This window comes from Cibotium barometz, chromosome 65, assembly GCF_041138505.1.
Source record: "Cibotium barometz isolate CiBa-2024 chromosome 65, ASM4113850v1, whole genome shotgun sequence".
NCBI lineage: Eukaryota > Viridiplantae > Streptophyta > Polypodiopsida > Cyatheales > Cibotiaceae > Cibotium > Cibotium barometz.
In genome coordinates this window covers 7,673,501-7,817,679 of record NC_141110.1, presented here as the reverse complement: position 1 = coordinate 7,817,679, position 144,179 = coordinate 7,673,501, and the positions used below count along the sequence as shown (strand labels likewise).

Sequence of the window (144,179 nt, the reverse complement as noted above, 5' to 3'; positions counted from 1 at the left end):
CTCAATGCAGGTTGAGCCCACGAGCAGTAACTTTAGTTTTCCAACCTTGGCTCAACTTTCCATTAGGGAATCCACAATGCCTACCCCAATGATGAGCATGACAAAAAGCGCACATGTTACCGCTGTAGTTAGTACGACACCGCTACCTAGTGGAACAGTACCTACAACAGTGCGTGCCAGTGCCTATCAACCATATGTACCTATCGCTACTCATGCTCATGTAGCTCCTACGCCTCTTAGTATGCCAATGGCGTATGCTCCACGACCACCTTATCATAACCATTATCCAAGGAGAGCTAGGCCTAGTCACATATCATATCCTACGTCGTTTGCCAACATACTTAGACCAACGCCAACTCCTATCAGCCAGGCTATCCCAGAAGTGCCTCCACCAGCTATGCCTGCTCACCTAGGTGATCTCGCAGCGTTTGCTCAGACGATCGGACGATCCATTGCGGAAAACATGTGGGGCATGCCTGCTGAGAGAGAACCTAGAAGCAAGGCAGTACAAGTGGCTAAGCTCACTCAAAACTTCAGTGGTAACGAGGATGTGAGGAAGCACATTGAAGTCTTTGAACACGTGTGTGATTCATTGGAAGAGCACAATGAGCTGCATAAGTGTAAAGCCTTAGGCTTAACCTTGAGTGGGAAGGCCGGAGATTGGTATCGAACCTTAAGGATTGAAGAGCGCACTCACTACCCCACTCTCAAGAGATTGTTCTTGAAAGAATACATACGTGAGGGTGTGCTTTGGGGAGTAGCATCTCAACTCCAAAAAGCTGAACGCGAGGAAGGGGAGTCAGTGAGAGACTTTATAAGTCGATTGAAGCATCTAAATTCTCGCTGCACTCCCGATGAGCGCTTCAATAATAACCAATTGCTCGATAGATTCATCCGAGGATTGCGCCACGAGGACATATACAATGGCCTAGTCATTAGAGGTCTTACAACGTGGGAAGCAGTCTCACTACCAATGCAATACAGTTAGAAGACAACTTAATGATTGCAGGTAAAAAGGTGTCTTCGGAGACAAAATCCGTTAGTTCGCAAGTATCTGGGCACGAGCCAATGACGATGAAACCTATTGCCAAGGAGCCCAAGATATCTAAAATGTCTGTGAGAACCGACCTTACTAAGGCTCTCCAAGAATACTTTAGGGGTAATCGAGCTCCTCAGAATAGCCATATGTACCCAAGGAGAGAGCAACAATGGTGTTCGGTTTGCTTAGGACCACATAGCACGAGTGAATGTCCCACATTCAGAGTCAAATTCAATGGGAATTGCAATGCATGTGGTAAGTATGGCCATCAATCTAAAGATTGCCTAGTACTTAAGCGAATGTTAGCAAATCAAGCACCACTAGCCTGGTCAAACACACCTCAAGTACCCGCGCTAATGCCTGCACAACCTGTCGAGCAACCGCAACACATAGTTCCAAGGAATCCGAATGTAGTCCAGTCTGTGCCGTTACCACCGCCAGTGCTAGGACCACAACCTCCACATCCAAGGATTACCCCAATAAACTAGATGGGTTGTGAGTCACATAGTGCGTGTGGGGATTATGAAGAGGAGATAGACCCCACTGCTCCATATGGGATTGATACGTTTGAAATGATTCCCCAGTACTACATGGAGGATCATTTTGGGCAAGTCAAGCCTGTATATCAAGCGGCTGCTCTCGCCACAAGAGGGCAAAGCCTTAATACCTTGGCGAGGAGACCATCTCTTCAATGCTATGAGTGTGGTGGACCGCATCGTGTAGCGGAGTGCCCTCATAGGCTACAGAAGATCGCTACTCAAATGCAACCAAATCAAGGGAGCACATCGGGAATGCCGGTACTTACATGTAATCGTTGTGGCATAGATCATTTGATCGCTCAATGTCCACATAATCCTAATGCACCCAAGATTACGCCATTGAATTTGGTTGAGGTCACCAACCAAGCACAAGGAACCACACCCGTTGTACCCGCGAATGTAGTTACACGGTCAATGCTTCAAAATCAAAACTACATTCTTGAAGAGAGGGAAACTGCATCAATCGCTCAGGCAAAGAAAAAGAAAACACGGCAGAAGAGATCGCTTAATGCCACAAGCTCCAAGCCTAGTTCAAAGACTAACATAGGGACAGGGAGACGACCACGTGTATATGAATGATCCTGAAGATGATTCTGATTCAATAGAAACCATGGGGACCAAAGCCACTACCTTAAGGGAGGAACCCACTCGGGAGCTCAATGAAGGAGAATCAAGCGAGTACATAAATAAGGGAAAACAGAAGGAAACTTCCTCGGCCCCACAACCAAGTCAGTTAATGCCCTCTCGACCACCCAAATTGAGTGAGACTCCCCAAGACAAGCCACGTGGGCCAAAAACCCTCAAGAAAAAGATTGGAACTTACCCAAACCCAGTTGAGGAGATTGAACAAGTGCAACACTTAAGAGGTTTGGTGGAAGAAACACAAAGAGAACTGGAGCCAAACCCGAGAAAAATCCAAATTCCAAACACAGTGTTTCCTACGCAAGTTCAGCCTCACCGGAACCATAAACCGTTAGCTATACCTAGTATCATTCGGGAAGAAAGTGAGGATAGGACATCCGGAAGTGGGCAAACACCCTTCTTGCTGGAAATAATGTTTAGTGAGGGAATGCCTGACCCCATTGAAGAGGAAGTGATTCCATCTTCACCAGTCCCTAGTCAAGGGGCGATGTCTCGAAAAGTACCGTTGAATGTGTCTAAGCTAATGGATTTCATGTCCTCGGAAATCAGAACCACGATCATATCCAAATTATACGGAGATCCTGAGCTATTCTTAGCTCTTCAGGCATTTCTCAATGGAGAACTAAAGGCGGGGCTACCACAATTTGCAAATATGGATAGAGCTGACACGCTTCAAGATGAGGAGGAACATTGGGATCTACAACCCAACCTAGATGAAGACTCAGTCGTGGAAATACCTGTTAACAAGTTGGGACAGTACTTTGAAGGGGACGAATCTAATGCAACCCTCCCCATTACTACCAAGGGGTTAACTCTAAAGAGAATCCTTGATGGTGGTGCTGGCATGAGCATTGTGACTAAAAACTGTTGGGAATCTATGGGAAGACCTCACCTCGAAGTCACAAACATAGTGGTTAAGATGGCAAACGGAACTATTGCTAAGCCTATTGGAATGTTAAGGGACCTTAAGATCAAGGTTCTGGGGTACAAGGTAAGACATACCTTCATTGTAATGGATTTCTCCAAGCATCCTATGTCATATCAAATGATCTTAGGACGTCCTTTCATGAAGGAAGCACAAATGGTGCATGACTGGTCAAAAAACCATGTCTACCTACAATTCCAGGACTCTGTCATTCGAGTTGATCTTGAGAATGGTCGTGCACATCCTTTAGAAAGCAAGGTTATCATTGATAATCGATCGAATACCACTATTCACTCCGCCCCATTAAGGTATTGCTATACATGCAAAAAAGAGACTGCTGATGGGAAAGATTCTCCTTATATGGATGTCCTACCGGGTATGACTGAGTCAGATAACGTGGATTGGGTACACCTAGCGGCAACCATAGACACATGGGGGAATAGAGGCACAAGCTGGGTAACACCTGCTGAGGGGCAAGATATGCCACCGTTAGTGCCAATAAACATGATAGGTGTTATGCACTTGACCCCTGATGGCAAGAAAGTGGCAAACTCCACTGACACTGAAAGTAGCGAAGACTCTGACCAATGCAACTCTGAGTATGAATCTCAAGAAGAAACCGACCCTGAGCCTGATGGGAAAAATGAATCAAATATTCACCCAAATGTGGAAGCAAGGTGCTCAAGGCCTAGGACAGTGACCTCCTGCAGTTCATCCGAAAGTGAGGGGGACACAAGTGAAGATCGACCAAGTGAGTCCGAATCTGATAGAAACAAAAATCAAAAACTTGGTAAGAAGAAAACGAGACATAAGCGCCAACGCTATCGAGCTAATGTACGCACTGCAATAAACAAGGAAAGCTGTTGCAAAATGGCTTAGTTATGTAGGAGCCATTGATGCTCATCGGAAGATAGCGGATAATTGGAGATAATACCTCCAAAGTGTCATGTGGTGTATTCCGCAACCTCATGACGTCGCCCAATTAGAAATCGAAGAGAAGCCGAAACTAAGTCGTACTGCAAGAAGGCGGCAAAACCAAGAGTTGGCTCAACAACAAAAGGAAGCGGAATTGAAAGAAAAAAGCCTGGCACAACAAGAACCAGTAGACTTACACCCCGCACCCGAGCATTTCAAATCATTCACCACAGGGGAACGTAAAGTAGTCTACACAAAAGCCCAACGAACGCCTACCAATGGGAGTAGCGGTGTCTACGATGGCCCTGCGGCGGTAGTTAAGGAGATAGACTTAGCAGATCCGGGTGAGGAGTCTAAACCAATTTTTATTACTCAAGACCTCACCAAGGCGGAAGAAGCTGCACTTACGAAGCTTCTTAAAGAATTCAAGGACATATTTTCTTGGACATATCATGATATGAAGGGTGTTCCACCCTCGATGGTGCAACACACGATTCCAATGATTAGCACTGCTAAACCAGTCCAGCAACGTCCCTACCCAATGAATCCTAAGTATGCAAAGATTGTACAAGAGGAAATTGAAAAGCTGGTAAAATGTGGATTCATATACCCTATTGAGCACTCAGAATGGGTTTCTCCGATAGTCATCGTACCAAAGAAGAATGGGAAACTCAGAGTGTGCGTTGATCTCAAAAAGGTTAATGCAGCCACCAGAAGGGATCATTACCCCTTGCCATATTCTGAACATGTGCTTGAAAGAGTGGTAGGCAAGGAGGCATATAGCTTTTTAGATGGGTACTCGGGTTACAATCAGATCATAATTGCAGTCGAGGACCAAGCTAAAACAGCATTTATCACGGACTTTGGAGTGTTTGCCTTTCGCGTCATGGCTTTTGGCTTGACCAATGCACCTGCAACATTCCAACGATTGATAAACACGGCCTTTAAGGAATATCTAAGGGACTTCTGTGAAGCTTTCTTAGATGATCTTTGTGTTCATTCCTCTTGGGACGAGCACTTGATGTGTTTACGAAAAATATTTGAAAGGTGTAGATTATATCGCATCTCCTTGAATCCTTTCAAATGCCAATTCTGGGTTAAACACGGAGTTATCTTAGGGCATATAGTATCCAAAAATGGGATTTCCACTGACGAGAGTAAAATCAAGGTCATTTTGGAATTGCCACCACCCCCACCAACTACAAGGGAGTCCAATGCTTTATGGGCCACGTTGGTTATTATCGAAGGTTTATTCTCTTCTTCGCCGAGATAGCTCGACCATTGTATAAACTTCTCATCGAGTTTATTTGGACCGAAGAATGTGACCGTGCCTATGAGCTATTAAAGAAGGCCTTGGCGAGTGCTCCAATCTTGAGAATGCCTAATTAGGATTTACTCTTCCATGTGCATATTGATGCATCAAACTTTGCTATTGGGTGTGTGTTATCTCAACCTGGAGAACACAAGCTAGACTACCCCATTAGCTTTGCCAGTCGCCAGTTGAACGATGCTGAGTTGAACTACACCACTACGGAGCGAGAAGGGTTGGCAATGATATATGCAGTAAGGAAATTTCATTATTACCTCCTTGCCACCAAGTTTGTTTTCTATGTGGATCATCAAGCATTGTTGTATCTGGTAAACAAACCATGCTCCACAGGAAGAATCACACGATGGCTATTGATTCTTCTTGAGTTTGATTTCACTGTTGTTGTGAGACCTGGCAAAAAACATGTTATGGCTGATCATTTGTCTCGCATACCTAATGGTGAGGCTCCTACGAGGGTTGATGATAACTTACTGGACACTTCCCTGTTCATGGTGGAGACAATGCCTGAATGGAGTGAGAAGATTGTTAACTTTTTGGTTAATGGCTTTCCACCCAAGGAGCTTCGTAAAGATCTAGCTCGAAAGCTAATCAAAGAATGCGAACCCTATTGCCTGATAGCAAGGACTCTTTATAAAAGAGGAAAGAATGACGTTCTTAGGCGTTGTGCCCGAGAGGATGAGTATCTATACATTTTGCAAGAGGCACATATGGGTGTAGCCGGTGGTCACTTCTCAGGAGACTTAACTACGCGAAAGATCTTACAATCAGGGTATTGGTGGCCCACTATGTTCCAAGATGCATCACTCTTTGTGAAGGGTTGCGATGAATGCCAACGATACAAGAAACCCCAGAGGAAAGATCAGATGCTCCTACATCCAATCAAAGTAAACCAACCATTTGAAAAGTGGGGTTTAGACTTTGTAGGTCCGATTAGCCCAGCGGCCCGAAACACACAATCTCGCTATATTATTGTGGCCACTGACTATATGACCAAATGGGCTGAAGCGAAAGCGACACGTAAGGCAGATGCAAGGACAACAGCCAAGTTCCTCTTTGAAAATATAATCACACGATTTGGTTGTCCTTTTGAACTTGTGAGCGACAATGGTATGCATTTTATAAATGAAGTGATTAAGGAGCTCACAACAAATTTCATGATATCCCATCATAAATCTACTCCTTATTATCCGCAAGCGAATGGCCAAGCCGAGAGTACAAACAAGACATTAATCTCTGTTTTGACAAAGACAGTTGAAGCTCATCACACGGATTGGGATCTAAAGCTTACGACAGCTTTATGGGCCTATCGTACTGCGTACAAAGTGGCTATTAATTGCACACCATTCAAAATGGTATATGGCCAAGAAGCAGTCATGCCGTGGGAATTTGTCATTCCTAGTCTTCGTGTTGCTACTCAAGAGGGTTGGGATGGTAATCCCTTAGTAGAGCGTCTATATATCCTTGAGCGGCTAAACGAAGAAAGACAATTGGCTGTATACAATGCCCTTGTGGAGAAGGATAGAAGGAAAAAATGGTTTGATCGCCATCTAAAGGACAAGGACATCAAGGTTGGGGATAAATTCCTGATGTATGGAGTGCGAAACGAAAAGAAGAAGCTCAAATATGCTGGTAAGGGACCATATAGAGTATGTGAAATTACCCCGCAAGGTACCATCAGAGTGGAGACTCTCCACGTGTTGAGATATCGAGCTCGTCTAGTGAGGCAGTGGCCACTGATGACCCGCCTGGGGGATAAGCCCCACACTTACACCACTGGCATGGTTGTTTGGTGAGATCATGGGAGATATGCGGCCAGTGGGATGACAGGCTGTGTGACAGCCATTCTAGAGACTGGCATAGTTATAGCGCCAGCTCATTTAGTCGGGTTCACATTATAGAGAACCCGTGTATGTATTTGGTTGAGTACCTTTCATATTGTGTGTACTCTTATTCTTGTATATGGTGTGTTGAGTGTTGAGTAGTGAGTGTTGAGTAGAGAAGAAGTAGATTTCAGCCTCTCACCTTGTGTGTTCTCTATTAGGGTTTTGTGAGTGTGTGTGTGTGCTTGCAAGAGCTCAAGCTCTCTTCCCCCCTGCATCTTTTCATGGTATAAGAGCCTGTTCATGCTAAGGGCTGAGCTGCAAGCAAGAGAACCACAGGAAGCGGTACGAGGGTAAGAGCTTCAACTATTCTTCCCTATTGTGTTGGTGACTACACCCTTGTCGGGAGCTCTACGGGAGGCACCGGCAAACGATCTCTGATTGAGGAGCTTTCTTCGTGGGAGTAAAGCTATAGGACAACTATATTGTCCTATCGGACCCCATTTTTTGGGGCGAAACCGCGTTTCGGGCGCGTCTGGACCTCCGTTTTTCAGAAAGCAGGCGATTTCAAGCACTGCGGGTAAGTCGTCGATTCTCTGCAGAACTCTGTTTTAAGTACTGCAGGAAGACAGATTGACTGTGCAGACACTGTGGGTGCTGCAAAGAGGTCTACAGTTGCCATTGGGTGTATGTATGCACATTGAGGTCACTGGTTGTGACATTTGAGTGGACTGCAGTACCGCTGTGCAGAAAATACAGCAGTTGTGCAGGAAAAACCAGAGTGCAGTTTCTGGTAAAATTGTGTGTTTGGCAAGATGTCTAATGATGGCATAACACCGATTGTGGCTGAGAAGCTGGATAAGAATAACTTCCATGCTTGGAGGTTCAGGTTGACGAATTTCCTGATGGGAAAAGGCTATTGGGACTACATAGAAGGTGAGCATGAAGAGGCACCGGAGATACCGGATATAAATCCGACTGCCTGCAGATGTGAAAGAGTTTAAAGACTGGAACCAAGGAGCCAGGAAAGTAATGTATTGGCTTTCCATTAGTATACAGGACACCATGATTGGGCACATTCAGGATGCCAAGTCCCCCAAGGAGGCGTGGGACACCTTGGTAAAGCTTTATGAAACAAATACCAAGGCACGTAAGATACAGTTGAAGAATGAACTTCATACTGTGGAGAAAAAGAGCATGTCTGTGAATGACTATGCGTTGAAGATAAAGGGTATTGTGGAATCCCTTGCATCTATTGGTGTGTCAGTAGATGATGATGACAAGGTGGAAGTCTGTCTACGTGGTCTCGGGCCACAATACAAGGCGTTTAAGACGTCTATTCAGACTCGGGAAAACATTCCCAACTTTACAGATTTGGTGTCTATGCTGATTATCAAAGAGAAGAACTTGGGTGAAGACCAACAGTCTTCACAAAGCAAAAACAGTTCAGAGCAACAGGCCTTCTACACGAGTTCAGAAAGAGGACGAGGTAGAGGAGGCCGTGGACGTGGTCAAGGAGGTGGCCGAACAAGTAATCAGAATTATGGCCAGCAGAGCAGCAGCAACAACAACAGTCCCAGAATCAACAACAACAACAACACGCAGGTGGAAGAGGCAAATTCAGAGGCAGGGGGAGTCAAAGAGGCCGTGGAAATTGGCAAAGGCAATATAATGATGCACGTGAATGCTATTATTGTGGTAAGCCTGGACATGTGCAGTCAGAATGTTATAAGAAGCAGGCTGACATGCAAAATGGGAAAGTGCAGCAAAACAACTATGCATCCTCAAGCAGAAATAATGAGGATAATGAAAGGTTGTTTGTTATGCAGCATGTTGTGAATGCCATGTCTGAAAATGTTGATGCAGCACAAAAAGATAATGTATGGTATGTGGATTCAGGCGCTTCGAACCACATGACGAGTCATGGGGAGTGGTTCAAGGAGATGAAAAACCCGGAAAGACCAGGTTTTGTGGAAACAGGGGATGACACTGCTCATCCAATTGCCCACATTGGAGATGTGCCATTGTCTATGCAGGATGGCAAAGTGAAGTACCTTGCAGATGTACTTCATGTACCGAACATAACAAAGAATCTGGTTTCAGTTGGCCAGATGATTGAGCAGGGTTTGCAGGTTCGGTTTAACCCTGATGGATGTTATGTTGAAGATTTTAAAGACAAGTGCAGGTTGGTTGCAAAAGGCAACAGAGTGGGCAGAATGTTTACGTTGGATGTAGACATGCCTGAGATGAGTGTTGCGATGTTTGCAAATGGTTCAGGAATTGTTGCAGACACAGACATATGGCATAAAAGAATTGGACATGTGAATGTGCAGAGATTGAAGTCTATGCAGACAAAAGGAATTGTGACAGGGCTGCCAAAATTTAAAGTGGAAGGTATGCATAAAATCTGTGAAGCATGCCAATTTGGGAAGCAAACAAAGCATGTGTTTCCACGTAACAGATATGTGAGCAGAAATGCACTAGATGTTGTGCATTCAGATGTATGGGGTCCTACGAAGACCATATCTATGGGAGGCTGCAGGTATTATGTGACTTTCATTGATGACCACACAAGGAAAGTGTGGGTATATTTCATGAAGGAGAAGAGTGAGGTGTTCACTCACTTTCAGAATTTCAGATTTTTGGTTGAAAAGCAAACAGGGAAATATGTAAAGTGCCTAAGGTCAGATGGAGGGGGAGAGTACTTCTCCAATGAGTTCTCTGAATATTTGAAGAAGAATGGTATTCGGAGACAGTATACATGCAGATACACTCCGCAGCAAAATGGAGTTGCTGAGCGGAAAAACAGGCACATTGTTGAGATTGCGCGAGCATTGATGGAAGAGAAGAATATGCCGCATTGCTATTGGGTTGAGGCTGTTTCTACAGCAGTATACATCATGAACAGGACTCCAACTTCTGCAGCCATACATGATGTAACTCCAGAGGAGAGGTTTACTGGCAGAAAACCAGATTTTTCTCATCTGAAAGTCTTTGGATGCATTGCATATGTGCATGTGCCAGATGAGCTGAGAACTAAGCTGGATCCGAAAGCTGAAAAATGTGTGTTTATTGGATACTCCCTTGAGCAAAAGGGATACGGGTGTTATAACCCTACTACACGTGAGTTGAGGGTAAGCAGGGATGTTGTCTTTGATGAGATGAGCAGCTGGTATGCTGCTGAAAAAGAAGCTGTTGGGGCTGATGTGAGTGGAAGTGTGGTTGCACAGAATGCAGGTCAGCAATCACAGACTTTGAGTGGACCAGGAGAGTCCTCATCTAGTGGGTCTATTGATAGACCATGGAGTGGCAGGCTGCGTCATAATACCAGCCCTGCAAATGTGATTAGTACATCACGTAAAGGAAAAGAGAAAGTGGTTGAGCCCCTTGGTATGCCTGACATTTCTGCAAGGCATTCTCATGTTGATGGAGAGTCTAGTGGCTCAGATATGAGCCTTGATGAGGAGCTTGGGATCCCAGCTATGAGAACACCTGGTGTAAAGAAGGCTATGGAAGCCATGAATGAAAAGCTACGAAGATCAGGGAGAGTGAAGAACCCTGTGCAGAGATTTACATATGATGGTTATGTGGCACATCACTATGCATATATGGCAAAGGTTGTGCAGGTTGTAGAGCCCACATGCATTGATGAGGCTGTTGGAAATGTGTGTTGGGAGAAAGCTATGGATGAGGAGATGGATGCACTATATGGAAATGAAACTTGGGACTTAGTGCAATTGCCTGAAGGCAAGAAAGCCATTGGATGCAAGTGGGTGTACAAAGTTAAACATAACAGTGATGGAAGCATAAACTGGTACAAGGCTAGATTGGTAGCCAAAGGATATGCGCAGACATATGGGATTGATTATGAGGAAACTTTCAGCCCAGTTGCCAAGATGGCAACGGTGAGAGTTGTGATAGCAGTGGCTGCGTCAAAGCAATGGTCTTTACATCAGATGGATGTAAAGAATGCATTCTTGCATGGGGATTTGCAAGAAGAGGTGTATATGTTGCAGCCACCTGGTTATGAGGATGTGGGTCACCCCGAGTATGTTTGCAGGTTGAAGAAAGCCTTGTATGGCTTAAAGCAAGCACCAAGAGCATGGTCTAACAAGATTTCTGAATATCTTGTCACTATTGGCTTTCATGTAGCCAATGCAGATTTCTCGCTGTATGTGAGACATGGTGATAGAGGAGTTGTGCTTGTTGTCATCTATGTAGATGACTTGATCATTACGGGGGACCATGATGCAGAGATCTTTGATGTAAAGATCCTGCTTAGATAGAAGTTCGAGATGAAGGATCTGGGGGAGCTCAGATATTTCTTGGGCATTGAGGTGATTAGGTCACCACATGGTATTGGATTACTGCAGAGACAGTATGGCTTGGACATGTTGTCCAAGTATGGTATGACAGGCTGTAAGTCTATTTCTGTGCCATTGGATCAGAATGGCAAGTTGAGTGCAGATTCAGGAGAGATCTTGGAGGATCCTACTATGTACAGACGCATAGTAGGAAGTTTGATCTACATGACGATCACCAGACCATATTTGAGCTATGCTGTTGGGTTGGTGAGTCAGTTTATGCAGGTCCCACGGAAACCGCATTTGGATGCAGTGAGACGCATACTGAGGTATGTGAAGTTTACTTTGCATTGTGGACTATTCTATGAGACTGGGACAGAGATATGTGTACATGGGTACACAGATGCTGATTGGGCTGGTAGTATCTCAGATAGAAGATCTACCATTGGATTCATGTTTTCTTTGGGGAGTGCTGCTGTGACTTGGAGCAGCAAGAAGCAGCCTACGGTTGCTCTATCGAGTACAGAGGCCGAGTACAGAGGAGCTGCTATGGCAGCATGTGAGGTAGCTTGGTTGAGAAAGCTACTTGCAGATTTGGATCTATCAGTGGATAAACAAGTTGTCATTTTCTGTGACAACATTAGCAATATACAGTTGGCCAGGAACCGAGTCTTTCATGTTCGTACGAAGCACATAGAGGTCCACTACCACTTCGTCAGAGAGAAGGTCTTGGTAGGAGACCTTGACCTTGTTTATGTCAGCACAGAGGATCAGGTAGCTGACATCTTCACCAAAGCATTGGGTACAGAGAAGCTCTGCAGATTCAGGGCTTCGCTTGGTGTACATGAGATGGAGTTGAGCTCGAGGGGGAGTGTTGAGATATCGAGCTCGTCTAGTGAGGCGGTGGCCACTGATGACCCGCCTGGGGGATAAGCCCCACACTTACACCACTGGCATGGTTGGTGAGATCATGGGAGATATGCGGCCAGTGGGATGATAGGCTGTGTGACAGCCATTCTAGAGACTGGCATAGTTATAGCGCCAGCTCATTTAGTCGGGTTCACATTATAGAGAACCCGTGTATGTATTTGGTTGAGTACCTTTCATATTGTGTGTACTCTTATTCTTGCATATGGTGTGTTGAGTGTTGAGTAGAGAAGAAGTAGATTTCAGCCTCTCACCTTGTGTGTTCTCTATTAGGGTTTTGTGAGTGTGTGTGTGTGCTTGCAAGAGCTCAAGCTCTCTTCCCCCCTGCATCTTTTCACGACGAAGTTGAAACCATTGGATTCCTTAATGGGAGTAAATTCAAAAGATACTATGACCCCCTGAGCCAGGAGGAGTTACATGCAATCCATCAAAAGAAGGCAGCTAAAGAACAAGCTGAGCTTAAAAAGATACAAGCGCGAGTCGAAGCCAAAGAACGTCAACAGCGTGCTAGGAGACAACGAGAAGCCAACTTGGGAATTACGCAAGTACTTTTCGAGGAAGCAGAGGAGGATGCACTGGAATCTGACCCACCTCTAAGATACCCAATTGAGTTACAGAGTCCTTACGGGGAGGTGCTGTATAATGCATTATTGGATACAGGAGCTCAACACAATTTGCTATCATATGGCGTGTGGTGTCAACTGGGAAAACCACCTTTATCCAAGAGTTCTATCCAAGTTCAAGGAATCAACAAGAAGAAAACCCCTGTCTCAGGAATTCTGCACACTTCGGTTGCTTATGACAAGGGAACCATAATTCAAAGCTTTTTGGTTATGCCTGCTGGTACAATGGAAGGGACTGTAAACTTAGGGCACAAATGGATGATGGCCACCAAATGCAATATCGATTGGGCAACCAGACAAGTCACAACGCAAGAACCAACACTAGGTCTGACCGCTCAAAATCCCGCACCTAAGTCATCCACTCAAATATTAGATAATGAAAAATCACAAAGTCCAGTGGCAAAACCATCTTCGATTGTTGGCCACCCCTCTAACGCTTCAACGCCAAGAGTGGAAACAAGCAAGGTGGTCCCTAAAGCTTCGCTTACTATGCCAAAGAGTACATACAAGTGGGTCCCCAAAGCTTCGTTAACAGCTACTTCCCCTGCTCAATCTCGTTCAGCCACCAAGAAGCCTCGTAAAAGGAAAGCAGCTACCCACCCGAGAAAGGGCAATGTAACATCGCGATGGATCCCTAAAAAATTATTAGTAGCCCAAGGGTACTACGAGGGGAATGACCAGATTTGGGTCCCTAAACATAAGTTGAATCCCTCTACATCACCTGTAAAACCTTGCAAACCAATTGTTGCCACCCCAATGACAATTCAAGACCGTGGTAAGGGAAAGATAATAGAGTGCTCCGCACCACTTCTTCCAGAGTTAGTTTGGATTCCCAAATGATATCGATCATTACCACCTAGCTCAGGAAGGGGGGAGCCACATGAAGCTTCTAGCTCCTCATGCCAGGCACACACTCATATAGAAGTTTCTACATGCTCTACACCTACTCTTGTCAACACCCAACAAAAAACCGATGAGTCTACGTCTCCCCTTGTAATAGTATCGTCGGAAACCATTTCCTCCATTCGTCAATGGGAGCGTACACTACCATCTCTGCAATTGGATGTGGCCACAAGGGTCATAAAAAGCTATCTGCCCACATCACAACCTATGACCCGCTGGACAAATTGGTTCCAAGAGGCTACAACATCATTGCAAATAATATGATCTACCCAAGGAAAGGGGGAGCATGTACTCACGCTCGACATTCTAATGCTTCTTCCTTAACCTTCTCCCCTGACCATGTAATTGCCAAATTCAAGGGGATGTATATATATAGCTTCATACATTTTAATTTTTTTTTAAAAAAGAAAAGAAAAATAAAAAATAGTAAAAAGAGCAAGAGCACAAAAACAAGAGAAATATCCGTATACAATCAAGAACTAGATTGACCTGTCTCATAAACCTACTGATGCTATATCTGTGTTTGCAGATATGGCAGATGCCCGATCATCATACACTTCATCCAAAACTACCTTTGGTGAGAGGTATCATCTGTACCTTTCTCAGATATTCCACATGTGCTATCCTGTAATTGAAACTGAATGGGATCATATAGATGTACTAGCCAGAGAGGAAAATGTTGAGGAATTAGAATGGCTAATTTGCCTATTGACCATGACTGACCCCTACTCCGTAGAGGACATATCCCCGATAGCCCAATGCTTTCCTTTTCCACAAGATGACTATCCTCGCATGGTTACATTTTTGATGAGTTTATGTGGATGGGAAAATGAAAAGGAAATATCTGACAATGATGAATGGACGGATGAAACTCATGGCACTACTGAGGTTGACTTTATTTGTTTGGATGATGCGGATAGAGGCTTAGCCTTAGGGCTAGAGCCAGGACTCTACAACATCCTCTTACCGTATCCTTAGTAGTAGTGTGGTGACTGGTAGGTAGGTTAGTGTTTTCTAGTTTTTTCTAGTTTAGATTCCTTAAACAAGTCTTGAAATTTTCATACTGATGTGCCTCTCGAGGTATAGTGCTTGTTAGTTGATTGTACAGGTTGAAAAGTTTGAGGTGGGTTCGCTTTCAAGTCCTGAGACTGCCGCAACGTTCATCAAAATATATCTACATCAAATTACAAGCTGTCTCGTCAAATCAAGGAGATCTCCAATTACAGGTGTAATTCTTCCATACCCACTCTCTTTCGTTTTTACTGTTCAATTAATTGCATAAACTATAATGCATGACCACATGGAAATTGTCAATGTACTACTTAGTTTTTGAAGTTGCTTGCATGCTAGTGTAAATCATTAATGAGCTTAACTTTATTGAAAATATTCCTAGGCAATATGACGTCTTTAGTTAACCTTGGAATACGATTGTCTTAGGTCTAGGGTCAAACCATCTTAATGTTTGACACCTAGCCATGTGTGTGTTGACCTCTAGGACATAGCTATTACCCCTTTGTCGAAAGGATGCAAGACAAATTATAGTTCAAGAGCGAAGATCAAAAGAAATAGATTTTTTAAAAAAAAGCCTATAATAAATGGCAATACAAGTCTATGATGTGCTTTAATGTTGGCCTATCGCCTTATTGATACTTGGTAGGCGAGGAGTATTCTACTCCAGACCGATGCCTTGGTTGGTAGGGGGTAGCCTTGCCTAAAGTGAGCTAATAGATTCCTGGATAATGCCTTGTGTTAAACATGGTACCAGGATCGATGTTAGTTTTGCCTTAGGAAGGTCGCCATTGTGTGTAAAAATTGTCACGTGCATTAAAAAAAATAAAGGCAAAAAACTCCTGTAACTCTGATGTTTCTTGTGTCCCTAGGCTTGTGGTATTAACTTGTTCTTAGAGTAGACACAGTGTGGTCATCTATTTATTTATTAAGCTTGGTTATTTTCCTTGACTTAGGCCAGTTATAAACCTTGATTAACCTTTGACACCTTGCTTACTCTTGATTTACTTTTAATAATTTTAAACTCCTGTTAATTTGCTACACTAGCTCATTCATGTGACCCTTAAACTAAGTTCTCATAACAACATCCATTGTGGTCTAACATGCTTGAATTTATACACTTTATATCTTTTGAATTCCAGCATACTTTCACTCTACTTCCCTGTTTTGCAGACGGTCAACAACAACCCTCTCGAGCTTACCATACCATAGCTTCCGAGGACGGAATCTACATCAGGAAGGGGGGCATGTTAACCTGACGGACATTGAGACATACTATGTTTTACGTCATTAATTTAAATATTCTGAGTCATGGGCCGGGCTTATAGACACCATATGTTAAGGATGAAGGGATTGGGTGATTGTCGATGAGAGGCACACCTTGAATATTAGTAGGATAAGGGTTAGGATCGGTCAGCCATATATGGGCGCCCAAGTGTGAACGGCCAAGTCACCTATAAGAGTCAAATGTAACCCTAAAATCTTCATTCTCATGTGTTGTGAATACAAGAGTGCTCTTGCCTTATCTCCTTGGTTTCCTTCTCCTGCGTGTGTGTGTGAGAGAGAGAGAGAGAGTGAGTGAGAGAGCGATCGAGCACTGTGTAGTGGCACGGCAGCGGAGAGGCGGTAGAGCGGCGATGGCGGCTCCTTCTTCACTGCTGCGATGCGGGAATCCTTCAAGGCGGCAGTTGAGCGGTGAGTGACACACCCTTTGCATTCTGTTTGAGCTTCCTTCCCTGGTTGTATGCTTGCAGCCATTCGTGGCTCGCATACGGTGTCCGTCCCCAGCTACGACCTGTGCGGCAAAAGCGCACAATTGGATGGAACGAAAACTACAGGCTTTCGTAAAGGAGAGAGATAACTCAGATTCCTCATATGAATTTGAGCCCCATCCGCATGAACCACTCAATGAGCCCACACCCCAAAGGCACACCAACAGTTGGAGTAAATGTGATGCACCAATACTTTGAAAGTGATGCCACTAATGCAACCCTGCTCTTTTCCTACGAGATGGGACATGAGGTCCCAGGCATCCTAGATGGATGTGCTGGCATCAACCTCATCACACAGAAGTACTGGGAAAACTCAAGACAACCACCCCTGACTCCCACCCACCAATTGACGATATGGATTGGGGATGGGACATACACAACACCCCTTTAGCCTATTGAAGTACCTCCCCATTAAAGTGTGTAACATGAACTTCAACCACACATTTGTCATCATGGACTTTTGTCACAGTGGCTATGAGAGCATCTTGGGAAGGCCCTTCATGAGACTAACACGACTAGTCCATGATTGGGACACAGATTATGTCTACATTTGAGAAAGGGATCCAACGCTCAAAATCAACTTAATTATTGTAAGATTCCTCCCCCACCCCCTTTTTGATGTCTAGTATCTTTCCCTGTAATCAATCCCTCTTCAGAAATATAAAGACCTTGTTTCTATCTGTTTTAGCCTAGAGAGAGAAAAATATTCTAGAGAGAGAATATTCAGATTTTGAATATTTTTGGATAGAAAAATATCTCTTCTAATTCAGATGAGTTCCCCTGAAACAGAAATTCAAAAAGAATTTTCAATGTGCAATTGGAATTAATTGAAAATAGCTATAAAGAACCTTAGCCTAAGGGTCTAGATTTTCAGAAATCTTTAGACTATGGTCCAATTAAGGTTCCTATGGACCAATAGCATCAATCCATGTGTAGGGAGGAGATAAATCCAACTTGTAAAAAGAAAATACCCAAAAATGAGTAAATGCTCACATGAGGTGAAGAGTTGAAAATGTACAAGGTTTATTAGTAAAAAAACTATGTGCAATATTAAAAATATGAGATATTTTGGGTATAATGATTTTATTATGACACATATGTAAGGAAGGGGAGTCCCTTAAATGCTCACATAAGATGAAGAGTTGAAAATGTACAAGGTTTATTAGTAAAAAACTATGAGCAATATTAAAAATATGACATATGTAAGGAAGGGGAATTCTTTAAAGGAGGTGCATATTTCACATAAGATGAAGAGTTGAAAATGTACAAGGATTATTAGTAAAAAACTATGAGCAATATTAAAAATATGACATATGTAAGGAAGGGGAATTCTTTAAAGGAGGTGCATATTTCACATAAGATGAAGAGTTGAAAATGTACAAGGTTTATTAGTAAAAAAAACTATGAGCAATATTAAAATGATTCCATTATGACACATATGTAAGGAAGGGGAGTTCTTTAAAGGAGGTGCATATTTCACATGCTTGAATGAGTTTTAAACTCATAAAAATTGAGATATTTCATCTCTCCTCTCTCCTCATTCAAGTCTAGTTCCAAAAAGTTAGCTTAACTGATCTAAAAATGGTCAAATATTGACCAAACTGATTTAGAAAATTCTAGAATCAGTTTGTTTGGTTAGGAGCTCAATTTTTCCTATAAATAGAAGCCTCCCCCTTGTTGAAAAATATATAGTGTTTATGCATCGTTACTCTACTCCACCTACGCCAGAAACTGTGAATTCATTTAATAATTCACTAGTTTTTGGAGCTTCCCTCTTTCTTCAATCCCCATTAGTGGCTCCATCAACATACTTAACCAATTGATTGGTTGGGGGCCTCTACCGTGAACAAAGAATCAAGCAATTTGTAAGGTAATTAGTGAATATTGATCTTTCTATAATTTCTCAATGTTTCTCTCTTCTCAACCCCTCTCAAGCTTGAGAAGCTTAATTGTTATGGTTTTTTTTTAATGCTATTGAAGTTTGAATAGTAGTGAAGAGTTACATAATGCTATTGAAGTTAATTTTCATTTATGTTTAAATTCTAATGATTTTTATGTAAATTCTCTCTCTCACTCAAGAAATGGTCATACTCATGACCCGTTCTCAATCCAAATCAAGCTTTTCATAAAGCTTTTCCTTAACCCAAGATTAAGCTATGCTTGAGGCCAAATTAATGGCTTTTTTCTATGCTTTTAGTTTATGTATATTAATGATTCAATCCATTATGGATTAATAATCCAATTAGAGATTATTTTAATTATTTTCTTAATGATAAGCATTATCCCTTAGAAAAATTGAGATTTATCAGTCATAGCAGCGGAGCTATGGCAAAATTTTTATAAAAATTATGCATAAACTAATCTCATTCAAAGCATAAAAAGAGGACTTCCTACCATATTCTAGGAATTATCATCCTAGATTAATTGAAAGAATTTCATTACAATCATGGAGAAATTGAATTTTAATATCATGCATAAAGGATAAGTTTTTATATCAAAAGTGTTATTTTTACCATTTTTATTTCATGCATAGAAGTATGCATAATGGATAAATTTTTATATCAAAAGTGTTATTTTTATCATTTTTAATTTTCATGCATAGAAGTATGCATAAAGGAAAATTTTTATATCAAAAGTGTTACTTTTATCATTTTTAATTTTCATGCATAGAAGTATGCATAAAGGAAAAATTTTCATATCAAAAGTGTTACTTTTATCATTTTTAATTTTCATGCATAGAAGTATGCATAAAAGATAATTTTTTATATTAAAAGTGTTACTTTTACCATTTTTAATTTTCATGCATAGAAGTATGCATAAAGGAAAATTTTTATATCAAAAGTGTTACTTTTATCATTTTTAATTTTCATGCATAGAAGTATGCATAAAGGATAATTTTTTTTAATATCAAAAGTGATACTTTTATCATATTGGATTTCATGTATAGAGGTATGGATAAAAGATGATTATTTTAATATAAAAAGTGTTACTTTTGTCACAATTGAATTTCATGCATAGAGGTATGCATAAAAGTTGATTATTTTATTATAAAAGTGTAACTTTTATCATAATTGGATTTCATGCATGGAGGTATGCATAAAAGATATTCTTTTTATACTAAAAGTGTGATTTTCATCATAAATGGATTTTATGCATAACTTAGATGCATAAGAGAAATTCTTTTATTCTAAAAGTGTAATTCCTACCAAATTGACTTTATGCATAAGAAGATGCATTTTAAAAAAAATGATTTTTAATTCAAAAGTGTCATTCTCATCTAAATTGAATTTATGCATAGGAAGATGCATAAAAGATTGAATTTTAATTCAAAAGTGTCATTTTCATTTAAAATGAATTTATGCATAGGAAGATGCATAAAAGATTGATTTTTCTTCGGAAGTATTAATCTCCTTAAATGGAATTTATGCATAAGTAAATGTGTAAAGAAATCTTATATCAAATATAAGAGTTCTCTTGTATTCTATAAATAGATATGAGATGTGATAGGATGTGATAAGAGGTGTATAAGAGATGATAAGAGGTGATAAGATGAATTAAGATGTGATAAGATGTGTATGGGATGAGGTAAGAAGTGTATGTGATAGGATAAGATGCATATGGGTTGTGATAGGACGAGAATGGATGTGATGTAAAAGATTAGATGTGAAGGCATATGGGGTTACATGAATGGGAATGTGGAAATGGATGTATGTATGTGGATGTGTGGATGTGGAGATGGGAGTATGGATGTATGAATGTGAAAATGGATATATGAACGTGGATGTGGATGGAAATGTGGATGTGGATGTATGTATGTATGTGGATGTAGATGTGGATGTATAGATGTGAATGAGAATGTGGATGTGGATGTATGTATGTATGTGGATGTGGATGTATGTATGTATGTGGATGTGGATGTATGAATGAGGACGTGATAATGGATGTATGCATGTAGATGTGGATATATGGATGTGAATATGAATGTGGATGTGGATGTGGATGTATGGATGTGGATATGGATGTGTATATATGAATGTAGATAAGGGATGTGGATGTATAAATGAGGATGTGAAAATGGAGGTATGCATGTAAATGTGGATGTATGGATGTGGATGTGGATGTATAAATGAGGATGTGAATGTGGATGTGAATGTGAATGTGGATGTGGATGTGGATGTTGGATGTGGATATGGATGTGTATGTATGAATGTGGATATGGGATGTGGATGTACAAATGAGGATGTGAAAATGGATGTATACATGTAAATGTGGATGTATGGATGTGAAGGTGAATGTGTATGTGAATTAATGTGTCGTCGATATGAGGAAATGGATGAGAATGAGTACACATTGAATGGAATGTGGAATAAGTAATGTGGACTAAGGAGGGATAATGTGGAAAGACGAGAGTTCGATTTAGAAACTGTATTTTGTGACTGTTTGTAAATGACTGTTTTATGTCAAGAATGCTGGGGAAGCATTTTGACCGTCTTATGGATTAAGGTCATGAAGACCTAACTGTTAAAGTTGCAACTGCTGGACGGAGAGTCAATGGAGGACGTCTCGCGTAGCAAGGTCGACCGAGGTCTTGACCAGCCTCGGTTCGATTTAAATGGTGAGCTTCCGGTACGGTGGATGAGGGACCAAGGAAGTGGCCTATGAGTGAAGCGCTAGGTCACCTGCGAAGGATCCTAGAGGGTGCTGACCATACGGTGCTCGGGCTCTGGGTCGCCGAAGATACCCACACGTGCGTCGTGGAAGATATTGGAACAAGGAGTAAGAGTTGTTTTGTGAAACCGGGCATGGATCTGGTTGATTGACCTTGCTGGTCTTCAATGGATGAGTCCGTGGCTCTTTATATGGATCTGTTGGTTGATCTTGCTGATCTTCAACGAGAGTCCATCTTGATTTTTATAAGTGATTATATTGCCAAGTATTATGGGCTAGGAACTATTGAAAAGGCCCCTGTGTGGACAGGTGGTGAGCGTTCTAGTTGCCAATGATGCCATAGATACTCTGATGAAGGAATGATGGGAAGTTATGAATCAACCAAATAAATTGGAAGATTGTGATCAGTGGTACTATGGTTTCATTAAAGGATTGTTTTAAAGTTAGCTGATGCTAAGAAAAAGGCAATTTTCATATTGGGTGTGTAAGTGGTGTGGCTAGTTTTATGTTTGCATGAAATTCCGGCTAGGGGGCCTTGGAACTCTTTTCCTTGGTACCCGGGACAAAACCTAACCAAATTCCAAATTAGATCCCATCACTACAGTGGTTGGGCGGTTGGCTAACCCATGGGATCGGATGGGGTTAGGCTGGACTGATGGATCCATAAATCGAGACTCAACTTTTGTTTTTACGATAGATAAAGTAAATCCCGGATAGAAATTGTTCTATGGATAGGAATCAACGGCTGTGCCTCTTGATGGGGAAAAAAGCGTTGATCCCAATGATCCAAGTGCAAGTTTCTTCCTTGATTTGACCAAGTACCGTTAAAGGTGCAGTCAGATCAGTTGATCCGTAATGATCTTGACTACGTTAGAGTAAAGAGTTATCCTGGTGGAATCGCCCATGCTTTCCGAGTAAAGGAAGTTTTTCCAGTTTCGGTTTTGGACAAACCGACGGATTAGTCTCTTGTCCGGATATCCGTGGGCGAGGCCCCGAGTGTGAGACCCCTACCCACGCATGATGTGCTACTTCCGCTGCTAGTACCCCGAATCCGTTGATCGGTGGGGAACAGGGATCTCACAGTTGGTATCAGAGCATTTGGTTAATAAAGATCAACTGAGAAACCAATTATGTCAAAAATTTATCAAGAAGCACAAAAAAGGTTGTAATTGTGTGATATAATTCATACAATTTGATATTCAAACTGAAATTCATAATTTGGTAATTGGGTCTTTAGATGGAAGTACCGCAATTATATAGAATCCTTGACTTGCTTGAGGCCTAGACATGATGGTATTTACCTTATAATTCCAAGGGCCATGACTATCCGTATATACCGAGAGTATAACTGTAGCTCTTTACTGACAGTATATACGAGTAAATCTAAGACTTGAAATTATAAGCGTTAATGCTATCCAGATGATGAATTCGAATGTGGTTGATATGATTTTTAATTCTGTTTGAGAATTGATGAATTGATTTGGATTCTGATTGAAAAATGATGATCCCTCAAAATTGGTTGAAGTGTAATAAGCTGAGCGAAACCTCAATGAGGATGAATGGGACGAGTCCCAGTGATGATATTCATAACTGGAATGATGATAATGATTTCAGCAAATCACTATGAGATTAGTGGATTGTGCTGTCAGATTGCTACTGTTAACACTTGAGACGGTAGATTACGTTAAGGGATGACAAATTGAGAACTTGCTTAACTAAAATTCCTGTGGAGGAATGTTCAGAAGGAAAATTTTCAGTCTAATGGACCATTATCGTGTTAAAGATATGAATGATATGATCTGAATGAATTGTTATTTAATGATGAGTTCTATATAAGGGATAATTATCCCCGTATTCTGTTGGGTTGACCAGAATATAAGGAACCCCAGAATAAATTGGATCTTAAGAAAAAGAGTTGTCCTCTACCTTGCGAGATGAGGACATCTCGCACTTTTCAAGTGGGGTAGAATGTAAGATTCTCCCCCAGCCTTAGAGGTATACAGGAGTAAGAATCTCCCTTTCTGATCTTATAATTATTCTCTCTCTAAAATAAAAGAAAGATTCTGTTTAAAAAAGGAAGAACCTTTTTCCTGAATACTTCTCAAGAGTCCCACCTGTTTTAAGATTCAGAAAAATGAGTTCAGAAGTGAGAATCGATGTTTTGGATATCAAGGTTTTGGTCTTCATTCGAGTACGGCCCAAAAGAAGTTCTTTATCTCTTGGGAAGAAGTTATCTCCCAGATATTGTGGACCAAAGAAAGTAGGTGATTTAGCTTACGAACTTCTTTTATCTCCTCATCTCAAAGTTTTGAATGCCTTCTATAGAAAAATGTGCCAAACCCAAATCATGGAAAGACGGTAAAACTTCAGTGGCAAGTTACCGTTGGCTTCTAAGTTACGCTAGCTCCTTCCTTTATATAAGTCGTAACTTTTACTTGTCGTTCACAGTAATCTTACTTCCATCGATCTCCCTTCTTTCTTAATCTCCTTCATGGCTTGGCAACAAGAATTAGTTTTATCCATGATGATTTCTCACCTTCAAGACGCAAGGGAGTCTGTGAAGAAAGATTTTATAGAGCAGTATGAGCGCTCACTTTTCCCTCACTTGGGAACTTCTGTAGCGCAGACAAAATGGCGGACCTATCAAGACATAACTAGGGTAACACCCTGGGGTCAGCAGCACTTTCGTAACAATGTCCGCTTGGCCATGGTTATTGAAGCTTTGGGTTTGGGTCCCCGATACTAATGCGTCATGAGATCAAGGCATCCTGGGTTTTCTGAGCGGGTCTTCTTACTGGCGTGTTTTCTTCCTCATGAGAAGATATGCCTTTACCCCGTTTTTGGCTTGCCTCTCAGAGGTCCTTTTCTTAGAACACCTCATACCACTGAGATAGGCGCAGCAATAACCCACAGAATCATTCCCATAGATGAGTTACCTTATACTTGTGCAGCTTGTGAGGACTGCTTTTGTGACCATATGATGGACGGACTTATGGAAGTGTAAAGAGTTCCTCTATCTTTACTGTATAAGTTCCGAGAATGAATAAAGTTTAAATCTTGTTCGTATTTTGAATCTTGCTCTCTTTAAGACTTATCTTGGTGGTTAATCTTGATTAAAATTTTTCTCTAAGTCTCATATTCGTGAATCTTGCGAAATTATCACAAGTTGCGAGATGAGGACATCTCGCGTTTTTTTAAGTGGGGTAGAATGTAAGATTCCTCCCCCACCCCCTTTTTGATGTCTAGTATCTTTCCCTGTAATCAATCCCTCTTCAGAAATATAAAGACCTTGTTTCTATCTGTTTTAGCCTAGAGAGAGAAAAATATTCTAGAGAGAGAATATTCAGATTTTGAATATTTTTGGATAGAAAAATATCTCTTCTAATTCAGATGAGTTCCCCTGAAACAGAAATTCAAAAAGAATTTTCAATGTGCAATTGGAATTAATTGAAAATAGCTATAAAGAACCTTAGCCTAAGGGTCTAGATTTTCAGAAATCTTTAGACTATGGTCCAATTAAGGTTCCTATGGACCAATAGCATCAATCCATGTGTAGGGAGGAGATAAATCCAACTTGTAAAAAGAAAATACCCAAAAATGAGTAAATGCTCACATGAGGTGAAGAGTTGAAAATGTACAAGGTTTATTAGTAAAAAAAACTATGTGCAATATTAAAAATATGAGATATTTTGGGTATAATGATTTTATTATGACACATATGTAAGAAAGGGGAGTCCCTTAAATGCTCACATAAGATGAAGAGTTGAAAATGTACAAGGTTTATTAGTAAAAAACTATGAGCAATATTAAAAATATGACATATGTAAGGAAGGGGAATTCTTTAAAGGAGGTGCATATTTCACATAAGATGAAGAGTTGAAAATGTACAAGGATTATTAGTAAAAAACTATGAGCAATATTAAAAATATGACATATGTAAGGAAGGGGAATTCTTTAAAGGAGGTGCATATTTCACATAAGATGAAGAGTTGAAAATGTACAAGGTTTATTAGTAAAAAAAACTATGAGCAATATTAAAATGATTCCATTATGACACATATGTAAGGAAGGGGAGTTCTTTAAAGGAGGTGCATATTTCACATGCTTGAATGAGTTTTAAACTCATAAAAATTGAGATATTTCATCTCTCCTCTCTCCTCATTCAAGTCTAGTTCCAAAAAGTTAGCTTAACTGATCTAAAAATGGTCAAATATTGACCAAACTGATTTAGAAAATTCTAGAATCAGTTTGTTTGGTTAGGAGCTCAATTTTTCCTATAAATAGAAGCCTCCCCCTTGTTGAAAAATATATAGTGTTTATGCATCGTTACTCTACTCCACCTAAGCCAGAAACTGTGAATTCATTTAATAATTCACTAGTTTTTGGAGCTTCCCTCTTTCTTCAATCCCCATTAGTGGCTCCATCAACATACTTAACCAATTGATTGGTTGGGGGCCTCTACCGTGAACAAAGAATCAAGCAATTTGTAAGGTAATTAGTGAATATTGATCTTTCTATAATTTCTCAATGTTTCTCTCTTCTCAACCCCTCTCAAGCTTGAGAAGCTTAATTGTTATGGTTTTTTTTTAATGCTATTGAAGTTTGAATAGTAGTGAAGAGTTACATAATGCTATTGAAGTTAATTTTCATTTATGTTTAAATTCTAATGATTTTTATATAAATTCTCTCTCTCACTCAAGAAATGGTCATACTCATGACCCGTTCTCAATCCAAATCAAGCTTTTCATAAAGCTTTTCCTTAACCCAAGATTAAGCTATGCTTGAGGCCAAATTAATGGCTTTTTTCTATGCTTTTAGTTTATGTATATTAATGATTCAATCCATTATGGATTAATAATCCAATTAGAGATTATTTTAATTATTTTCTTAATGATAAGCATTATCCCTTAGAAAAATTGAGATTTATCAGTCATAGCAGCGGAGCTATGGCAAAATTTTTATAAAAATTATGCATAAACTAATCTCATTCAAAGCATAAAAAGAGGACTTCCTACCATATTCTAGGAATTATCATCCTAGATTAATTGAAAGAATTTCATTACAATCATGGAGAAATTGAATTTTAATATCATGCATAAAGGATAAGTTTTTATATCAAAAGTGTTATTTTTACCATTTTTATTTCATGCATAGAAGTATGCATAATGGATAAATTTTTATATCAAAAGTGTTATTTTTATCATTTTTAATTTTCATGCATAGAAGTATGCATAAAGGAAAATTTTTATATCAAAAGTGTTACTTTTATCATTTTTAATTTTCATGCATAGAAGTATGCATAAAGGAAAAATTTTCATATCAAAAGTGTTACTTTTATCATTTTTAATTTTCATGCATAGAAGTATGCATAAAAGATAATTTTTTATATTAAAAGTGTTACTTTTACCATTTTTAATTTTCATGCATAGAAGTATGCATAAAGGAAAATTTTTATATCAAAAGTGTTACTTTTATCATTTTTAATTTTCATGCATAGAAGTATGCATAAAGGATAATTTTTTTTAATATCAAAAGTGATACTTTTATCATATTGGATTTCATGTATAGAGGTATGGATAAAAGATGATTATTTTAATGTAAAAAGTGTTACTTTTGTCACAATTGAATTTCATGCATAGAGGTATGCATAAAAGTTGATTATTTTATTATAAAAGTGTAACTTTTATCATAATTGGATTTCATGCATGGAGGTATGCATAAAAGATATTCTTTTTATACTAAAAGTGTGATTTTCATCATAAATGGATTTTATGCATAACTTAGATGCATAAGAGAAATTCTTTTATTCTAAAAGTGTAATTCCTACCAAATTGACTTTATGCATAAGAAGATGCATTTTAAAAAAAATGATTTTTAATTCAAAAGTGTCATTCTCATCTAAATTGAATTTATGCATAGGAAGATGCATAAAAGATTGAATTTTAATTCAAAAGTGTCATTTTCATTTAAAATGAATTTATGCATAGGAAGATGCATAAAAGATTGATTTTTCTTCGGAAGTATTAATCTCCTTAAATGGAATTTATGCATAAGTAAATGTGTAAAGAAATCTTATATCAAATATAAGAGTTCTCTTGTATTCTATAAATAGATATGAGATGTGATAGGATGTGATAAGAGGTGTATAAGAGATGATAAGAGGTGATAAGATGAATTAAGATGTGATAAGATGTGTATGGGATGAGGTAAGAAGTGTATGTGATAGGATAAGATGCATATGGGTTGTGATAGGACGAGAATGGATGTGATGTAAAAGATTAGATGTGAAGGCATATGGGGTTACATGAATGGGAATGTGGAAATGGATGTATGTATGTGGATGTGTGGATGTGGAGATGGGAGTATGGATGTATGAATGTGAAAATGGATATATGAACGTGAAAATGGATGTATGCATGAAGATGTATATGCATAGATGTGAATGTGGATATAGATGTAGATGTGGATGTATAGATGTGAATGGGAATGTGGATGTGAATGTGGATGTAGATGTGGATGTATAGATGTGAATGGGAATGTGGATATGGATGTATGTATGTATGTGGATGTAGATGTGGATGTATAGATGTGAATGGGAATGTGGATGTGGATGTATATGAATGTGGATGTATAGATGTGAATGGAAATGTGGATGTGGATGTATGTATGTATGTGGATGTAGATGTGGATGTATAGATGTGAATGAGAATGTGGATGTGGATGTATGTATGTATGTGGATGTGGATGTATGTATGTATGTGGATGTGGATGTATGAATGAGGACGTGATAATGGATGTATGCATGTAGATGTGGATATATGGATGTGAATATGAATGTGGATGTGGATGTGGATGTATGGATGTGGATATGGATGTGTATATATGAATGTAGATAAGGGATGTGGATGTATAAATGAGGATGTGAAAATGGAGGTATGCATGTAAATGTGGATGTATGGATGTGAATGTGGATGTGGATGTGGATGTATAAATGAGGATGTGAATGTGGATGTGAATGTGAATGTGGATGTGGATGTGGATGTTGGATGTGGATATGGATGTGTATGTATGAATGTGGATATGGGATGTGGATGTACAAATGAGGATGTGAAAATGGATGTATACATGTAAATGTGGATGTATGGATGTGAAGGTGAATGTGTATGTGAATTAATGTGTCGTCGATATGAGGAAATGGATGAGAATGAGTACACATTGAATGGAATGTGGAATAAGTAATGTGGACTAAGGAGGGATAATGTGGAAAGACGAGAGTTCGATTTAGAAACTGTATTTTGTGACTGTTTGTAAATGACTGTTTTATGTCAAGATGCTGGGGAAGCATTTTGACCGTCTTATGGATTAAGGTCATGAAGACCTAACTGTTAAAGTTGCAACTGCTGGACGGAGAGTCAATGGAGGACGTCTCGCGTAGCAAGGTCGACCGAGGTCTTGACCAGCCTCGGTTCGATTTAAATGGTGAGCTTCCGGTACGGTGGATGAGGGACCAAGGAAGCGGCCTATGAGTGAAGCGCTAGGTCACCTGCGAAGGATCCTAGAGGGTGCTGACCATACGGTGCTCGGGCTCTGGGTCGCCGAAGATACCCACACGTGCGTCGTGGAAGATATTGGAACAAGGAGTAAGAGTTGTTTTGTGAAACCGGGCATGGATCTGGTTGATTGACCTTGCTGGTCTTCAATGGATGAGTCCGTGGCTCTTTATATGGATCTGTTGGTTGATCTTGCTGATCTTCAACGAGAGTCCATCTTGATTTTTATAAGTGATTATATTGCCAAGTATTATGGGCTAGGAACTATTGAAAAGGCCCCTGTGTGGACAGGTGGTGAGCGTTCTAGTTGCCAATGATGCCATAGATACTCTGATGAAGGAATGATGGGAAGTTATGAATCAACCAAATAAATTGGAAGATTGTGATCAGTGGTACTATGGTTTCATTAAAGGATTGTTTTAAAGTTAGCTGATGCTAAGAAAAAGGCAATTTTCATATTGGGTGTGTAAGTGGTGTGGCTAGTTTTATGTTTGCATGAAATTCCGGCTAGGGGGCCTTGGAACTCTTTTCCTTGGTACCCGGGACAAAACCTAACCAAATTCCAAATTAGATCCCATCACTACAGTGGTTGGGCGGTTGGCTAACCCATGGGATCGGATGGGGTTAGGCTGGACTGATGGATCCATAAATCGAGACTCAACTTTTGTTTTTACGATAGATAAAGTAAATCCCGGATAGAAATTGTTCTATGGATAGGAATCAACGGCTGTGCCTCTTGATGGGGAAAAAAGCGTTGATCCCAATGATCCAAGTGCAAGTTTCTTCCTTGATTTGACCAAGTACCGTTAAAGGTGCAGTCAGATCAGTTGATCCGTAATGATCTTGACTACGTTAGAGTAAAGAGTTATCCTGGTGGAATCGCCCATGCTTTCCGAGTAAAGGAAGTTTTTCCAGTTTCGGTTTTGGACAAACCGACGGATTAGTCTCTTGTCCGGATATCCGTGGGCGAGGCCCCGAGTGTGAGACCCCTACCCACGCATGATGTGCTACTTCCGCTGCTAGTACCCCGAATCCGTTGATCGGTGGGGAACAGGGATCTCACAATTATAGGGAAGGCACATCCCATGATAAGAGGTCCCTTTGCGGAAGATTCTATGACCACAGACAGGACCGACGATCTCTTTGTTTGCAATGCTTGTCATCAAACCCTTAATGACACGCGGGAGCCATCCCCAATCGCTTCTATCAATGCTGATGAAGTCGACCATGAGTGGATGAACATCCTTTCTACAATTGATGCACTTCCCAATCGCACACTTGGAATGCAATTTGTGGTCCCCAACCGGCTAGTACCTTTATGAACCCTTTACGGCCTTTGCCTCACTTAACACCCTAAGTGTAAGCATAGCTCGCCAATACAGCACGCTAACCCTTTAGCTGTGGTCAACCGGCTAGTACCTTTATGAACCCTTTACGGCCTTTACCTCACTTAACACCCTAAGTGTAAGCATAGCTCGCCAATACAGCACGCTAACCCTTTAGCTATGGTTATATTTCCCCTTTGGTAGAAATATGTAAAGAAAACGTGCCTTGTCTCCCACAACTAACCACAATCTTTTGCAATGGGAAACATGGGTCTCCCTAGGCAAACCATCTCTTCACATTGCCCATGCCGAAATTCAACTTCCTATGGGACAACGTATACAAAGCCTTGGGTCTTTTACACAAGCTGTACATATTGTCTCTAACCCATTGGCTTGTAAGTTCTATGTGGTATACCCACAAGTGAGATTCAAGAAGCAGTCATCCTCCAACACAACTACCCACGCACTTCCTACGAGTAAGGTAATGTTGATTCTATTGGACGGGGACTGCATCGAATCCGATCCTCTTCCCACACCAACTGCTTCCACAAAGGGTACTCTCTCACCCCCAAACAATAACTGGTAAGTCTTCCACAAAGGGTACTCTCTCACCCCCAAACAATAACTCGTGAGTCTTCCACTGCTCTTGAACTTCCACCAGAACTAAACCCATGGCAAGCCCACATATACCCTATGGTCCACACCAATCTCATATTCTTGGAGGCATGGATAATTCTTCGAAAACCTACACTTACACAAGAAAACACTTACATTCAAATTTCACATGAAATGTGTCTAATGAGTGTTGGGTATTTTATTCCTAAAATTTCTATAAGAAATATCCAGTTGGAGTGTTGATTTCATGTCATAGATGCAAGAGCACTCCAAGGATGAATCCCCAAGAGAAAAAGAGTGGATTGATGCCACTCACTACCAAATCAATTAGTGCAAAGAAATAGCCACCATGGCAGATAACGGCGGCAAAGAGGCCACCATGACAATTAACGGTAAATAGGTCACCGTCCTCTTGTGTCCCCAAGAGGAAATCATCCACACACCCTCACCCCCGACTCCCTTCCCCCTCAAGTCCCATCCTCATTGCTATTGTGACGTGAAAAATTGATATCTTTCATTGTCAATTTTGTGCATATTTTGATGGTTTCGCAATGGTAATAAGGTGGAAGCTTGTCTAAGAAGATTGCGGCGCCCACAATGGAATAACGGCGTGGTGACGCGGCGGCTTGGCGGCTACCCCGATAACAGCATTCTATCTTCAAATATAATGGTTTTACTTGATTTAGGGTGCACACATTGTAAATGCCACAAGTATGCTTGATAAATACTTTGGTATAGTAGATAGGCTAGTGATGTGGAAAATAAAAGTGGGCCTTCATGCTCACATGGATTTTTATTGTATTATTAATATGGTATTCAGCATAAGGCAACAAGTTGGGGAGTGTGGAAGGCATGTGGAGGAGTGTGTGTAGGTGCATAATTGGGAAAGATTCTTCTAGAATGCCTACATGGAAGAGGAGAATTCCGCCATGTGTAAGTGGGATCTCCACCTACACGCCACTTAGGCTTGGCTATTATCTCATCACACTCTCAAAGTCAAAAAGTCTTCAATTTAATAATCAATAGAAGACTTAGCCTAAGAGGACAATTAATGGTGACATCTACCCTTATGTCACTGAAGGGTTGAAGTTTTTTATGTTGTAATTTGTAACAATGGAAGAGAGGGTGATTCTCCACCTATAAAAGGAGCCCTCCTCTCCCTTTCAAATAAAGGAATGAGCCTCCTCAATTGAGCATTTTGTGTCATTGCCATTCTCTTATCTTCAAACCCTTATTCCAACACTCTCTTTACATGTGAATGTCTCATTTAGCATTAGATCCTCATGCTTAACCTAATTTTGGACCTCTTTGATGATTCATGATAAGTGGGATAAGGAGTTATTATCTTGGTGGGCCTGTGACTTCTCAAGGTAGCCCTTGCCTTATTGCCGCCCTCCTTTGGAGGTACCAATGGTTTTAGCGGTAATGAGCATGTGGAAAGACTTTGGAGACCATAGGTAAATCTTTACGATTGTCCGCTGAGCAATGTTAACCCTTACCCTCTAGCTTGAATCATGAAGGAGATAAAAGGCAAGAGGCTATGTGAAAATTGAGGTTTCATGCAAAGAGAGAGAAGTGTAGTTTTTGTGATCCAATACCCAAATTTCAACCGGTAATTACTCATCACTCGGGTGTTGGTTTCTTAAATTGATCATATGGCTAGGAAGCTCTTTCTATGCTCTTTCCACTCATGTAACTAATTTCTTAATCCCTTACTTCATTGATGATCAGAATTTCTCCCAAAGTTGCTAATTTTTAGGCGAATTTGGCAAGTTTATAGTCTTGTAGTAAAATGCTCATAACTTTTCGCTCGGTTGTCCGTTTTTGAAAATTTTTATATAGACGCGAAGCTCTCATCAAGCTCTACGCATCTATATAATCCTCTCTTGCATAGCCTTTATAGATTTAAAATTGTAATTCTCTGTGTATCTCTATTTTTATAGCTTTTTGGCCATTCTTTCTTCTTGATCATGATTAATTCCTCCTAATCCCTTATCAAAAGGCAAACCCCATATGTCTTATCCTCTTGTAAGTGATTGCCATATTCATTTTCTTTAATATGTTCCGTCCAAATCGCCCAATTCGAACGGATGAACCTTACCAATATTCCCCATATGTTTCCGTTCACATAATCCTGAGTCGGAAGATTTTCTTCCAACAAAGAATCGCTCTTTTGTTTGGAGCTGCAAGACTGGTAGAAATTCTTGCTTCTCTGGAGCCTTTCATCTTTCCTTCCATGAATTATGATCTCACCTTTGATGTGTATATCTTTATCCTAATCTAGGGAGAGAAAGGGAGGTGAGGAGGCTGTGAGGTTTCATACAAGTGTGTTTTTGATTCTGAGAAGTGACCGAAGTCCTAACCCCAACTTCGTGTCACATCTTTTGGTAGAGACGGCGGGCAGGTTTTACTTAGAATTATTCTATTTTAACCTGAAGGTCCCGCATGATTAAAGGAAAGTGGTTTTGAAACAAGTAAATTTCCCTTGTCACTACTCATCTTTTGGTGCAAGATGTTCAACATTCCGGTGTTCCGTGGATCGGAAGGAGAAGACCCGGGGAGTTATCTCCGAGAGTTTAACCGAGCATGCCGCTTGACGGGTTGGTCTATGAAGGAGAGGGTAGAAATACTTCCAGATTTCTTGGAGGGTGTGGCCTTAACTTGGCATGAGGCTTTGCCAGAGGAGTCCAAGAATGATTGGGAAAGGTTGACCAAAGCAATGAAGGAGAGATTTGGGACAGTGGAGTCGCCAAATGCTTTACTATTGCAATTGGATTAAATTTTCCAAAAGGATGGAGAGTCAGTTTCTGCCTTTTTAGTGAGATATGAAGCCTTATTCATCAAATATCAACAAGCTGCTTTACATGTTGTTGCTTCTTCTTCTTCACCTTCTATGGAAGATTCAAAGAGTTCTTTAGCAATGGAGCACCTTAAGATGAGCAAGTTTATCAGGGCTTTAGATCCCCGCTTGCATGGAAAAGTTCTTAGCAAAGATCCCACTAGTTTTAAAGAGGCCCTTCGTATTGCTTTGAAGAAGGAGGCCACTCTTCATATTGAGTCCACATTCCAATCTTCTCCGAGTGTGCCAACCCCACCACGAGTAGAGATAGCCTCAACATCTCAGGTACAAGCTCCATCCTTGGATCATAACATTGCACAACTTATGGCAGAATTTGCTGATTTGAAGTTACACTTAGTCAATGCAAGGCCACCTAGGGTTCCACGAGCTGAGGATAAACCTAGGGATAGAAGTAGTGTTACATGCTATGAATGTCAAGAAAAGGGGCACTATCGTACTGAGTGTCCAAAGTTGAGAAAAAGTGAGGATAAAAGTTTAGCACTTTTAGAGGAAACATGCTCAGAAGAAGAAGAGGAAACATTGATGCCATTAATGGCAAAAAGGGGGTCGTAAAACTAGGAGTCAAGAAGAAGAACAAGAAGATAAATTTGAAGAAGAGGAGAAAAATAAGAAGAAGAAGAAGTCATCTAGGAGAAAAATTGGACAATCTGACTTTCCTCTTGGACAAGGATCTCTTAGTTATGACCTCTTAACAGATCTTAGGGAGAAAACAGCACAAATCACATTTGGGCAGCTTTTGGCACTCTCTCCCAAGCTCAGAAAGGAATGGGGTAAGCTGGCTAGCACAAGGGAATCTAGGAAAAAGAAGAAGAGGGATAATGGGACTCCTATGGTTCAAAAAGTGGATATTGATGTAGGAGATGATGTGCCTGTGATTGATGTCATCATTGAGGGACAGACAATTTCTAATGCATACATTGATGGAGGTGCGTCAATCAATGTCATGAGTGAAAAAACAATGAGATGCTGATTTAAAGTTGTCTTCTACTAACTCTCCCTATCGCATCAAACTTGCTGATAATACTAGGGTGAAAACCTTAGGAATTGTCAGGAATTTGGGAGTGGATGTATGTGGTATTTCTATGCCTATGACTTTTCAGGTCATTCCTACAAAGCCTGATGCTAGGGCTTATCCATTGATATTGGGAAGGCCATGGCTTCGCCAAGTGAAGGCAATTCAAAAGTGGGAGACAGGTGATCTTATTCTACAAGGTGAGAATAAGAAGGTCCACTACAACATCAAGAGTCGTCGCAAGCAAGTGGTAAGAGGTGAACCTTCAACTTCTGAAAGTTCAGAGTCAGAGTCATCCGATGAAGAAGAGACAAGTGGTAGCTCCGAGGATTCCATCTCAGAAGGAGAGGTGGAGGGAGTTGCATTTGGTCTTTCCCTGGGAAGGGATCGAGGGGATGCTGAAGACAATGGAGCCTTGGAAGGGGAAGCTTCTTCAACCATGTGCAAGAAAGGAGATGTGGACCTCACTAGTCTTCACCAACAGAATGAACTTCTTCTAGATGAGTCCATAGAGCAGGTACTGAAAGGGAGAATTACTTAAAAATGTTGGATGGCTTTCCTAACCTGTTTGTAAACAGCTACTCACAAGTACGCCAAGTTACCTTAGTAGAGCACAAGATTGATCTCAAGCCCCAAAGTAAGCCAGTGGTACAGCGGCTAAGGCGTTTGGGAGTAGTGCAAGCAGAGGTGCTTAAGAAGGAGGTAACTAATTTGCTTGAAGTTGGATTTATTTTTCCAGTAGAGAATTCATAGTGGATTTCCCCAGTTGTAGTCACTCCCAAAAAGGGTGGAAAATGGCGTGTGTGTGTGGACTTTCGCCCTTTGAATGCATGCACAAAGAGGGATTATTATCCTCTACCCTTTCAGGATGAGATTTTGGATCAAGTTACAGGTCATGAATTGTATTCAGTGTGTGATGGATACTCTGGATACTTTCAAATCCGGATTTGTGAAGAAGATCAAAGGAAAACCTCATTTATCACCCCTTGGGGAGTGTATGCCTATAGGGTGATGCCATTTGGCTTGACCAATGCACCAGAAACTTTTCAACGCTTCATGAGTCAAGTATTTGCACCTTACTTGGGGAAGTTTATAAGGGTCTTTCTGGATGATTTTTGCATTTATTCAAGCCACATGGATCACTTGGAAAAGTTGAGGTTGGCCTTGCAAAGTATTGATAATGCAAAAGGGTGTCTTAATCCTGGAAAATGCCGCTTGGCACGAAGGAAGGTGGTTCTCTTGGGACATGTTATCTCAGAAGAAGGCATAGAGATGGATCCTGAGAAGGTGCAGGCAATTGTGGCCCTCCCACCACCTACCAATGTAAGGGAGGTAAGGAGGATTTTGGGTAAAACAAAGTATTACCAACGCTTTGTTGACATGTTCTCTGAAAAGATGTATCCTATAAATCTGTTAACAAAGAAGAATGTTTCTTTCCAATGGGGGCCCGATCAAATTCAATCTTTTTGTTTGCTCAAGGAATGCATGAGTCAAAGTCCAATTGTGCAGCCTCCTAGGTGGGAGGAGGACTTCTATGTGAACCCAAGTGTCTCATCACATTCAATGGGTGCTATACTCTTGCAAAAGGGAGAACAAGGGCGTATGCAACCAGTGTATTATGCAAGCCGACAACTCGCTGATGCCGAGGAGAGGTATGGTGAAATGGAGAAAAGTGGTTTGTCTCTTGTTTTTGCAGTAAAGAAGTTCAGGTCATACTTGTTACCTCGCCCTTTTTTCTTCCTCACATCTCAACCTTCTTTACAATTCTTGGTCCGCAAGCCCAATCCTACAGGAGGGAAGTTTGCAAAGTGGATTTGTGAGCTTCAAGAATTCTCTTTCACTTTTATTACAGAAAACACCACTAGGGCCTCTCTTGCAGATTTGCTTACAAAAAGGAAGGAAGAGGAAGAAGGAACAAGAGCAAGGAAGAAGTATATGAAGATTTGGAGACACCATCAACTGCTTTCACTATGCATTTTGATGGAGCCTTTAGCCCTTCCAGGATGTGGGCTGGGGGGATAGTTTTATTTGATCCAGGAGAAAAAGAGGTATGATGGCCCTGTGGAGAAACGGCTGGATAAGAAGCTTCTTCGACGTTGGGAAGACCCTTCAAGATAAAGCAAAAGTTCAAAAATAACACATCTTCTAGACGATGCAAGTGGCCAGAAGGTTCCCGGATATGCCAATGAGTACCGGCGGCGGGGCTAAAGATATTTTACCCTCAAGCACCATGGCCAGCAGACCCCCAAGGCAAGCATGGAGGATCTGCTGGGGGGGGGAAAGATGTGACGTGAAAAATTGATATCTTTTATTGTCAATTTTGTGCATATTTTGATGGTTTCGCAATGGTAATAAGGTGGAAGCTTGTCTAAGAAGATTGTGACGCCCACAATGGAATAACGGCGTGGTGACGCGGCGGCTTGGCGGCTACCCCGATAACAGCATTCTATCTTCAAATATAATGGTTTTACTTGATTTAGGGTGCACACATTGTAAATGCCACAAGTATGCTTGATAAATACTTTGGTATAGTAGATAGGCTAGTGATGTGGAAAATAAAAGTGGGCCTTCATGCTCATATGGATTTTAATTGTATTATTAATATGGTATTCAGCATAAGGCAACAAGTTGGGGAGTGTGGAAGGCATGTGGAGGAGTGTGTGTAGGTGCATAATTGGGAAAGATTCTTCTAGAATGCCTACATGGAAGAGGAGAATTCCGCCATGTGTAAGTGGGATCTCCACCTACACGCCACTTAGGCTTGGCTATTATCTCATCACACTCTCAAAGTCAAAAAGTCTTCAATTTAATAATCAATAGAAGACTTAGCCTAAGAGGACAATTGATGGTGACATCTACCCTTATGTCACTGAAGGGTTGAAGATTTTTATGTTGTAATTTGTAACAATGGAAGAGAGGGTGATTCTCCACCTATAAAAGGAGCCCTCCTCTCCCTTTCAAATCAAGGAATGAGCCTCCTCAATTGAGCATTTTGTGTCATTGCCATTCTCTTATCTTCAAACCCTTATTCCAACACTCTTTACATGTGAATGTCTCATTTAGCATTAGCTCCTCATGCTTAACCCAATTTTGGACCTCTTTGATGATTCATGATAAGTGGGATAAGGAGTTATTATCTTGGCGGGCCTGTGACTTCTCAAGGTAGCCCTTGCCTTATTGCCGCCCTCCTTTGGAGGTACCAATGATTTTAGCGGTAATGAGCATGTGGAAAGACTTTGGGGACCATAGGTAAATCTTCACGATTGTCCGCTGAGCAATGTTAACCCTTACCCTCTAGCTTGAATCATGAAGGAGATGAAAGGCAAGAGGCTATGCGAAAATTGAGGTTTCATGCAAAGAGAGAGAAGTGCAGTTTTTGTGATCCAATACCCAAATTTCAACCGGTAATTACTCATCACTCGGGTGTTGGTTTCTTAAATTGATCATATGGCTAGGAATCTCTTTCTATGCTCTTTCCACTCATGTAACTAATTTCTTAATCCCTTACTTCATTGATGATCAGAATTTCTCCAAAGTTGCTAATTTTTAGGCGAATTTTGGCAAGTTTATAGTCTTGTAGTAAAATGCTCATAACTTTTCGCTCGGTTGTCCGTTTTTGAAAGTTTTTATATAGACGCGAAGCTCTCATCAAGCTCTACGCATCTATATAATCCTCTCTTGCATAGCCTTTATGGATTTAAAACTGCAATTCTCTGTGTATCTCTATTTTTATAGTTTTTTGGCCATTCTTTCTTCTTAATCATGATTAATTCCTCCTAATCCCTTATCAAAAGGCAAACCCCATGTGTCTTATCCTCTTGTAAGTGATTGCCATATTCATTTTCTTTAATATGTTCCGTCCAAATCGCCCAATTCGAACGGATAAACCTTACCAATATTCCCCGTATGTTTCCATTCACATAATCCTGAGTCGGAAGATTTTCTTCCAACAAAGAATCGCCCTTTTGTTTGGAGCTGCAAGACTGACAGAAATTCTTGCTTCTCTGCAGCCTTTCATCTTTCCTTCCATGAATTATGATCTCACCTTTGATGTGTATATCTTTATCCTAATCTAGGGAGAGAAAGGGAGGTGAGGAGGCTGTGAGGTTTCATACAAGTGTGTTTTTGATTCTGAGAAGTGACCAAAGTCCTAACCCCAACTTCATGTCACACTATCAAGGCATAGACCAAATGTTTTGTGATCTGTGTGAGCTCATGAACATCTCCGAGTGTGTCACATATTTTCTTGAACAATTAATGATAATCAATTCAATCATTGACTCCATCAAGTTTCTTTAATAATTTGGATATTTGAGTTGGTTTAATGGCGTCATCCTGTGGATCAAGTTTTGCAAAAAATAGTTCCATGGCCACTTTGCTTCTATATCTTCACCATCTTTTAACATATATGTTATATACTCTAGGGAGAAGGGTACATATGTCAGTGTAGAATAAGAATTTACAGTGAGAGATACATGGACATGTGCATGGACAAGATGTCTAGGTCTCTCAAGGACCATGTAAGGAGGGGCACAACATGCCAAGGGGACTTGGTTCTGTGTTTCCTCATCTTGTTCAGGTCTAAATGTTGAGGGGACAATCAATGCTTTTACCAATGGTTGCAGAAAGGACATGGATGGAGTCAAGGGGATGGTGTAGCCTACCTCTGGAGGTCACTCGCAGCTCAATCCAATTAGGCATGAAGTGTATAGGGGAAGGGACAACTGGGTTGTTCTTAGATCTGCGTATAGAGTGGCCAAGGTTCCGCTTGTTGAGCCATAGATTTCACAACTATTCCACCAATTTTGGAGGTTATTCATAACACTTGCAAAAGGTGGGAACACCACGGGACTGGAAGGGATAATTGTAACTATGGCACCACACACGCAAGAAAGTTGTTAGCATGGCCTAGCTTTGGGTGGAGCCTTGCACTTTTGAAATGTCCTTAAGATGCCTTGTTAAGGTCTTTTATTTAGGCACCTACCTTTTTTCTTAGTCCTTTAGTCTAGTTGCCCCGTGGTCTAGTTACCACAAATGACCTTCCAACTACCTCGAGGTGAGAGAGCTCAAACTTGAACTTGCCTTTAAGATTCATAAAAAACTCATTTGAAAGAAGTATTACAAAACTATAAAGCTCATCAAGCCAGCCAACTTACATTCTCTACATGGTTATTACAAGTGGACTTTTGGTGGGTGTAAAGCATGGCTTCTAGACGACTAAATGTATTCTTTAAAAGCCCCAAGTTTTTAAGTTAAGACCTTACCTTTGCCTTGTAAAAGCATGTGTCGTTGGCTCTTATCTTAGAGCCGCAAACTATTTGAGTATGCTAGTTCATTTTCACTCCGTTATCACATTGGAATGCTCCTTGCCCCGATAGGGTGAAGGTAGAGCTCTCTATGCCTAGATGGAGGAAAATAGAGATGGTTCTTCATGGTGGTTCTCCCTCACAAAAGACATGGGAAAGAAAAGGAACGTAATGCAAGAGGGAAACCTACAAACAATCCTATCTAGCATATATATTCATCAAGCAAGGAAGATTCAATAGTATATGTGTAAGCAAGAAGAGGGAAGAGGAGAGCTCACAAGTATACTATTATAAGAGAATGATTGTGTATTTCTTATTGTCAAAGATGACTTACATACAAGTATTGGGAAAAATCCGGACTCAAAAAGGGTCCTCTAAGAAGAGCCATGTCATTACCATGTCACAATCGTGAATCTAGCATATCAACACCAAATTTGTGCGAGGTGGTACATTTATAATCTACTTTGGATTTCCAACAATGTCACATGTGGGGGTTTTGTTGTACGATTATAAGGTTCACCATGGTCTCCTTTTTTCTATCAAAGTGATGACACGGCTCTTCTTAGAGGGCCCTTTTTGAGTCCAAATTTTGTATAATGTGACTAGTTTTCACCTACAAACAATCCATCAACCAAGCAAGATTCAATAGTATACATGCAAGTAAGATGTGTGAAGAGGAGAGCTCACAAGTATTCTATTACAAGACAATGATTGTGTATTGCTTATTGTAAAAAAATGACATGTATAAGTTAAGCAAATACTAGGTTGGCTAAACTAAAAAATGATCATTCATCTATTACTAGTGTTAAGCAAGTATGTACACAAAGTTCTTAGACTTTTTCTATTAGACATAAGGCCATTTTATATGTTCTAACGTCATCTTACAAAAGCTTAAGAAAGGTAAGTGCCCATTCGAGTGGGTAAGATGGCAAAGTGTCTTACAGTAGGCTAAGATGGCAATGTCATTTTACAAAAGATAAGTGCCCGTTTGAGTAGGTAAGATGGCAGGTTAGGTAGGCAAAGTGCCTTCTAGTAGGTTGGGCAGGTGGAATCATGTTAACCTACAAAGTTGTTAACATACCCCTCTTCCTAATGGTGTGACCACGTGATATCATCACCCAAATCGGTGGTGAAGATGTCGAGGTAGAAAGGCATGGATGGTTACGGATATGCCATGAAGCTGCAATACGAGGTTACCAGAGCAATCGGGATGATAGCATTTGTGTTTGTTTAGGAGTCCTCTTTTGTCCGCTCTGGAATCGGGTTGGCATGTTCAAGACCCTATTCTAAGGTAGTTCATCTCATGGATAGATGGTATCCCTTACTTGACTGGCCCTTGGCTTAGTTTCATGAAGTTGTTGGTACTCTTCGACTAAGGCCTTGGCATCTTCTAGCTTCCTTATTTCTTCGTCGGCATTGGGATATTCACCAACCCCCTTTGGAGTTGCTGGTTGTTCTCCTTGCTTTCCCAGGTCTAATCCTCCAAGACTGATACCTTGACCCCTTCTTCCTTTGATTGTGTGGATCCGGTATCAATTGTAAGTTCTTCGCATTTGTCTTGGATTATAACCCGTGTGTCTCCCTTTCCTAATTTCTTCACTCTTCTCCTGCGGCGGCTAGATGTGGAAATAGTCGCATCCGCTCGGTTCCTTCCATTGTCTCCTAATTGAGCTTGAGCTCGTGTTAGGACATTGAGCAGTGTGATCTTCCTAGATTAGCAAAGTAGAACCAAAACCACTTGCTCTAGGGACAATCTTTGATCAAATGATCAATTCCACATTTAGTGCAGGTGAGCACTGGCATGTCATTGGGCGTGGTCGCCAATTGTTGTGGTTGGTGTGTATGATTCATATTCTTGTTTGGGCACTCGGCTACTCGATTTGGCCCACCGTAGCCATAGCATTATTGTAAAGGTCCTCTTCTCATATTTGAGTTTATTTCCTTACCCTTCCACTGTACCGTGGTTTGAAACACAAGTACTCGCGTATTATTCTGTAGGAAATAGTATTCTGGCTACCCTCACCCATGTCCTCATAGTTTTCCCCACCACTAAGTTCTAATCCCCGCACCAGCTCAACATCTTCTAATGGCTCTTCAATCACTACTTGATTGATCTTAGCATGTGGTGGTTGTGGTGGTAGAACTGGTGGTGTGGCAAGGGCGAAGTGTATTATACCCGGAACATCCCCCTAGGCAAGTAGGCAGAGTTGGGTTGTCCAGCAGTAGCAGTGATCTGCATAGGTGGTGCTCGCAAAGCCAATGGGGCTCTATTTGCTGGTAGTTGTGCCACATTTTGAAACCTTGGAAATGTACACATTGAGTGTCATGATTTTTCAATTTTACACAGTGCACACAATAAAGTAATGATCTTGCCCTTAACTGTGGACATTCGGTGGCGGTGTGATTTAGTTTGCACATGGAGCACCACACCAATTCCCTACGGGGGTAAAGGTGACTATGCCCATGCCCCGATGTCTCTCTTCCTTCCTCCCTGACCTTTAATTTTCCTAATATGGCATTGCTAAGCTCATCCGCAGTCATATGTCCAACTTTATAACTTCGAGTTCCAATTTCTTGGTGACTCGAGACACACGAAATCGTGGTTGCTGCTGCAGATGTTTTAACATCTTCGGGTTGTGGCAATTCTAACATGTTATCTTCATATTCGATTGCCAATTTGCAACATGCATCGAGAGTAGCTGGTCGGGCTAGTACCAAGTAATCATGCTTTTTATGGTCTCTAACTCCTCTCATGAAACAAGGTAACAATTGATCATCTGTCAACCTTTCCCCCAAGTTTGCATCTTGAATTTAAGTGCTTCACGGCGAGAGACATAGTCCCTCATCGACTCATCTTCCTTTTGTTTGATGTTATGTAGTTGTGCCATAGGGCTCCATCTGTCACCACTACGTGCAAAGCTAGGCACAAAAACATTCTTTAATCTTGTAAAATTAACCTTGTCCTTAGGCTTAAGGATTCTTAACCACTGACGAGCTTTTCCTTCTAAGGTCAGCGGCAGCGAGAAGGCATGTATCATGGTCAGGTCACTTATCGGTCCGCAGGTTTCACATGTAGATTCAAAAATCTCTACATGTTGGATAGGATCCCCATCCCCAGAGAACTTTTGGAAAAGTTTTGAAATGATATGGGATTTCATCTGGGAAGGTCGGGGTTCTAGAGTAGAGCCTAGTTCCCTAACCATCTCCCTACCCATCTCTGCTGCCATATTTAACAAGTCTGCCCTTGTGGCCACATTAAGGTCCATGGCTAGATCGTTTCTAGATTTCTGGGGAATTTCTCCTCCCCTTCCTAGACCTCGTCCCCTACCTGTATTGGCTCTTCTAGGTATCTCGGGTTCATGGATTGATCCAGTTGTGGTACCCTCGTGGGAATCCCCAATAGTAGCCTCTGTGCATCTTTGTGTAATTAAGAGCTCCATGTCTTGTGAGAATGTAGGGTGATTGATCATTAACTCAATATCCTTCTTGGTATAGAGTCAGTCCTCTACTTCTACAGCCAAGTTAGCTATGTTACCCCTTTCTTCTCTGGTTGTAATCCCTTCCTCCATTCTGGATTCCTCGTTGATGCGTTCCAAGTTCAGAATTTCTCCATCACTTCTACTTGTGGCAATTTCCGGTTCTTTTCCTCGTTATTGGAGTGCTTTAACACTTCCCGTCTCCTTTCTCTCATCTCTTGCCCTACGAGTATCAAGCTCTTGTTTCCTTAAGCTCAATTCTCAGAGTTGTCGTTCTACCTCACTTCGTTGGAAGTCCAATTCCACCTCCTCGATGGTGGGGAAAGAATATTTGACCCGTCCTAGCTGCACTTTTCATATCTCATCTAATTCGAGGGGTGTCAGTATTTGACAGTCTAGAATTCAACGCTTGGAATGGCACTTCTTATCTTGGACCGAGTCCAGCGCTAGTTGATGGACCCATACCCGTAGATTACGCTTCTTCATCATGACTAGTTTGGAGACCGAAAAATGCTCGGGCAATATCAATGATCCCAATGGAGTTGGTTGGGGAGTGTGGTTTATCTTCTTCCCCAAACCTAGTGTATCTCAACCCTTCTTCCATGGATTCTTCAGTACTGGTTTCCGCGGTGGTCAGGTTTCTCAAAACACTCAAGTGTGCTTGCGGAATGTCTTGATCCCACACTTCTTTGGTAGGAAGTTCCTGGTGGGTGATTTGATGCACTATCCTCAAGCGTAAGATTGTCTCTGAAGAGTTTTCCAGATCTTAAGTGCATGTATATATGATTTGATAAGCTATTAATCAACCCAAATTGATTCAACTTCTGATTCTATCGCTCTATTTCAGGAGGCGTCTTGCATTAGCCTTTCTACCTCGACAGCTTCACCACCGATTTGGGTGATGATATCACGTGGTCACACCATTAGGAAGAGGGGTATGTTAACAACTTTGTAGGTTAACATGATTCCACCTGCCCAACCTACTAGAAGGCACTTTGCCTACCTAACCTGCCATCTTACCCACTCAAACGGGCACTTATCTTTTGTAAAATGACATTGCCATCTTAGCCTACTGTAAGACACTTTACCATCTTACCCACTCGAACGGGCACTTACCTTTCTTAAGCTTTTGTAAGATGACGTTAGAACATATAAAACGGCCTTATGTCTAATAGAAAAAGTCTAAGAACTTTGTGTACATACTTGCTTAACACTAGTAATAGATGAATGATCATTTTTTAGTTTAGCCAACCTAGTATTTGCTTAACTTATACATGTCATTTTTTTACAATAAGCAATTCACAATCATTCTTTTGTAATGGACTACTTGTGAGCTCTCCTCTTCACACATCTTACTTGCATGTATACTATTGAATCTTGCTTGGTTGATGGATTGTTTGTAGGTGAAAACTAGTCACATTATACAAAATTTGGACTCAAAAAGGGCACTCTAAGAAGAGCCGTGTCATCACTTTGATAGAAAAAAGGAGACCATGGTGAACCTTATAATCGTACAACAAAACCCCCACATGTGACATTGTTGGAAATCCAAAGTAGATTCTAAATGTACCACCTCGGACAAATTTGGTGTTGATATGCTAGATTCACGATTGTGACATGGTAATGACATGGCTCTTCTTAGAGGACCCTTTTTGAGTCTGGATTTTTCCCAATACTTGTATGTAAGTCATCTTTGACAATAAGAAATACACAATCATTCTCTTATAATAGTATACTTGTGAGCTCTCCTCTTTCCTCTTCTTGCTTACACGTATACTATTGAATCTTCCTTGCTTGATGAATATATATGCTAGATAGGATTGTTTGTAGGTTTCCCTCTTGCATTACGTTCCTTTTCTTTCCCCTGTCTTTTGTGAGGGAGAACCACCATGAAGAACAATCTCTATTTTCCTCCATCTAGGCATAGAGAGCTCTACCTTCACCCTATCGGCAAGGAGCATTCCAATGTGACAATGGAGTGAAAATGAGCTAGCATACTCAAATAGTTTGCGGCTCTAAGATAAGAGCCAACGACACATGCTTTTACAAGGCAAAGGTAAGGTCTTAACTTAAAAACTTGGGGCTTTTAAAGAATACATTTAGTCGTCTAGAAGCCATGCTTTACACCCACCAAAAGTCCACTTGTAACCATGTAGAGAATGTAAGTTGACTGGCTTGATGAGCTTTATAGTTTTGTAATACTTCTTTCAAATGAGTTTTTTATGAATCTTAAAGGCAAGTTCAAATTTGAGCTCTCTCACCTCGAGGTAGTTGGAAGGTCATTTGTGGTAAACTAGACCACGGGGCAACTAGACTAAAGGGCTAAGAAAAAAGGTAGGTGCCTAAATAAAAGACCTTAACAAGGCATCGTAAGGACATTTCAAAAGTGCAAGGCTCCACCCAAAGCTAGGCCATGCTAACAACTTTCTTGCGTGTGTGGTGCCATAGTTACAATTATCCCTTCCAGTCCCATGGTGTTCCCACCTTTTGCAAGTGTTATGAATAACCTCCAAAATTGGTGGAATAGTTGTGAAATCTATGGCTCAACAAGCGGAACCTTGGCCACTCTATACGCAGATCAAAGAACAACCCAAGAGTTGTCCCTGCCCCTATACACTTCATGCCTAATTGGATTGAGCTGCGAGTGACCTCCAGAGGTAGGCCACACCATCCCCTTCACTCCATCCATGTCCTTTCTGCAACGATTGGTAAAAGCATTGATCGTCCCCTCAACATTTAGACCTGAACAAGATGAGGAAACATAGAACCAAGTCCCCTTGGCAAGTTGTGCCCCTCCTTACATGGTCCTTAAGAGATCTAGACATCTTGTCCATGCACATGTCCATGTATCTCTCACTGTAAATTCTTATTCTACATATATGTTAAAAGATGGTGAAGATATAGAAGCGGAGCGGCCATGGAACTATTTTTTGCAAAACTTGATCCACACGACGACGCCATTAAACCAACTCAAATATCCAAATTATTAAAGAAACTTGATGGAGTCAATAATTGAATTGATTATCATTTAATTGTTTAAGAAAATATGTGACACACTCGGAGATGTTCATGAGCTCACACAGATCACAAAACATTTGGTCTATGCCTTGATAGCAATGCTAGCTAGTGGTTAAAGTTGTTAAAAACCAAAAGAAAAGGAACTTCAATTCTTCACTACTCACGGGCGGTCTGAGGATCACAATCATATAACAATTATATAAAATTGAGCAAGAACTTGAGGAAAACATTACAAGAGCATATTGCATGCATCAAGTACCTTCACTTTTGAAGCAAGGAGAGGGAAAATTTGAGTAATTTGAGTAAACATTGCAACATTATATTGCATGGATGCATCAAGCTCTTTCACTCGTGAAGTAAGGAGAGGGAAATTTGGAGTAACAATCAAATTTTCGATCGTTTCCTCCTAGGGTTACGAGTCATAAGCTACACGATTACTTATTCGTTAGAAGGGTGGAGGACTTGTTTGTGAGAACATATACTATTTTAGACGAGAGAGTGAAGAAGAAGAATTGAGAACATGCTATTGGAAGTACAAAGCTTGAGATAATGCTATTTTAGAGATGAGCATGAAGAAGAATAAATGGGCAACAGGTTCATTTAGTTGGACAAATTTCAAGAGGAGAGGCAAGCACCCATACAGAGGCTCAAGCCTCTTCATCCAAAGAGGGCTACATGGGTGGCAAATTGCAAGGAGGAGGAGAAAATCAAGGGTGATTTGGTATCGAGGTTTGATGTACTCGCTTTAAAAAAAGCTTGATGGCAAGGCAAGCAAGGTCCTTCCAAGGGTTAATGCTAGGATATGGAGGAATATTAGCTATGAAACAATGCTAATGAATACCTCGTCAAGAAGTTTCATCCTTGCTACGAGTCTAGTGCCCTTCCATGTTTGGCGGGGGGGAACATGTAAATTAAGAAATAGTAGCATAGTGTTGTATGTTAACGATGGCATCATCTATTTCTAGTTCAATGATGTGCCCTCCTACACTCCAATGAGCTGGTGGTGTGGACTACTCATCAATCAAATTTTGCATGGCACAAATAGGGTGGCTAGAAGTATAGCCTACAACCACCCTTAGGCATTAAGATCAAGTAGCATTGTTAATATTTATAAGGTGTGGACCCTTCTGAGTAAATTGGTGGTGCACAAGAGATAAGAGCAAGCATGTGAAAAGCAAGGGCCAAGAGCACATGCATAAATGTAGTCCAATTGTACGCACACGCACACGCACACGCACACGCACTAGATTAACTCTGCACCCTTAATGGTTCTAGAAGAGGCGACATCCGTACATGTACCCTTGCACATACATATAAAGAGATGCCAACTACTTGTAAAAAAGATGATGGAATTTTAATACTAGCGTTTGCTCTTTAAAGCTTTTTTAAATAGATTTAGCGTGTGACTTCGTATAGTACCTTGCAACTCTTCTTAGTTGTTTTATTTCTATTCTGGTTATCCACGTGTGTTCTTCTAGCTCTTTGTAACGTGTTTAAATAGTTTTAGCTGATTCGCGTTAGCTTGTTTTATGTGTGAGTCTTTTAACGAGTTTCCAATGCTCATGAGAAGAAAAGCTTCAGACCTTACAAACTCAAAATGCTACCCGTGCCCAAAAGCATGTGTGATAACAAAAGATGACAAATGTAAACTGATCCAAGAGCACAAGATTCACATAGCTCTATCGACACAGACCAGGAAACCTCAAGTTGATTTGCCAGCCCTCAAGGGCCCATGCCCGCATCATCGTTAGTTTTGATGCAGACCGTGCAAAGAGTGACTGAATGCTTCTTCTATATTATGTTTCAAAAGCTCGCATTTGAAGACCAAAATTGTAACAAAAATTAAAGCCTTTATTACTTACAATCTTCTTTAGACTAAATGCAGATCACATAGATCAATAGGAACAAGACATGTGACTTATGTCAAACCCACACATATACCTAAAACTTGTAGTTGCACCAAGATAAACTCATAATTACCAAACGGCTTAAAGCAGTGTAAAAGAAGGAAGAAGAGCCAGTGTCCCAGGAAGTAATTTATTGTATTGACAATGTAAGGAAGCCTCCCAGGGCCCCATCTGTCTTTCTTGTGAGGGTGAATATACTTCTTTTAGAAAGCTAGTGTTTCCTCTAGAGCCTGACTTTGAAGATAACTTCCTGTAATACAGATGAGCTGCCAGCCTCAGAAATTGCACCCTCGAATACGCAATGCAGCTGAGAAGTAAATGCTAAGGAACCCTCCAGAACAGTGAACTGTGAAAATCCAGTGTGAGATAAGGTGAATATTCACTGCTGCAAGCTACTGTAACTGTTCTGTCATCTATCAAACAATGACAGCATTGCTTGCATTTCAAGCCACTGCACGTCGGTCACGGTGTATCATAGTGCGCACACGTGGAAGCTTGGTGGCTATCGCACGCCATATATGATCAACAGCTCCATTTGCTTCTCCGTATTCAAAATATTTCCTCACCTACACAACACAAATAACAGTTCCCATTTCTGTGATGCTACCAGAGAACCATGATTATCAACCTAAATTACAACCTTTTGCTATCTCTAGCGAATTCTCAATCATTTGAAAATTAATTTTGAAAAAAAAAAAAAAAAAGAGAGATTGGTTCTATCAGCAAGTAAAAGCATGGCTCTCATTTTGTTAATCTCCTCTCCTTTTTTTGCTCTCTCCAGGCAAGAGATCAAACTGTCTTAACTGTCTCAACCTCATAGGGCTTCACATGAGCCGCACATAAATGTCCCCACACAAGCTCCATTCTACACACTACTTCCTGCGAATCTCCGAGGATGGATTCACTGTGAGCACTGTTCATGGGCACATATCATGCCGATCGCTGGCCAGTTGGAGTATCATCGTATAAGTCTCTTGTGTAGGAACAGGCTCTTTCAAGGTATATGTGGTGGCATCATATGTAGCATATGCGGTGCCATCATACTAAGCATATGTGGTGGAATCATATTTAGCATGTTGTGACATCACATCTAGCATATGCTTAGAATATGTAATTAGGTCTCTCCTATAAAAAGGACCTACTTCTATAATGAATTCATGCATTCCACTACATCTTGTACTCCCACAATTCCTTTTAATCTTGTGCTAATTCTCTTGCTGATTATCATCCCTCTCTTCTCCCCACTATTGTGTGGCTGCACTCTAGGCACTGACCAACATTTGGTATCAGAGCCAAATCCCACCGCCAATTCAGAGCCGCCCGCCGCTAGCCACTAGTTGCCGCCGCCCCAGAGCAGGTTGGCGCCGTCTCAAAGCCGCCCGCCACCGTTCAAACCCGTGCGCCATCAAAGCCCACCGCCGCCGGCCAACCAACAAGCGGTGCTAGTGCCCAACGCACCACCTCCGTCGGCCAGCTGGGCGGAGTGCCTCTGCGTTTGCCGCCTACGCCCAGTTCCACCATTGCATCTGCCGCATGCACCCAGTTCCACCGCCTCTGCCGCCTACGCCCGGTTCTGCCGACTGCGTGTGCTGCTCAGCCAGCTCTGGGACCTTCCGGCGCCCACTGGCCGAATCAACTGCCTTGCCTCCAGCTCTTCTCTTAGCTCCATCACAATCAAGCCTGCAAATGTAGATTGACCACACATGTTATTTCTCACCCTTCCGAACTAGCCCCCCTCACTCAAAACAGGGATAAACTGGATGATGGAGCCTTTTATAACACAAGGCAGGAAAAACACACAAGAGATCGAACATTTATTACAAATTATTTTTGGGGGACATCCTGGGCAAAAGACCCATGACCAAAAACACAAAAAACAAATTCTAGAGGAGATAAGAGTAAAATCGCCCCTCGGTGCCGGTGATGTCGCCTTTTCCGGCAAGGACAGAGAACCCAAGAGACGCTCAATGTGTCACTAAAGGCTTCAATTTCAATGCGATGAAGATAGCTCCGATTTTACCAATTTTGGCTCATTTAGGGAAAACCCTCAAATCAAAGGACACCAAGTTGGACGAGCAGAAGATGCACATCTTGGCCCTGGAGGAAAACGCCCGTATTGAAGTCCCTTTTTGTCCGTCTCCTCCTCTCTCTCTCTCTCTACTTCTCTTTCCCAAACCCCAATAGCAATTCCTCTGCTGGATAACCCTTCTAGAGCACACCGCAGTCGAGTTCAACACTCGAGTTGCAGATGCGAGCATTGGAGATTCGATTGATGAAGGACCGCGCGGCAACATTTCGTGTTGTCACACAGAAAGACGCCAGGCGACACGTGGAGCACGAAACATGAAACATGTCATGCCGATCGCTAGACAGTTGCGAGATCATCGTATAAGTCTCTTGTGTAGGAACAAGCTCTTAAAAGGCATATGTGGTGGCATCATATCTAGTAGCATATGTGGGGGCATCATACTAAGCATATGTGGTGGAATCATATCTAGCATGTTCTGCCATCACATCTAGCATATGCTTAGAATATATAATAAGGTCTCTCCTATAAAAAGGGACCTACTTCTATAATGAATTCATGCTTTCCACTACATCTTGTACTCCCACAATTCCTTTTAATCTTGTGCTAATTCTCTTGTTGATTATCATCTCTCTCTCCTCCCCACTATTGTGGGGCTGCACTCTAGGCACTGACCAGCATTTGGTATCAGAACCAGATCCCACTGCCAATTTACCGCCGCTAGCCACCAGTTGTCGCCGCCCCAAAGCAGGCTGGCGCCGTCTCAGAGCCGCCCGCCACCTTTCAAACCCGTGCGCTGTCACTCCAAAGCCCGCCGCCGCCGGCCAACCGAGCGGCGCTAGTGCAAACGCACCACCTCCGTCGGCCAGTTGCGCGGACTACCTCTACGTCTGCCCCCTGCACCCAGTTCCGCCACTGCATCTGCCACATGCACCCGGTTCCACCGCCTTTGCCGCCTGCGCCCGATTCTACCGACTTCGTGCGCTGCATAGCCAGCTTTGGGACCTTTCGGCCCAATGCCCAAAGCAATTGCCTCGCCTCCAGCTCTTCTCTTAGCTCCATCACAGTCAAGCCTGCAAATGGAGATTGACCACACATGTTATTTCTCACCCTTCCGAACTAGCCCCCCTCACTCAAAACAGGGATAAACTGGATGATGGAGCCTTTTATAACACAAGGCGGGAAAAACACACAAGAGATCAAACATTTATTACAAATTATTTTTGGGGGACATCCCGGGCAAAAGACCCATGACCAAACACAAAAAACAAATTCTAGACGAGATAAGGGTAAAATCGCCCCTCAATGCCGGTAATGTCGCCTTTTCCTGCGTCTACACCAAGCAATGGCTACTTGTCATGTCATTTTGGGCCCAAGGTCTAGAACAGAGAACCCAAGAGACTCTCAATGTGTCAATTTTGCCAATTTTGATTGATTTAGGGAAAACCTCCAAATCAAAGGACACCAAGCTGGACGAGCAGAAGACGCACATCTTGGCCCTCGAGGAGAAAACCTGTATTCAAATCCCTTTTTCTCCATCTCCTCTCTCTCTCCTTCTCTTTCCCAAAACTCGATAGCAATTCCTCTACTGGATAACCCTTCTAGAGGATTACCACCGCAGTCGAGTTCAACACTCAAGTTGTAGATGCGAGCATTGGAGATTCGATTGATGAAGGACCGCGCGGCAACATTTCGTGCTGTCACACAAGAAGACGCCATGCGAGACGCATGGAGCACGAAACATTTCTTGCGGCTTTTGACGCAAAAGCAACACCAGCTTCTTTCTCGAGTCCTCTCGAGAGAACGAACTTCAATTAAGTATAATGGTAAAATTGACCCCACGACCCTTTATTCCTAGTTGCATCAATTTGAAGCTTATTTTATTGCTATAAGAACTAATGATACTGACATAGTGATCTTGGCTAGTTGGTATATAGAAAGTGAGGCCATCCCATGGTGGATTCAGTTGGCACATGCCCACACCAGATTAGGTATGGCAACTTATGTCTAGGTTGAGTTCGTCTTAGATCTTAAGCGATAGTTTCTACCTTCCCATTACCTTGGGCTATAGCTATGCCATAACTCTAGTACTCCAGAGTGGTTCACACAACCTGTCATCCACTGGCGGGATATCAACCATTCTCACCAACCATGCCAGTGGCATACGTGCGGAAGCTATCACCCAGGCAAGTCATCAATGTCCACAGCACTTTTGCTCGATATCTTAATACTCTCCCTCGAGCTCAACACTATGCACCGCACTGCAAGAAAGCTCCTAAACATTGTTGGTCATGACCACTCCCGGCTAGTTCAGGTGTGAGCACAGCTTACTCACGAGCACTTTTTCCCTGTGACTGGACACAGGTTTTTTCCCCGTGTGAACACACTTATGTGTGTTGGGCACCTTGCCCTAGGCTACTTTATGTACTCACATTGTACTTTCATAATTATAGAGTACATCTTTTCCAGCACTCTCACATTTCTCTGTGCTTGAGGTTGTGTGCATGTGTATGTGTGTGCAAGCTAGCTTCCCTCCTACCCAACATTGGTATCAGAGCTTGGCTAGGGTTAGCGTTAGGGTTTGCCCCCTGCTGCCCGTCAGAGCTTGAGCCTATTGCACACATCTAGAATTAGGGTTTTGCTACATTAGGGTTAGGGTTAGGGTTTTGCCTTCAGCCACCCTATTGCCGCCCTCAGCCGCCTATGCACGCCGCCGTACTCTGTCCGTACACCGTACTGTACCGCTCTTCCGCCGCCCTTGTGTGCTGCCGCCACCGCCGCCCCTGTCCACCCCACATCTGCTCCGCGTCGCCTGCAACGCTCCAAATCTAGCGCTGCCCGTCCTCTACGCCACAGATCTCAGCGCCTTGCGCTAGCTGCGATAGTACCCGCTGCGCCCGTACCTGCCTCGACGCCATTGCCGCCCTCAGCTGCCTGTGCGCCGCCGCCAGCCCTGAGTGCCGCCGCCTGTGCTGTCGGCCACCGTCGTACAACCGTACTGATCTGCCGTACGACCGCACATGCGCCTGTACGGACAACTGTACCTGCAACTGTGCCTGCTCTGCACTGTCCAAAACAACAACAAATTCCAGATCTGCAAGGTTTGACCTAAAAGTGCACACATTGCCTGTTCAAATTTGGGGCTTTCAACAATTGCGCCTGCAATTGCAAAATTGGCACACATTGGCATTGATTTCAACAGATTTGGTGCATAATTGCACTAGAAATTTGGGGATTTTGCAAAAATTGGCACTATTTGCAGGCAATTTTCGGTATTGCAGGCACATTTGGTTGACATTAGAGCATTTCTCCCAAATTTTTTGGAAGTTACAGCATTATTGCAGCATTACTACTTGTTTGAACACACTTGTGACCACCATGTCTAGGAACACTGGTGATTTATTTGGTATGCTTTCCGTTGAGGATAAGTTGGATGGCACCAACTATCCTATGTGGGCATACATGATGAAACATGTACTTGTTGCAAAGAATTTGTGGGTTTATGTATCAGGGGCTGATTTGCAAGAGCAGCTCATCAATATTGATGAGGTCATTCCAAATTGTTCACTTGTATCTACAGTGCTTCAGGGTTTGCCAGAATCCTATCAACGTTTTGCTACTACTCTTCGTCTACTCATGAAGGGTAATCCAAACTTGTATACCTTTGATGAGTTGGTGACTCTCTTACTGCAGGAGGAGTAGTCTCGTTCTAATAGGACCACTATGCTTTCTGCTGATCAAGCATTTGGTGCCTTTGATCGAAACAAAGGTAAATCTAGGGCTTCATCTAGTTGTAAACCTAAGAGCAAACCACATGCCCATTCAGATTCTACCTCGTCTAAAGAGGGTGACAACAAGAAAAAGAAGAGATGCAACTATTGTAGAAAACCTGGCCATCTTATTGAGGAATGTAGGGAGCGCATTGAGAGTGAAAAGAAAAAGAAGCAGCAAGGTTTGGCTGCTACTGTGGACACTAAAGAAGAGGTAAACTTTGCTCATGAGGGATATGCATTAGTGGTTACATGCAATTTGCATGCTTCTTGTATGTCTATCTCAACTGGAGATTGGTACTTTGACAGTGGTCCTTCTAAGCACATCACTTCTTGCAGAGATCTCTTTGCCAATTTGTAGGATTCACCTCCAAGTGGCATAGTTATGTGTGCCAATGATGCCTCTTACTCCATTAAAGACATTGGCAATGTGGAGCTAACAGCATGTGATGGGGATAGCTTTACTCTTTGTGACACTTTATATGTACCAGGCATTAAAAAGAATCTCATTTCTGTTTCAGCCCTTGCATTATCTGGGTTTAAGGTTCAGTTTTCTGATCATTGTTGCTCAGTGTATGACAGCAGAGATTCAGCTTCTCTTATGCTTTCTGGGACATTATGCGGTGGCTTGTATAAGCTTGATATGTATGACAGGAGTACTTATTCTCTTGATGCTATGATTGCCTCCACATCCCGTGTGTTGAGTGACACTGAGTTATGGCATGCTCAGTTTGGTCACTTGAACTTCCCATCTCTTGTACGCTTGCAGAAGTAAGGTATGGTGCATGAGCTTCCTCCTATGCAAGTTCCCTTCAAGCATGTATGTGAGGGATGCATCCTTGGAAAGATGCACAGGAATTCCTTTCCTAAAGATGGGGCTATGAGGGCTGTCCGACCATTACAGCTTGTTCATAGTGATCTTTGTGGCCCCATGAGGGCTCCATCTTTTGGAGGACACTTGTACTTCATCACGTTCATTGATGACTACACTCGGTTTTGTTGGGTGAGTTAGACTCCATTGACAACAACGGTACTTGGGAGTTATGTGACTTGCCCCCGGGCAAGCGTGCTACTGGCACAAAATGGGTTTTCAAACTTAAGCGTAAGCCTGATGGTTCAGTTGATCGCCATAAGGCTCGCTTCGTCGCCAAAGGACATTGACTATGAGGAGACCTTTGCTCCCACTTCACGTATGACTACCATACGTACTGTTATTGCATTGGCTGCCCACAAGCAGTGGCATGTACATCAATTGGATGTTAAAACTGCTTTTTTGAATGGCGATTTGCAGGAGGAAGTTTGTGTCTCAGCCTCCTGGCTTTGTTCAAAAAGGTGCAGAAAATAAAGTATGTCATTTACATAAAGCACTGTATGGTCTTAAACAGGCCCCTCATGCTTGGTACCACAAAATTCAAACATACTTGACTGCCAAAGGGTTTCAGAATAGTTCAGCTGAGAGTACACTTTATGTACGCCACATTGGGAACAATGTTCTCATCCTTATTCTTTATGTGGATGACCTTCTCGTCACTGGCCCTAAAGAGGGTGATATTTCAGCTTTTAAAGCTGATTTGCAACATGCATTTGATGTCACAGACATGGGGCATTTACATTACTATTTGGGCATACAGTTTATACCTTTTGAGGGTGGTATCATGTTATCTTAGTGCAGATATGTTGAGCAGGTCCTTGAGCGTTTCCACATGATAGATTGTAAACCTGTTTCTACTCCTATGGAACCAGGTCTAAAACTGTCACTTGAGCATGCTGGTGAGCCTTTTGATGTTGCCACCTATCAGCAAGCTGTGGGATGCCTTATCTACTTATGCTCTACTCATGGAACCAGGTCTAAAACTGTCACTTGAGCATGCTAGTGAGCCTTTTGATGTTGCCACCTATCAGCAAGCTGTGGGATTGTAAACCTGTTTCTACTCCTATGGAACCAGGTCTAAAACTGTCACTTGAGCATGCTGGTGAGCCTTTTGATGTTGCCACCTATCAGCAAGCTGTGGGATGCCTTATCTACTTATGCTCTACTCATTTGGACATACAGTATGCTGTTTCCCAATTGAGCAGATTCATGCATTGTCCGAGCACTATGCATTGGCAAGCGTGTAAGGGTGTCTTTCGCTATCTCAAAGGCACTGCAAACTTTGCCTTGTTTTATGGCAGTTCTTCTACACTATGCTTGCTTGCATTTACAGACAGTGATTGGGCAAGTTGCTATGACACGCGAGTGTCAACCAGTGGTAACTGTTTTCCTCTTGGTGACTCATGCAGCTCATGGCTCAGTAAGAAGTTTTTCGTGCAACTGCCAAAGCACTCTGACTGTCAGTGTAAATGGTGGTAGGGGACTGCTGTCCAACACCAAGATCTGCTAGAAGGCGTCGTAGCCAATCACATTCCAGAGTAGTTGTAAAGGCTGCCCTGTATTCAGCTTCACAAATAGAATTGGCCACTGTAGGGTGCCCAATATTTCATGCCCGCACAACGCATATTGAGGTTCACTATCATGATGTTAGGGAAAGGCTCCATGCAAGAGAGATTAACTTGGCTTATAGGTCTACACATGCCAATATAGCAGATGGGTTTAAAAAGCCTCTTTCGAGGGAAAAGTTTGAAGCTTTCCGTGGAGAGATTGACTTGGCTTATGTGTCTACACATGCCAATATAGCAGATGGGTTTACAAAGCCTCTTTCGAGGGAAAAGTTTGAAGCTTTCCGCGAAGCTTTAAGCTTACAGCCTCTTCCAAGGTAGTCACCTACACCCTGTCCTCATTCACACCATTCACTTGAGGGGGGTTTGTTGGTCATGACCACTCCCGGCTAGTTCAGGTGTGAACACAGCTTACTCACGAGCACTTTTTCCCTATGACTCGACACAAGTTTTTTCCCCGTGTGAACACACTTATGTGTGTTGGGCACCTTGCCCTAGGCTACTTTATGTACTCACATTGTACTTTCATAATTATATAGAGTACAGCTTTTCCAGCACTCACGTTTCTCTGTGCTTGAGGTTGTGCGCATGTATATGTGTGTGCAAGCTAGCTTCCCTCCTACCCAACAAACATGTGGAGCTTCTGTGTGTCCAATGCCTTCGTGAAGATGTCAGCTACCCGATGCTCTGTATTGACATATACCACATCTACATCACGTGCTAGAACCTTCTCCCTCACAAAGTGATAATGCACCTCAATCTGCTTTGTTCTAGAATGGTATACTAGGTTCCTCGCCAACTATATGCTACTCATGCTCTCACAATTAATGACAAATGCCCTATCTACAGGCTCACCCATATCACCAAGTAGCTTCTGACACCAAGCTACCTCACAAGCTGCCATAGCAGCACCCCGGTACGCTGTCTCTGTACTCGGCAAAGCAACTGTTGGCTATTTCCTACTGCTCCAACTCACAATAACAATCCCAAACAAAAACATAAAGCCACTAGTAGACCTCCTGTCTACGACACTACGAGCCCAATCAGCATCTGTGTATCCATGCAGATGTATCTTTGTACCAGCCTCAATAGAAAAGTCCATAATCAACTGTGGACTTCATGTACCTGAGAATCCGTCTAGCCACATCCAAGTGTGGCTTCCTAGGAACTTGCATACACTGACTCACAAGTCCAGCAGCATAGCTCAAGTCTGGCCTGGTGATGGTCATGTAGATCAAGCTACCCACTATGCGCCTGTACGTAGTGGGATCCTCCAAAAGTTCACCTGTATCTGTGGAAAGCTGTGTGTTCTGTCCCAATGGCACTAAAATAGACTTACAGCCTATCATACCATACTTGGACAACATGTCCAAGCCATACTGCATTTGTAATAACAAAATGCCATGAGGTGATCCCACCACCTCTATTCCCCAGAAATACCGCAGCTCACCCAAATTCTTCATCTCTTCAAAAGTCTCCTGACATTATGTTTGTCAATATCACTATCACCAGTGATAATAAAGTCGTCCACATAAATGACTAGCAGCATGATCCCTTTGTCTGTCTTTTTCACATAAAGTAAAAAATCTGCATTGGATATCTGAAATCCAATGGTAAAAAGATACTCCCCGATCTTGTTTGACCATGCTCTAGATGCTTGCTTCAAGCCATACAGGGCTTTGCGTAACCTGCACAAAATATAGGTGTGTATCACTCTCATAACCTCGTGGTTGCATCATGTATTCTTCTTGCAAATCACCATGCAAGAAGACATTCTTTACATCCATATTATGTAAAGACTAACCCTTTGCTACAACCATAGCAATGACAGCTCTCACGATTGTCATTCTCGCAACCGGACTAAATGTCTCCTCATAGTCAATGCCATAGGTCTATGCATAGCCCTTGGCAACCAATCTCGCCTCATACATGCTCACTTAACCATATGACCTTACATTCAATTGCCTTCTTTTCCTTGCACAAAGACACTAACTTCCATGTTGCATTTGCATCCAATGCTGCCATCTCCTCATTCATGGCATCTTCCCATTTTTTATTTCCAAGTACCTGCTCAAAACAAGTGGGCTCCGACTCATGTATTGCTTTAACCATGTAAGCATAATGATGGGCTATATATCCATCATACCTCAACCTGTCAACAAGATACCTAAACTTTGCATGATACATGTGTACTTACATCTGTTCTCAATCCTATTCATAATGTACACAACAGTTGCTACTACTTCTACCCAAAAATAATGTGACGTATTCATGGTTGTTTCCGTACGGCGTACGACGGTTTATTGTACGGAATACCGTACGGTACGATATCGTACAGACTCATGTGGATTTTTCAAAAAAAAAATCTAAAAAATTTTTCCCAAAAAAATTTTTCTCAAAAATAATAATTTTTTGGGAGGTAATGGTCTTTTTTTTTTCTTCTTATCTATGGCTGTTTACGCTTCCTCTGTACTACGATGCGTCCCTCCTTTTTAAAATACTCCATATCTAGAATTGGAAATACCTAAGATTATAAGTATTTTTTTAAAACACCGTATTTTACCGTACGATAAGAAAATTATATCGTACCATATTTTTCTATACGGTATCGTACCTGACAACTATGGACGTATTCTTCTCAAACATATAGGTACGTGCCACTTTTGCAATGTGCTTGTTTTTTCTTTCTGCAACACCATTCTATTGCGAAGTGTAGCTGCATGTAAACTATCTCTTGATTCCTAGCTCTCTCAAGAAATCATTACTCTCATTGGAGAAATACTCTCCCCCACCATCTGATCTCACGCATTTTATTTGTATGCCTTTTTCCTTTTCGACCAAGACTTTAAGTCTCTGAAAGTGAGCAGACACCTCACTTTTCTCCTTTATGAAATAAACCCACACTTTCCTAGTGTGATCATCAATGCATGTGACATAACACCTGCAACCTGTAATTATTCCAATCTTGATCGGTCCCCATACATTTTAATGTATAATACCTAGATGAATCTAGGAACATGCCAAAATTCACCTTTTAGAAACGTGCATGTTAAGATCCAGGGTACCCTGAAGATAACGAAAAATGCGTTTGACTGCTTACCAATGCTTTGTGCCTAGGCTGTGCATGAACTTGCTCAACAAAGACACCCCAAAAGATATGTCTAGCCTCGTGTTACACAAGTAAATAAGGCATCCCACTGCCTGGCGATAAATGCTGGCCTCAAAAGGCTCTCCAATATCATGCATAGTAACCATACACCTAGTTCTACTGGAGTAGAAATGGGCTTACATTCATCCATGTGAAACCTTTATAGCAAACTTTTTATGTACTTAGTTTGCTGCATAATAATGTCGTCATTTGTATGCATAAACTGTATGCCGAGATAGTAGTGTAAAGGCCCCAAATCTGACATATCAAATTCAACTTTCAAATCTGAAATTTGTGCTTTGCTAGTCCTTGTAATGAGCATGTCATCTACATACAAGATGACTATGAGAATATCGGCACCGGTTTTCTTCACATACAATGAATGTGCTTTCAGCTGGACTATTCACATAACCTTGGCTGTTTAGATGAGCATGTATTTTATCATACCAAGCTCTTGGAGCTTGCTTTAACCCATACAATGCTTTGTGTAACCTGCATACTTCATGTTCCTCACCACAAACTACAAAACCAATGGGTTGATTTACATATACTTTATCTTGTAAATCCCCATTTAAGAATGCAGTTTTGATGTCCAATTGATGCACTTTCCATCCTTTATGTGCACCCAATGCAATCACTGATCTTATTGTAGTCATTCTGGAAGTAAGAGCAAAAGTCTCCTCATAATCTATTCCCTTTTTCTGAGAGTAACCTTTAGCCACAAGTCTTGCTTTGTACATGTCAATAGTACCATCAGACTTCCTTTTGACTTTGTACACCCACTTTGTTCCAATGACATGCTTGCCTTTCGGCAATTCCACCCAAGTATTGTTCTTCATGATAGAAGAGATTTCATCTTGCATAGCTTACACCCAGTGCTCATTCTCATGTGCTTCTTCATAAGAAGAAGGCTCTTCTGAATCAAAGAGACCACCTATGGCTAATGCAGACTCCCCAACCATGATGCATATTCAATGCATGGCTGGAACTAGCCCTTGTTCTACCTGTCAGTGGTGCTGCAAGTTTACTTTCTTGCAAAATTTTCAACAACCATCTTGGCACCGACTTAACTGTGTCTATGGCTGTTTGCTCTTCCCTCACAAGATCTTCCACTTCTTCCATAGATGGGGACTGAATGGTTGGCTGTTCCAAATGAGGATTTTCTTGTGCAAGGGCTGGCTGATCTGAATCCCCCCTAATTGCAATATAGTCCATCAAACATGTCTTGTATGCCTGTATCATTACTTTTATACAAGCTGTACATGGGTTGCACTGAATTTTCAGCAAATACCACATCTCTACTGACAAAAATCCTGCATGTTGTTGGATTATAAAGATGGTATCCTTTGCTCTGATTGCTGTAGCCCACAAAAATGCATTTCATTGCTTTATCATCTAGCTTTGTTCGGAGTTGTTCTGGCACATGTGCATATGCCAAACACCCAAATGTACGCATATAATCCACTTTTGGCTTTCGGCTATACCAAGCCTCAAACGGTGTTATGGTTTTCAAAGCTTTTGTTGGACACCTGTTCAACACGTGAGTGGCACACATTATATTCCATCCAAAAATTGTGAGGCAACTTTTGTGCTTTCACCATGCATCTTGCCATCTCCATGAGAGATCTATTTTTCCTCTCAACTACATCATTCTGCTGCGGTGTATAAGGCACAGTACATTGGTGTTTGATGCCCTTTTGAAGCATATAATCCTTGAACGCATTTAACATGTATTCTCCACCTCTATTTGAGCGGAGTGCTTGGACTTTACATCCACACATATTTTCAGCCATTGCTACAAAGTGTCGAAAGCATGTAAACACCTCTGCTTTCGCTTTCAAGGGGTACATCAATGAATGTGATGAAATAAAGATGCCCCCCTATGGATGGTGTCCGCATTGGACCACATACATCACTGTGCATGAGCTGTAATTTGCTTTCAGCTCTAACAGCTCTATCCTTGGGGAATGGTTTTCATTGCATCTTTCCCAAAATACACCCCTCACATACATGTCTTGTTGGAGACTCAAGAGGCGGCATATGATGCCTCTACAAAAGCATCAAACTCTGAAAATTTATATGCCCAAAACGTGCATGCCATAGCTCTGCATCATGCATAGCAGGAGTGTGGGCAGCCACTATATTTGCATCATAAGTACGCTTGTCATAGCTGTCCAGCTTATACAAGCCTTTGTATCGTGTTCCAGAAGTGACTATTTCATAACCCTTTGATGGGTCTTTTACCAAACACTTCCCATCTTTAAATTCAACCTTTAAACCTTGGTCGTTTATGATTGAGACAGAGAATAGATTTTTCTTTATCCCTGGAACATACAACACATTTTTCATACATATATTGGCACCATTGGCTGCAACAAGTATGACATCGCCAGTTTCGAACTGCTCGCTGAAGCCTTCAACCCTCACCCTGCTCGAGCTGCTGCGCCTGCTTGCACCCCCCTTCCCCGCCCTCATGACTTAGCCTCTCCCCGCCTGCTCGCACCCCCCCTCCGCGCCCCCTGTGTGTCTCGCGCCCTCCGCCCTCCCTTTTCCCTTTTCTCGCCCGTCGCCCCCAGCCCGCCTGCCCCAGTTTCATTCGCGCCCCCGCTCCCCCCCTTCTTCCGCGTCCCACCTCCCCTGCCTGTCCCCGCCCTCCCCCCCCTTGCGCGCTTTCTCCCCCCCCCCCCCCCCCCCCCCTTTCGTTCCCCACTGCCCCCCCTTCTCCGGTTTTGCTGGACACTGCATACTCGTGGTGACTTGTGACAGATTTGCTGTCCTATCATGGCCAACAGTAATAATGACCTCTTTGGAATGCTATCTCAAGAGGACAAGCTCAATGGGGACAACTACCCTATGTGGGCTTATATGATGCGTCATGTTTTGGTTGCTAAAAATGTATGGTTGTATGTGGATGGCACTGAGGAGCATCCTCTTGCACTTGCTCCACCGGAAGGTGAAGTGATTTCCGCTCATCCTCCTGCAGGTCCACCTCCTCGTCTTCCTCCTACTCAGGAGCAGTGTACTTGGGATGCTAGGGATGCTCAGGCCCATGCATTGATTGCTCTCTCGTGCCACAGGCATATCATTCCGCACATTCGATCTTGCACCACTGCAAAGGGTGCTTTGGATGCCTTGGCAGCATTGTATTCAGCTCCCAATGAAGCTCATGTAGCTTACCTTCGGGGCAAGCTTGAGACTAACCGCATGCTTGAAGGTGACTCTATCGATCAGTACCTTACGCATGTGAAGGACCTACGAGAGCAGCTCATTAACACTAATGAGGTTTTGACAGATAGCTATCTTGTTCAGACAGTTTTGCGCAACTTGCCTGACTCTTATCAGACATTTGGCACCACTTTGCGGTTGTTGGTTGGCAATGCACCTAATGCGGTCACTTTTGACAACCTTGTGACTCTCTTGCTCAGTGAGGAGCAATCTCGTTCCAACAGGAACAACATGAGTCAACAATGGCTGCTCCTTTTCGTGGGAATAGATCTGGGCCTAAACCTAGCCCATTGAATCCTCCCAAGACAGAGGACAAGCCTGAAAAGAAAAAGCGTTGTAACTATTGCATGAAAACAGGGCACACCATAGAGGAATGCAGGAAGCGTATTGAGAGTGAAAAAAAAAAGAAGAAGAAGCTAGCATCTTCTTCCACAGGTGCAAATCAGGCCAATCTGGCTACACATGTGTCAGCCTTGACACTTACATCTTCATTGCCTGCAGAGATGTCTTCTGATGCCATTGCTTTTGATGACTATGCTTTATAGTCTGTACTCCATGGTATGCATTGTCTGGCAGATGTATTTCAGGGGGGATTCTACTTGCCCACATGCAGTTGGTGATGCCTCATGGTCACTTATGCTTGTTGACCCTTATGCTGGTCTATGCTAGACGCTTTCTCTTATGTGATGTCTATTGGAGATGCCTTTTATGTTGTTTTCCCTTGCAGCAGGATTGTTTCTACAATGTTGGCATTGTCACTTTCTCACATGTGATGTTTACTGGGAGTGCCTTTTACTCACTTGGCCAGTGTTGGCTTGCTCTCATGGTTTTGACATATCACATGTATATTATTCATTGTGGGATTATGCATCTTTACATTTGCCATACATGCCACTGATCATGGCATCGCTGAGAGTTTACCTATCCTCTCATAGCATTGGCTGATGCCCGCCTCGAGCCCCCACTTTTTCTCCCCATTTTCAGCTTTTCCCATTGCTGATTTTCCCTCATCGGATCCTCCATTGATGAGTTTCACGTTTGCAGCTTACATTGCATGTCGCACAGGCATGACTTTAGGATCTTGTTGCCTTTATACATGACCTCTTCTTATGCTTATCACTGGTGCAGTTACAGAGCATTGATGTGGATTACATGCAGTTCAGCTTGGCATTTGGTACGCCTTCAGGGGGGTATTACGTGATGCCTCTTGATTTGATGCAGTTGATGTCCACATGATCTTTTCCATGCATTTCTGGTGATGCATTTATGTACTACTGTGCTCTAGCATTAGCACTATGACATTAGGGATTCTCCTTTTCCCCGTCATATAGTGCTTGCTTTTTCCATTGGCATTGCAGTTCACTCTTACTGTGGAGCATAGTGCAGGGCAGCATTCACAGCTTTATCACCCTGCTGCTACCCATTCACACCATTCACTCGAGGGGGGTTTGTTGGTCATGTCCACTCCCGGCTAGTTCAGGTGTGAACTCAGCTTACTCAAGGGCACTTTTTCCTTGTGACTGGACACAGGTTTTTCCCCCGTGTGAACACACTTATGTGTGTTGGGCACTTTGCCCTAGGCCTTTTAGTACTCACTTGTACTTTCATTTTATATCATTATTGAGTACATCTTTTACAGCACTCTCACGTTTCTCTGTGCTTGAGGTTGTGTGTGTGTGTGTGTGTGCGCGCGCGCGCGCGCGCGCGCACACGCTAGCTTCCCTCCTACCCAACAAGCGTGGCCGGAGCTGGACACAGGTGTGATCGTGGTCACCGCAGCACAGGCAGCTCAGTCGACGGGCGAGGCGGGATGGACCTCGCAGCACTAGCTCCGCCGGCAAGAGAGGCGGGGGCAAGTGAGGGCGGATTTGCACGCAGTAGCGCCGCCAATTCTGGGAGGCAGGAACAGGCAGAGGTGGCGCTCTCTCCAGTAAGAGCGTCGGCTGAGCGGGCGGAACGGATGGACTGGGCGGCAACGGCGACAGAACCTAGCCAGACGGAGCCTGCACTGCCGGAAGGACTGTTCTAGTCGACGGAAAAAGGACAGCTGCAGGGTTGGAATTCTTTTCGGCCAAGATTGAACTTCCAGTGGGAGCTCTGATACCAATTGCTGGTGTTGGACTCACACACTCAGAGAATCTTGCAAATTAGGGTTAGGTGCAGGAAGAAGAAGCTCACACAAAAATGAGAGAGAGAGAGAGAGAGACGGAGCCAAATGTGTGGTAGCCACAAAATGCAAGTCAACCCTTGCATGTGTGTCACATCCATATAATATAGAAGTGCAAAATACTATATGGATAGAGTGTCTTTTCACACTTGATATCCAAGGGAAAAAACCACATGGGAAAAAATGCCCTTGGTTAAGCGATGTTCACACATAGCACTACCATAAGTGGGCATATGCCTACAATATACGGGTGAAAGAGGTAAACAATGGAATCAACCCTCTTCATCCGATCGACCATCTTTTGGGGTTTTGCAAAATGCTTTTGCAATTTTGGGTGACTATATGGGTGATGTATGTGCAGCGTTGGTTGCTAATGAAAGGCAGGACAAGCCCCATCCTCGCTCTCATTGACTTTGTTTCTTGTCTTTATGAAGTTGGTTCATTGGAATGTGTGGGGGATTTCCTCCCATAAGAAGCAGTATGTCTTGTGGCAAACATTGTTGTCTAACCAATGGGATGTTCTTTGTGCGGTTGAGCACAAACAACATAGTCAAGCAGGAGGTGGCTTTATACATAGAGGTTTTCATGTTTTCTTTAATGGACACCCTTCCACCCACCTAGGGGTGATCATGATTGTCCATGATCGTTTTCAGCCTTCTATTGTACATCAAGATGTACATGGTGGATTTATGGTTGTGCAGATCACTTATGAAGAACAACTTCTTTGGTTGGTTGGTGTGTATGCTCCCCATAAAGTAGAGGCTCATCGTTCTCTTTGGCAGGATCTACAACGATGTTTGAGGTTAGGAAAACCGGGTTTTCTCATGGGGGATTTTAATATCTGCTCTTCTGTTGATCAAGCTAATTCGCCTCACTATATAATGGATAATCCGGAAAAGTGAGTTTGGGACTCTTTTATGTCTCTCGTCCTTAAAGAGGCCATTTAGTCCTAGTTGCATCCTTATGATTATGGCTTTACTTTGTACTCTCGCCAATATCCTGGTAGGTGGAGCAAGCTCGATAGAATGTATGTTATGCACGATGATTTATTTTTGCCTAAGATATTGAAAGTTGTTGTAGAGAGACAGCATGTTCTTTCGGATCATTTCCCATTGGTCTTCGACATAATTCAAGTGTCGTTGGGTCTTGCCTTCTAGCCACAAATCCTTACTCCGATGGCACACCGAAACGCTCCATTGGGTATGGGGATAAAGGAAGAACTCTCTTTGCCTAGATGGAGGCAAGAAGAGATTGTCCTTCGCGGTAGTTCTCTCACAAAAAGTGGGTGGAGAAGAAGCTAATGAGAGGGAGAACCCTACAAGCAAACCTATTCAAGTAAGCATACCATCTGATGTACACAAAACTGCTTTCAGGCCAGCATTTGGGCTTTATGAGTATCTTGTTATGCCTTTTGGTCTTACGAATGCCCCGACTACATTCAATAGAATGATGGATCGCATATTCCGTGGGTACAAGAAATTTACAGGTGTCTTCTTTGATGACATCCTAGTCTTCTCGAAGACCAAAGAAGAGCATAGAGCTCATTTGGCCATTGTTTTTTGAAGAACTCTATAAGCATAAACTCTTCATAAATGTAAAGAAGAGTGAGTTCTTCTTGTCAAAGATACATTATCTTGGGCATATTGTGTCCAAAGATGGAGTGCGGATGGATCATGCAAAGATTGATGCAATTCAAAATTGGCCCAAATTGAGTTCGGTGCATGAGATCCGTAGTTTTCTTGGATTATGCTCTTACTACCGCAGGTTCATTCGGCACTTTGCACGATTTGACAAAGAAGAAGGCCGTATTCAAATGGACTAATGTAGAGAGGGATACATTCCTCAAATTGAAAGATGCAACTACTCATGGTCTAGTGTTGATCATTCCAGATTTGCAAAAGCCTTTTAGTGTGGAATGTGATGCATCTAAAAATTGCATAGGATCTCTCCTAAATCAAGAGGGACATGCCGTGGCTTATGAGAGCCATAGATTGCATGATGCACAGCTATCTCTTGGCATTTATGAGAAAGAGCTCTTGGCCGTAATTCATGCACTTACTATATGGAAACATTACCTTCTTGGGACTGATTTCACTATGAAAACAGATCACCATAGTTTGAGGTATTTTCTTACCCAAACTAAATTGTCAGAGAAGCATATGAGGATGGCCAATTTCCACTCTATGTTTCATTTTCAGATCTCGCATACCCCAAGAAAGAAGAATGTAGTGGCAAATGCATTGTCACGAAAGCCATATGTGGCAGCTATCTCGGTTGCCTCTCATGGGGACTTGTCTGCCATGCGTGATTTGTATCATACGGATGCTGATTTTGCCACCATTTAGGCTGATTTGATGGCTGGTCATGCACATGCCTCATATGTGATCAAAGAGGGTTGTCTCATGAAAGATAATTTCCTATGTATGGTGTCTGACATGAGGCAAAAGGTTTTGGATGAGTACCATGCTCCTCCTCATGTTGGTCATAGAGGCATAATGCCTACTCTGCACATGATTGAGCAGTATTTCTTTTGGCCAAATCTGCAAAAGGACATAGAGGCACATATACGTGCATGTATCACATGTCAAAAGGTTTTGATAGGCAAAAGGCACCAAGTTAGTGTCATTAGAGAGAGATACACCACCATCTCCAATAGACATCCCTCACTCCGCGAGATCATGGAGTCCGCAGACCAACACAGATTTGGCCAATTCTTGCTAGAGACAAAGCGCCACAGAGAGACATTGCTACAGACTCATACCACAGGGAGAGGTGGGCGACAGCTCCAGCTCACTGATTTCTTCCAGAGATCTATCCTAGTGCCTACCCTGACACAGGAGGGGGTTACACTTCATCGCGCTGCGGACCTCCGAGCCAGACGAAGACCGAGAGCACCAAGCTACCAGACTCCCAGACTACATGAGAGAGAGATCACAGAGATACGGGCTCGACATCAACACCATATCCAGGAGCTGATACCAATGTAACACGCGGAAGCTCTGAGGGTCTTCTTTCAGCCCTAAACACTCCTAGAAACATGCTGATGCAAAAACGCAGATAAGAAGAGAGAGAGAGAGAGAGAGAGAGAGAGATGCTAGAAATTCAGTATATTTATATAGTACAAAAAGGGTACTTTGCTACAGCCCTAGGCTGTCTTCATAAAAGAGTGATAAACACCAAAATTCTGGTCCCTACTTGGACCCTAAGGACCCAGGTCCCAATCCCTAGAGGATTGAATGTCTACAATGATGAGCACACTGCCCCTTTTATAGGACTTCACAAAGACTTGGCCAACTGGCCGACTGCTGGTCGGCCAATCCACAGTCCATTAAATCCCTTCAGCGCTACCCGACTAGATATTCCTCCTTGATCATGATGCGCCTCTTGCCGCCTTGTCCTCTGGTTCAGCCGACCAGCTCTCCTTGCTTCTAACGCACTGTCAAGATGCCCTCCAAGCCTTGCTCTGAGTCCACACTTGTCCTCTTGTGCTCAAATTCTAACTCTATCTGGTTCATTCTCTTTATCTGGCTGCCTTTTCTGGACCAGCGCCTAAGAATGTCCATGGCATTTATCATGCACATGACATCCCCCTCTGCTAAACTTGATGACAGGATTCCAACTTGCTCTTGGATGACTGTCATCATCCCAATCTTTTCCCGAAGTCCCTCCGTCATCCATCCATCCCTGGCAACCCTTTTCTCTGAAAGCCCGGCCCGGTCTCCAAAACCACTTTGTCTCAGAATAAGATCTATGCATCTGTTCCATCTAGTCCACCATCCATTCCTGCCCTAACTCTGAACACCGTCTTGGTCTTCATTCCTGAGAAACGAGTCTGGCACTCTCACATCACCCCTTGGAGGATAATCCTCCCTTGGGACCGTCGAGAACCTATCTAGCTCACAAGACTGCCATCCCCTCTGCCTTTGTGGAACACCACCAACAAACCTCCTAGGAGCTCTTCCCGATTCGGTATCCTTGCCTTGGGCTTCATATCCGTGTACTTTCCTGTAACTTGGACCTGTACACCATCATATGGGACTGAATCAGTGTTTAGCTTTGCTGAGCCTCATGCTCTGATACCAATGTAACACGCGGAATCTGTGAGGGTCTTCTTTCAGCCCTAAACACTCCTAGAAACATGCTGATGCAAAAACGCAAATAAGAAGAGAGAGTAGAGAAAGAGAGAGAGATATGCTGGAGATTCAGTATATTTATATAGTACAAAAAGGGTACTTTGCTACAGTCCTAGGCTGTCTTCATAAAAGAGTGATAAACACCAAAATTCTGGTCCCTGCTTGGACCCGAAGGACCCAATCCCTAGAGGATTGAATGTCTACAATGATGAGCACACTGCCCCTTTTATAGGATTTCACAAAGACTTGGCCAACTGGCCGACTGCTGGTCGGCCAGTCCACAGTCCATTAAATCCCTTCAGCGCTGCCCGACTGTATATTCCTCCTTGATCATGATGCGCCTGCTGCCGCCTTGTCCTCTGGTTCAGCCGACCAGCTATCCTTGCTTCTAACGCACTCTCAAGATGCCCTCCAGGCCTTGCTCTGAGTCCACACTTGTCCTCTTGTGCTCAAATCCTGACTCTATCTGGTTCATTCTCTTTATCTGGCTGCCTTTTCTGGACCAGCACCTAAGAATGTCTATGGCATTTATTATGCACGTGACACACTCACACTTGGAGCTAGACAGATCTGCATTGCATTCTTGTATACCCTACACATATAGGTTGCATACTGAGCCTCTAGCAGTAGTGCTCCATCTATCACACCCCCCCACTAGCTCAGTACTTTCATAGTTTATTTCATGTTCATTTTGTCCTTTTTTTCTGGACATCCCGAGGACATCAACAGTTGTACATTGATTTCTAGAGTCATGAGATACCAGGATCAGAGATGCCTCGGATTATACTTGCTGGAGCTTCGTAGACATAGAGAGGGTCTCTTGAGAGGGAGGGGATCAGAGAGGGAGAGACACCTACAGAGGCAAATTACAAACTTCTTTCGACCAGAGATTGAGCAGTCCGGCCAGCAGGCATTGCAGCTAGCCCCAGAGTATAGCCGCACTAGAGGTACACTGATTGATTGGGCTATAGAGCTGGGGCGGTTCAGGCGCCCCAAGATGAGAGGCCCATCTCGACACCGGCGGAGACTACAACAGAGGATCACGACCATACTAGCACGGCATGGGAGACGTCCAGTCAGAGTACTCACCATGGAGGACATTGAGGATATCCGCCATCGACCGATGAGAGACATCTTTGGGTGATGTGTATGATGCTTACCTTTGTTACTAGAGTTTTCCTCCCAGATGTTATCCATTAGGAGCTCCTAGTACCGTACTTTTCCTCATAGTTATTTTAGTTTCAGTTAGTTGTTTTTAGCTTTTCTTACACAGACATTGTATCAGATCCACCAATTGTTATTTTCTAGTACCGTACTTTTCCTCATAGTTATTTTAGTTTCAATTAGTTGTTTTTAGCTTTTCTTACACAGACATTGTATCAAACCCGGATGATTAGGGCCAAGGCCTCCGTACCACATGATATTATCCGTGCAGAGATGGCTGCCCCCCCATTGGTAGTAGAGGCACTCACTCGATCAGTCTCCTTTATACATAGCACTTGGGCTCTCCCTAGAGACAGATATGCTCGCTTAGCCCTGGAGTCTTCACGACAGTTGGCATCACAGGGAGACGGATCATGTTGGTATGCACAGATGACAGCTTGGTTCCAACTGCATGGCTTTAGTATGGACAGGCTACCTCCATTTCAGTACTCCCTGGATGCACCCTCCCTCTCTCTCACACGGGCAGAGATTACCAGACTTATCAGGCTAGACTTGACTCAGCTGGACACTAGAAGGACATGGATACAGCCGACACACGAGCTTAGTACGAAGATGGCTTTCTATAGAGATCATCTTCTCCAGCTCACGGAGGATGGGTTTGTGATTAGACCCAGCTACATGGATACTCATCTTTCTCATGGGGTACGGTGTGCTATTGGTCAGATGCGCACATCCTCACACCAGCTAGAGATTGAGACTGGCAGATTCAGAGGAGTACCAGCTGAGGCCAGGATTTGTCAGCTGTGCCAGATGGAGCCAGAGACAGAGTTACATTACATATGTCACTGTCCGGTATATTATGAGATACGAGGCCGTTTTCACTGCCTGTTCAGAGAGGGCTTTGGACCACTTTCTAGAGTCATGAGATACCAGGATCAGAGATGCCTCGGATTGTACTTGCTAGAGCTGCGTAGACATAGAGAGGGTCTCCTGAGAGGGAGGGGATCAGAGAGGGAGAGACACCTACAGAGGCAGATTACAGACTTCTTTCGACCAGAGATTGAGCAGTCAGGTCAGCAGGCATTGCAGCTAGCCCCAGAGTACAGCCGCACCAGAGGTACACTGATTGATCGGGCTATAGAGCTGGGGCGGTCCAGGCGCCCCAAGATGAGAGGTCCATCTCGACACCGGCGGAGACTACAACAGAGGATCAGGACCATACTAGCACGGCATGGGAGACGTCCAGTCAGAGTACTCACCATGGAGGACATTGAGGATATCCGCCATCGACCAATGAGAGACATCTTTGGATAGTGATGTGTATGATGCTTACCTTTGTTGCTGGAGTTTTCCTCCCACATGTTATCCATTAGGAGCTCCTGGTACCGTACTTTTCCTCATAGTTGTTTCAGTTTCAGTTAGTTGTTTAATTGTTTTTAGCTTTCCTTACACAGACATTGTATCAGATCCACCAATTGTTGTAACCTTTTTGGTCTCATAGGTCATTTTGGCCTTTTGAAGACGTTAATATATCATTTCATTTCATTTCTCTCTCTCTCTCTCTCTCTCTCTCTCTCTCTCTCTCTCTCTCTCTCTAAGCATATCTCGCTCTACAGAGGATCATCTGTTGATCACATTTACTATCAGATGTTTTCATTTCAGTTTTTCATGGCTCAGTATATCCACGGTACCATTGTATTACTTTTGGTCTCATAGGCCCTTGGGGTCTTCCATAGACGCTCTCTCTCTCTCTCTCTCAATTTTCCATGGCTCAGTATATCCATGGTACCATTGTATTACTTTTGGTCTCATAGGCCCTTGGGGTCTTCCATAGACGCTCTCTCTCTCTCTCTCTCTCTCTCTCTCTCTCTCTCAATGCATGCACACAAGTTTGTACAATCTTGCTTTTTTTTTGTTGTGTTGATATTGAAGCCTAGAGAGAGTCTCAGTGTTCAAATCCAATGCAGCCAAACCTTAAAAACTTTAAAGAAAACTAAGCGGGTCGATAGTACCTTTCTCAATTCCTGCTGATACTGTTGCAGTTTCTCATTACTAATTTGCCGCAACATTGCAGCTAAATAACCAGGCTCTAATGCCTTGTGGGAGGGGACAAAAATTGAAAATCTGTTGTAGTCCAGTTCATCTTCAAAAGGTAGCTCAATCTCATCGCTCACCACAACAGGCACACATACACTGACTATGGCATCAAATAGGCGGCATGCTGATGGGGTATCACCAGCAGGATGGAGGCAAAACTTTGAAGTTCTCATTCCCTGTGCTGCTAATCGCCTTCCCTCTCTCGATTGTAGACCATGCTTAAGGACCATGTCTTCCTCATTTTCCAACACCTTGAAAAGTTCATCTCTCACCTTACCACCCTGAAGGGAGGCCAATAAATGATCACCGACTGCATGAAAAAAAATGTAAAGAATAAAATCCCAGCATGCATTTATCCCTAGCACCTTGAACTTTTATACAAGTGACGGAATGCCCAGTACTATTGATTGCAAAGCACGACACACAATAGACACAATCATGGGATCTTGCAGATCACCTCCACAAATTTAAGCTCTACATGTTTGACCAAAAAAAAAACAATCATCGAGTGTACACTTTAAACCGTCAGAAAAAGAGCATTGATCCACAATTAAAAACATTTCAGTTTTTTAGATCTCAAAATTTAAATATACCCAAGAAGCTTAATTACATACATAGCTTGAAAAATTTAACAATGTAAAGAAGAGCTGAGGAGGAAAGGAAAGAAGAGAACTCTAGGTATGCATGCAAGGGGGTACCAATACCAAAAGAAATAGTTTTTCTGTGTCCTTTGTTGTGGCATTGCCTTTACATGGGATCAACATCACAAACTTATTAAACTTGTCTACAATAGTCGAACATTGTGTGTGGCACTGGAGTGCATATGTTTATATGCAGTGATGCATGTGGACATGCACTAATTCTAGGGGCACTTTTTGTCATCGGGTTTTTCCCCTTGGATATTTGGTGTGAAAGGAAACCTAGACTAGGTTTATTATTATCACTTGTACTTGTCACTAATCATATTATTGTATCACTTTGGTCTCATAGGCCCATTGGGTCTTTAGTAGACGCTTAATATCTCTCTCTCTCTCTCTCTCTCTCTCTCTCTCTCTCTCTCACGGCCATCAAAGAAGAGATCTCCAAGGAGATCACAAAGGACATGGAAGGAAAGCTCGAAGCCAAGCAATCAGGATGGGTCGAGGTGGTGAAGAAGAACATCCGTAAAGAAGTGAGAGAGGAAACTCAAAGGGAAGAAAACCAAATCATTCACACCACCATTGAGGAGGAGAAGATGAGGCATGCCCGCCGCCTCAACATTCGAGTCACAGGTATAGCCGAGACACCCGACTCCACTCCCGAGAAAGATGGACAGCTTCTATGCATGAAGCTCGGCTACAAGGAAGAGCACCCTCTCCCCTTCACCAAAGCATGGAGAGCCGGGAAAGACTCAACACGCAAGCGAGCCCTCATCCTACAGTTTGCAGGAGAGACGGAGAGGGTCACCTTCATGAGGAAGAGGGTTATACTACGGGGTTTAGAGGGAGCTCCTATTTTCTTGGATGATGATCTCACGAGGATGCAGCTTGAGCATAGGAGAACTTGCATGCCACGAGTCTTACACGCGAGGAGAGAAGGCAAGAAGGCCTTCTATCGAGATGGTCGGGTCATCATTGATGGCCGGCCCATGGATTAGCAGTTTGGGGCCTATGGGACACAGACCAGGCCACTGACAGAGATACACATAGCAGTATGGAACTGTAATGGTTCACTATGGGTGCAGCCTGGACGACTGGAGCATGTTATGGAGGGGAGAGACATCATACTTCTGACAGAGACACATCAGAGCCCAGAGAGAGGGCTACCTCGAGTAGAGGGATTCCAGTGGGAGTCAGCATACAGGAGGACCACGCGCCAGGGTACCTCGAGAGGGTCGGGGGGAGTAGCAGTCCTATTCAGACGAGAGCTACAGGGGAGACTGAGAGTGGTAGCACAGGATCCAGAGGCCAGATACATGTGGATCAGTTTACAGCTCTCACAGGACAGGGTTATATACATAGCTCTATGTTACTTTTCTCCATCAGGATCCTCCTATGTCATTACAGAGGACATGCCACAGGAGGAGGAGATAGGAGCCTCGCCATACACTTGTCTGTCAGAGGAGATTATGCATTATTCTACACTAGGGGAAGTATTTCTTACGGGCGACTTCAATGCCCACACACAGAGCAGACAGTGTGAGGTGTATGACTATGATGACATGGAGATCCTCCACCCTGTGGATCCAGAGGAGATAGGGGCTAGTCGGGCATCAGAGGACACTGGACCAGACAGAGGACATTATGGGGACCACTTACTAGAGTTGGGAACCAGGCATCGTCTCGTTATTTATAACGGGATGCTACAGTGGCCGGGATCAGGAGGACTGACATGCTTCCCACATGGGGGTCATACACGGACCGGAGGCACGGTGGTAGACTACATTATGGGGTCTTTGGAGGCATCACAGCTTGTCACCTCATTCTCCATTCCACCTCGTCCTATTGGGGCAGATCATACATACTTGGCATTTTCACTAGCCGGATCACCAGTATCACCAGCCCCCCACATACCGACGCCACACACTACCATCTACTTCACACATGACATGGCAGACATATACACTGGCAGAGTAGAGGATGGGCTCCTACTCATGGATCCCCTGGCATCTATGGATACCATTACAGCCCAGCTCGCATCACTCCTACACACGGCTGCATTACAGAGCTTCCCACATCGTGTACACTCAGGAGAGCCTGCGAGACCTGGGACTATGCCCCAGAACAGATGGTATGATGACGAGTGCAGAGCCCTATACTCACGACTCCGCATACAGAGAGCCTTGGGAGCCATCACAGAGCAGGAGTCGAGGAGAGAGATGAGGAGACTTACTCGCCGCAAAAGGCGGGCCTTCGCAGAGATGCAGGAGCTAGAGATCTTTCATTTCTTCATGAGTAGAGATAGCCCTGTCTCATGGCGGCACTTCAGAGAGCCCCGGACCCCGACACCTATTGCAGACCCACAGACATGGCACACATATGCAGAGGGTCTATACCATGCCCCACAGCAGCCACCTATACCTCAGCCACAGGAGCCTCGACCTACCACAGCTAGCTTCTTTACCCACTCGATGGTACAGGAAGCTATCCACCGCCTACAGCATGGACGGGCCGCCGACCATATGGGCCTGCAGGGTGAGCATCTCATATATGCAGTAGATTCTTTAGCTCCTTTTCTTGCACACCTGTTTAACAGGGCACTAGCAGAGGGTTTGCCTGCGGAGTGGACGATGCACACCATTGTGCCGATTCACAAAACAGGGGATATGCTCGATCCGAGCAACTACAGGACGGTTATGGTTGGCCACGTGCTGGCCAAACTCTATGGTGCAGTGCTGGAGCAGGAGCTTAGCTTATATGCTGAGCGAGCAGGTTTACGCTCATCAGGGCAGGCAGGCTTCAGGAGAGCTTTCTCTACCACTGACCATGTATTCACTTTGAGATGTATGATTGATCAGGCCAGAGTGAGGAAGAGAAAGCTCTATTGCTGCTTTGTGGATTTCCGCAAGGCATTTGACACAGTACCACGAGAGAGGCTCTTTCAGCGCCTGCAGTCTCTTGGCATACCAGCAGATATGACATGGGGCATCTATGCATTATATGAGCAGGTTTTTGGGCGAGTCAGATGTCCAGGAGGTATGTCCGAGACTATTGCTAGCACCATTGGTGTGAAGCAAGGATGCCCACTTTCCCCCACGCTATTTGGGTTATACATTGATGAGGTGGCTGACTTCATTACACGGGGAGGCGGAGATGGAGTTGATTTAGCAGGTACCTCAGTACATATTATGCTCTATGCTGATGATATTGTATTAGTGTCTGAGTCCCCAGGTGGTCTACAGCAGCATCTACATGCACTCCATGATTTCTGCACACAAAGGGGTCTTACTGTGAACCTTGGGAAAACCAAGGTTATGGTCTTTCATACATCGAGACAGGGCAGGAGTCAGCTGACATTCACTCTCGCAGGATGCCAGGTGGAGGTGGTGACATCATACGTGTACCTAGGGGTTACCTTCTCTGCAGCAGCCACACGCTTTACCATGGGTTCAGCAGCCAGAGCTAGATTGACACGGGGATATGCAGCATTGGCTATGCTAGAGAGACAGTGCCACCAGGCGCATTTTCAGGAGCCCCGGACGAAGGGGTGGCTATTTGACACATTAGTCACACCGGCATTGATGTATGGAGCAGCAGTATGGGCGCCAGGCCTTGCTACCCATTGGTGGACACAGATAGAGAGACCACAGGCCCTCATGATGGCACGCATGATACGCAGCAAACCGTCAGTACCTCATGACATTATCCGAGCAGAGTTTGCTGCGCCTCCTATGATGGTAGAGGCCATATTTCAGACTATATGCCTGCTAGACAGATTCAGAGAGATGCCACAGGACAGATTATCATACAGAGCTTTTCAGGCATCTAGACAGTTGGCTGAGGCAGGAGACAGAGGATCATGGTATGCACAGGTCACACATTGGTTCTCACAGCATGGCCTAGACATGGATCATCTACCACCATTCCAGTATGACAGGGATGCACCACATATCCGTCTCTCTCATAGTGAGAGGAACAGAGTATTGAGACAGGATCTATGGCAGCTCTATACACGAGAGACATGGATATCGCCTACACAGCCTCTTCCACCGAAGATGCTATACTACAGAGATCACTTCATGAGTATCACTGATGATGGATTTATAGAGAGGCCTAGATACATGGAGGGCTTTTTACCACACGGCTCCCGAGTGGCTATTGGTCAGCTCAGAGTTTCATCACACCGATTGGAGATTGAGACTGGCAGAGCAGCACGGATCCCCCGAGAGGAGAGGGTATGCAGATTGTGCAGAGAGGAGGTGGAGAGTGAGGAGCATTATGTATGCAGATGCAGGGCATATACAGCCATCAGAGAGAGATATCCCATTTTATTCAGAGAGCCACATTCCCTACGCCAGATCTTTGAGGCAGCAGACCAGCGCATACTGGGGAGATACATTCTAGACATACAGCGCCACAGAGAGACATTATTACAGGCTCAGACAGCTCCAGAGGGGGGGCGACAGACACAGATTACTACATTTTTTCAGAGATCCATACCCCTCCCAGCCCCTACACGGCAGGGAATTACTCTCCAGAGAGCAGAGACACTTAGAGCCCGCAGGAGACAGAGGACACCTGGCTTTCAGACACCACGCCTATACCAGAGAGAGATGACAGAGATCAGAGCTCAGTTTCACAGAGAGGGTGCGGAGCGACTGGCTCGCTTCAGAGCACAGCCAGGCATGTTCTTCAGGGAGCTGTGGACACCCCCTTCACTGATGTATACCATTTTATACCCCCAGTATGGTACAGGATGGAGCTAGCTAGGTTGCATATCATGATTGTATACTCCATGCATATAGCTTTGCATTCTTCTAGTAATAGAGCTCCATCCCCTGCACACCCAGATTCAGCTTTTTTTTATTCAGTACTTTTTCATTTTGTTGGGATGACAGAGGATACCCCATACATGTACTCCGATTTGTCTCATAGGCCGAGTTCGGTCTTTTGGAAGACGTTAATAAAATCTTTCTTTCTTTCTTTCTTTCTCTCTCTCTTATTTTCTATCCACATTTCCTGCACATTTATCCTTCCTAGACTAAGCCCAAATTTTCCATACATCACACCCCCGCGCAACTCTCATACATCCGTCTGCACCATCAATGCCCGTATGTACACCCTCGTGTGGCGACCATCCGTACCACCTGTATTACCATGTCAATACTTGAAGAATCTATGCACGATTGTACAGCGAAATCTGTACCTACACATCTTTGTAAATTTGGGGCTCTTTGCAATTTCAGCACAAATTGGGGCATTCAACCTTCAAGGTAACAAAATTACTTGTCAATTTTGCTTTCATCTATCAATTTCTTTCCCTGCAAGACGTTTCTGCAATCAACTCATGTGAAAAGGCAATTTGCAGTGTGTGTGGTTCCCAAGGGAAATTTAGCAAAAGCAGTAAAGACATGATGTGTGTTGTTGCCCTAACACACGAAGTAATAGCACAAAATGCAAGGGATGTATTTGGGATCTTGTCTTAAGAGGACAAGCTTGATGGCAGCAACTACACCAATTGGAGTTTTATGGTCTGAAATTTTCTAGTGACCAAGGGTTTGTGGGGTTTTGTTAATGGTGATGACGCTCATCTTGCAAATATTGCACCTACCACTCCTGGGTGAGGTGCTCATCAGGCTCCCAAGACCTGGTCCTTCCATTTAGGAACAGAGAAGATGGGATGCACGTGATTCCCAAGCCATGGCTTTGATCTCCTTGTCTGTCAAGAGATCAATTACACACGTCCGGTCATGCAAGACTTTACAATGTGCATGAGATGTTCTTGAAACTATGTATCAGGCAAAGAATAAGGCTAGAGTTGCATACCTCAAGAAAGAACTTGAGAACGAGGAGATGCATGAAGGTGACAATATGGTCGATCATCTTACGGAGATCCAAGATCTTCGCGAGCAATTGCTTAATATTGATGAAGGTCGTTCCTGAAAAGGAACTTGTATCCAGGACATTAGTCACTGCCAGAGTCCTACTTGAATTTCCACACTTCTCTTACCATGGTTAATCCGGAGCCTCTACAATTTGAGGAGTTGGTGGGTTTGTTATTTACAGAAGGAACAAACTAGGAAGAATAAATCTTCCATTATAAATGACCAAGCCTTTGACGCCAATGACAAAGGCAAGGGCAAGGCAAAGGGTGGCTACTATCAATCTAAGGCTAATTCTGGACAACCATCAAGCAAAGCAAAGAGTGATGCAAATCCGCCCAAGAAGAAGAGCGAGAGTCATTATTCCAAAAAGGCAGGGCACCACATCAATGAGTGCAGAGACACGCCAAGGAGGAGAAGAAAGAATCTGGTTTGGCAGTGGACTCTTCTAGCTCTTGCAAGTAACTTTGTGCAGGATGATTGGGCTTTCTGGGTTTGCAGTTACGATGCATCAGAAGAGCACTTGTCTCTCAATGTTAATAAGAAAAAGGTTATATAACAATGGAGCCTCCATACATATCACCTCCAAGAGGGATTTGTTTAATTCATTGAGCGCCCCCCCCCCCCCCCCCCCCCCCCCCCCAAAAGACAAGAAAGTCACATGTACAAATAACTCTTCTTATCCTGTCAAAGGCATTGGTGAGATCATATTCACAGCTACAAATTGTTGAGACCTATGCATTGCAAATGTACTTAATGTGCCACGGATAAATAAGAATCTACTATTAGTCTCCTCTTTTGCCAAGAGAGGTTATGTGGTTAACTTTGAGGATGGCAGATACACAGTGAGAGATAGAGAGAAAGACTATGTGATAGTCACTTCTAGGACTTTGTACCAGGGCTTGTATCACTTGGACTGTGACCTCCATTGATGATTACTCCAGATTTGCTTAAGTGTACCCTTTAAAAGCAAAAACTGAGGTGTTTGTGTTTTCAGAATTATGCAACAAGAGCTGAAAATGAAAGGTACCAGGGCTTGTATCACTTGGACTATGACCTTCATTGATGATTACTCCATATTTGCTTAGGTGTACCTTTTAAAAGCAAAAACTGAGGTGTTTTTGTTTTCAGCATTATGTAACAAGAGCTAAGAAATGAAACACCTTGCAAAGTGCAAACCCTCCGGTCAGATTGAGGGGGGGAATACATGTTAGATGTATTCAAAGCATATTTGGCAAAGAAAGGCATTAAACATCAATGCACAATGCCATACACCACACAGCAGAATCGTGTGGCAGAAAGAAAGAACAAGTCACTTATGGAGATGGCTAGATGTATGGTCAAAGATAAGGGGATACCTCACCAATTTTGGATGGAGGCTATTATGTGTGTAGCACATGTTTTGAACAAGTGCCCTACCAAAGCTTTAGAGACCATTCCTCCATTTAAGGCATGGTATGACAGAAAGCCTAGGTTGACTACCTCGGGGATCAACATCACAAACTTATTAAACTTGTCTACAATAGTTGAACATTGTGTGTGGCATCTCGCGCTCACTGAAGCTCTCGCCTCCCCCCCCTGCTCGCGCCTTCGTCCCGGCTGCTCGCGCCGTCATCCCGCCCCCCCCCCCTTTCGCGCCCGTCTGCCCGCCTGCCCCCCCTTTCGCGCCCGCCTGCTCCTGCCCCCCCTTCGCGCCCGCCTGCCCGCCCTTTCCCCGCCCCCGCCGCCCCCCCCCCCTTCGCGCCCTTCCGATCCCCCCTCGCCTCCACCTCGCCTCCCTGCCATCTGTCATCCGCCCCTCCCCCCCTCGCTTTCGGTCTTTCCCTCCCCGCTCCGCGCTCCCCCTGTCCCGCTTCGCCCTCGACTCAGCTTCAGACTCTGATGGAGGGCCCTCCCGCCCCACCTCAGAGGGACTCTTTCGCAGCCCTCTCGCCTGCCCCTGAGGATACCCCCATCAGGCTTTCTCTTTCGCCAGAAGAGGAAGCGAGCCTCGCCGCAGAGGTGGTACGCCTCCAGGCACATTCCACCATATGTTGTATAGTTGGCACCTGCCCCAGCAGAGGGGAGATCCGGGATCTTCTCCAGGCCCGCCTTCTTGTAGATGTGGGCAAGATCCTGGACGTTCAGTTACTGGGCCGCGGCCATTACGAGATTGAGTTTGAGACAGCCCAGAGCGTGGCCGAGGTCCTAGCCATGAGTCCCCTTGACATCAGGGGCGCTCGGGCCTTCTTCAAACATTGGCAGCATGGTTTCGACCCAGCAACGGCCGAACAGGGAAAGCGCCTATTCCATGTCACAGTTTGCTTTCTTGGACTTCGCCGCGAATACCTTCTGCTCCTCTACAAGATAGGATCATTGGTGGGCTCGGTGCTTGAGACTGGCCCCACAGCAGCTTCAATGGTGGCTAGAGCAGCGGGCCTGAGTTTTGGTTCCTGATATCTCCTCCCTTCCGAAGGTCATTCAGTTACCTAGGATGGGGGGGGGGGGGGGGGATGGATCGATCAGAGAGTGGAGTTTTCGGGGCTACCGAACCATTGTTTTATATGCAGGCAGGTCGGGCACCTGGCCAAAGCCTGCCCTCGCAGGAGACCCTGACCTTCACCGCAGCAGCAGACCTCCGATGGCCCGTCCATAGATGCGGCTCAGCAAGCAGCCTCCGGGACACCTGCTCAGCCCACAGAGACCTCTGATTGGCAGCCTGGACAGGGGCGCTGTAGAGGAAGACAGCCAAAGCAGCATGCCCCGAGACCGACGCAGCAGCAGCAGACACAGCCTCAGCATCATTGGGTTCCAGTGAGGAACAACTTTGCTCCCCTCCAGGAGGAGACCCGAGCGCAGACTGAGGATCACGAGATGCCAGAGCCCCCCCCCCCTTCACCTCCACCCCCCCCTCCCGCCTCGCTTCCACCCTCGCCTCCTCCCGTTCCCGCTCCCGCATTTTCAGCGTCTCCTTCCCCACCCCCTTCTCCCCCCCCCTCCTCCCCCTCTGCTCACCTCAGCTCCCCGGGAGGCACTGGCAGTGCCCTGGTGCTCACCTGCAGTCCGACGAGCACGGAGCACCGACCTTGCTCGTGTACCGCAGAGGAGACCTACCATGCCGATTCGTGCTTCACGGATATCCTCTATCCGCAGTCGGCTGAGTAGTCTCAACACTAGACAGCGCTCGGAGGCTTTCGACTACTCCTTTACACACCTATTTGGAGCGGAGGGCCCCCATGAGCGAGCGCAGACGTTAATATATCTTTCTTTCTTTCTCTCTTATTTTCTCCCCCCATTTCCTGCACATTAGGTCCAAGCCTAACCCAACAATGGTATCAGAGCGCAAGGTTTATCCTTCCTAGACTAAGCCCAAATTTTCCATACATCACACCCCCGCGCAACTCTCATACATCCGTCTGCACCATCAATGCCCGTATGTACACCCTCATGTGGCGACCATCCGTACCACCTATATTACCACGTCAATACTTAAAGAATCTATGCACGATCGTACAGCGAAATCTGTACTTGCACATCTTTGTAAATTTGGGGCGTTTTGCAATTTCAGCACAAATTGGGGCATTCAACCTTCAAGGTAACAAAATTACTTGTCAATTTTGCTTTCAGCTATCAATTTCTTTCCCTGCAAGACGTTTCTGCAATCAACTCATGTGAAAAGGCAATTTGCAGTGTGTATGGTTCCCAAGGGAAATTTAGCAAAAGCAGTAAAGACATGATGTGTGTTCTTGCCCTAACACACGAAGTAATGGCACAAAATGCAAGGGATGTATTTGGGATCTTGTCTTAAGAGGACAAGCTTGATGGCAGCAACTACTCCCTTTGGAGTTTTATGGTCTGAAATTTTCTAGTGACCAAGGATTTGTGAGGTTTTGTTAATGGTGATGACGCTCATCTTGCAAATATTGCACCTACCACTTCTGGGTGAGGTGCTCATCAGGCTCCCAAGACCTGGTCCTTCCATTTAGGAACAGAGAAGATGGGATGCACGTGATTCCCAAGCCATGGCTTTGATCTCCTTGTCCGTAAAGAGATCAATTATACACGTCCGGTCATGCAAGACTTTACAATGTGCATGAGATGTTCTTGAAACTATGTATCAGGCAAAGAATAAGGCTAGAGTTGCATACCTCAAGAAAGAACTTGAGAACGAGGAGATGCATGAAGGTGACAATATGGTCGATCATCTTACGAAGATCCAAGATCTTCGCGAGCAATTGCTTAATATCGATGAAGGTCGTTCCTGAAAAGGAACTTGTATCCACGACATTAGTCACTGCCAGAGTCGTACTTGAATTTCCACACTTCTCTTACTTTGGTTAATCCAGAGCCTCTACAATTTGAGGAGTTGGTGGGTTTGTTATTTACAGAAGGAACAGACTAGGAAGAATAAATCTTCCATTATAAATGACCAAGCCTTTGACGCCAATGACAAAAGCAGGGGCAAGGCAAAGGGTGGCTACTATCAATCTAAGGCTGATTCTGGACAACCATCAAGCAAAGCAAAGAGTGATGCAAATCAGCCCAAGAAGAAGAGAGCGAGTCATTATTGCAAAAAGGCAGGGCACTACATCAATGAGTGCAGAGACACGCCAAGGAGGAGAAGAAAGAATCTGGTTTGGCAGTGGACTCTTCTAGCTCTTGCAAGTAAAGTTGATGGTTCCGTTAACTTTGTGTAGAATGATTGGGCTTTGTGGGTTTGCAGTTATGATGCATCAGAAGAGCACTTGTCTCTCAATGTTAATAAGAAAAAGGTTATATAACAATGGAGCCTCCAGACATATCACCTCCAAGAGGGATTAGTTTAATTCATTGAGCGCCCCCCCCCCAAAAGACAAGAAAGTCACATGTACAAATAACTCTTCTTATCCTGTCAAAGGCATTGGTGAGATCATATTCACAGCTAAAAATTGTTGAGACCTATGCATTGCAAATGTACTTTATGTGCCACGAATCTACTATTAGTCTCCTCTTTTGCCAAGAGAGGTTATGTGGTTAACTTTGAGGATGGCAGATGCACAGTGAGAGATAGAGAGAAAGACTATGTGATAGTCACTTCTAGGACTTTGTACCAAGGCTTGTATCACTTGGACTGTGACCTCCATTGATGATTACTCCAGATTTGCTTAAGTGTACCCTTTAAAAGCAAAAACTGAGGTGTTTGTGTTTTCAGAATTATGTAACAAGAGCTGAAAATGAAACACTTTGTACCAGGGCTTGTATCACTTGGACTATGACCTTCATTGATGATAACTCCATATTTGCTAGGGGGGGATTACATGTTAGATGTATTCAAAGCATATTTGGCAAAGAAAGGCATTAAACATCAATGCACAATGCCATACACCACACAACAGAATCGTGTGGCAGAAAGAAAGAACAAGTCACTAATGGAGATGGCTAGATGTATGGTCAAAGGTAAGGGGCTACCTCACCAATTTTGGATGGAGGCTATTATGTGTGTAGCACATGTTTTGAACAAGTGCCCTACCAAAGCTTTAGAGACCATTCCTCCATTTAAGGCATGGTATGACAGAAAGCCTAGGTTGACTACCTCGGGACTTATGGTTCATGTGCCTCCAAAGCTAAGAGGCAAGTTGGATGACAAGGTAGCTAAATGCATAATTATGGACTACCGCAGTGGTAGCAAGGGATGCCATCTCTACAATCCATGTAGTCAATGGATCTTTAAAAGTAGAGATGATGTATTTGCTGCACAACCACTGGCTGAATTCAGTAGACATTTCCAAAATGGCTTACAAGATATGTTTTGAGGGACTGATCCCATTGGGCATGGATGTCAGTGCAGAGCAACCACTAGAGATGCCTAATGGACAGCATTTAGGTGTTGAAAATCAGCCCATTGCAGATCATAACATAGAGGAACCAGTTCATGAAGAGCGGACAGCTTTGGAGGAGGCTAGAACAGTCCCTCATTGGCTGGTCCGTACTTTGCAAAAGAGTAAACTTTCAGCTCCTCTTCATAGCGGGACATGGGCTCGTTCCAAAAATGCTAGAGAACATGCAGATGTGGCCTACATATGCAGTCTTTATGACATAGATGAGCCAAACTCTTATGAGGAGGTTCAAGAGGATGAGCATTGGCAAGAAGCCATGCAACATGAAATCAATACTATCCAAAAAAAACAGCACATGGGATCTAGTGGACTTGCCTCATGGCAAGAAGCTGATTGGTACAAAGTAGGTTTATAAAGTCAAGACTTTCAAAGTGGGTTTATAAAGTCAAGAGAAAGTCTGATGATACCTCTGACAGATACCAGGTCAGACTTGTTGCTAAAGGTTATTGCCAGAAGAAAGGCATAGATTATGATGGGACTTCAGCACCTACTTCACAGCTGTCCACTACCAGACATGGTGTTGCTTTGGCTACCTATCAAGGATGGAAGATACATTAGCTGGACATTAAGACTGCCTTTCTAATCGGGACTTGCAGGAAGAAGTTTATGTGAGTCAACCCATTGGTTTCGCCTAGCCAAGAAGGCAAAGTATGTAAGCTCCAAAAGGCTCTTGATGGTCTCAAGCAAGCTCCAACAGCTTCGTATAAGAAGATAACCCTTATTTGGCCAGCCAGAGTTTCAGAAACAGTCCAACTGAGAGCGCCCTCTATGTTAAAGAGGATCATGGGGTTTTACTTGTGCTCATACTTTATGTGGATGACGTGTTGTTGACTGGGAATAGTGAGAACCAAGGCTTAAAATGAGCACGTATGATGCAGGAGAGCCTTATGACATGAGTATGTGCAGCCAAACTATCGGTTGTCTCATATAATTGTGCAGCACGAGACCAGATATTCAGTTCGGTGTTTCCCACGCCAACAAATTTATGCACAGTCCAGGTACTAAGCATTGGCAAGCAATTAAGCATATCTTCCGCTATCTTCACGGCACCCTAGATCTTGGCTTGTTTTTTCCCAAGGGGGTAGCCTGAGTTGTAACCTTACAGTGATTCAGATTGGCCTAGAGACTATGACACCCGATAGTCAACTAGTGGGAAATGTTTTTTTCTTGGCAACTAATGCATACCTTAGTTGAGTAAGAAACAACCCACTGTTGCCACATCTACCTATGAGGTTGAGTACATGGCAGCCTTCACTGCTACGGTAGATTGTGTATGGTTGTGTATATTACTTGTAGATCTTCATGAGAATCTACACACACCCACTACCATACTCAAGAACAGCCAAAGTGCTATGGCCGTGGCACGAAATCCAGTTTTCCATGCGAATACAAAGCACATAGAGATACATTATCGCTATGTCAAGGAGAGGCTTCATGCAGGAGAGATCGCTTTAACCTATTGCTCAACACAGGATAACATTACAAATCTATTTATTACCAAGGCATGCTCGAGAGAAGTATGAATCCCTAATTACATCTATCCCTCTCATCCCGAGAAGGATCTTCATCTAGGACAGCATCATAGATCTATTTAGATTTCATTGTAACCCGTTCAATATAGCTGCATTGCATTGCATTGACACTGTTTGTCTCTCTTTCACATCATTGTCTATTACTTCTAGCAAAGCTGGGCCAGGAGGAAAGAGAGAGTCTTGGACCAAGAGGAAAGATTCTCGAACCCTCCACAAGGTGGAGGTTCGGAGGCCTTAACTGGCCAACGATAGAAAGGCCGTAACAAGGGCAAAGGGAAGGCTTCACCGGAGAAGTCTTCTGAGAAGAAGTCCGACGCTGACCGCGAGAAACTACAGGCAAAGAGGACCTGTAATGATTGTGGCGAGAAAAGGTCACTATTGGAGGCAGTGTCCCAAGCGGAACACAGAGAAGGGTGAAGACTCCTCAGCAGCAATCATGAAGACTCCAGCATTTGTGCACCTGGAGGTGATGGACACCGATGTTTCATTTTCTTCGGGTAGGGAGGAGGATGGAGGACTCGCCGCTACGGATTCTCGGGAGCGGATTCTAGACAGCGGTGCTTCCAGGCACACGACTCCTTCCTGTTCAAATTTACAGGATCTCTGCAAGTATTCTGGTCACATTCTTACTGGGGATACATCCACTATCCCAGTTCACACTGAGGGTTGGTTGGAGATAGTTCCCGATGGCAGAGGGGGGAAGCATTCCTCCCAGGTGTTGTATGTTCCCACACTTGGTTTTCATCTGTTGTCAGTGCATCAAGTTTGCAAGACTGGCGTACAGGTGGAGTTTGATGAGCATTTTGTTGCTCTCCGAGACAAGGCAACAAGCCAGGTAGTTTGGGAAGGCAGAGTGGAGAATGGAGTTTACAAACTTTCAGCACTCTCTCTCCCAGGTCCTCAATTTTGTGATGAATGGCCATTTGGTAATGGCCACTTAAGTGTGAATACGCTACAAGTGCACGCTTTCCAGGACCAGATGGAGGATAGCTTGGCAGTTGATGGCAGCAGTTGGCAGGAACTTTCCAATATAGATGTTGGTAGTTCTTGTGTTCGTCAGTCAGAGAAAACTTTACAGGTAACTTATGCTCTAATGTCTGAGGAAGTTCTTTCCATGGGGACCAATTGGAAAGCCAGGCACGTGGCAGGTGATTACTTGCAGAAGGAGGTGGATGTTGCACATTCTCCAGGCTTTGTGGTTCCGGATTCAGAGGGGATGGTTTACAGGTTTTCGAAGGCCTTGAGTGGTCTTCAGCAGGTTTCCAGGACTTGGCATCCCACCGTAACAAGTGTTGATCCCTGTGAGCAATATGATGCCTCTTTAACTCGGAAGCAGAATGGTTCATTGATTTGGTTGATGGATACCAGATTGGACGGAAGCTTCCTGATGAGGCTGTTGAGCTCATGGTTTCAGATGACTCTTTGGGAGGCAAGATTGCATATCTTGTGGTTTCTGCAGCATGCGAAGGATCTTGGTCTCTTTTACACAAGAGGGGGATTGATGGATGGAGTCCGACTCCATGGTTGGAGTGACTTAGATTGGGGAGGAGATCCGGACACGAGGAGATCTACTTCAGGCTCAGGAGCAATTTTATGGAGCAGTAAGAGACAGTCATCTTTTGCCTTGTCGTCGACAGAGGCAGTTTGCAAAATACCAGGATGCTTGTAGTGTTGCTTGTGAGATGGTGAGGTTGCATGGCAAGATTGGGCTTCCAATGGAGGAACCCACGGTCATCCAGAGGCACTTTGTTCGTGAAAAGATCGTTGCTGATGACATCTTGCTAGACTTCCGTTCGACGAAGGACAGTACGGTGGACCTCTTCACGAAGTCGCTATCTCAGGCTTTGCTCAGGCGGCACTCCAGCTCCCTGGGGTTGGTTTCACAGCCAAGAGCTGAGGGGGTGTTAGAAGTCATCTCCTGTCTTTACTGATACACCAGAGCCTCTGTTGTGTGCCCGCCCTTTGTGGGTGTTTTCTCATTTTTCCTCACTCCCTGTATTTTTTTCCCATTTTTTCCCATTTTTCAGTGGCTTGGGTAGCAGCCCTCCACCCTGAGGTGGCAGGATGTCTTAGTTGTTGGCCGACTGCAGCTGTATGCTTACTGGTGCTAGCCGACTGTATCTGGACACCTTCTTGATGGTGGCCGACAGTACACTGTTGGGGTAAAGGCGTTATGCCCACCCTTATAGTGTGTACAAGCCCATAAGTTATAGTACATAGTACACTTAGTACTTTTAATGTACTAAGTGCACTATGTGTACTAGAGCAATATACATGTGTGATAGGGGAGTCACACACTCATATCTTCATGAGTTGACTTATCCCCACAACTCTCTCTCTCTCTCCCTTGTTCTTCTCTGTGTATGTCTCCCACATGAATACTCTAACCTAACCCTAATTCTTCCTTCTCCCACACAACTGGTATCAGAGCCATAACCAGCTGCACTTATTGAAGGCGGTGCTATTCATCTCTTTCTCTGCTCGAATAGGGTTTCTTGCATTGATGGCTTTTACGGGCAGCTAGTCTTTGCATTTGGGAATCCAGCAGGAGTAGCTGTGGTGCGTGAGCAAAGCACTCAAGCGACCAGCTAGCCAGGCAGCGCAGCAGGTAGCCTACGCTGCCCAACAGGCAGCAACCAGCGCTGCCCAGCTTTTCAGGTCTAGCCAAGCGTCAACTGACTGCTGGGCGTGAAGCGAAGGCTACAAGGCGAGACCAGCAGGCGGGCGTTGAATCATCAGCGAAGTGCAGGCGAAGGCGGCGGCACAAACGCTGCACGTGGGGCGACAGGGATGATTAGAGCTTCCTAAACAGCAGCGGCCACCTTGGCGAGGCGCGAGGCGCCGTAGAGGGTCTCTTCGAACCGGATGATCTCGTTTTTGGAGCCGTAGGCCACCTGCGTCCGATCGTCGGTCCCTACTACCACCTTGTCCAGCACACTGTGCTTGCCGTCACTGCTAAAGCCGCCCGCCTTCTCCACCAGCAGGCCAAGCGGCGCCACCTCGAACAGCAGCCTCAGCTTGGCCTTGGTGCTGGGCGACGACACGATTGTCGAACGTCGCACGCAGGTTGCCGGGAGAGAAGAGCTTCCCTTCTCCAATTTCCGTGGTTTCCTTCACATGCTGCCATTTACCATCATCCATGAGCAGAAACTCGTGTGTTCCTGGTGCATCCGCAAGTGCGAGGACATATGTTGTCCGAGGCCCATAGATGCCCATGGCCGCAGCTGCAAATTGAAGAAAAATCAGCTTGCAAATTGAAGAAAAATCAGAAATTACAAGGTATTTTCCTCAATTTTTTTTTGGGATTTGCAATTGAGCAAGTACAATCAACAATTGAGCGGATACAGGTGTCGAATTGCTCAATTTTGAGCAAAATTGGCAAAATTGGGTGACATTGGTCACAATCAGGATCAATTTGCAGGACATTGGTCACAATCAGGATCAATTTGCAGCAAATTGGATGTCGAAATTTGGGGCTTTTGATGTAATTGTGCAATTAAGCACTCATACATGCTGTATGATGTGAAAAATCGCACATTTGGGCAAAATTGCAGCAAATTGCAGTGCAAATCAAGGGGCTTTTGTGCCGATTTGGTTGATTTGCATGCAGGCAATCGCATTTGATGCTGTGGATAATGTGTTGATACCTTACAAGCACTCAATGTGCCTGTAAATCAAGGGGCTTTCATGTATTGGATGTATACGTGGCCAGGGGGAAGCATCGTGAACACTCTGGATGCCTTCATGTGCGTCAATGTACCATGTATGATCAGCAATTGATCTTAAATCAAGGGGCTTTTCAAGATTTTATGCTTGTTGAGCTCGGCAAAGCAGCAGGCAAGACATTTATGCCTTGAATCCTCAGAAATCAGCTTGCAGTCAAGGGGCTTTTGCCCAATTTCTGTTCGGAACTGTTGTATGCAGTATTCGGGACTGTAAAAGTCTGATTTTTACTCATTTGGACAGCCAGGAGAGCATTTATTGCTACTGTACCTGTTGGTACAGATTTGGCACAGCTTTGTGCAAGTTTTGGCATGGCTGTACACTGATTTGAGCGAGGAAAAGGTTCAATTTCAGCTGCTGTACTTGCCGGTACAGGTTTGGTACATCATTTGTGAGCAATTGGTATTGTTGTACAGTACTTTGGAAGGGCAATAGAGCACATTTAAGGTGCTGTCCAAAATCTGCAGCAACCAGATTTTGGTGATTTCATCACATAAAGTGGGAGAAAAGTTGCATTCTTGCTTCCGCAGTGGGAGATAAAGCTTGGGAGAACAATTGTGAGCACTTTGTGTGCTTTTGGTGCAGTGTTTGCACACTTGCAGGGAGTCAGGCATTGACAGGTTGCATTTTGCTATGGCAACCACAGGTGAGAGCTCTTCATTGCTTCACATCAAGAAGCTTGAAGGCTCGCATAATTATGATATTTGGCAAACCCAGTGCTACAATGTGTTGCTCCAGAAAAAGCAGCACAAGCCTATCAAAGAAAGGGGTGTAATGCCCGCTTCTCTTACTGCTGAAGAGTGGGAAGATATGGATGAGCTCGCAAGATCTACTATCATGTTGTCTGTGTCAGACTCATTACTTTTCAGCATTCGTGAAGAGAAGACAGCTTGGGGAATGTGGCAGAGATTGCAGGACTTGTATGCCCAACAAAGTGCCTCAAGCAAAGTGTATTGGTTGAAGAAACTCATAGGTCTTCAGATGAAGGAAGGGGCGTCTATGACAGCCCATCTAAATGAGTTTAATGGTATTGTCAGCCAAGTTATAAATCAAAAGTTGGCAATGGACGATGAGTTCAAAGCCACTTTTCTCTTATGCACTTTGCCAGAGAGTTGGGACACATTCAGGACAGCCACTAGCAATTCGCATGCTATGCTGTCATATGCAGATGTTGAGGGTGCTCTCCTTCAAGAAGAAATGAACAGGAAAAACAACTCTGTTGGAAAGTCCAATGCAATGAATGCACGTGGGAGATCCCAGCAAAGGGGAAAAAGCCAAGAACGGGGAAGAAGCAAGTCTCGCTCCAAAAAGGACTTGGAATGCCATTATTGTGGCAAGAAGGGACACATTAAAAAGCAATGCTACAAATGAAAAAATGATCAAAAGGAAAAGGGAAAAGACAAAGACAAAGAGAAAGATGAAGCCAAAGATGTAAAGCCAAAGGGCAAAAGTGGAGTCAAGATTGAAGAAATCAATGTGTCACATGCAGGTGCCAGTGAGGATGAGGTCCTATTTACGTCTTCACTTGATGCCCATTCACTTCTTACAGGTGGTCATGGTATGCACTCATGGATCATTGATTCAGGTGCCTCCTTTCATGTCACAGGTTGCAGAGACTTGTTTGTCAGGTATACTGCTGGCAATGAAGGAGTGGTTTATTTGGGTGATAACCATGCATGCAAGATTCTTGGCAGAGGTGATGTGAGGCTTGTGTTTTCACATGGCTCACAGCTTATGCTCCATGATGTCAGGCATGTGCCTGAGATCAAGAAGAACCTGCTTTCTACTGGACAGCTTGATGATGCTGATTATGTTACCACATTTGGTCGTGGAAAGTGGAAGATTAGTAAGGGCTCACTGGTTGTTGCCAGAGGCTCTAAGGTGGACACTCTTTATTTCATGCATGCAGGTGTTTGTCACCATGCTAATGTAAATGCAACCGAGCTGCCGGAAATCTCTATGTGGCATAGCCGGTTGGGACACATGAGTGTCAAAGGAATGGAGCAATTGTCTCGTTTGGGTTACTTGCCTTCTCTAAAGTTTTCAAGTTTTCAGTTTTGTGAGCATTGTATATATGGTAGGCAACTACAGTGCCCCCACAAGAAAGCTCTTGGACAGAAAGATGCTCAGTTAGAGCTTGTGCATACAGATGTATGTGAGATGCCTCAGCTTTCTTTGGGAGGGGCAAAATACTTTGTGTCTTTTATGGATGGTGCCACACGCAAGGTGTGGGTTTATCCTCTTCGTTTGAAGAGTGATACATTCTCAGTGTTTCAGAAGTTTGTTGCTCATGTTGAGAATCAAACTAGCAAAACACTGAAGGCTTTGCGTTCCGACAATGGTGGAGAGTATATGTCCAAACAGTTTCAGGACTTTTGTGATGCTAAAGGCATCAAGAGGGAGCTCTCTACTCCTTATGATCCTCCACAAAACGGGACAGCAGAGAGGATGAACAGGACCATTCAGGAGAAGGTCCGTTCTATGTTGTCACATGCTGCATTACCTCATGGTTTTTGGGCTGAAGCTGTTATGACAGCCGTTCACCTTATAAACAGGTCACCGAACACGAGGCTTGGTGGGAAAGTGCCAGAGGAAGTATGGACAGGGAAGCCTCCGTCATACAAGCACTTGAGAGTGTTTGGTTGCGTTGTGTACATGCACATACGCAGGGAAATGCGCACCAAACTTGATCCTAAGTCTCACAAATGCATATTCCTAGGATATGGTGACAGAGGTGAAATGGGGTATAGACTTTGGGATCCCATGAATAGAAAGATCATACGCAGCAATGATGTCATTTTTTATGAAACATGCATGTATAAGGAGCCTGCAAGGCAACAGGAGCCTGGCAGAGTCATCTTTGATGATGATGGACATCATGGACAACAACAAAGGGCTGTAAATCAGCCATTACAGCAGGAAAACCAGCCCTTAAATGGTGCTGAAAATGGTCCAAATGGACAGCCAGAGATGGCAGAAGATATCCCTATGGATATACCACAGTTAGAGGAGATACCGGGCATGATTTTTCAGCCTTATGGCATGGAACAGGAGCCACCAATGGGTGATATGCAGGCTGGACAGCAACCTGCAAATGATGGTCATTGGGTACGGAGGTCCACAAGACCCTCCAGAGCCCCTGACAAGTTTGTTCCAGGGGTTGACTACTTGATGCTCACTGACAGTGGGGAGCCCTCATGTTATAAGGAGGCTTTACAGAGGGCAGACAAGGCTCTATGGGAGCGTGCCATGAAGTCAGAGATGGATTCTCTGCACAAAAATGGAACATGGAAGTTGGTGCATTTGCCTGCAGGCAAGAAGGTTTTGCCATGCAAATGGGTATACAGGCTCAAAGTTGCACCAGATGCAAAGCCAAGATACAAAGCCAGGTTAGTGGCTAAGGGCTTCGAGCAGGAATATGGTGTGGACTTTGATGAGATCTTCTCTCCAGTGGTCAAAATGACCACACTTAGAGCTGTGTTGGCTTTGGTTGCGCATGATGAACTGGACTTGATTCAGATGGATGTGAAGACTGCTTTTCTTCACGGTGATCTCCATGAGGAGATATATATGCAGCAGCCAGAGGGTTATGCAGTAAGTGGAAAGGAGAAGCTTGTATGCAAGCTGAAAAAGAGTCTTTATGGGCTCAAACAGGCACCAAGAGAATGGTATCATAAATTTGATACATTCATGAAATCTCAGAAATTCAGGAGAAGTGACATAGATCACTGCTTGTACACCAAGAAAGCTTTGGATGGCAGTCTATTGATCCTCATCTTGTATGTTGATGATATGTTGATTGCCGGAAAATCTCGTAAGGAGATGGATACCTTGAAACAGAGGCTGCATCAAACCTTTGATATGAAGGATTTGGGTGATGCAAATCACATCTTGGGTATGCGGATACTTCGGGACAGAAATCAGCATGTGTTGTATTTGTCTCAGAAGGAATACATTGGCAAAGTCTTGCAGAGGTTCAATATGGACGGGGGGAAGAAAACTAGTTGTCACGTGCATCCCGCACTTGGATGCCACGTAGACATTTCTGTACAGAAGGTGCAGGACCTGGGATGGTGAACTGGTCCCATGTGAGCCCAGTCCGGGACGAGTCAGCCAGGGATCCATCTCAGTCGTCCGAGGTCAGATGTGCATTGTCCTGCACATGAGTCCAAGGTCAGGTGTGCACTGTCCTGCACATGAAGCAGTGCCAGTCCGCGCTGTGAGTCTCCCTCTGGAATGATGTCAGATGTGCTGTGTATCTGGTTTGCAACTGGATGCCAGACATCTGTAGGCATGTAGTTTGCATGTAGAGATGGGGACAGCCCATAGGGCTACCCCAGTGCAAGGATTTGCAGCTTGCATACTTAGTCTGGGCATGGGGGAGGTGTAGAACCACCTCCAAGGGGCCAGGAGGGCCCAAGCCTTGCCCACCAGCCAAGGCAAGGGCTGGAGGGGCTGTCGGCCAGCTGTACTACTACTGGACAGGCAGCCGACTGGGTCCAAAGCCCTAATATGCAAGTCGGCCAGGTGTGGGGGCAGTCCCCACACCTATGCGCAGCATGCCCAGCAGCCAGGGGCTGTCCCAGAAGCATGCGCAGGCTGGACAGCAGGCTGGCCTAGTGTGAATACATTTATTTTTAGTGTGCAAGCATTTTATGGGAATAAACTCAGTCGTGGAGCTTTTAGTAGCTGGCCGACTGGATGAAAGAGGGGGTATAAATACCTCAGCCCATAATCCCATCATTTATCTCATAATTCACCAAGAGCATCAAGCATTCAAGGGCCAGGACAGCCAAGGGTTTGCTAAAGCTAAGGGGTGAAGGACTGAAGGTCAAGGGCAGGTTTTCCAGCCAAGAAAAGGTCGAGTACTTTGTATTTGTTTCAGATTTACATCATTCTAATAAAGCAAATACACCATCCGTGGTGGGAGCCCTACAGAGGGTAATTGGGACCCAATACTGTGTCCTTCTCCATCTTCCCCTTCTCTCTTTATTTTCTGCAAATCGTCTTTCAGTTTGTGCGTTAATTCCGTCGCGAAAAGAGTGCTGTTTTTCTGAGTTTTGAAGTGCCGATCCTTCTCCGAAGCTTCCGCATATTACAGTGGTATCAGAGCCTACTTCAAGGACGAAGATTCAGCAAAGAAAACCAGAAAATTTTTTCGCTCGTGTGGTTGGTTTTTAGACGCCGGTGGACTACCCTTTTCGGAGTGACTCCTGTCCCTCGAAGGACGGTTGGTTTTTAGCCTCCGGAAGTCTCCCACACAGATAGTGGATGGTCAGATTGCGTTCCGGAAAGGAACTGCATTTTCCCGCTATGGCGAACTTCGGCGACAAGAGAGAACCAGAACCATGGGACCAGAGTGCACCAGGCAGCCCAGCGAGGGCACCCGGCTTGAGTGTACAAGACATGTTCCAGCAGATGATGCGAGCAATCGCAGACCAGACAACCAAGTTGGATGAGCAGAAGGCGCGGATTTTGGCTCTGGAGGAGCGTTCTCGCTCTCCAGCGTCGCGTTTTCCATCTCCTCCTCCCTCTCCTTCCGTACCCCAGATACCAGATCCTCGTCACAGGGACCCTCTCGAGGGGTCACAGCCGCAGCCAAGCTCCTTGCTTGAGATGCAGATGCGTGCATTGGAGATTCGACAACGAGAAGACGAAGCCATGCGACGAGTGGAACACGAGCGTTACCTCAGAGCTTTGGACGCCAGATTGACACCGGCGGCGCCCTCGAATCATTTTCCCGAGAAAATGAACTTCAGTAAGTATAATGGTAAACTCGATCCCACTACTCTGTATTCATGGTTACATCAATTTGAAGCTTACTTTGCCGCAGTTAGGAAATCAGATATTGACAAAGTGATCTTAGCCAGTTGGTACTTGGAAGGTGAGGCCATTCCTTGGTGGACTCAGTGGGCTCATGCCCACACCAGATCAGGTATGGCAGCTTATGGGTGGGACGAGTTCGTCCGTGACCTTAAGCAGCGGTTTTTACCGCCCCACTACCTTGAGCGACACGAAGACGAGTTCAGGGGTGCGCGTCAGAATGCGCAACCAGTCCTTCAGTTTGTCAATAGAATTTCGACCTTGTGTCTACAATTAGGCTTATCTGATGCGGACAAGAAAGGGCAGTTTTTGTATGGCCTGGACACGCACATCCAATGGGAGGTGCGTATGTTTAGACCAGCCACCTTTGAGGACGCACTCTCCCTTGCGCAGAGTGCAGAAATGAAACACAATGGTGGCAAGCCCAAGACTTCCCAACCGGCTTCTCCCAAGGCTAACGCCTCGGGGGGCAAAAGCCAGAACCAGACGGGGTCTTCCCCAGGACAGAGCCCGGGAGCCTCTGGCTCCAAGAACTCGAACAATGCGTCTAAGCTTACTCCAGACCAGAAAGCGGAGGCAGGCAAGACAGGTGGCAAGTTGAGTGCTGAGGAGCTTGCTCAGTACAGGAAGGAGGGTAGATGTTACTTTTGTCACACAAAAGGACATACTTCTCAGGATTGTCCGAAGAAGCCTCCAAAGGCCGCCGCCGCCTCCACAGCTTCCGTGGTGAGCACAGCTCCCACACAGACCCCAGTGGCTACCCCTAGTTCTTCAACCCCCGGTGCTTCAGTTGGAGCAATTATTAGCCGGGAGCTCGAAGATAAGCAGAAGGGCGCCCATGACCAGGAGTATGAGCGCAACGAATTGCTCAAGTCCTTTGGCTACATAGGTGGCCAGAGAGTCGTTGTCTTGTTTGACAGCGGCAGCACGGAGGATGTGATCACGGAAGAGGCCGCTAGGCGTGCCCGTTTCAAGCTGACTCGTCACTCCGGTGGACAAACAGGTTGAGGGTTTTAGCACAGGTATGACAACGAGCGTCAAGTATGAAGCTCTAGGTGCTAAGTTAGTCATTCAGGGCATAGAGTTTGTGCGTGACTTTATGGTTGCCCCTCTTGTAGGAGCAGACATAATTTTGGGTATCCAGTGGTTTCACAAGTTTCTCCCAGATGTCAAGTGGGACAAGCACACGTTCCAGATTGATCGAAATGTGTCAAACACCCCGGTGACCATTAAGTGTGAGCCAGGTATTCCAAACTTTCCGCTCATAAGCCACTTGCAGGCTAAGCGAGCAGTCAGGAAAGGCGCACAGTGTGCGATGATTTACATCCAGACAGCCCAGACGGTGGCCAGTGCTTCCGAGAAGTACTCGGTTCTCCATGAAAAGTTCCAGAAGATTTTTCTTCGAGACAGTCTCCCTCCCCAGCTTCCCCCGTCCAGACCGGAGGATCACAAGATTGACCTCCTCCCAGGCTCGGAACCCCCGAGCAAGTTTCCGTATCGCCTTTCTAAGGCAATGGAATCGGAGTTGGACCGCCAACTCCAAGAACTGTTGCAAGCTGGCTTCATCCGCCCCAGCGTGTCGCCATTTGCAGCACCGATCTTATTTGTCAAGAAGAAAGATGGGTCTTCTCGGTTGTGTCGATTATCGTGCACTCAACAAGCTGACTATCAAGAGCAGATTCCCGATGCCTCGAATTGACTATATTCTCGAGAGGCTGAATGGAGCTAAGGTGTTCTCTAAATTGGATTTAAAGAGTGGGTACCACCAGGTTCGGATTGTTGAGGGGGACATCCCCAAGACAGCTTTCCGTACAGAACGGGCCCACTATGAATTTGTGGTCATGCCATTTGGTTTGACGAACGCCCCAGCTACATTTAACCGCATGATGATGCGTATTTTCCGGGAGTTGATTGGAGTGTGTGTGTTCATATTTCTGGACGATATACTCATATTTTCAGCTACAGTTGAGCAGCATGACATTGATGTGGAGAAAGTCCTTAAGTTGCTGGAAAGCAACGAACTCTATATCAATGAAAAGAAGTCAGAATTTTATCTGTTCCATGTACATTACTTGGGATATATAATCAGTGCCGAAGGCATTCGACTTGATCCGGCTAAAGTGGCCGAGATTGTTAACTGGGAAGTACCTCAGACTGCTTATGACATTAGATCATTTGTGGGTATATGCCAGGCATATTCCACCCACATTGACAAGTTTTCTGATCTCTCGGCAGACCTCACCGATCTGCTAAAGGGAGTGAAAACAAGGAGGCAAAAGATACGAATGACTCCACGAGCGTTGGAGGCATTCCAGAACCTCAAGGTGGCTTTGTCAGAAGCGCCTTGCTTAGCCCTTGCCTCGTGGGACGAACCATTTCAGGTGATCACCGATGCGAGTAACATCGCAATTGGAGGTGTATTGCAACAGAATGGTCATCCAGTAGCTTACATGTCTCGTAAGTTACTGCCCGCCGAAAAGAACTATTCAGTCTATGATCGTGAACTCCTAGCAGTTATACAGGCCTTGAAACATTGGAAACATTTCTTGTATGGCCGTGACTTCGAGGTTCGCACTGACCATCAGGCATTGCGCTGGATTCAGACGATGCCCAGTGCACAGTGGAGTGATCGACAACACCGCTGGAGTCAGATATTCCAGCAGTTCGGTGGAATGATTGAGTACCTTCCAGGAAAGGCCAATCCAGTGGCCGATGCTTTGAGCAGGAAGGGACAAGTATCTGCGATTCAGACCACTAGACTTGACCTTGTTGGTACAGGACTAGAAGACATGAAGCACACGTACGCGGATTCTGAGGAATTCGGTACACAGTGGGAACAGGCATTGGATGCCACAGGACCATGCCATTTTCTGATACGCGATGGTTGGCTTTACTACAAAGGCCGACTGTGTGTCATGAAATCATTCCGGGCAGCTCTTCTCCATGATGCCCATGACGCCATTACAGGTGGTCATAGGGGCATGAATTCGACTCTGGAGAAGTTAGAACGGCAATACTATTGGCCAAAGATGAGGCGTGATGTGTTTACTTATGTACAACGCTGTGACATTTGTCAAAAGGTGAAAGCTCCTCGTGGAAAGAAGATAGGGTTGTTACAGCCTTTGCCAATTCCTGAGGGTCCTTTCCAAGACATTTCGATGGACTTTGTCACAAATCTGCCTCCCAGTCCGAGTAAGCGTAATACACAGTGTTTGACTATTGTTGACAGGTTCAGCAAATTTGTGATGCTTATTCCTTGCAGGGCCAATGTGACCGCCGAGGATGTTGCCCAGCTATTCATTCGGCATTGGTACCCGATTGGTGGGATTCCTAGGACCATAGTGTCAGACCGAGATGCCAAGTTTACCAGTCATTTTTGGAGGGCATTGTTTGATAATTTTGGTACTAAGTTGAATTTTTCCAGTGCATTCCACCCACAGACAGATGGCCAGACAGAGATATACAACCAGTTGGCCTTTGATGTGCTGAAGTGTTATGTCCACGATCAGCAAGGTAAGTGGGAATCGTTTTTGCCTTTAGTTCAAGCTGTTTTGAATGACTCTTTTTCTTCAGCTATTGGCAGGACTCCATATGAGGCAGCGTTTGGAAGACCTTTCCAGTCGTTGTTAACCAGGACTTCGTCTTCAGTACCGGAGGCGAACAGAGTGACGGAGTCTTACCAGGAGATCCTAGAGTCCGTTAAAGACAGATTGGCTAAAGCGCAAGAGGCCTACACTCGACAGGCCAATAAGGGACATGAAGTTTTCGGAAGGAGATTGGGTATATCTTCGGATTATGAAGCAAAGATTAAAGCAGGTGGACAAGCGATGCCCAAAGTTGTCTTTCAGGAGCTTCGGACCATTCCCCATCCGGAAAAAGATTAATGAGGTGTCTATGCAATTAAAGCTACCTCCGAGTTGGACTATGCACGATGTATTTCATGTCAGTTGGTTAAAGCCATATGCAGGTCCACCCCCTTCAGAGGTCAAAGACGAAGCGGAACCAGACATTATAGATGAAGCAGAGGTAATGGTTCCAGAACAGATCCTTCTGCACCGTTTCAAGCATGGCTCAGGCCGAAGACTACGACAGTTCCTCACGAAGTTTCAGGACCGAGGAACTCATGAAGCGGTATGGCTCGACAAGGAATTTTTCGAAGACTATCCGGCATTATTGACGGATTATTTGGAGGCTATGCAGCTTCCGTCGAGTTAAGCAGAAGGGGATGTCACGTGCATCCCGCACTTGGATGCCACGTAGACATTTCTGTACAGAAGGTGCAGGACCTGGGATGGTGAATTGGTCCCATGTGAGCCCAGTCCGGGACGAGTCAGCCAGGGATCCATCTCAGTCGTCCGAGGTCAGGTGTGCATTGTCCTGCACATGAGTCCAAGGTCAGGTGTGCACTGTCCTGCACATGAAGCAGTGCCAGTCCGCGCTGTGAGTCTCCCTCTGGAATGATGTCAGATGTGCTGCGTATCTGGTTTGCAACTGGATGCCAGACATCTGTAGGCATGTAGTTTGCATGTAGAGATGGGGACAGCCCATAGGGCTACCCCAGTGCAAGGATTTGCAGCTTGCATACTTAGTCTGGGCATGGGGGAGGTGTAGAACCACCTCCAAGGGGCCAGGAGGGCCCAAGCCTTGCCCACCAGCCAAGGCAAGGGCTGGAGGGACTGTCGGCCAGCTGTACTACTACTGGACAGGCAGCCGACTGGGTCCAAAGCCCTAATATGCAAGTCGGCCAGGTGTGGGGGCAGTCCCCACACCTATGCGCAGCATGCCCAGCAGCCAGGGGCTGTCCCAGAAGCATGCGCAGGCTGGACAGCAGGCTGGCCTAGTGTGAATACATTTATTTTTAGTGTGCAAGCATTTTATGGGAATAAACTCAGTCGTGGAGCTTTTAGTAGCTGGCCGACTGGATGAAAGAGGGGGTATAAATACCTCAGCCCATAATCCCATCATTTATCTCATAATTCACCAAGAGCATCAAGCATTCAAGGGCCAGGACAGCCAAGGGTTTGCTAAAGCTAAGGGGTGAAGGACTGAAGGTCAAGGGCAGGTTTTCCAGCCAAGAAAAGGTCAAGTACTTTGTATTTGTTTCAGATTTACATCATTCTAATAAAGCAAATACACCATCCGTGGTGGGGGCCCTACAGAGGATAATTGGGACCCAATACTGTGTCCTCCATCTTCCCCTTCTCTCTCTATTTTCTGCACATCGTCTTTCAGTTTGTGCGTTAATTCCGTCGCGAAAAGAGTGCTGTTTTTTTGAGTTTTGAAGTGCCGATACTTCTCCGAAGCTTCCGCATATTACACTAGTACTCCTTTGCCTCCATACGTGAAACTCAGTGCTATGGACAGCCCACAGTCAGATAGAGACAGGGCTGATATGGCCAAGGTTCCGTATGCTTCAGCTTGTGGCTGTCACATGCACTCTGCACTCAGTGCATGGTGACAAGATGGCTCATCATCAGAAGTGCAGCATTTGTACAGTTTTAGAACCCAGTAGGATGATATTTGTCGTACGCCGTGACCCCATTGTACATCCTCAGTCCAGGATAAGTCAGGCACGAGCTACGTAGGTCATTCCTCAGCCTTAGTGGGTCAGTCAGTCAGTCAAGTCCCTTAACCCACTTGGAGAGAATCATTCATGCATGTAGAGTCGGTAGAAGCCTTAGGGTTTGCATCAGAAAGCACTCTGCATCTTGCATAATATGCATACATATGCCTGTGCATCATTTAGAACATCCCCAAAGCCTTAGGGAATTTACTGGGATTTATCTGGTATTTTTCCCATATTTATTAGTATTTATTTATCATTATTTGCATTATTGGGCATTTATAAATATTAACATTATTAAATGACCAACCTCCAGTTAGTATAAATAGGCTTGCCTAGAGCCTCTTTTGTCATTCAGTCTTCATTGTGCTAAGAGCTCTCCTCTCTCTTGCTTTCAGCCCAAGACTAATCCAGCCCTAGTGCCCATAAGCTTTCTTCTCCAGCCCCTTGAGAACCATAGCTTCATCCAGCCCTAGGTGCCTGCCTTCAGCATCATTCAGCCCTGAATTCAGCACTCAGTTCAGGCCCTGATTCAGTCCACAGTTCATCTTCAGTTCAACGCCAGTTTGCAGCCTCCAGACACCAGCGTTTTTCTGTCCAGCAGCAGAAGACCTCTGCGTTTTCTGTCCAGCAGCCTCAGTACCCTGCAGCTTCTGTCCAGCAGCCCCAAGACACCTGCGTTTCAGTCCATCAGCACTCCAGACACCTGCGTTTCTGTCCACAGCAGATTCCAGCCTTGAAGCAACAGTCTACAGCAGTTTCCAGCCCTGAAACTGTTGTTTGCATCAGTGTCCAGCATTCTGTGTGTCATGTGCATCACAGATGCCATGGACATTTCTAGGGCTAGATCCAGAAGAGGCAAGCAGAAAAAGACTATGAACCAGATAGAGTCAGACTGTGGAGCACAAGATGCAGTAGTGGACAGGTTGGACTTCGAGAAGCACCACGGAGCAGTCGGCTGAGGACAGAAGCTGTCGGCTGAACCAGGAAGCAAGGCGCATGAAGGCGCATGAAGTCAGCTAATTAAATAAGCATTTAATAAATTCAGAACTGGCCGACTGCTGGTCGGCCAGCTCCTACCTTGTCCAAGAGTGCTATAAAAGGCACCAAGTGCTCCATGTTTTACTCATTCCACCCACTAGGGGTGTGGGTCACTTAGAGGTCCCATAGGGGACAGAATTTAGGGTTAGGAACCTTTTTATGAAGGCAGCCCATGGCTGCAAAGATCTGTACCTTTTTTGTACATAGTATATACTGAAATTCCAGCACTTCTCACTCTCTCTCTCTACTCTCTCTCTACCTGCGTTTTTGCATCATGGTGCGTTTTTGCATCAGAAGGTCTTCAAGAGTGTTTAGGGCTGAAAGAAGACTACCCAGAGCTTCCGCACGTTACATTGGTATCAGAGCATCACGCTCAGCAAAGCTAAACACTGATTCAGTCCCAGATGATGGTGTACAGGTCCAAGGTACAGGAAAGTACACGGATTCGAAGCCCAAGGCAAGAACACAGATCGGGAAGAACTCCCAGGAGGCTTGTTGGTGGTGTTCCACAGTGCCAGATGGGGATGGCAGTTCCGTGAGCCAGATGGGTTCTAAGGGAACGGTCCCAAGGGAGGTTTATCCTCCAAGGGTGATGTGAGAGTGCCAGACTCAGTTCCAGGAATGAAGACCAAGACGGTGTTTAGAGTCAGGGCAGGAATGGATTGTGGACTAGAGGAAGACCAGATGCATAGATCTTCATCAGAGACAGAGTGGTTTGGAGAACAGACCGGATTTTCAGAGAAAAAGGTTTGCCAGGGATGGATGATGACAGGGGGACTTCGGAACAGGATTGGGATGATGACAGTCATCCAAGAGCAGGTTGGATTCCCGTCATCAAGTTTAGCAGAGGGGATGTCATGTGCATCACAGATGCCATGGACATTTCTAGGGCTAGATCCAGAAGAGGCAAGCAGAAAAAGACTATGAACCAGATAGAGTCAGACTGTGGAGCACAAGATGCAGTAGTGGACAGGTTGGACTTGGAGAAGCACCAGGGAGCAGTCGGCTGAGGACAGAAGCTGTCGGCTGAACCAGGAAGCAAGGCACATGAAGGCGCATGAAGTCGGCTAATTAAATAAGCATTTAATAAATTCAGAACTGGCCGACTGCTGGTCGGCCAGCTCCTACCTTGTCTGCTATAAAAGGCACCAAGTGCTCCATGTTTTACTCATTCCACCCACTAGGGGTGTGGGTCACTTAGAGGTCCCATAGGGGACAGAATTTAGGGTTAGGAACCTTTTTATGAAGGCAGCCCATGGCTGCAAAGATCTGTACCTTTTTTGTACATAGTATATACTGAAATTCCAGCACTTCTCACTCTCTCTCTCTACTCTCTCTCTACCTGCGTTTTTGCATCATGGTGCGTTTTTGCATCAGAAGGTCTTCAAGAGTGTTTAGGGCTGAAAGAAGACTACCCAGAGCTTCCGCACGTTACACTGTGCATCATCCACACATTCAGCAGTCATCTGGTGAAGGTAACACAGCATTCATATGTGTTTTCAGCATTCTAACAGTGTGTAGAACAGTCCACCTTCTTCTTCTTTGAGCCTCAGGTGTGCAGCCCTTCCTCATGCCCTTGGGAGGAGTGCATAGGCTCGAGATCAAGTCATCGAGGTGTTTCTACAGCAGTGTACAGATCAGCCGCTCTCCGATCCTCCGAGATCTTGCGTTTGGCTTATCTACAGTCCACAGTCATTCTCTCTAAAGAAATAAAGCAAATACTATCTCGTTATCGGGATAGGGGGCCCTTCAGTGGGTAATTCGGGACCCAATCTGGTGTACAGTGTTCATATCTCTCTCTCATCTCTTTAAAGTTTGAAGTAATGAAATGGATTGCTAAACTCACGAAACTCAGGATACAGAAGACGGTGTGAGCATTTGTGTAACAGGATCAACCAATACAAAGACTTCCGCTGCATATCACAGTGGCAGTCTCATGTATGCCATGGTTGCTACTAGGCCGGACATTGCATTTGCAGTGGGAGTGGTTTCTAGATACATGGCCAACCCTGGCAAGAAGCATTGGGAAGCAGTGAAAGGTGTCATGAGATACCTGAAGGGCACACAGGATATGTGCATTTGTTTTGGCAAACACGATGCATTAGTGCATGGTTACACGGATTCGGATTATGCCGGTCATCCAGATAACCGGAAGTCTACTACCGGTTATGTATTTACATTCACAGGAGGTGCTGTGTCATGGATATCCAGGATGCAGAAGTGCACTACCTTATCTACTACAGAGGCCGAGTATATTGCAACCACAGAGGCTTGCAAGGAGGCATTATGGCTATCTCGGTTAGTGGTTGATTTGGGCTATACAGGGGATATTCCATTGTTGCATTGTGACAGTCAGAGTGCCATTCAGTTGGCAAAGAACCCTGTTTTTCATGCAAAGACGAAGCATGTGGATGTGAAGTATCACTTCATCAGAGAGGTGATAGAGAACAAGCAAATTCAGCTTGTTAAGATTCACACGGATGACAACCCGGCTGATCTGTTGACAAAGAGTTTGCCTCCGGAGCGTTTTGCTCATTGCAGACACTTGATGGGCATTGGATGAGGCCATTTTCAGCCTTGATATGGCCTTGTATATTATCATGTACATGCTGATTTTTCTTTTCCTTTACTTAAGGGCACTTTGCCTTTAAGTGGGAGGTTGTTGGGGTAAAGGCGTTATGCCCACCCTTATAGTGTGTACAAGCCCATAAGTTATAGTACATAGTACACTTAGTACTTTTAATGTACTAAGTGCACTATGTGTACTAGAGCAATATACATGTGTGATAGGGGAGTCACACACTCATATCTTCATGAGTTGACTTATCCCCACAACTCTCTCTCTCTCCCTTGTTCTTCTCTGTGTATGTCTCCCACATGAATACTCTAACCTAACCCTAATTCTTCCTTCTCCCACACATACACAATGCTGGCCGACTGGTATTTATGCTGGTCGTGGTGGACATGCTCCTGTCGGCTGTCCTAGGGCAGGCCGACTGCCTTCTTGGGGCCATATAAAATGGCCCCACAGCCCCTTGCCACATTTGTCTCGTAGTGTGTTGTATTCGGGATCTTCTTGTGTATATAGAGCAGACTTACACGCCTATCTCTCTACTTCTCTTGTGCTGTTTATTTTCTGCACTGTTCTTGCTCTAGTGTTTCCAGATTTTGTCATCATCTCCGTTGCGTATCCTGACAGTATGGGCATATGCATGGGTGATACGGACGCATGTACGGACATGTGCAGAGCTGCACGAACCTATACGAACAGAAATTTCAAAAACCCTAAAAACTGCTTTTTTGATGTTTTTATCACCCAAAAACCATTAAAACAGGTTTTATATCTGTTTTCTTGCCAGAAAGAGCTTTTCCATGGTTTTCTTCATGGACAAGGCTATAGGAGTTGTGGAGATTACTCATGGGATGAGCGAGTGTTTCTTGGACTTGGACATGGAGAACTTGGGCATAGAGCTTGCACATGGAACATGAAGCTTGGACAAACATGGAACTTGGACATATAGGTTGGGCATGAAGCTTGGACATGAACATGGAACTTGGTTATGGAACTTGGACTTGGATCTCGACTTGGACTTGGACTTGGACTTCAACTTGGATTTGAATTTGGATTTGGATTCATTGGATTTGGATTTGGATATTTGGATTTGGTACTAGCCCGGTGAGAGATACTTGTGGGTCATCACCGTGGTGTGCTCGACATCAGAGATCTTGTACGTCGACATCGACATCGACTTGGATATCCTACATCGGCATATTTGTTTGTTTTGTATTCATTGATTGTATTGATTCTAGCCAGCGTGCCCGTGGATTATTCCTAAATAAATTCCTGAAAGGGGGCAAGGCCTGTTCCTCGCTCAATGTGGTGTACTTTGCAAGATCCCCATTCCCTTCTCTCCCCCCCTCTTTATATTTTTATCTCTTGGACACGTGGTTGAGTCTGTCATGGCACGCCGCCCCGCTGGGCTTACACAATCCACCGGCTTTTCCAAGCCAAGACCAATACAATATCAAACAAGAGTGCCGATGTCGAGGTCAGGATGAAGTCGAGGTCGAGGCACAAGATCTCTGTTGCCGAGCTCACCACGAGGATGACCCACAAGAGTCTTACACCGGGCTAGTACCAATATCCAATGTCTGAACCAAATTCTGAGGTTCACAAATACCCACAAGAGCTCTGTACTCAATATGGAAGAGTCCGAAAAGTCACACCCAGGGTGGTGGTGTTGGCAGGATAAGAAGAGGTTGCACCAAAAACAACTCGCGATTCTTCTTTGCAAGGGTGGCACAACAGGCAATGGCGGCGCTGCTGTGGTGGCGGCTGCAAAGGCGACAGGCAGTTGTAGTACTGGCACTGCTGGCTGAGTCGGGCAACGCAAGCAGCTACAAGAGGAGCAAGGCGGTGCTGGAGCACAAGACGACACAAGCACACAGGGAGATGCAGCAAAGCAGGGCGGTGCTGCTACTACACAAAGGCGGCGACAGCGTGCAAAGGGGAGCTGCAAGTGGCGGCTGGCGCTGATTACTGGGCAGTGCTGCTCACAAGGCGGCACAGTGGTGGCGCAAGGAGGCGGCACAGCGGTGTTGCACAACTGAGGGCGATACGACGACGAAGGAGGGCACTACAGAGATGGCTGCCGTCGGCAGATGTGGAGGAGTTGGGTGGTGTTAGGAGGTAGAGAGGGAAGATGAGCATAATGATGCTCTTGCTTTTCCCAAGATGGCTCTCCCAAATTCTCCTCCAAAAGTTTTTTTTATGATTCTCCAAGAGTACAAGCCTCTTTATATACTTGAAGGAGGGTCCCTGCTTTTTGCCTTCCTTTTGCTCTACCTTTTGCTTTGTTTTTGTCCTTTCCTTTCTAAATATTTTAATAATAGTTAAGTAAAGCCAAAGTTCTTGATTTTGCTTTTTGTAGCTTCAGGGCCTTGCTTTTTGGCCTTGAAGCTGCTTTTTGGAAAAGCAGCTTTTAGCTTTTTAATCCAGTTCGATGCCCTCTCTCCAATGGTGCCCTCAGCTTTTTGGTCAACATAGTTTGACTTTTTGCTTTTTCTTACTTTTTTACCAAGATTGGTGCTTTTTTCAGTGCCAACTTTAGGAACCATGTTCCCATGTGTCCCTCAACCTGTCCATGTGTCCGAGCATGAGTTCTATATGTGAAAAGAGCTTGGAGGGCCAAATACTTGCACTGTATCCGAGGGAGCAAGCCTAGGAGTAGCCTCCCTATCTCCTCCACGAGAAGCAAACCTGGTGGCTCTAGATCCTTCCGCAATAGTGATTCCTTTGGCATGAAGATAGGTTTTGGCAACTTCAACTCCTTCGGCTTCGGTGCCTCTATCCTTGATGAAGTCTTCAAACATTTAAGCCCTTCTTTTGTCTTATTCCCTTTTGGCTCTCCAAGCAAGGATTTCTTCATCCTCGAGCAAACGCCTGAATTGCTGAAAATCATTGTAACGTGCTGAGTCCTGACGACATGGCCACAATCTCATGAGTAATGGACATCGCCACGGTCTCATGAGTAATGGATCGACGACCTTGGTTGCCATCATAATTGTTCCGATCCGAAAGTCTCGGATCGGCCTCATAATTGTTCCCTTCATTAGGCCCTTGGTTGCCCTCTACTCTCGACATGGCTCTGTCACCCCACCCCAAGAAAGATTTCTCGAGAGAAATCGTGCTCTGATACCACTGTAAACCCAGCGGAGCATGCTATGACAGATTCCACCATGAATCCAAGAGATAGAAAACTAGAGAGAGAAGAGAGAGAGGGAGGGAGAGAGTAGGGTTTAGAGAACTTTGCACAAGACAACACACACTAAACGGGATCTCATGCCTCGACATCGACTTCGACACTGGTTTCTACATCGGCATTTTGTATTCATTGATGTATCGATCCTGGCTTGCGAGCCCGTGGATTGTTCCTGAATAAATTCCTGAAAGGGAGCGGGGCTTGTTCCTCGCTGCCGAGCACACTGCAGGGATGGCCCACAAGATCTCTCACCGGGCTAGTACCACATCCACCATACCCCAAGCTTGTAAACAAAGTACACCAATGATTCGTGTAGATGATGAAGTATACAATGATCAGCTGTAGACTTGTCGCCCAAACCAAAGCAGCCCCAAAAGGCCGTACAAGGGTGTATGGACCAAGATAGTTCCACGGCAGCACGGCAACCAAAGCAGAGCAACAGTATGGCGTACTTTAGTCGAACAGCAAACAGATGTACAATGCATAACAACAGGGCAGCAAGATATATTGTCAACCAGCTACATATCTTGAGAGCCAACTGAGGCCCAATTGGCTAGCAATGTTGCTCACATGTAGAAAAAGCGCCACCTTTTATGCTGATTATTCAAGTCGTGGGTTGATAGAAACAAGCCAACAACCTCTGAAGCAAACCAACCAGCATGTCTAAGGCCTATATAAGCATGGAGCAGCAAGAGGCATGAACCACCTCATACCCTGCAAGTGCTGATATTCTAGGGCTGTAGACAAGTCAAGTGATTTCAGGCTCGAAGGTCTCAGCCAAGGAAAGCTATCCAAAGTCGATCCGGGCTATTTACAACCAATGATCTATTATTGTACTCATTCAATAAAGCAAATACACCATACGTGATGGGGGCCCTTCAGAGGGTACTTGGGACCCAATTCTGTGTATTTGTCTTCTCTCTCTCCCTCTGCACTCTTATCTTCTCTACATTGCACTATTCATTGTCAAGAACCAAGGGATGGAATTATTTATCAAAGTATAATCCTCATCTATAAGCTTCTGCATGTTTCAGCTTATATGTAGTGCTCTTGCATGTAGTGCTGCATGTGAACAGGCACTAACTCCAAGGGCACTTTTATCCTACGGGTTTTTCCCCTTGGGACTTTTGGTGTGAACGGACACTCTCTCTCTCTCTCTCTCTCTCTCTCTCTCTCTCTCTCTCTCTCTCTCTCTCTCTCTCGTTTTCTACCCCCATTTCCTACACATTAGGGTTAAGCCTAACCCAAAAACACTTTCCCGCACCAAGGCTGATATGCTCAAATAGAAATTCTGGAGTCTCCAATGAGATGAGCAGCAAGACTCCCTATTTAAATTTTACCCTAGGGAGAATCCCATACATACACACCTATCCTGTGTATAGAACAGGTCTCACTTGGGGTAGGTCTCCCTAGAGAACCCTAACTCTACATCTGCCCCTTAAGCATGGCACATATCTGAGAGCTCCTTATCCAAGGTACACATGTATTTGCCTAGTCTTACAAAGATCAAGATCAACCAGTAGGCGTGAATTAAGCATGCAAAATAGCTTTGAATTGAGCTCAACTCCCATAACTCTACAACTAAGATGTCGAGATATATAAGTGGTCTTAGTCATTGCTCAAGTGGCATTGCCTGCGCCAACTTGGGAAGTTGGGACCTACCAAACTAGAATAGATAGGACAACTATCATTGGTTTTGGAGAGTAGCATAAATTTTAAGAAGTCGTCTCCTCTCACAGTAATGACTTGAAAGTTTCAATCGCCTTAAGCTTACATAAGGCTGTCCATGAGCTCAGCCAAGCTCACAACAAGAGAGTCACTGGGTAAAGGCCGTTAGCTCTTCCAGATCTTCTGTTTTTTGGGGGGGGGAGTTTGAGGGAGGGGTGTGTGAAGACAGTTTATACTCTTCAAGATCTTTCCAATCCCTCCGTGGAGATACCTTAATATATGATTTACCTAGTCTTACAAGAAGTGAATGGAAATAAAAAGGTAATGCAATGCTCCAAGTCTTTGTGCTGGGAATGTCAACTAAATGCTTCCACATTTTCGCATAGCATATTAGGGTCACGTTCTTGGTAGGTACCATGGTTGAAGCTGGATCTTGTACCGAAGGGCAATGGATGTGACTCCCCTTCCTCTCTCAAGTTCTAGTCCTTGCCCTAGGGGAGGATAGATGGTCATGCTGCTGAAGCCAATTCAGCATTTTAGATTGGTGTCTTATCATATGTAATCAAAGCTATAAAGCAGTCACTCACCTTGATGATTCCACTCTAGTAGACGGGAATCCACAGCCCACCATACATTGTTGCTGAGGCCAGTTAAGGCATAACTTTTAAGAGAAGTTCAACACACAACAGAGTAACACACCTCTTTTCTGAAGCGATTTCCCATGAAGAAGAGGAGTGTGTTGCGCTCTACGGTTGTGTTCTCTCGGACGTAGGAAGCGATTCTGTGTGTGTACGGAAGCACTACATCTTTCCACCAGGATCCCTGATCTGCATCCAGCCTCCCAAAATCAGATAACAAAAGTATGGAGTTCTTTAGATGGTCGATTACAGAATGCAGGGCATTTGGATCTTGGCACACAATCACATGATCTCTGCCTCTGTGTCTGTGCCAGGTTTCCTGCCCTTCAAGCCACTTGACCAGTTCCATCTGCATCTGCTCGTCACTGTAGCTCATTCTAGACACAGATAGGGTTCCATTAGGGTTAGGATTTACGTTGAGGCTGAGAGAGGAGAAGAAGGGAACATAGAAGACGTCTGCATCTTCTGCCCTTTCCACTCTCACAGCAGGCGATCCGACCCTTTCCTTCTGCGGCTTCTCCAGATCCATGAAGAGAAACCATTCTGCGCTGTGCTGGTTGCCAGGGTAGGGGCCCTTACTCTCGATGGACCTGGCGCGCAGATACTCCTCGATGACCCCGTAGGTGAACTTTCTCGGCAGATCGTACATGAAAACCTTGAGGAGAGTTTGAGGATCTTTAGAGCTGGATGGATATGGCGGTGAAGGTTCCGTTGGGCAGGGGGGAGGCGTGGGGGTTGGGAGGAAGAAGTGGAGGACGCGGGGCTTGGAGGGCAGCGACGAGCAGGAGTGGAAGAAGAGGGCGATGGCTGCAGAGTAGAGCGCAAAACAGACGGCTAAGGCGCACAGGAAGCAGGGGTTCGTGGGGCAACTCGCGCGAATCATAGCAGCAGCAGGTCCGAGAAGCGACTATGTCGTTAGCTAGAAATTGAAGGTTGCAGTACCCTTCCAAGAGCGTCACAAGACAGGTGAAAACACAATTACCTTTTAAAGGAAGTGAAAGGTTTTGGGAAATTTAGTTATATGAGCAGAGTAAGGTGTTGAAATCCTAAGCATGAGGTGCTCGGTTCAAAACCTGCTGGCTGTTGATGGTGGCATGAAAGCACACGAGCACAAAAGATTTTTTTTAAAAAAAACAAGTTAAAAAAAGCCCTTCAAAAGAAAAAATAAGGACGTCTTTCAAATTTTAGGCTGACTCGTATGAGAAGAAGGTGATATGCATCTTGCTTCTCACATCTCATCGGTATATGCCCCCCCCCCCTTTCTCTCGCCCTCCCATACGGCAGCCAGGCACCTCCTCCAGCTATTACCACCCCCTTCCTCTCTACAGCACAGCCCCTCCTCGACAAAGCAATGCTCAGTCTCCTTCACCTCTTTTGCTCACCCATCAAACAATAGAGAGAATGCCCTGATCGCAACCCTCTATGCACCTCAACACTATCTCCCACGGGGTCTTAAAGACCCTTTGTCAAGTGGTATCAATGGATGGCATTGATCAAAATCACAACACCTTTTTGGGCCATTGGGAATAAAGTAGACTACGACAAGGAAACTAGGCCGAGTAAACTACGCCAAGTAAACTAGGGGTAAAAAACATAGAATATAATGGCTTGAAACCACATGGTTTCTTTGATTGAAGGTATAGCGTAGTGGTAAGAGGTTTCCAATGGTGACCCAAAGTCTCGAGTCCAAATACTCTTTTGCACATAACATCTTGCTCCAAATTTTTCTAAGTCCCAAATCCAAATTCACCCTCATCCCATGATGTAAACTATGATTTGCTTAGTAAACTAGGAAGTAAACTATGCCCACTTAGTAAATACAAAGTAAACTAAGAAGTAAACTATAATTGCTTAGTAAACTACAAAGTAAACTAAGATGAAATTTTCCCAGTTTTTATAGTTTACTCGGCGTAGTTTACTTGCCCTAGTTTACTTTATCCGACACCCCAAAAAAGGCGTCGCAATTTTGATCAATGCTATCCATTGATGCCACCTGACAAGGGTCTTTAAGACCCCGTGGTGGGAGATAGTACTGAGGCTCTCTGCATGCCGCCATGGCTCAGCTTGCCATCAATAGAGAGAGAGAGAGTCGTGATCGCGACCCTCTCTACATGCCGCCATGGTTCAGAGAGAGAGAGAGAGAGAGAGAGAGTACAGAGAAACTAGGAAGCGGGATCCCACCTATGCCAGACAAACAATGACACACACAGAATATATAATGCAACGTAGATCTATGAGAGAGGCAGAGAGAGAGAGAGGAAGAGAGATGGGCCATGACAAGAGAGGCCCAAGGGGGACATAATAATGACACGTACCTACCTTCTATAAAGAAGGTGGGCATTCAATTGGATTCTTCAAAAAACATTAGAGAAAAGCGTAAAACCTTCTATTTAATCGAAAACCTTCTATCTATAAAGAAGGTGGGCATTCAATTGGATTCTTCAAAAAACATTAGAGAAAAGCGTTTAACCTTCTATTTAATCGAAATGAAAATGCAAAATAATATTTTGGTGGCCTATTCGGTTTGTCAGCACAATTGGGCGACTGTTAAAAGGTAACAAGTAGGTGACATGCACTTTGTTGCTGCAGCCAGGCATTACTTTCATTTTAAATTTCAAAAATCCAAAATTCTTCCTTTCTCTTTTCTCCCTCTAGTTTGGCCAGGTGGAGTGGGAGTAAGTTGTGTTTAATAAAGAGTAGATAGATAAATTTATCATAGATTTTGGCTTTTTATGAAGTTCAAAAAGGATAGATGTGTTGTGTTGGGTTCACCAAAACAGTGTCCTTTTGGTAACCACTATCTCTCTCAACATCATGAGGTCCTGCATTGCCTTGATCAAGAGAAATGATTAGAGGGCTACCCACCGGTTTAATATGATATTTACTCACCTCACCAATATTGTCAAAGGCAGTAGGTTCTTCCACTTGGAGATTTTTTTGAGCTTGAACTGATGTGTGTTCCTATTAATCAACCAGGCCTAATCTTCTAAAGGGTTTAATATGATATTTACTCACCTCACCAATATTGTCAGAGGCAGTAGGTTCTTCCACTTGGAGAATTTTTTGAGCTTGAACTGATGTGTGTTCCTATTAATCAACCAGGCCTAATCTTCTAAAGGGTTTAAGATGCTCCTCAGAACCCACTTAGCAGCCATTCTGTCAACCAGTTTAGATACATCTAGAAGACCAAGTCCCCCTTTCCTAGTTTCCAAACAGCACCAGTCCCATTTTACCTTTGATATTGACTTTAACCATGGGTCCCCCTCCATAGAAAGTTCTTGCATAACCTTATGAATTTGCTTAGGTCATCATTTGGGGGTCTCCAGCAGCTTAGAAAATAGATAACAGAGGGAACGATGAAGTGGTTGATGATCATTTTCCTACCTGCTACAAGGTTGAGTTGTCTTCTTTGCCACCTAGTGAGTTTGCCTTGTAATAAACACCCATTGCCACCTCTATTTCATAGCAACTTTGCAGCCCATTGGGATACCCAACGGTCTAAAAATCACCCCATCTTCCAATGTTTTGCATCCTGCATGAATCAACCACTCTAGAGTCTTGTCCTGATCCTAGTTTTCTGATGGTTTATCACACTGATCCTGATGCTCTGCAGTATATGTCTAGGCACGTCCAAAAGCACCCCATTAACATTAACCCTTGCTGTGGCATTACCAAAAATGGGTCCCCACCATTTGGATAAAGTGCTTGCCTACCCCAATGTGTCTAAGAGACTCCAAAACATAGTGCCAACTTAGTCTATCATAGGCTTTGCCAAAATCTATTTTGAACAAGATATAATCTTGATAATTTGGTTTCTTCAGCAAATTCCATGCCCTCCCAGAGAGTAATAATAGCATCCAAGATGTAACGACCCTTTATGAATCCCTTATGTTCCTACCTAATCAACTTTTCATGTGGCAGGAGAGCCTCATAGCAAGGGCTTTTGCATAGATTTTATAAGCACTTGTGAGCATAGTGATGGGTCTCCAATTGCCTAGGTTATCTTTCTCTCCCTTCTTATCAATAAGTTTGATCCAACCTTCATCAATTGAGAGGGGGGAGCTCCATATGATAGAGCCTCTTGCCAAACATCAAGAAGGAGGCCCACCAAGGTCTCTTTAAAGGTTTTGAAGAATTTTGAGGGTAAGCCATCCACCCTTGGGCTTTTCTTCCCCTAGGTTGTCTATTGCCCTGCTAATTTCTTTCTTTGATAGATTATATTCCATAGTTTTTTAGATGCCTTCCAGGATACTGGGTTTTCTGGCTTCTCCTATCACTGCTATGCATTGTATCTGATCCTTTGTGAGCTCACCCCCCTTATTGAATATATTGTTGAAGTGTTGGAAGACCACCTTTCTATTGTCTTCCTCAGAACCACAGCTAATTCCATTGTTATCTTTGAGGAAGGGAAGTTTATCCTTGCTTTCTTTTACCTTCTACATTTTGAACATTTCAGGGGTGGGGAGATCAATTTTACCTGTCCACCAATCTCTAAAGAAGAGATTGGCATGTTTTAGGGAGATCTCTTCCTCCTTTCTGATCTGAGCTCCACACCTCCTCCACTGAGGGGTTTGTCTTATTAGCCAGTTCCTCCATGTTCTTTAACTTCAGGCGACAGAGCTAATCTTTCCTTAACTTCCTGATTCTGGTCATCTCCTTTCCTGATGCAAATCAGAAGGGATTGGGTAGATTTGGTGGCAAGGATCCAGGCCCTGGGACTGGGGTGACCCTTCCAAAGAAGTCTTCCCATATTTTTTAAACCTCTTCTTGGACTATGGGCAGTTTGAACAAAGCAGGGTCAATGTGAAAGCATTGATTGAGGACCTTTTTGTCGTAGTTGTCCAGTAGAGTAAGGTAATGGGGTAGTGATCAGATAGGCATGTGGAAAAGTCAGTTCTACATTCTGTTAGAATACTAAATGTATGAATGAGCTTGATCTCATACTCAATGGATGAGCTATGGTGGATGGAAATGAGCCATATCATAAAGCTAGTAATTAAGTACTAGTTAAGCATGATTAGGGAGACTTAATCACAGCATAATAACAACATGAATGGGGCAATAGAATTCGTGTTTCTTCATTAGGAATAGCCTCTTAAATAGGCATGATACAACCTTTACAAAGAGCCAAAAGGCATCTCCTAAAATCTCTCCATCTCCCCAAAGGTCATTGTCCTTTCACACACACAAGAGGTACTACATACATCATCAGTTATGTCATGACAGAATCTACCTCATTTACTTGATCCTCTAGCTTTTACATTGCCTTTAACCTTAGGCCATGAAGTACCCTTCAACCTTAGTTCATTTGACATGACTTTGGATCATTCCTTCTAACACCCTTCCTTGATCAAGGCATGTCATAGTGTAATACCCTTCCTTGACCAATACATTGCATAAAAGAAAATAGCATGGCTCATAGGGAGCATAGCTCTACATTGCATGAAAGAGATAGCATAGCTCATAGGGAGCATAGCTCTAAAAACTGAAAAAACATAAACATGAAAACATGTCTCTCCAATACTCCATATCCATGAACATTGTGCCTCATGTGCACCATCATGTGTTGAGCATGGAGACCCAACTCCCATTAATCCCCCCCTTGTGGGCTACATGGCCAACGTAGGAGAACTGTGAGCATACATCATATCACATGACCTACATCATTGGTGGTCAGAGGTGAACATACATCTTGAGTAAAGGAGAGCATCATCATGGCTTTAAAAAGCCCATTCATCATCAGGTACCTCTTCATCATTATAAGAGGTGGATATATGATTACATTGTTCGGTGGTAGTAGTGTTGGCTGCATTGGTTGAAGTGCTAGCAATGTTTGCTTCCACTTTGTTGTAGCATTTGTCTGCTAGATGTCCTGGCTTTCCACAAATGGTGCATTGACGCTTTGGTTTGTCTTTGTGGTAGCAGTTCTTTATGGTGTGTCCCATTCTTCCACAGTGTGAGCATTGAAGAGCTTTACCATTTTGTTTTTGAACAAGATATGCAGGAGTCATAAATTCTATGGTGGCCCTTCCTTTAAGTTTCTTTTCTTCTTCTAGAAGGACACTTTCAATGCCTTCTAAAGTGGGATCATGCATATACTTCAAAGTGGGCATTATGGTGTCATATTCAGGAGGCATAGATTTGAGAAGTATAGCAATGGCATCACTTTCTTTGACTGTTTCATTTATGGCTTCTAGTTGAGCCATTATGCTCTTCATTTTGTTAATATGAGACGCAAGTGTCTCTTCCATTTTTAGCTCCAAAAAGTCAACCTTTAAACTGATTTTACTGTGTAGACCTTGTGCTCCAAAAGATTTGTCAAGTGTGTTCCAAGCTATTTGTGACGAGTTACCATTACCAATGTAATGAATGTAACTATCTTCCAATCCAAGAGCAATGAGAGCAAGAGCTTTCTCATCCTTGGTTTGCCATGAGATTTCCCCTTCTCTAGTGTTGGGCTTAGGTATAGATCCATTGACGATGCCCCAAACACCATCTTTCATCAACAAAAACTTCATTTTGACTTGCCATGTGTGGAAGTCATGGCCATTGAATTTTTTAATGAGGATTTGAGATGACATCTCCATGAGAAGGTCTTACCAAACAATGGCAGTGTCTAGTCTCATGAGAAATAAGAGAGTTCAAAAACTAGAAGGCACCATCAACATACAAGTGCATGTTGTTACTTAGAAATTCCCCAAACCCTAAAGCTCTAGCATGATGATAGTAGTAGGTTCTAGTTTTTACCCGCATCCTTGGCTTTCTGATTTTTCTTGTGCTTTTGAGGGATTTTCTCACATATGATTCATTTGAGGATTCTGCATCACTTTCCGTCATGATAATGTTGAAGAGGATTTTAAATTGTGATGTTTATTATTACATCATCACAATACCATATGATAGTGAAGTACAAAATCATATTGGATTAGCTCAAACCTTATCCATTCATATGAAGGCTGTCCCTAAAACAGAGTTGACTTTGAGTGTTTCATTGAAGGTCTTCCCAAATGATTCACTTAAAATGCTTTGAACACAATGAATAGCAGTGATTTGCTAAGCTATTGAGCTCAACACCATCCAAAACAAGTGAGTAAATCACTGATATGAGCCTCAACACTCCAGACACTTTGAAAACTGATGAATGACTTGAAGCAGCAGCTACAGTGCATCAATGCTCATGAAATTCAATATGTATAAGCTTCATATCATTGCTAAAGTGCTCACCAAAGGAATTAGTAAACCATGGACCATGTCTCCTGCTGTAGCCATTTTTTGCAGAAAAAAGGCGCCGATTTGCAGGCGTAATGGCGACGCGATGCTGGCGATTGAACTCTCGGGCAGCTACACGCTGAAAGCGCCGCCTCTTAGCTTTCTTTTGCACCAAAAAGTTTGTGAAATGGTTGAGTATTCAGCCCGCAATCAGCAAAAGACCAGGGTTATGTAGTTGAAGCTTCAATGGAAAGCTTCATTTTGATGAAAATGAAGACCATGGTTTAATGCCTTGAAGATGATGATGATAACTAGGCCTAGGAATGAAATGTGGCTCTGATACCATGTTAGAATACTAAATGTATGAATGAGCTTGATCTCATACTCAATGGATGAGCTATGGTGGATGGAAATGAGCCATATCATAAAGCTAGTAATTAAGTACTAGTTAAGCATGATTAGGGAGACTTAATCACAGCATAATAACAACATGAATGGGGCAATAGAATTCGTGTTTCTTCATTAGGAATAGCCTCTTAAATAGGCATGATACAACCTTTACAAAGAGCCAAAAGGCATCTCCTAAAATCTCTCCATCTCCCCAAAGGTCATTGTCCTTTCACACACACAAGAGGTACTACATACATCATCAGTTATGTCATGACAGAATCTACCTCATTTACTTGATCCTCTAGCTTTTACATTGCCTTTAACCTTAGGCCATGAAGTACCCTTCAACCTTAGTTCATTTGACATGACTTTGGATCATTCCTTCTAACACATTCAATCCTCATAAACGTGTTACATAGACTTTTTCTAACATAACCCCTGTCCGGTATGGCCTTTCTAGCTAGTTCCCCCACAGCATAACTATGCCAGGTGAAGTCACCCAAGTTCCCAAGGTCACATAGTTCAAAGAAATCTAAGGTACTATGCCAGGATTGCAGCTCAACACCTTTGAGAATTTGTCCAGCACCTCTAAACTTGTCCTTTCTAGTCTCAACCATATTAAAGTCCCCCATTATGATGATAGGATCTGGAACCAATCTTAGAGTCCTCCAAGTTCTGACCCTATTAGACGGTGGGCGTGCAACATAAATGCCTATGAAGGAGAAGGTAGTCATCTCAAAGGTTGCCCACTGGTCATATACATCCAGTTGAACATCCTTTAGGTCTTCTTGGTGGTTGTGGTGTATTCCTACTGCCACTCCCCTAGAACCTTGAGAGTGGCGAGTGTATATCCAGATGTGGTCTTTGGAAATGGCTTGCAACCTTTTTCCTAGCTCCAAACCACTGACTTTCACTTTAGTGAGGGCTATAAAATCAAGCTTGCCTTGTTTTTGAGCCATTGTCTAACCATCTGAGTCTTGGAAGGGTATATTAACCCCTTGACATTCAAGGTAGAGCACTTCATCTACTTTTTTCTTTGGGAGTTGGGCTTCTTAGTTCCCCCTTTAGCTGCTGATTGCGGAGTAGTGGAGCCCACCAGAGCGTGGACTCTTTTCAACTCTTTCACTACCTCCATTTCATTGGGCATGCCATTATCTATGTCTGGCTGGGTTTGGTTCACCCTTTTAAAATCCTTATTCTGGTTCACCTCCTCTAATGGTTGGTATGGATTAATAAGGTCATGGTCCATCTGATTAACTTCTGAATTGATCTTGTTCCTATATCTAGAGGAGTGGAATGACTGGACCCTTGGGAATCCTCACTATCTTCTGGGTCAGAGGGGTTATCTAGAAGGGCATATGTATTAGCATAGGCCCTTTGTTAGCCTATGCTAATACATCTGATTGACTTCTGAATTGACCATGTTCATATTTAAAGGAGTGGAATGACTGGACTGTTGGGAATCCTCACTATCTTCTAGGTCAGAGGGGTTATCTAGAAGGGCATATGTATTAGCATAGGTCCTCTGCTCGCCTGGTCTGTGTTGTCTTATTGTTTTCCTCTTGTTGGGAAGCACAAACATGTCTTCTTTCTCTTTTATAGGGCCTGGGGTATTGAGAGGGGGACCTTGTTGGGCATTGCCACCAGCGTGTTGGCTTCTACTGTCAAAGGGTTGTGGGGAAGGGGGACTAGGAGCTCCTAGATTTGGGTTCCTGATAGGGTAATTCATAATAACATGGCCCTGCCCACCATAGTGGAAATAAGCATTGGGAAGGTGCTTATAGAGGACCTTTTGATGAAGGGTGTATTCCCCACAGTTAATTTTAATTTCTTCAATTAGAGGTTTGTCCAAGTCAACTCCAACAAGAATTTGGGGATGCCAAGTTGGATTGTAGCGATTCTTGGGTCTAAGGCCGAGGGTTTTTCCTACAGGGATACAATCTTTTTAATCCATGGATAAAGGTAAAAGGGGAGATTGGGCAGTTCCACCCAAACCGAATAGGCAAAAGGCTTAGGGCCATTAAGTTTAAATTCTTTGGACCATCTAAAAAAGCAGAAGGGGAGGTTCCTGTACATCCACTGGCCAAAACCCATGACCTTGAGAGCCATTTTAGAGTCCTTAAAGAGGAAAATGTAGTAGCCATTGGGGAGGGCTTGGATGATCTTAGCATCAATCCCAATTCTAACCTAGTTATTCCTTACCCAGCTCCTTAAAAATTCAACAGGGGGACGAGGGCCAAACAGGATACCAACTAGGCACCTGGGTGAGTAATCCATTTCTATTGCAAGCACCATGTCTGGGGGCAAGCAAACTTGAGGGGTATTGGTAGGAGGATTACCTAAAGATGGAGCAAAGGGAACCTTTGGGAGCACCTGGTTGGAGAGCTCATCTTTTTCTTCTATTTGTTTCTGGAGCAAGAGAAGGTTCATTTCCTCTATTCTTGCCCTTAAGTCATCTAGCTGCTTCTTTGTGTCCATGAAATCTTCAAGCATCCTGTCTTGCCTCATAAGTGCCTCTTTGTTCTGATCCATTGCTGGGGGCCAAGGGGGAAATTGCTGGTGTGACGGTAGGAGTGCAGCTCTGGGGCCCTGGGGGCTCTATATTGCCCCAACACTCGAACCGGTGCCTTGATCCCTAAGCAGGGTCGAGGTACCCCTCCACTTGGTGCCCATACACCCAAGGGGGGGCGAGGACTGCTACCCTAACCTTGCCAAGTAGGTTAGGTGACTGAAGAAGTGAAAAAAAAAGGATGACAGCGCCTCTACTAAACGGCAGCATCCATCGCCAAACAGTATCAAAAAGGGCGCCATTCATAAATTTATACTCAATCTATAACTCATTTAACATGTGTTTATATTTATTCGACTTGAGCATTATGGTATGAAGCTCTACCGATGACTTGTATTTGTGCTTAAGCACCTTTATTTTCTCTTCATCCAAATGGTGTTGCGTAATTGCCTCAATGTGGATCCTCTCTAGCTGCTTTTGGTTGGCCGTTTTCTTCCAAATGGTGTTGCGTAATTGCCTCAACATGGATCCTCTCTAGCTGCTTTTGGTTGGCCGTTTTCAATGCTATATATTCATCGAGCTCTTTAGCCTATAACACATACACCAAGGCCTACTTCCAAAAAATTAGTAATTCGTGTAGGTGCTTTACGCAAGTATTAGTAGGGTCTTATTACACCTCCATGGCCTAATTATCTTTATCGGCATAGTGGTTGGCATGAATGAATAGTAGAAGCTCTAGGGGTTGTTTGTTTGTTTTTTAGGTGACAATTAGAGAGTAGGCATGTTAAGAGTAATTCATGGAATTTGTATTCCCATGTTTCTTTCCTAGACGAGTTTAGATTGGAACATCTTTCTAAATCTAGGTGAATGTAGTCTACTTTGAATATATGCGGATAAGTCTATATATACGTAACAACATTGGTTGCATTGTCTCAATTAGTTGTATTTTATGTGGTTATTTGTATTGAAAAAATAATCAATTAATTTATTAATTGATTGGCGTAGTTAATGTAAGCGGAGATCCTTGGGTTGGATAATGAAGGTGAGCTAGTGGTGGTCCGAAGGATTTTGGGATGCTCAACTTTCACGTGCCCCACGCTCAACATTGAGCGTGGGGCACGTGAAAGTGACAAAATTAATAAACTATTGAAACCACTAGGATCATGGGGAGACACACCGTCCAACCAAATACCAACTGGTTCATCACTTCAATCGAATTACCATAATTGAAAAATTAATAAATAATCATAAAAGCATAACATCGCATAAAAACACAAGAGAGAATCATTGGGTGCAATCTATCCCCCCTCAAGAAGTGTCGTCTTCCTTCCACTTCTTGAGTATATATGCTTTATTAATCAAAATAGCCCATAAGCCAAAAATAGATGCACACTTATGCATGGGCTTGCCCTTTACAAAAATGGGTGTTGCTTTTAACACAAGCTTAGCTAAAGTGTTCCTATCTAAACACTAAAGGATAATTACAAAAAGAACCCCAAGGGCTAATTCACGTGCAAATAAATAAATCTACACCCAATATAACAAAAGTGGGCGGGCGGTTCAATAGGTCCACACCTGAATACATCAAAATGGGGTGGCCAAATACAAAATCTCATAGTAGACACTACGGCAAAAATATCAAAATTAGAACCATCCCGATAATAGCTCGCACCATATCACCGCCATCAGCCAATTCGACTTACGAGCACAAGGCCCGTCAATCTCACCAACCTACAAGGTTGTCCATTCAAACACACTACAAGTTAGCAACACATGCTACAAGTCCATGACAGCACATAAGTAATAAATCCAATACTTAGTTCCAGCTATCCCTAATTTCATATGTCCTACACATGGAATATTTGGAATCACCCAAGTGCCATGCTTTGAACATAGTGGTAATTAGGCATCCCCAATTAACCATAAAAGGATGGACAAAAAAATCCTGAGTGACAACTACTTGTAAAACAAATCCACTTAATTAACAATCACAAATAATTAAAGAAAGTAGGATTCAGAGAAAAGAGAAACGAAACCTCACTGAGAGGGGAACAAGTTCCTCCCCTTTGTTGGAATTTATCAAATCAAACCATGGGCACAAAGTGCCTGAATCTTTACAATAGGATGAGAAGTGTGTTATCCAAATGAAGATGGAGTGCTCCAATTTATATGTTTGAGGCTTCAATGCTCTAGGATGGAAAGAGTAATCTCCAAATGACAAGTGGCTACTTGGATTTGACACAGTGGCTACTTTAATTTGACAAGTGTTAAGTTAAATTGACAAGTGTAAGGTGAAATGACAAGTGTAGGGACACTTGTCTCTTTCTAGATACCACATGTCTTAATTTAAGAGGCGATTCTTCCACACTTTTCTCTTTCTAGATGCCACATGTCTTAATTTAAGAGGTGATTCTTCCATAACACTTGTCTCTTTCTAGATGCCACATGTCTTAATTTAAGAGATGATGCGAATGAAATTTCTATCAAACTCACCCGAAAATAGCAACTCTCCTAGATTCTAGGAGTTGCATACTTTATGTCCAAGAAGGTGTTAAGCTAACCCTAACGTGTCATGGAAAGTTACCAATCTTCCAAGCTTGAGCTATGCTCAAGAGCTCCACCCTAGCCACTCGTCCACCACCATCCTCTCGCACACGTTGTCACACCGAGATGGTTGCTAATCCGATGTGGGTGGTGCAAGCTCTCTTGCAAAGATTGTGTGGGATCTCTGTGATGGTAGCCTAATCACTCAAGCAAGAGGAAGAGAAGAAGCAAGAGAGAACAAGTGATTAGCACTCCCAAACCCTAACCCTAAGCACACCACACATGCTAGATTAGAGTTGCAAGAGAGAGGAAGAGAGAACACTCCACTTCTATTGCACAAATGGGAGAATGAGTTATAAACAAGAGAAATTGGACTTTATAGTTCCAAGCCTTTTTCCACTAGGCCGCTTGGGAGTAAGTGACCTGAGGCGCCCAAAACATAGTTACAAGGCTTTTCTCTATGGTTTGCCCAACTGACCGAGATCCCCTCATCTTTCCTTTGAAGCTTAATACTTGGGAGTGTCTTCAGGGCATTTCCCTCATCAAATAATGGGATTTACAATATAGTGCAGGCATCCATTACATAAGTGTGCAGACATAGTTATCGTAGGAATGTGTTAACCAATATGTGGTTAACATACTCCCCTTCCTAAACTCGATTGGGTTCTTGTGATTGGCAAGAGGTTGTCGAGGGATGCTGGGAAGTGTCGCACTGGGGTGGTTCTCTTGTCTCTCCAGAAATGAGAGGGGTGGGGGAGTTAGTAAGATGGAAAGAAGTTAGTGGAGTACTGGCGCTTAAGTATCCAGCTAGTCTTATGGACTCTTATGAATTCACTTTCTTGTATGGGCCCAGTAGTACTCTTTATTTTTTTTTTGGTAGTTTTGTTTTTTGTCGCCTTTGTGGGTTGGACATCCTCTTTAGAGGAGTCAGAGTACTTGAATGAGTAGACTAGCTACATGGAATACTTAATAACCACTATCCAAGTGGTAGGTGGTGGGATTAAGGAGGGGTTAGTACAACCATGGTGTTAGTAAGCAAGTGGCAAGGGGGAAATTTTGGAGGGACAAGGAGGTAACTCACATGGAAACTGCTTACGCTTCAAGATGTTGTCGATGGTGATGTACATGAAGGTCTAACATTTTCATCGAGACACCGTGATGGGTATCTTGGCTCCCATGGGTGTTAATTTATTGAGGTGTGGTGTTTTCTCTATTTCTTTTAGTGATTTGTCTTCTTCTTTCATTTTAGCTCGTGGAATTGGGATTCTGTGTTGATAGGAGTGGTATAAGATGGCAAGAATCCATAGGTGTTGAGCGCATAAGAAGAAGGTATGAGTAGGATGGATTAGGCATAGTTATTGGGGCAAAGCGGGGGTGATTAAGAAGATCTCGGCGATGGGTCATACCATTGACCAGGCTTGCACCCACCATGGTCTCCCCATCCAAAGATGTACCTAGATGGCTATTGATAATGAGGCTTTGTGCAGTGTGCATATAGGACAAAGCTTAGTGAGAATTATAGGTGGTGTTGTGTATGGGCGAGGGCAAAAGGTGTGCCCATGATCCTAGTCACCTAGATTTTCCTAATCACCTAGAGAATCTTTTTTTGGGGTCCTCATGTGGGTGAGGATGGACATGTACTTATTAATCATCACCCCTAAAGAGGGTTTTGTACTGATTAGCCCATTTGGCTAGATTTGTGAGCTTACCCTTGAGTTTATCTTTGAGTTGTTGGTGGATAAGCTCTGACATTTGTAGCATTGATGTGAGAGGACGTCAAGGGGCGGGGTGGAGCGTCATGGACGAGGCTCCTTTGGTTGAAAGTGAAAAGATGCGGGGGAGAAGGGAGCTTGAGCTCTTCCAAGCACATACACACTCTCACAACCCTAGAAGAGAACATATAAGATAAGAGGCTGAAAATTGATCTTCTTCTTCTTCTTCTTCAACAAAAGAGGTCTACAAAGGAGATAAAGTGACTAACACACATTATAGAGTATATACAAGCAGTCCATAATGTGAACATCCTAAAGTGGAGTGGGTAGGTGTGGACTAGTTAGTGTAGTCCAGCTGTAGAATCTCTGGCGAAGATATATTGGTGCCAGCTACGAAACTTGTCAATGATGTACATGTCAAACAGTCACATAGGCGCTTCTTAAGTGTCAGCTCATGTTAAGCTTGAAATCTCAACACTCCCCCTTAAGCTCAACTCCAGCTCATGAACTCCGAGCATATCTCAAAATCTACGGAGCTTCTTAGCTCCCAAGGCCTTCGTGAAGATGTCAGCAACTTGATCCTATGTCCTGACATAGGCCAAGTTAATGTCGCTTGTTGCCAAGACTCTCTCCCTAATAAAGTGATAGTGTACCTCAATGTGTTTCATCTGCGCATGGACAACTAGGTTCTTGGCCAATTGTATACTGCTAAGATTATCACAATATATGACAACCTTTCTCTCCACATGCAACCCCAAATCAACAAGTAGCTTACATAACCAAGCTACCTCACACGATGCCACCACAGCTCCTCTGTACTATGTCTCTGTACTTGACAAGGTAACTATGGGTTGCTTCTTGCTGCTCCATATCATAGCAGCACTCCCCAATGAAAACATAAATCCACTGGAAGATCTCATGTCTGAGGTGCTACTTGCCCAATCTGCATAGGTGTATCCATATAGCTCCAATGGTATACCTAATGCATAAAACAATGCATAATCAACAATGGCCCTCAAATATCGAAGTGTGCGTCGCACACTATCAAGATGTGGTTTGCGTGAAACCTACATAAATTGGCTCTCTAAGAAGCCAACAGTGTAATTCAAATCTGGCTTGCTGATTGTGACATAGATCAGACTCCCCACAATCTTCCTGTACATAGTGGGGTCCTCCAACACAATTTGCATCTGCACTGAGCTTGCCATTTTGATCTAATGGCACCCAGATTGGCTTACAACTAGGCATCCCATACTTGGACAACATGTCCAATACATACAACTAGGCATCCCATACTTGGACAACATGTCCAATACATACTGTCTTTGTGCAACTAAATACCATCAGGTGTGCGAATGACCTCAATGCCCAAAAAGTAGCGCAGATCTCCCAAATCCTTCATATCAAAATTCTTTTTGAGGAGACTTTTCACAGGCTCAATCTCTTCCAAGTTGTCGCTCCCAACAATAAGATCAATGGGTGATGATCACAATACCCTTATCACTCTTGCGCACATACAAAGAGTGATTTGCATCTGCCATTTGAAAACCAATAGTGACAAGATACTCAGCAATCTTATCATGCCATGCTCGTGGAGCTTGCTTTAGCCCATACAAGGCTTTATGAAGCTTACATACATACTCTGGGTGACATGTATCCTCAAAACTAGGTAGCTGATCCATATGCACTTCTTCTTGTAAGTCACCATGCAAGAACACATTTTTACGTCCATTTGATGTAAAAATCACCCTTTAGTTTGCAGCCACCGCAGTCACAGCTCTCACAGTTGCTATCTTTGCAACCGGGGCAAACGTCTCCTCATAATCAATCCCATGTGTCTGCACATATCCTTTGGCTACCAATCTAGCCTTGTATCTGCTTATGCTATCATCACTGTTATGTTTCACCTTATACACCCACTTATATCCAATAGCTTTCTTGTCTTCAGGCAATGGCACCGAATCAAATCCCAGGTCTCAGTTTCATACAATGCATCCATCTCCTCATCCATAGCTTTCTCCCAAACACACATTTCCAAAAGCCTCATGAAAACATGTGGGCTCTATAATCTACACAACTTTTGCCATGTAAGCATAGTGATGTGCCACATGACCATCGTAGGTCAACCTCTACATAGGGTTTTTAACTCTTCCAAATCTTTGTAACTTTGAATTCATGGCTTTCAAAGCCTTCTTTACACAAGGTTTTCTCATTGCTGGAATCCCAAGCTCCTCATCTTTGAGCCACTAGACTCTCCATCAATAAGAGAATGCCTTGCAGAAATATCAGGCATTCCAAGGGGCTCAGCCACTTTCTTTACGCCTTTATGTGATGTACCAACTACATTTCCAGGACTGGTATTATGATGCAGCCTGCCACTCCATGGTCTATCAAGAGAACCGCTACATGAGGACTCTCCTGGTCCACTTAATGATTGTGATTGCTAACTTGCATTTTGTGCAACCACATTTCCACTTACATCAACCCCAACATCATATTTTTTAGTAACATACCAGCTACTCATCTCATCAAATACCAACATCCCTGCTTACTCTCAATTCATGTGTAGCAGGATTTTTGCTCAAGGGAATACCCAATAAACACACATTTTTATGCCTTTGGATCTAACTTAGTACGTAACTCATTTGGCACATGCACATATGCAATACATCCAAAAACTTTCAAGTGAGACAAATCAAGTTTCTTGTTATAGTAAACTTCTCCTCTGGTATTATATCATGTATGGCTACAGTAGGAGTTATGTTCATGATAAAAATTGTTGTAGACACAGCCTTTGTCCAATAGCTATGCGGCATATTCTTCTCTGCTATCAATGCTTGTGCTATCTCTGCAATGTGCCTGTTTTTCCACTCAGCAACCATTTTGTTGCGGGACAGAGTGTATCTATATGTAAACTATCTCTGAATGTTATTCTTCCGCAAGAAATCAGAGAACTCATTGGAGAACTATTCCCCCCCTCCATCTGACCTTAGGCACTTTACATGCTTTCCTGTCTGGTTTTCAGCCATCACTCTGAAATTTTAAAAATGAGTGAAAACTTCACTCTTCTCCTTCATGAAATACACCCACACTTTCCTCGTGTGGTCATTAATAATGAATGTTACATAGTATCTACAGCCACCCATAAACATTGTCTTTGTAGGACCCTATACATCTAAATGAAATTTAAACAACACGCTTGAATAAATTTGTATAGGATTGAGACATTTTGAAATTTTGGGCAGTGTTGAATTAAGCTTGAAGAGTTGTAATATGACTTCTAAGGTGCATTTTGGATATGATTGAGATGTTTTGAAATTTGGGCAAAAAAACCCTCAAAGTTTCTTCAAATTAAGATGGAAATGGATCAAAGACATGACTTTGATACCAATGAAAGAAAGTAGCATCTAGATTAACCTTGATTTAGTCTAATTAGACTTGGATTAGCCTATAATGATTATGCATAAGAAGTCTACTGCCTATCATCCTCAAGCCAATGGTCAAGCAGAGAGCTCCAACAAGATCTTGGTGAAGATTTTGAAGAAGATAGTAGCAGAGAATAGGGATGACTGGGATGTGAAGCTTGATTCTGCTCTATGGTCATTCCGTACAGCTTTTAAAGTCACTACAGGTCTGAAACCCTTAAACACGCATAGTTAGAACCCGAAAAGCCAAGAGAAGGAATAGCGTTTCAACCCAATCCGAGAGGTGCAACCCGCTTCCAACCCAATCCGAGGGGTGAAGGTGCAATCTGTCCCAATCCTTAAATGCTAGGCCACGAAGGGGGGTGGCTTTGCAATCTCGATCTTGTTTCCCCGGTTGGTCTAAACCATCTGACCAGCCTATACCAACTCGTCAATCTCCTCTATATTTGACCCGTTTCATATTACTCAAATGAAAACAAGAGACTCATTAGCGAATCTACCCAGCAATTTGATAGATTTTCCATTTCTCTATCCGTGCTACTTATTAATAGTACTGAGGTTTGGGAAATGAAGGGGGCATAAAAGCAAAGATTTGGAAATGACAGGGCTCCGTCTCCATGAGATACTTCACGATGTCCACCCTCCCGCTCCTCTTTATGGGCTCTCCGTACCCGCCCAAGCCCACCCCAATAACCACCCTTCCTTGGGATCTTCTCTTCGTCACTATGTCCCGGTACCCCTGGGTGAAAACATCTTAGTCCTATCCAAAAATGCATCCTTAAAGTTTTGCCCACTTAGATGTTGGCCCTAGTAAGTATATGACCATGCATTGTTCTATCTTAAATTAGTCTATATTTATGGTCTACACACTACCTAGTACGTTATATCATTTTTACAAGTAACAAGTCTTCATCCCAGAAGAAGGGCAAAGACACGACATCAGATGACAGTGACATAAATACTTTTAGCGACTCATCTAGGATTCCCACGGCACTTCTGGCTTGGGAGGACTAGGATGGTGTTCTTATGTAGTTATATAGATAGTTTCTCCCCATGTTCTCCCAACCAGAGGAGGCTTATGGGTGGGCGGGAGAGGGGGTTGTGGGCGGGAGAGGGGGTTGTCTGCAGCTCCTCATTTTTAGTACATGGGAACCATCAGTTAAAGTTCTAAGCATGAAAAATATGGTAGGATAAGGTCAGCTTTGGTAGCTAGTACATTCTTGCTCACGTTTTTGTCATATGAAAATACCTGCTTTGTTTGCTTTCCAAATTGACATGCTTCACATACTTTCTACATACCTTCAACCTTAAACTTAGGTAACCTTATCACAATTTCGTTAGTCTGCATAGACACATTTACATGCCCAATTCTCTTATGCCAAATGTATGTATCTATAACAACTCCTAAACTATTTGCAAACATTTTAGCACTCACTTTAGGCATATTTACATTCAATGTAAACATTTTTCCCACTTTGTTCCCTTTTGCAACCAACCTGCACTTATCTTTAAAGTCTTCTACATAACAACTATCAGGGTTAAACCGCATCTACAAACCCTGGTCGATCATCTAGCCAATAGAAACCAGATTCTTTGTAATGTTCAAAACATGTACATCGACAAAGTACTTCACCTTAGCATCCTGCATAGACAATGGCACATCTCCAACATGGGCAATCGGATGAATAGTGTCATCCGACAAAGTACTTCACCTTAGCATCCTGCATAGACAATGGCACATCTCCAACATGGGCAATCGGATGAATAGTGTCATCCCCTGTTTCAACAAAACCTGGTCTTTCAAGACTCATCATTTCCTTGAACCATTCACCATGACTTATCATGTGGTTCAAGGCACTTGAATCAACATACCATATATCATCCTTACATGTTGCTATATCATTCCCAGACATAGCATTAACTACATGTTGCATAACAAATAACCTCTCATTATCCTCATTATTTCTGCTAGAGAATGCATAGTTATTTTGCTGCACTTTTTCATTTCGCATGTCATTCTGATTCTTATAGCAATCTGCCTGCACATATCTAGGCTTACCACAATAAAAACAACCTTATGTATCATTATGCTGCCTTTGCCAACTTCTACGATCTCTTTGATTGTTAAATAAATAATCCCAAAATGAGATTGATCATGGTGATAGACATAGATTAAGCAACATAATTAAGGTGGATTAAATCACACTAAGAACTCCATAATAGAGAGAGAGAGAGAGAGATTGCACACTAAGAACTCCATAAGAGAGAGAGAGAGAGAGAGAGAGAGAGAGAGAGAGAGAGAGAGAGAGAGAGAGAGAGAGAGATTGCACACTTAAGACACAAGCTCTATTGCATATTACAAATGAACCATATAATGATATACGCTTTCTAGCCTTATCCCACTTTACATGTCATCATCCATGTGGCAACTCCTTTTCCACTCTTTTGGTCAACTTTTGGTCAACACTCACACACCATTCAATATTACATGTGGCATTTTTATCTTGCCACAATATCTTGCACCTCTAGGGTGCTTTCCCACATATACACAACACCGCGATTACATCTCTCAACACCCCCTCTTAATCGAGGTGTTCCACAACTTACCTATCACCCATCACCCATATCAATGTAGCATTGCACAATCGTAATCGCAACCTCTCAACGCTCCCCCTCAATGATACATTGGAGTGTCCATCAAAAGAACATGTGTGCGAATGTCTACCATCTTAGACACCTAGTCCATTTTGAATTGACTCGCTCACAGCGGAACCACTGAGTCCAAATTGAACATAGAAGTTTGGGTGGGAACCAACCCATGCGCATGCACCTCGCATATGCATCGCTCATGCACATATTACAACAACCATTTTAAGCTTTTCGGTGAGCTCGGAAAGGGAAATCCTCATACCAATGTGGGTGAATTGAAAAATTTCTCGTTTAGAGCACGCATGCTTGGGTAACGGTTATCCATCATGATACATTGGGTGGTTCTCTTCTAGAATTTAGGTGAGTGTGTGTGTGCTTGTAGCAAGAGCTCAAGCTCTCTTCTCCTGTGCATCTTTTCAAGACCTTCATGCAGTTTGATTTTTAGGCTTTTAACCTCTTAAGGAAAGGGAGGGATTAATTTCCCCTTCTTCTTTCATCTATGCTTTGCAGACATGTAACTCAGAATGGAAGCGTGTTCACATTATGGACCACTTGTATATACTCTATTATGTGTATTAGCCACTTTATCTTCTTTGTAGATCTCTTTTGTTGTATAAAGAAGAAGAAGAATTTTTAGACTTTCACCTTGTTTGTTCTCTTCTAGGGTTTGTGTGAGTGTGTGTGTGTGTGCTTGCAAGAGCTCAAGCTCTCTTCTCCCCTGCATTTTTTCAAGACCTTCATGTAGTTTGATTTTTAGGCTTTCAACCTCTTAAGGAAAGGGAGGGATTAATTTTCCCTTCTTCTTTCATCTATGCTTTGCATACATGTAACTTAGAATGAAAGTTGTTGAGGATGGCTTAGAAGAAAAGGGAGGTCCAAGCTGAAGGAAGACCAATCAATGCCCGGGGAGAGAAGAGCAAAAGAAGGGAGAGTTGATCCAGTGGTTCCAGTAGTCACAAACTAGCTCATGCAGGTAATTACCCATTTGACTCAGCAGATGGAGAACCTGAATTTGAATCTTATGTGCAAGGGGGTAGGAATGCTCCTAGGATAGGAGATAGGGATGGTCTAAGAGGCAGGGGAAGAGGAGGACCTAATATGAATTTACAATGCTTCAATTGAATGGAGAGAGGCCATATTTTGCCTTATTGCCCTTACCCTAGGAGGATGGGAGGTGACATCTACCCTTTTCCATCTACGAGAGAAGATAAATAGGAAGTTAGGAGGGAGGAGGAGATGCCAAACTAACAGGTACCACATGCTCAACAATAGCCCGTGAATGGTCCTAGGAGAGGTGAACCTAATTGGGGTGCATGTCTTAACCAATAAGAGGACTAGAGGGAAAGAGGATGAGGATGAGCTAGGAACTTCCAGAAGGAAGAAGGGGAAGCAGGTGGAAGAGCATCCCAAGGAGGGTAAGAAAAAGACCATATCCAAGAAACATATTGGCATGTAGAACTTCCCCTTAGGTGCTCATGAGGCAGTTTATGATATGATGAGTGATCTTCAGCAGAAGGGACCTACATTGACTTGGCCCGAGCTCTTACAGTTATTCCCCAAACCACTTATACGACATGTGAATCGAGCCTTATTAAAATGAGCATGTGAATGTGCCATACAAACATTAAGGGTTTTTTATCAAAATAGTTTACAAAAGAATGAATATCAAATTGAGCACTGTTTTGCTACACGCCAACACACCTAAAGTGCTACTATGCGCCAAATATGCCAGAAGGCTTGGATGGATTCTACCTACCTGCTCTTCCTCGTTCCCTACTTCAAAAGTTATTTCTGAGCTATCTTTCTCTCTGTCGCGGTGGCTATAGCTGCCTAATTTCCACACAAGCCCGCCATGGCTCTCTCTCTGCAGCGTTAATTTTTGACGTTACTTCCTATGCTGGCCATCGCCTCTCTTCTATAGTCTTCGCCTTCACCTGCATGACCTCCTCTGTCATAGCCAAACTTGGCTCATCTTCTCTCTTTAATATCTTGTCTGCACACAAGCTTCAACTATGTCATGCTGAGTGCTTGCTTCCTCTTTATGTGTATATTTTCTCAGCCGATTCTACTACCTCAAATCCAAGGAAGATCTATGGCGTACTGAGGATGCTGCTCAGATGGGCATGCCAGCTGATGCCAAGTTTCTCCAGAGCCTCAAAGGTCTCTCTACTGGGTTCTCTTTCATGGAGCTTGAGTCTGCTGTTCACTACTACAGTGGAGGTTTGCTACTGTTTGCTTTCTTACTGTTGCTCTGCTCTGCTGCTCCATACGCTCTTGATTGTACTATAACACAGCTTCTTTGCTCATAGTCAACTTGTCTTAACTAAGGTGGAAATTTTATGGCAATGCCAAATACTCTCTCTGACCTCGTCAACTCTCTGTAGACACACTCATGTGTGCGCGCTCTTGCTTCATGCTTGTTGTCACCGAGCTCTCTCTTCTTGTGCTCACTTTTTGTTTCTTCTTGCATCTTTGACACTTCTTTCAAGGAAACTAGCGGCTCTCTTTTGCTCCTACTTCAACCCTGCTGCAGTTGCTACCTTCTTCTTTGTGATTTAATTGTGCTATCCACCATAGATGGCCTTGCAAGCTTCCCATAGGCTTACATCTCTTTCTTCTCTTGCCTCTTCAACTACCTAATAGCTCCATGTGTAGCTTCTTTTGTTACTACACTTGCCTTTGTAAACCTCCCTAGTGAGGTTACCCACAACCATCAACATGGCCTTTGAAAGCTCACAAATGAGCTCCATGTGTTGCATGCTCGTCCATTTGCATACAAACTTCAAGGGTGCCTTCTTCTTCATGGTCTCTCAAATGAAACCATAGGTGCATAAACCAACAAAATTAATGCTCCAATAGCATCCATAACCATCTCATCTTTGATGAGCAAATGAGTGAGCAAAATTAGCTTTATTTGGGATCCAATCAGCCCACTATTACTTGTCTTCACACGAACAAGCATGCACCTCACATCTTTGCCAAATTGCAAGGTATCGAGGGATTCGAGAGAGAGATTGCACACTCAAGACACAAGCTCTATTGCATATTACAAATGAACCATACAATGATATAGGCTTTCTAGCCTTATCCCACTTTACATGTCATCATCCATGTGGCAACTCCTTTTCCACTCTTTTGGTCAACACTCACATACCATTCAATATTACATGTGGCATTCTTATCTTGCCACAATATCTTGCACCTCTAGGGTGCTTTCCCATGTACACACAACACCGCGATTACATCTCTCAACATTGACTCCCCCTGCCTCTAAACTGGCCTCTTCCACTTGTGTGTTGTTGTTATGATTCATGGGACTGTTACTCTGCTGGCAACCATAATTCTGATTACATATTTAGCTACCACCTTGGTCACGTCCACGACCTCTACCTGATCCTGTACCTGAACTTGTGTAGAAGGCCTACTGCTCTGAACTGTTTTTGTTTTGTGAAGACTGTTAATCTTCACCCAAATTCTTCTTTTCAATGATCAACATTGACACCAAACCTGTAAAGTTGGGGATGTTTTCCTGAGTCTGAATAGACATCTTGAATGCCTTGTATTGTGGCCTGAGACCATGTAGACATACTTTCACCTTATCATCATTATCAAACAGAAACACCAATAGATGTAGAAACACCAATAGATGCAAGGGATTCCACAATGAACTTGATCGTCAAGGCATAATAATTCACATACATGTTTTTCTTCTCCATAGTATGAAGCTCATTCTTTAACTGAATCTTTTGTGCCTTGGTGTTAGTTTCATACAACTTTCACCAAGGTGTCCCATGCCTCCTTGGGTGACTTGGCATCTTGTATATGCCCAATCATGGTTTCTTGTATGCTAATAGAAAGCTAATACATAACTTTCCTTGCTCTTTGATTCCAATCCTTGTATTCTTTTACATCTGCAATAGTTGGATTAATCTCTGGTATCTTTGGTGCCTCCTCATGTTCACCTTCAATGTAGTCCCAATAGCCTTTTTCGATCAGAAATTTTGTAAATCTAAACCTCCAAGCATGGAAGTTGTTCTTTTCATGCTTCTCTGCAAAATCTGGTTAATTCCATCATTTAACATCTTATCTACAACACTCTTGTTTGACTTACATAAACTGTTATATCTTTGCAGCGCTACTATGCTACACCCAAACTGTCACAACCAGTGACCTCAACTTGTATGAATACACCCAATAGCACCTACAAGTTGAGGTCACAACCAGTGACCTCAACTTGTATGAATACACCCAATAGCACCTATAAGACCTCTTTGTAGTACACACAATGTCTGCATAACCAATCGCCCTTCGTGTAGTACCAAAAATAGAATGCGGCAAAAAATTAAAACTTACTTGCAGTGTTCGTGAATGCTTGCGAATTGAAAAATGGAGGTCTAGACATGCCAGAAATGCATTTTTGGCCAAAGAATTGGTGTCCAAAGGACCAAATAGTTGTCCTTAAGCTCCTTCCTACGAATAAAGCTCCTCAATTGGAGTTCGTTTGCTAGTGCCTCCCAAAGAGTTCCTGACAATGGTGTAGTACCAATATAAAGGGGGAAGAGTAGATAAAGCTTTTACCCTCGTACCACTTCCTGTGCTTCTCTTGCTTACCGTTTAGCTCTTAGCATGAACTAGGCCCTGATACCATGAAAAGATGTAGGGGAGAAGGGAGCTTGAGCTCTTGCAAGCATACACACACTTACACAACCCTAGAGAAGAACACGCAAGATGAGAGGCTGAAAATTGATCTTCTTCTTCTTCAACCAAAAAGGTCTATAAAGGATATAAAGTGACTAACACACATACTAGAGTATTGCTGAGTGATGAAGGCCTATGGTTGATGAGGCTTCTTGGTTTTTGGTCAATAAGGCTTTGAGCTATCAGTAGGTTGTCGACGTTAAGGACATGCTTTTGATTGTGGCTTTGGGAGCCACAGGTGTGTGTTGCCTTCATGGAAGCCTTGAGGTTTGAGCACATTGGTAGGCACCCACCATTGTTTTTGGCTTTGCTGTGCTTGGAGTTGCCTAACCTTCGACCTTGGGGTCTTTTGTGGAAGCTTCTTGGGGAGTTGTGGTGGATGAGCACATGCGGCGTTCTTGGGTAGCAAAGGTGAGTGTTGCCTTCATAGTAGTAGCCTTGTGCTCGTAAGCAGGTGGTTGAAGCTTTTAAGTAATTAGGGTTACTTTGTGTTGGCTTGGTTCGCTTCTCACTCTGATGGCCGTTTTGGGATCTAGAGTCATGTGTAGAATCCTTGAGCTACAAGGAGATTCTTGGGCACCCACCATTGATTGTCATGATAAAGCTAAGAGGTGGGGGTTCTTCAGTGTGGGTGGTTGAGAATGTAGAGTTGAGGGGGAATGTCAACAATGAGGCCTAATTGTCATTGTTGGATGGTGTTCATTGCCCTTTCAACCAGCTGTGGTGAGGCATGGGGTGTGGTAACAGGGGAGATTGCCGGTGTGATGAGGATGGGACTTGAGGGGGAAGGGAGTCGGGGGTGAGGGTGTGTGGATGATTTCCTCTTGGGGACACGAGGACGGTGACCTATTTACCGTTAACTGTCATGGTGGCCTGTTTGCCGCCGTTATCTGCCATGGTGGCTATTTCTTTGCACTATTAATTGATTTGGCAGTGAGTGGCATCAATCCACTCTTTTTCTCTTAGGGATTCGTCCTTGGAGTGCTCGTGCATCTATGACATGAAATCAACTCTCCAACTGGATATTTCTTATAGAAATTTTAGGAATAAAATACCCAACACTCATTAGACACATTTCATGTGAAATTTGAATGTAAGTGTTTTCTTGTGTAAGTGTAGGTTTTCTAAGAATTTTCCATGCCTCCAAGAATATGAGATTGGTGTGGACCATAGGGTATATGAGGGCTTGCCACGGGTTTAGTTCTGGTGGAAGTTCAGGAGCAGTGGAAGACTTACTAGTTATTGTTTAGGAGTGAGAGAGTACCCTTTGTGGAAGCAGTTGGTGTGGGAAGAGGATCGGATTCGATGCACTCCTTGTCCAATAGAATCAACATTACCTTACTCGTAGGAAGTGTGTGGGTAGTTGTGTTGGAGAATGACTGCTTCTTGAATCTCACGTGTGGGTACCACATAAAACTTACAAGCTAATGGGTTAGAGACAATATGTATAGTTTGTGTGAAAGACCCAAGGCTTTGTGTAAAAGACCCAAGGCTTTGTATACATTGTCCCATAGGAAGTTGAATTTTGGCATGGGCAATGTGAAGAGATGGTTTGCCTAGGGAGACCCATGTATCCCATTGCAAAAGATTGTGGTTAGGGAGACAAGACACATTTTCTTTACATATTTCCACCAAAGGGGAAATATAACCATAGCTAAAGGGTTAGTGTGTTGTATTGGCGAGCTATGCTTACACTTAGGGTGTTAAGTGAGGTAAAGGCCGTAAAGGGTTCATAAAGGTACTAGCCGGTTGGGGACCACAAATTGCATTCCAAGTGTGCGATTGGGGAGTGCATCAATTATAGCAAGGATGTTCATCCACGCATGGTCGACTTCATCAGCATTGATAGAAGCGATTGGGGATGGCTCCCACATGTCATCAAGGGTTTGATGACAAGCATTGCAAACAAAGAGATCGTCGGTCCTATCTGTGGTCATAGAATCTTCGGCAAAGGGACCTCGTATCATGGGATGTGCCTTCCCTATAATTAAGTTGATTTTGAGCGTTGGATCCCTTTCTCAAATGTAGACATAATCTGTGTGCCAATCATGGACTAGTCGTGTTAGGCTTCCGCTACTACTGTGGATAAGGGACCAAGGAAGCGGCCTATGAGTGAAGCGCTAGGTGACCTGCGAAGGATCCTAGAGGGTGCTGACCATACGGTGCTCGAGCTCTGGGTCGCCGAATATACCCACACGTGCGTCGAGGAAGATATCGAAAGAAGGAGTAAGAGTTGTTTTCTGAAACCGGGCATGGATCTGGGTGATTGACCTTACTGGTCCTCAACGGATGAGTCCATGGCTCTTTTGTATGGATCTATTTGGTTGATCTTGCTGATCTTCAACGGAGATTCCATCTTGATTTTTATAAGTGAATATATTGTCGGGTACTATGAGCTAGGGACTATCGACGAAAAGGCCCCTGAGGGACGGGTGGTGAGCGTTTTGGTTGCCAATGATGACATAGGTACACCGATGAAGGAATGATTGGAAATTAGGATTCAACCAAATATTTTGGAGGATTATGATGAGTGACACTATGGTTTCATTAAATGATTGTTTTAAAGATAGCTGAATCTGTGAAAAAGGCAATTTCATATTGGGTGTGTAAGTGGTGTGACTGGCGTTAAATTTGCATGAATAAGTAGCTAGGGGGCCTCGAAACTCTTTTCCCTGGTACCCGGGATAAAACCTAACCAAATTCCTAATTGGATCCCATCACTACAGTGGTTGGCTAACCCATGGGATTGGATGGGGTTAGGCTGGACTGATGGATCCGTAAAATGAGACTCAATTCTGTTATAGTATGATAGATGAAGTAAATCCTGGATGGTAATTGTTCTATGGAAAAAGAATCAACGACTGTGCCTCTCGATGGGGAACACGGAGCGAACCACATCCCTACAGATATGCTAACCTACAGAGGGGGAGACCAAGGATGAGGAGGAAATGAGAATGTATGCATCACTACCTCCCCCCCTCAATGAAAATTGGATGCATGTGTTGGCTACCATTGATGTAATGCAACCCAAGGGAACCCAGTATTTGGAATCTGGAACCATCCCCACAACTTCTATCTGCATGGTTAATTGGCAAACCATGGATGAGGAATCATGAGGGAAGCATCAAGTATAGAAGGTACAGTGGCATGAAGCTGTACCAGTGTCCAACGCCTTAGGCGATGGCAGAGACAGAAACGGTACCTAGCCCGACGAAACGCCCTACTCACGGAGCAAACCTACGGATGCCCAATGGTTGAGATACCTGGAGGCTACAAAGGTACATGATGAATTCTCAAAGGATTGGGGCGAGGAGTTGAGCAAAATATCATTGGAAGGGAGGCACCAAGAGAAAATCACCCTTCAAGAAACCGATACATCCAAGCCTACAAAAGCGGGATGCCGAAAATGCAACAAAACCCTAGCTGAGGCAGAGCATGAGGCCAAGAAGATCATGCCAAAAGCCAAAAAGGACAATGAGGACAAAACAGATGTGCTTTCATTACCCGAACATTTCAAGAACTATACAGTAGATGATTGGAGAGTGGTCTGGGCTAACAGCCCACTAGGGTAAAAGAGGAAGGGCTAACATCATACGATGGTCCGGCAAAAGTCAAAGAGGTTGATATTGTGGGACCAGGTGAAGAAGCATAGCTGGTATACATTGCTAAGGATTTGACTTCTGTAGAGGAAGAAGAACTCATTGCTCTCCTCAAGGAATATAAGGATTGTTTCGCCTGGAATTACAAGGAAATGAAAGGGGTACCGCCGAAGGTGGTACAACATACGATTCCAATCATGGAAGGCTCAAGACCAACCAGGCAGAAACCACACCAGATGAATCCAAAGTATGCAGCAATTATAAAGGAGGAAATTGATAAGCTCATTACTGCAAACTTTATCTATGAGATCGAGCATATGGATTGGTCGTCACCTATTGTGATAGTGCCTAAAGAGAATGGAAAACTGAGAGTATGTGTCGATCTTAAAAAAGTAAATGCAGCCACTCGGAAGGACCATTACCCATTACCTTATACTGAACATGTCTTGGAAATGCGGCCACTTGTCGTCGGAAGGACCATTACCCATTACCCATTACCTTATACTGAACATGTCTTGGAAATGCGGCCACTCGTCGTCGGAAGGACCATTACCCATTACCTTATACTAAACATCTCTTGGGAGGGAAGCGTACAGCTTCTTGGATGGGTTTTTTGAGTACAATCAGGTGTTCATAGCACCAGAAGACCAACATAAGACAACCTTTCAATAGCATAAGAAAGGATGAATTCATGACCATACTGGAAGAATCTCATTCAGGGATAGCAGGTGGGCATTTTGCTGGAGAAATTACAGCTCAAAAAATGCTTCAAGCTGGGACTCTGGTGGCCCACGTTATTCGGGGACGGCATAGAGTTTGTAAAAAGATGCGAGGAATGCCAACGTTTCGCTGTTCTCCTCAACAAAGAGACAAGATGCCACTAACACCCATCATCATAAGGCAACCATTTGAGAAATGGGGGATAGATTTTGTGGGGCCGATTAGTCCAGCGGTACATCCATCCCAAGCCCGCTACATAATTGTGGCCATGGACTATTTCACGAAGTGGGCGGAAGCGAGAGCTTCAAAGAAATCTGATGCGCGAACAACTACAAAATTTGTATATGAGAAAATCATATCAAGGTTGAGCTACCCACTAGAATTAGTGAGTGATTGCGGCTCACATTTCATCAATGAGGTGATTAATCATTTGCTTGCAGGATTCTTAGTAATCCATTCAAAATCATCACCTTACTACCCACAAGCCAATGGTCAAGCAGAAAGCACCAACAAGATTTTGTGTATCATCTTGACAAAAACATTGGAAGAAGATTGAACAGATTGGGAGCATAAGCTGACAGCATCTCAAGCTCTCACATTTCTTTGTATATTGATTTGAACCTGTTGTGGTTTTGGCCATGGGCTTTGGTTTGGGTACCCATATTGCTGTATTGCCTTGATAGTAGCCTTGTGCTCGCAGTAGGTCCTTTCAGACCCATTGCTGAACGACAGTCATGAGGCCTTGCAAGTGCTGAAGTTCTGCCATTTAGTAGGTGCTGGCAATGGACGACTTTTGAATTGTGTTTTTCCCTGAATACGTTCATTACTCATTATCTCCGTCCTCTCTGGTTGATCCTTGAGTTTATTCTTGAGCACCCATTTATGTGTGCCCTTGTATGTTGGGTATTGTGTAGGCAAATTCAACACAATGGGTGCAGATTCTGTTTTCCAAGGTATTTCCTCTGCAGTGATTTGTTTCCCTTAATTTGACGAGTTCCATAATGGTATGGACATGACCTTCTCACCGATGCTCAGTGATGATGTTCTTTCTTCCCATTGGATATTGTACTTGTTGGGCATAGATCCAGGATTGTCCTAGGATCATCTCTTCTTCCATTATACCTGCAGGCATCACAAACACCTTTTCGACCAAGGGATTATTACTGACAAAAATATTAACATTTAAATACCCTTCGGCCTTTGTGGTTGTTAGGTGCACACTACGAACTTGCGTATCTGTGTGTTCAAGGTGTGTCTCCCCCCACAAGGCTATCCAAGTATCATATGAGATTAAGTTGTGGCTGGACCCTGTATCTATTAATGCAACACTTGTTGCAATGCCCTTAGCTGTTGTGAGTCCCAACTTGAGTCATGTTGGCTCAATGTTTAGACCCCCTTCGTCCCCAAGGGTTACGGATGCCATGCTGACATGAATCAGGCCTTTCTGCATTTTAGCTTTGACTTGCCTAGCCTTAGCTTCGTCTTGCGCTTGTTGGTTTTTTTCTTTTGCCAGCTGTTTCTGTTGTTTTAAAAGGTGTTCTTGCAAGAGCATCTCTTGGGTTAGTGGTCCAAAATATTTTTTTAGTTTACTCCCATTAACATAGCCCTCCATTTGGATGCCGTTGTGAGGTGAAAAAAAGAAAAAAAGAACCTGCCTCTATAGCCCTTCCACCTCCCAAACTTGGAATACACACACGAACGGAGGCACCACCAGCCACCGGCTAGAACACTCTCTCATAATTCACCACCCAACCCATGCCAGAAAGACAGCACAAAATAGGGGCACCATAGACAAAGCAAAAACCCAGCAATATATTTCCAGTTACAACACTTTATACAAGCTTCTCCCGACACAGAAGCCTTACTCACACAACTCACAAACGCTTAGGCCTGGACTTATTGCCGAGGATACACCACATCCCCAATCACCATGAATCTCTTGCCTGCGTGCTGTGCCAATCACACTAGAAAGAACCCGGCCACTCACTCTTCAGAGAGCGCCCCACCAGCTAACCCTCAACTCTCTGTAGCCCATCACTTCTGCATGTGTCGCCCACCAGCAGCAGCTACCCAAACACACCTCTCTCTCACTCCCTTAGTGCTGATCCTCTGCCAGCCTCATAACAAACCCACCTCCTCTTGCAGCTTATCTGCAGTGCTAATGGCCCACCACCAAGCAGCAACGCCTATCTCTGTCTCTTCTGTGACATGCTATCAGCCCCACCAGCTTCTGCACGATCCTCTTTACGGCCACACGTGCCCTCTAGACTGCCCCGTCTTCAGCATCCGGTCGCCAACATCTCCTTGGCTTCCACATCCAGCTTCACCTAGCGGCCCTCTCTGCCTCTGCACTTTTGCAGCTCCTTGCCAGTTGCTCTGCTTCTTCTTACGAGTGCCGACCATGCTCACCAGCCCGTCCTTTACTTCATCTCTGCGCCACCCACCACTGCGCCAACCAGCCTTCACCTTCCTCACTAGCTCTCCTTCACACGGCTTCACCAAGCTTGTCAGCGCCTCTGCTCTCGAAGCCACTGCCCACCTGTCTCATAGACAGCCCAGCTCTCACCTTGACGCCAGTCACTCCAGCAGCTTCCACTCGCCTGTCCACTAGCCAAAACCTGCAGCTCTGGCGGTCCTTACACTTCAGCCCACGCTTTAACACCAGCTGCTGTTTCACGTACCCAAGGCAGCTCCTCTGCAGTCGTGAGCTCTCCAAAACCCAACACAAACACCAGCCCACACGTCTTGATGCCAGCCTCTTGCTGCTCACTGTCGCCAGTCCTCTGCAAACCACTGTACTCGCACCAGAGCCGCCAGCCCGTCAGCTTGTCGACCAAGGCTTCCACGTCGGCCTAGCATGCCAGCACCTACCTGTCCACACCTCAAAGGCACTCACCTTGCGCCAGCCACTCGCGCATCTTCACAATGTCTCCACAACGCTGCGCCAGCAGCCGCACACAGAGGTGGCCTTCCAGCCCCTCTCACTTCGCTATCATCCTCTGTACCCGCCTTGTTCTCTCTCCGCGGGCGGCTGCTCTTCACCAGGGAGGCCCAGCTACCAGTTGCAGCCCGTCAGCCCTTCTACGCCAGCTGCGTTCACCAGGGCGCCTGCCTTCGCTGCAATTCAATCAGAGCCCCCCAGAATAACACGGCGACCTCTCTCCTTTTCTTTTGCAGGCTGCGCCGACTCTCCACACGAGCTTCTGGATTGCTTCCATCACGTGCATCGCCAACGCTGGCAGCAATTCTAGCCTCCACGCCAACCTTTTCCAGCTGGCCACGTTGATTCCTTTTTTTATTATTTCTTGTAAGGTCTACAAGATGGTCACCATATGCTTTTCACACCTATGCTAATTGCCACCTTGGCCCCTTTATCAATTATCCCCCATGCTTTCCACACACCTTTTTCGAATGCAACTTTCCAATGCCACTTTATTTTTGACGCATACACACTTCAAGACGACCGAATAGCTAAAATCAACCCCAGCGAACCTCTCACCGGACAGGCCTGCAACAAGCTCAAAACCAAATCCATCCACGTTGAACATTTAATGATGCATTCTAGGGCAAGGCCTTTATTCACACCATGCATTCATATGTACACAAGCCCGAAATACTCCTCAGAAAAATGCCTGACATACTTTACCAACCCCCCCACCTGCTAGAGCATTCATGCTCAGCAGCAAAAAAATAAAGTCCAGTAGCTATCCACCAGGATCAAAAGGAAACAGCAACTCACCATCCCATTTCCCAACATCTATAAAACACCATGGCTGCATCATTGCATACCAAACATCAACCATAGCCACAACATCACTCATGTCCACTTCACCCATAACCAACCTCCCTGTCTTCAAAACCTGTGGCATTGCAACATTTAGCATCCAATCCATCAACACTAGTGAAGGCCACGTTTCAGCATTTTGACCTTTCTCCACACAAGAATCCA

The 144,179-nt window shown here is 43.9% G+C and overlaps 1 protein-coding gene across 1 annotated transcript; it reads right to left on the bottom strand.

Moving 5' to 3' along the window:
* Nucleotides 1-48,402: 48,402 nt before the first annotated feature.
* LOC147602885 (putative arabinosyltransferase ARAD1) lies at nucleotides 48,403-111,762 on the bottom strand. The gene is made up of 3 exons (XM_086797063.1): nucleotides 110,837-111,762; nucleotides 72,566-72,931; nucleotides 48,403-49,050 (listed from the first exon to the last, which is right to left on the bottom strand). Exons 1-3 carry the CDS (start codon nucleotides 111,656-111,658, stop codon nucleotides 48,928-48,930), a joined length of 1,311 nt encoding a protein of 436 aa, XP_086653189.1. The 5' UTR covers nucleotides 111,659-111,762; the 3' UTR covers nucleotides 48,403-48,927.
* Nucleotides 111,763-144,179: the final 32,417 nt, after the last annotated feature.

Bases quoted from the DNA above. Each gene is read 5' to 3' on its own strand.
- LOC147602885 (XM_086797063.1), bottom strand. From the start codon at position 111,658: ATGATTCGCGCGAGTTGCCCCACGAACCCCTGCTTCCTGTGCGCCTTA. The intron at 72,932-110,836 runs GTGTGTTACTCT...GCCTCCCTTCAG, and splicing joins GAAATCGCTTCAGAAAAGAG to GGTGGTAAGGTGAGAGATGA. The intron at 49,051-72,565 runs GTACTATCGACC...TGTGTTGTGTAG, and splicing joins ATCAGCAGGAATTGAGAAAG to GTGAGGAAATATTTTGAATA.